The sequence below is a fragment of the Emydura macquarii genome, unplaced genomic scaffold, assembly GCF_026122565.2.
Source record: "Emydura macquarii macquarii isolate MOO-44397 ecotype Brisbane River unplaced genomic scaffold, CSIRO-AGI_Emac_v2 contig_1230, whole genome shotgun sequence".
Lineage (NCBI taxonomy): Eukaryota > Metazoa > Chordata > Testudines > Chelidae > Emydura > Emydura macquarii.
Window position 1 is genome coordinate 18,099,279 of NW_027131367.1, and position 144,179 is coordinate 18,243,457.

At 46.6% G+C, this 144,179-nt stretch overlaps 1 protein-coding gene across 1 annotated transcript; it reads right to left on the reverse strand.

Annotated features, from left to right (window-relative positions):
- Positions 1 to 27,371: 27,371 nt before the first annotated feature.
- LOC137152906 (heparan sulfate glucosamine 3-O-sulfotransferase 3A1-like) lies at positions 27,372 to 109,363 on the reverse strand. Its single transcript, XM_067547860.1, has 2 exons — positions 108,122 to 109,363; positions 27,372 to 28,046 (listed from the first exon to the last, which is right to left on the reverse strand). The coding sequence occupies exons 1-2, from the start codon at positions 108,637 to 108,639 to the stop codon at positions 27,428 to 27,430; spliced, it is 1,137 nt and encodes a 378-aa protein (XP_067403961.1). The 5' UTR covers positions 108,640 to 109,363; the 3' UTR covers positions 27,372 to 27,427.
- Positions 109,364 to 144,179: the final 34,816 nt, after the last annotated feature.

Below are 144,179 nucleotides of genomic sequence, written 5' to 3' on the forward strand. Positions count from 1 at the left end.
AGATTGGGTGACATGCTTTTCTCCTGTAAATAGTTAATCACCACCTTAGTTTTTGCTCATGCCTAGCTGACTTGGAAGTGTGCAATCACAGCCCGTTATGTATGGAGGTAATTAAGTCTGACAGGACAAGGATCTGCGCTTGGCTCTGCTGGCTGTCTCTTGCCAAATACCAATCAGATGCTGCATTTTTCTGAAGTCGGCTCCTTCCGATGGGTTGGAGAGGGATTTACGTTTGTACAAGGATGGGGCATTTCCCCCCCTTGTCTTGTATTTTATTAATGAGTCAAAAGATTATTTCACCAAAATTGTTGTGCTTCTGATGCTATTCCAGCTGCTAGGGGCACTCTTTGAGAGAGGGTGTGTGCCTTCCAAACATCCGCTAGGTCTGGTTGCTTTCCTTCCTTGAACTATAAGCGGAAAAACAGAGAGCAATTTTAAAGAGGTAAATGTATGAAGGATTTCTTTTCGCCCATTCCCCTACCGATTTGGTTCAAGCCAACAGATGAGTGATCAATAAGATTGGATACACAAAAAAGGAAACTGAACCCAACCCTGGGCCTGTGGTTCTCTAGGGATATGTTCTGTGGATTAAAGGTTAACTTTGCTACTCAGGGAAACTATCTAAAAAAACTTCCCCTTTCATGTGGCCCATGGCTATTTTCCTTTTACCAGGGATAATTATGGCAGGCTAAGAAATTAGACCTTTCTCCTTTGATTCATTCCTCTCTTTGTCTTGGCCTGGCTTTTGCTTGAGTAATAAATGGTCACAATGTTCTGTGTATTAGCAGCAGAGCTCCTTTAAAGGTATATCTGCATCATCATCATCATCACTGCTATTGTCACTAGTTGGGTGAATACAACAGAAACTATCAGGTTTTGATCTTACACCATTGAAATCAATGGAAGCTTTGTCATTCGAGGGATGCAAGAGGAGTCATTAGCGAACATTGGGTTGATAAGAATTAGGTCTATAATTCCCTTTGGCTGTCTCTGTGACCCTTATCTTCTGTTGTGGGGGGGGGGGGGTCTCTGCGCCCCCTTTTACTGACTGTATTTGTGCACAGGGGAGTGAAAGTTTGTGGAAAAAGCTCAGTGTCATGAATATACACACAAGTACTTGTGCAAATTTGTATCTGCACAAGTATTCATCTCAGAAGTTCTGGTTCAGTGGCTATGCACATAAACAGAGTGCACCGTACATAGTAATCGGTATTAATTACACAGCTGCTTTATTTACATGGCACCCGGGGAAAAGAATGGAAGCTTTCAGCAAAGTTCAGGCTCATGTATATTAAGTCAAATTTATGTATAAAAATATGACTAAGAAGGAACCTAATTTAGACATCAAGGGTCAAATCCTGCCTTCTCTGACTTCAGTAGCACTTTGAGATAAAATTCTCCCCAACACACAAGGCCCCTGCAGTACTAGGGACAATTCAAATCCTTCTTTGAAGTGGGACTCAAGTGATGCATACACCTGCACAGAGGTGAATTTCACCTTAAGCAAAGACAGAATTTGTCCCCAAATCTTTTTATAAATGAATGCTACATCCAGTGGATGAGCTTCAGCTGATGTGATGTGCTGGAGCTCCATTGAAGCTGAGGATCCGTTTAGTAATATTAAATGATTATTATTAATTATTATTTGTATTACAGTGGGGCCTTGGGCGAGTTGTGACACAGGACCCCATTGTGCTAGGCCCTGTACAAACATCGAACAAAAAGACAGTCTTTGCCCCAACGCGTTTACAATCTAAGTATGTCTCACACTGGCAATGATCTCAGTTAAAACTTGTACTTGTTGACAAATGCTATGGATTTTCGGGAAAAAAAAAAAAGTCAACTGAAACTAAATTTCCTATGTTATTTGGAAATTTTCATGGATTTTTTCCCCCTGTTTTTCAATGAAAAAAAATTTAAAAAATGAGCTGTCGGGAGGGGGAGGGGAGGAGAAGAAGGGTTGCCAAAAAGCCCAGAAAATTCTGACCAAAAATACAATTTTCAGAGAAAATTTCCATTTTGATCAAAAACCCACTTTTCATCCATAAACATTGTGACAAAAGAATGTGGCCTGGCTCTGCTGCCGGCGAGTAGCTGCTGTTTTGCTTTCTCTTAAAGTGCATTAGGTGGAGTCTGACTTTAGATTTGATACCAGTCGGAGCCTCGTGGTTACTTTGAAATGATGACTTTTTGTGTGAAATCTGCAGGGGTTATGCAGAGGTGAGCCCTGAATTAGAGCCAGGCCAGCATCTTATTAAGTAAAAAGAGGGAGTAAAACAGACCAGGAAGTCTACTGGAATAATAGACTCGGCTGGTATAAATAACTGAATCAAAACCATGCCTGTTCTAAGTGCCCCGTCTGACAGACAACATATACAGATCTACTTGGGACTCGCAAGAGCCCAAATGGGCAGCATATTGTGCCACCAGGCACAGACAGAGGAGAGAAACGGGCGGTGTATGGCTGTGGGAAGCAGCTCTGATTTCCTCTGCTGTCTGGCCTCTCCTAGAGTTCGCTTAGTATTCCCTCAGTTCCTTCTTTGCGCCTCACCGAACAGCGTGGTCTGGAGGGGAACAACAATGGCCCCCATGAATAAGCAGAGAAGCCAAGCCTTTCTACTCAGGGTGGCCCAATGGGATTTGACCGGAAGTAATGCGATTAAATTGAGCAAAGGGAAATCTGGGCTGAATATTAGGGAAAGAGTCCTAATGGTGCGATGTAGTCAACTGTGGTGGAGTCTCCCAAAGGGGAGTGGCAGATGCCGCATTGATTTAAATCATTTGAGATGAGATTGGACAAAGCACTGAAGCATACACTCTAAGGAACAATCCTGAGGTTGCAGGAGATGGCTACATAGGGTCAGATAGGTCTACTCCACCTCTGCCTTCTCTTATTCTAATGACCCATTAGATTAGAAACCATAGGTCTTTAAATCAAGATGATCCCAAGTACATGAAAGATTTCAGCAAATTGCAATAATTTCCTAGATACAGAGTAAAATTCACTCATACAGTGGGCTAGCTCCAGACCTATAGACGACAAGGCCTATATATCACAATCCCACTAAGGCGGGCTGGCCCTTTGTCCAGAGGTGATTGCACTTTCAGTGAGATACACAAGCATGTTTACATATGAGATGGCACCAGAGCCAGATCATTTTAACCCAGATCAGAATGTGGGTCCCACTTCTGTTCCCACCATAAAGTTCAGGGAGTTTGAGTCTGGGATTTTGGTCTGGCTGGACCCATCATTATGGCAATTTCATTTCAAGCCAGATGCATGGTTGGCATAAGCCGATTCAGCTCCCTTGACTTCAGTGGTGAATCTGGCCTCTTGGGTTAAATGTGAGGAAGAACTTGTGTCACAATCTCCAGTGCCAAGTTTGGGTCCAGAAATGAAACAACTACCATCCAATAACCACAAATAAAATCCGCCCCATTCTTGGATACTCTAAGAGACCATTTGATAACAAATTGTGTCTGAGGGGACCTAATAGGGTCCCTCCCAAGGAGATGAGTTTAAATTATGCCTCAGTTCCCTGCCAGTAACTAACTCATATTCTAAAATGCCTAAGAGAGGCCTCATGAAAACTAAATTCTCCCCTGTTCTGTTAACAGGACTGCCAACATCTGCTCCCTCGCTACATGCTGTTGATGCAGGTTCACTGCAGAGGATGAATTTCCTCATACAGCTCTTTCATTTTTCTCTGCTTTAGGAACCCTGGCACTTGCCCTTAGTTATGGGGCATACCCTCCCTCAGGCTCCCCTGCTGCCTTACTGCACTGCTACAGGTAGCGAGTTTCCAGAACAAGGCTTAAGTTGCAGGTCCCTAAGCTGTGGGAAGGAGCAAGCTGGCAAAAAGTTGCTTCCCCATCTGGTCCAGCGGCTGGGTTGACTCACAAGTAGCCAGGTTTGCAGAAACTCTTGGAAAGCACAATGTCCCCAGTAGTATCATGCTCCAGACCACCATGTGTCAGTCTGTAGCTATAATACAAAGGGCTCCATTTATGAATCTTCACACTTGTTTCCAAGAATGAACACATCTGTGCAGGGCCCCCACGTGGTGCGGGAGGGGGGAAGGGTACACTTTACTGGGGCCTGGAGGCCCTGGGGAGCCCGGCCCAGGCTGCAACCCCCATTATGTGTGGGAGGGGGCCTGTGTTACAAGTTTGTACTGAGCCCGAAAAAATTATGCTTGAGCCCTGCATCTGCGTGCCATGGCCTGGCCTGACAAGTCACTGCCAGGTACTGTGGGTGTTCCCAGTGGAATGGAGTGCTTCATTCTGACAAACAAGCTGAAGATGAAATTGAGCTCACAGCGTTCCTCACTGAACCTTCACGGTTCTGGTTTCCACACGTGGGTCTCTAAGGCTCCTAAAATGAGATAAAGACCCCATGTTCCTCCTCACTGTACTGCAAGGCAGTGTACAGAAGATCCCACTTTGCTTTTTAAAAGAGAGATGCCCCCTCTCACCAGCGTTTTGTAAACATCTGACAGCGTAGCAGCCACCGAGTACAGAGCCGCAGCATGGACCAGATGGCAGGCCGCATCCTCAGTGACTGTAAGCTGAAGTTCTGCCCATCATTGGACTTCCGGGGCCTGTGACACTCCGGGCTTTGCTCTGCCCTCCCGTCCTCTCCCCACCCCAGGCTCTTCAACCCTTTGAAATGTTAAGGCTAATCTCAGCTTTTTGTTATTAAGAAAAAAATGGCGTCCATTTCTAGCTCTTTCCAGTGGAAAGTTAGATATCAAAATACTACCTCATCACTAGGCCAGATAATCTGCCAGGGTGTTTATCCTAAAATCACAGGCCCAACCAGAATCACGTGAGGGCAGCATCTGCAACTTGCAAAGCCCGTGGCTGTGGGTTCCCTGATTTTCTGGAGGGGTTGTGGGAACCTGAATCAAGTGATGGTTGCGGGGTGGCAAGAAATCATCTCCCTCGCCCTTCCTCAGATCCCGAAGGCCAGATCTTCAGCCAGGGTAAATTGATGTTGCTACATTGCGGCCCACAGACCTCCGCCTAGTTCAGCCAGCTGAGGATTTGGCCCTGTGACTTCAAATCTTGACAGCGTATTTAATCCAATTAGCCTTCGGGCCTATAGGCAAGAGTGATGCTCTCTGAGGGACGCTGTCACCACATAACAACTCGCCAGTGAGACAAGCGCCTTCATCTCATTAACGGCAAGAAAAATATATTTATACCCAGGGAGGCTGCTTCTGTTGATATGCAGAGAGAGACTGTCTGGCTAGCAACACAACTGAAGCTGTGTTATATTGTGTTTTGATATACTGTAATGTGGGGTGTTGATAGTACAAACACAGACGATTTTCAAAGCGGAAATCAACTAAACACCCACTTCCCAACACAAAACACACTGGCAGATCTTTTAAAGCCAGAGTCTCACACGATGACAGCTACATTTCCACCCCTTGTATACAGTTAGAAGAGAGGACTGTAAAATTGGGACCTGAGGGTTTAAAGATGCGGAAGATGGTTTGTTTGTTTGTTGTTTCATTATCCTCATTAGCAAGTTGTGTTTAGCTACAGAAGCACAGAGGCAAACAGCTGGTGAGAGCCGAGTGGAGCCAATGAAGTAATGGCAATTCTTGGTGTATGTGCTCTGAGGAGTCCGTATGCGTTTTCTGTGCTACAAGCAGAATGGATAAATGAAAGGCTCCTCATTTATTTATGATGCAAATAGCAATTGTGCATTCAGCTTTAAGACCTGATTATTTATTTAAAGCTGCTTGTCTCAGAGGCACTGACTTTTTGTGTACACCAGGCATCTGTCTGGTTTTATTACCCATAAATGGCCATTTTGCGTCTCTGGTTGTGGCTGTTAATATTTTCAAAAGCCTGCACTGAGCAGGAAAAGCTCCGGTGAGACGTTAGCAGGGACAGCACCCGTAGTCCTCACTGCCTATGCGCCCACCAATTATAATACGGGCTTCACTGCCCATCCTGCCACATGCACCTGGAACAGTCAGGGGCCACGTAGCTTCTGCACCACTTACTGCAATCGGCGTCCATTCTTTGAATTGTGGTAGTGCCTATGAGTCCCAGTCATGGACCAGAACCCCATTGTGCTAGGGGCTGTACAAATCCAGGACAGACAGTCCCTGCCCAACAAGCTCACGATCTACGTATAAGACAAGAGGTCGATACAGAAAGACATGGAACCAATGAAACAACATTGTATACAATATAGTGATTATATGGTTTTTGCCCAGGGAGCCTCCAATTCTGTATCTGCCCTCCACCAGTGGCTGGATGATACTGTCTGCTGGACCTGTTGGACTTGCCTTGTTCTTAGCTGAAGGTGAATGGCAATCATGCTGGTTGGTAGGTGGGGTATGAAAAAGCTCTACGATCCCTTTGTTTCCCCGTTAAGGTAGAAGGGACCATTGTGGTCATCCAGTCTGATCTTCTGCATAACACAGGCCACAGGACTTCTCTGAATTAATTCTTGCTCCAAGTCTGATAGCTGTGGTTGAACTAGAGGGGATCTTTTAGAAAAACATCCAAGCTTGATTTAAAAGTGTCCAGTGATGGAGAATCCACCACAACCTGAGGCAGGTTGTTCCCATGGTTAATTACCCTCATTGCTGAAATTTTGCATTTTATTTCTAGTCTGAATTTGTCTAGTTTCAACTGCTAGCCATTGGAACTTGTTGTACCTTTGTCTGCTAGATTGAAGAGCCTCCTATCATTAAATCTCTCTTGCCCAGATGGGTACTTATAGACTCTGACCAAGTTGCCCCTTAACCTTCTCTCTGATAAGCTAATTGATTGAGCTCTTTGAGTCCGTCACTATGAGGCATGCGTTCTGCTCCTTTAATCATTCTTATAGCTCTTCTCTGCACCCTCTCCAATTTATTAACATCCTTCAAGAAGTGTGGACACCCGAACCGGACACAGTAGCACGGTAGTGGTCACACCAGTGCCAAAAACAGAGGGAAGTAATATAACCTCCCTATTCCGGTTTATACATCCAAGAATCTATTTAGCCTGGTTGACCACAGGGTCGCTTGGGGAACCCATGTTTGGCTGATTGCCCACCATGAACCTCGAGTCTTTTTCAGTCACTGCTTCGCAGGGTAGAGTCCCTCATCCTCTAAGTATGGCCTGCATTCTTCGTTCCTAGACGTATGACCTAACATGTTGCCACATTGAAATGCATGTTGTTTGCTGGAGCCCCATTTAGTAAACAATCCAGATTGCTGTGTATCAGTTGGCTTGTCTGTGAGGCATCATGTGGACAGTTTAAGAAGCAAACAAACCAGCTCCCTTCCCCCGGATTCCCACTTTTGACTGAAGTAATCAGCTGCAAATGAATCTCTTGACCTTCAGTATATTCTCCCGGCCAGAAGGAAAAAGGCTTTTTAAGCTGGGAAAGCCAAGAAGCAAGAAACCAGAAGGTGTCCTGGAGCTTCTGGGTATAGGTGAGGTGCTTGGGAGGCGAGTGAAGCCCTCCGGAGCTCCAGATCAAAATATTCGGCAGGCTTCATGTCTGAGCTAATGGCACCAGCTGAAGACAAATGGCCTAGGAGTAAAGAGTCTGCCTGCTGAGTGAGTTACCGTGAACTCCCCACGAACCCACCGGAGTGTAGAAGGAGAGTGGTGGGCCTGGGTAACCAACTGGCAGTATCCGACCTGCAATGTAATGCAAACTAAAATAAAACAGGCAGGGGTGGGCCAGGGGTGGGCCACTCACTACAGACAACAGGAGCAGCACAAAGACTCTTATTGTTTAACACAAGCTGCTTTGATGCACGATCAGGAAACCCCCTTAGCAAAACAAACCGTGGCCTGTGTCAGCCCCTGGGGACACGGGGATACATTCTCCAGGCCCTTTGGGCTGTGTGTTTAGACTCATGCCACACTGAATCTCATCTAGGGGGAAGAGCCGTTTCGTGAGGCTATGAATAGTGGCTTTCAGCGGCTGTCACTTCCCATTATGGCCGGCGTGACATGGAAATGCACTCGCAGTGGCATTGCAGCTTGGGAGTTTGGCCGGGCCCTGGGAAGGGGAGTTTCCTCTGCATCCTCAGGCACAGAGATATCGATCCACATTCTTCTTTAGCTCTGGTCAGCCGTTCAGATTTAAACCCATAAGCGCGACTCCGCCTGAGTTTGCTGGGTCCCTAAAACCCACTGACTTCAGGGCGACAACTCCCGTCTTCACCTGAAGGCAGGGAGGGGTTTGCAGAAGCAACCCAGGCCTCTGTGGGTTTTTATGGCATGTGACAGGGGCAGTTCCACGGGGCTGAATCCCAGCAGGCCGGACCCAGCTCTGCAACCTTCTAAGCTGAAGGCCTTATGAATCAAGGTCCCATCTGTTCTGCATGAAGAAGAGGTTTGTCCTGCTGGCTTGTGATGAATTTCCCTCCTTGTCTCACCTGCATGTGGCTTTCTGTGCCCCCACTGATCACGTGCATGCCAATGCCACCCCCGCCCATGGCTGAGTTTCAGTGCTTGGATGTGTGCTGCTTATCAAGAATGGCAGAATCTCGCAGGAAGACACGAATGTCACAGTGGGAGGCGCTGGGTGCAGAACATTTTGAAAGACCCTCAATTAGGTGCCTAAACGGGCGCTCAAGGTCACTGAAAACCTGCCTCCTGCACCATACATGGAAGATATTATATTATTAGTTTAAATACCAGGAAAAGACACCCCTCACCATTCTGTACTGAGAGAGCCTGAGTGCTGGCTTATCTACACAGCATGAAGGACAAATCCTACCAGAGTACTGTAAATGTGTCTGTCAGAATAAGAACTATCAGTTGATGAAGGCCAGTTGTCACCATGTCCAGGAAAGTCCAGGATACGGGGAGGCAAGGTGGACCTGGTTGGTTTGCAGACACAACAGTAAGAGGTCACTTTCTGAACAGAGGCAGTGGGGTCTAGTGGAGAGGCCATTGGATGGGGGTGGAGGAACTGGGTTCTGGTTCTGCTACTGTTCTATTAACTGGTTGTGGGTAAATCATCGCTTTGTGCCTCAATTTCCCCAACTGTAAAATGGGTATATACATGCTAACCAGTTGGAGGTCTCTGGGTGGAAAGCAATGAGTATACACTGCTGAGTTAGTCATTTTTTTAAGGGAAATTTATTAGCACCAGCTTTAAAGTGCTCAGCTAATAACGTGGCAAGCATCTGTATTAGCAAGATGGGTGGTGGTGACGCAAAGTCTGATGCTGATGCACGCATCCTTCAGAGTACAGGGAATGAAATAACTCCTCAGGCCCTATGGCGTCTCATCAATGCGAAGCCACAAACCACCCACCCATATCTCGGCCCACATGACACAAACACACGCGTCGGAAAGCCACCTGAATTGTGTGTCACTGAGCCAACCAGCAAAGCCACACACAACGAACAGCACACACACACACAGCAGTTCTTTGCACTGGGGCAATTTCAAAAACGAATTGTGCCAAGCTCATCAAATATCATTTCAAATCTGTCGTTACTTTCATTTTCGCCAGAAATAAACTTCAACGTGTCCTGTCTTATTTCTTGCTGGAGCCCAGAGCTCTGCTGCTGGAAGGAACAGGGGCTGCGACTGTGCTTGTGAAATGAATTTTCCACTGGGGGGCCGCCAAAGGAAACAGATGGGTTTTATGATAACAAATTGGAAGGGAGATTAAAAAGGTAGATGGGAGATTCTTGGATCATGATGCTCAGCATTTTTTTTTTTTTGATAAAGAAGGAACATTGCTACATTTCAGGTAGAACAACATGCCCACGCCTGTTATCAGCCAGCAGGGTCTGCAGGCTCCTGGAGCCCTGGACCCGCCATAGGGTCTAATTCCAGGGCTGAGGGCAGGTCTGCAAGTATAGGCGGGGAAGGGGGAGCTCTGGTAATACCGTGCGGGAGCAGACTACCAGGGAGATGGGAAAGTAGGAGGGGTCCTCTAAGCCTGCAGACTGAGACAGAGAGGGGAGCATCTGGGGACATGGGAGAGCAGGGTGTGGAGTGGTGCAAAATAAATCTCAGCCAGGGACCGGGGACATCAAGGACTCCTGCAATGCTGCAGCCAGCAGGAGAGAGATGATGGGTCGGCCCTCCTTTGCCTGGTCCCATCCCGCCTAGTCTATTCCCTTTGACCTGTTTGGTCATTCTTTTAGTCTGGGTGTCTTGTGGCCAGTGCAGAAAGAAATGTTGCTTTTTTCCCTCAGCCAACATGCTGGAGCCCAGCTTCGGGAGCGGGGAGGGGCTCACCGCAGCTCACTCCTGCCGTGGGTGAGCCCCAACCAGCCTGTAGCTCAGGATGGAGCAGAGTCCAGAGGAACAGTTGAGATGAACATGGGATGCTTCCCTAGCCCCGCGCGATGGGCAGCAAAGGGCCTGATTCGATACCAAGGGACACCAATGGGAAACTTTTCATTAAGTTCAATGGGCTTCAGCTCAGCTTAGACCAGCAGTTCCCAGCCTGTGGGTCGTGACCTCAAGTGGCGTCGCTTCACCAGCAGATGGGGTCACGGCGATCCTGGGCGTGCAGCGGGCCGCCCTTTTACAAAATGGCCTCCTCCACCCCGCGTGATGTCACACGCGCCGTATGCACGAGGGCCCGTCGCCCAGAGGATACTATTTGCGCCACAAAACGGCACCCTCCATGCAGCATGACCTTGCACGCACCGTAGGTGGGTGAGATTCTGCAGCCCAGCGGGCGCCATTTTGTAAAGCAAAATGGCAGCCGACTTGCGACGTGACCTGGCATGTACAGTGCGTGTGAGGTCACACTGCAGGGAGGACACCATTTTAAACCTGCAACTTCCATGCTGCCTGGGGTAGTGGGAAACAACGCATCTGAAAATGGGGTCATGGAGGGAAAATGTTTGGGAACTGCTGGTTTAGACCCTGTCTCACTCCCCTCCAGTGGCTGCGTCTCTGTGTCTGACAGGTGAAAGCTGAAGCGTACAGATAAAAGAGCGTGGGACTGGAATATTCATGAGAGCCAGTGAAGGATGCAAGGGAGGGAAATTTAGGCTTCCTTGCTGATAATCAGTTATGTCCCAGAGCCTGTCTATTAATTTGTTTTACCAGCTGCAGGCCTTGACAGGTTCCTCAGCTGGACAGCCTGTCAAAGGCCAGGCATCAGCCCTCGCCATTGCACTGGGCAGCTGTGCACCCGCTCGCTCGCCTGGGTGTCCCCATTATACAGCAGTCTGAGTCCAGGCAGGAACGAATAATCATAATAAAAGGGCACCACAGCCTAGGGGCTGGGTGGCTTGTTTGCATCATTTCCCAGCGGCGTATGTAGGGGATTCTCACTCAGGGCTGGTCCTTGAGTGTGCTCAATAGCTAGGCCAACGGGGGTGAGCAGGGCGTCCAATGGGCAGGGTCCCTTCTGTGGAGCAAAACTGGTGCTCAGTGTGCACTCGATGTGAGGTGGAAGACAACAGTATGTGATCCAGGCGGCCTAGCGGCATGTCTACCCTACAAAATTAAGTCAACCTAACTTACGTTGGCGTACAGCCGCCACGGTAATTACATCGCTTGTGCGTGTCTACACTTGGCTCCTTCTGTCAGCGCCGTGGACCAGGAGCGCTTGCACGGATTGAACTGCCCGTGTGGGGCGTTGTGGGACGGCTTCTGAAAGCCAGTAACAGTTCATGAAAGCAATGCAGTGTCTACACTAACACGGCGTCGACCCAACTCCATTGACATTGACGCTGCGCCTCTCGTGGAGGGGAAGTTATTAAGTCGGTGTAGCAGGGGAGTTCCATCAGCAGTTTTAGTGTAGACACGTCCGCAGTTAGAGTGATGTAAGCTGCCTTGCCTTCCCCTAACTCCGTAGTGTAGACCAGGCCTAACCTGCTGAGTTTCTAAAACCCCCACTCTTCAATTTCCCATTTAGCAGATGGGGGCTATTACTTACTGCCTTCTTTGTCAATTTAGGATCTGAGCTTTAGGGTCCTGTCTCTTGCGATGTGTCTGATGGGGTTTCGATCTGGGCTGTGGCTCGTAGGTGCTACCGTACTACAAATAAATAGTAATAAGCTTTTGCCACTAGACAAATGGAGCTTGGATTTCAATAATCAGTGATTTCAGGCAAGTGTTTTCCAGCCTGTGTCGACACAAAGCATGGCCTGGCCTGGCTGCGTCTTAGCAGTGCTCAGTCTACGAGTCTTAATTTTAACTACTCTCGCTAGCACTGGATCATGAATCGTTGGGAATTGGCCAGTAACAGAGCTGCTCAAATGTTAAAAAAAAAAATCCAGCTCCACATATATTCTCATGAATAAACGTTCTGTGACTACTTTGTTAATTGCAAAAATATGAGTGACCGCTGAGCATGTGAGTGAATTCCTAAAGCCCGATGAATTCTAGCATAAACATTATTAGTCCAAAAGTTCACCCTGGAGAATACATTATTCGCTACTTACTTTACTTCTGCTTAAACGATTTTGGGGACCAGAAGCAATACCATGTGACTTAGTTGACCAATCACTAGCAATATAACACGCCGTTGGAATGAACAGTACACAAACAACAAATGGATTGCAACCTGGCCGTCCAAACAGCTTGGCATTGAGCAACAGATGGTGTGTGCATTGGGAGGCGTTAAGGTTAGTTCAGAAGCGAGTTGCAAACAGAAAACAAGGCTAACGTCAGTGCTTAAAACAGATTGGTCTCCATACATTTGAAAAAAATTAAGTGCGAGGTAAAAGACCAATTGCACAGTCACTGAAGAAATGTAAAGACAGATGTTTTTTCCATGAGGGGGCGCTTCTGGATCTGTCCTAATGAACTCTAAGGAGCAGTGGAAATGAAGGGACATGTTTTCCACTAGTGCCAGTTCCTAGGCATCTGTTTTGGTAACTAGAGGGGGGGCTGGTGAGGGAGATGAATGTTTGAGTGAGTGCTCTTTGCCGATCAGCAGCGGAGGCTGAAGAGGAAAGGTTCGGCTTTACTGACAAATGATGGCTAAGGCCATTTCAGCCCTTAGAGGAGCGGAGCAGTGCAGTAGCTCAGCACAAGAGCTGACTGTGTCTTTTTGGGTGTATCTACATTTGCAAGCTGAGGTATGAGTGCAGCTTGGGTAGCAATACCTGGGCCGCCGGTACTCGCATTAGCATGGCTAAAAATACCAGTGTACATGCGGTGCTGTGGCGTTCGGTACAGACTAGCACTGCGAGTAGGTACCCAGAGGTGCTTATACTGCCCACGCCACTGCACATATGCCGCTATTTTTCACCATGCTAGTGCAGGTACGTCTACCCAAGTTGCAATCACCCCACGGCTTGCACTGTAGACGTATCCTTTATTAGAGCTGGCCAAAAAATGTGATCTGAAAGGAGGCCCAATCCCACTGAGCAATGTTGCTGGGCATCATAAACTCTTTGGAAGCGTTACCCTCTAGAGAGCAAATAAATACAATTAAAAATAGCAGTATAAATCCAGTGTTCTCATTAGCCTCTTTCAATGTCAACAAGTACTGAGAATGTGATGGCTAAGGGGGGGTTAGGATGCTGACGAGTGAAACATCTACTGTGGCCAGCTAGTCACATGCTTCTTCCAGCCTTGTAGCTCAAATGAGACATTGGTTCAGTTTAATAGCTAATGCTCCCTCCATCAAGGGATGAGAGGGGTGCAATCCATTGCTTACTGCTTACCTAAAGTGCTTGCACTTGTGCCTTTCTGGTGGAGTTGCCTCATTGTGTTCTTATAACTTGCGACATCCAGGGCACTGTTTCCCATCCAGCTAACAAGCTCATCATCATACATATTACATTACCTCTCCCAGCCGTCAGTGGCTCCTTTTCTTTTGCTTCCAGGTAAAATTAAAGGCACCAAGTCTGATCTGCAAAGCCCCATGTGGTTTCAGTGCTGGCTATTGGAGAGGGCAGCTGGTATTAGCTGGGGTGTTGGATTTCAGCCTCAGAAAGCTGAAGGCAGAGTACCCTCAACTCTGGAATCTGTTCCCCACGGGACTCCCAGAGTCAGTGTCTGTCAGTCTTTGCCTGAGGGAGGGCTACATAAACAAATGGGGGATGAGAGCCGTCCACTGTTGGCACTGGTTGAGTAACCCACTTTTAAAAATATTGCTCCGTGTTCCCAGACTACATCATTGGTGTTTTTATACATTCCAAATATGCAGCAGTCAGTCCTGTGCGCCTTAGCCTGGAGGATGACGTCTGTGATAATGGGCTTGAGAATGACGAGGGGACTAGCTAGGTCCTCTCAGGGAAACAAACATCGCAATAATAATTACGTCTGACATTTATAGAGTACCTTTCTTGCCAAAGGATCCCAAAGCAATTTACAAACTATGGATACGAATCACTTCATCCGCCTCAGAAATGCAGCCACCTCTGGGGAGGGCGATGGCAGCTGTTTCACATTGCAGAGCAACGCCACATAATAGTTCTGGGCAGGAAGTGAAGAAGGATGCCTTACGCAGTTAAAATTGCAGTGGAGTTTATGGAGGGCAGATGTCATTTTTCTTGCCACTTTCCTATTCGGGGTTGACAACTTTTATAGCCTTCTTCCAGAACTTCTGAGCGTACAAATGTAATTAGCTAAATTACAACCTGGCAGGAGACAAAGGAGTGCCAGGTCTGCTCCTGCAAAAATGCTGTAGGATCTCTAAAGCCTCACACATGATTCGGGTGTTGGCGTTAAGTCCCTTCCCAAACTTGGTGCCTCCCATAACACAGTGGCACCAACATCATGCTCTGAGGAGAAGAGATCTCCCGTGTTAGTGCTAAATAAGGCTTGACTAAAAAGAAATCTAACTGCCAAGGTGGTAGGACTACACCCAAACAATAAAGACGCATGGCCAGTGCAGTAGTTTCTATACTATGACTTGTGCTATTTCATATTAAATGTGACTGTCTTTTCACTCTGTGTTTGTACAGTACCTAGCACAATGAGGTCCTGGGCCATCCCTAAGACTCCTAGGTGCTATAGTAATGCAACTAATACCTCATTAAACCCTCTCTATTAGGAGAAAACACAGACGCCAGCTGTAAGTGTGCAGAGAGCTTGGTAATTAGAGTAGTGACGTATTGTGCACATCCAGCCTATGAGACTCTTTTTTCCCCCATTGCCTTCAATTATGCACCCCCACGAGAGAGGGTGGATAGCAATGAGCAGTATAGAAAGTCTGTTGATTCTATTCCATAAGCCCTGAATGAGGGAGATAATATTTCCCAGCCAATACCGTTCAGTCATTTCCTTTAGCTGTTGCTTGCATTCCCCAAACCCTAGGCCTTAGTGCGAGAACAAAAGAAATTATCTGGAGCCAATACCAGCAACTGAGCCAGCTCCCCAACTGGTGTAAATCAGCATAACGCCCCGAATTTAATGGTGCTACGCTGATTTTCACCAGCGCAGGTTCTGGCCTACTCTGTCTGTCAAAGGACTTTTAAATATCGGGCCTTATGCTCCTCTCACGTCAATGTCACACCTGTAGACAAGGGCAAATATTGCAACTAATGTTAAAAAAAAGTAGAATAAAAAATGTTCATGCAGAATGATGCAAAAATGAAAAAGGCAGTGGCTCAATTTTTGTTTCCTTTGCGCGTCCTCTTTATGTCAGGGGAGAGCCCCGTAGGAAGTCGACATGTGGCAGACCTATGATACACACTATAATTCTGAAATAATTTGCTTCTTTCTTTCAACAAAACCCATGAGTTAGGGCCCACAAACATTCAGGGGAAGCAGTTGACAGGTTGTGGCTAGGGAATACTAACACGATCACTGTCATAACAAGCTGCATTTAAAGTGCTGTGATGTCCAGTATTACCAAGCCCAAGTGTTCAAAAATCACGCGTGTTAAAAAGAATACATTTTGGGCTCTGTTTAACCTGCTGGTTTTTGAGTCTTTTGGGTATCGGGAGGCAAGCGTTCAAGAATTTCTCCACAACCACGAGGGCTAGCAATTTGCTTTTTAAAATGGAGATTCTTATAGAATCATAGGACTGGAGGGCACCTCAAATGGTCATCTAGGCCAGTCACCTGCACTTATGGCAGGGCCAAGCATTATCTAGACCATCCCTGACAGGTGTTTGTCTAAGTTGCTCTTAAAAATCTCCAGTGATGGAGCTTCCACAGCCTTCCTAGGCAACTTATTCCAGTGCTTAACTACCCTGACAGGAAGTTTTTCCTAATGTCCAAACTAAACCACCCTTGCTGCAATTTAAGCCCATTGCTTCTTGTCCTAGCCTCAGAGGAGAACATTTTTTCTCCCTTCTCCTTGTACCAGCCTTCTATGTACTTGAAAACTGTTTTCATGTCGCCTCTCAGTCTTCTCGTCTCCAGACTAAACAAATCCAATTCTTTCAATCATCCCTCAGAGGCCATGTTTTCTAGACCTCTATTCATTTTTGTTGCTTTCTTCTCTGAACTTTCTCCATTTTGGCCACATCTTTCCTGAAATGTGACGCCTAGAACTGAACACACTACGCCAGCTGAGGCCTGATCAACGCCGAGTAGAGCGGAAGAATTACTTCTTGTGTGTTGCTTACAACACGCCTGCTACTGCATCTCAGAATGTTTGCTTTTTTTTGCAACAGTGTGACACTGTTGACTCATCTTTAGCTTGTGATCCGCTATGACCCACCAGCTTTCTTTCTGCAGTACTCCGTCTCAGGCAGGCATTTCCCATTTTGTATGTGTACAACTGATTGTGCCTTCCTCAGTAGAGTACTTTGCATTTGTCCTCACTGAATTTCATCCTGTTTACTTCAGACCATTTCTCCAGTTTGCCCAGATCATTTTGAATTTTAATCTGCTCCTCCAAAGCCCTTGCAACCCCTCCCCGCTTGGTATCGTCCACAAACTTTATATTCATATGACTCCAAAAGCCGAGGTCGAGCGTCACAATAACAATCCTAAGATTTGGTCACACAGAAAAACTTTAGGGAATACTTTAGTAAGAAAGCTCATTTGCGATCATGTCACTAGGGTGAGTTGAAAATTTTCCATCAAAAAAAGCTTTGACAGAAAATTGGATTCTTGATTAAATGAAAATGTTTGTGAACGGTATCTGATTTCATCAAAAAAAATCTCAACCCCCCCCCCCACCACCCTTTTTCAGTGCATGGCTGAAAACTTTTCAGGTGATTTTTTTGCCAAAAAGTTAAATATTATGCAGAACCCAACCCCCTCTTCCCATTTTCTGACCGGTGTTAAACGTCACCAAGATTTTCAAACCTGGTGTCTAAGGTTGAGCTCCTATTTCGGTAACTAAAGCCCAGATTGATAAAGGTATTTAGGCTCCGAAGGCCCAGTCTACACTAAAAAATTAGGGCAACCCATCTGCAGTGCTCAGGGGTGTTGATTTTTCACACCCTTTAGCGACACAGTTAAACTTCGCTAACCTCTGGTGCAGAATTCTTTCATTGCCCTAGCTACTGCTCTCAGGGAGGTGGATTCCCTATGCCGATGGAAGAACCCCTTCCATCAGTGCAGGCAGTGTCTACATTGAAGCACGAGAGTGGCACAGCTGCAGCATTGTAGCATTTCAAGTGTAGACAACCCCTAACTCCCAGCAAGTGGCTTGCTTTTTCAAAAGTGCAGAGCACCCAGCAGCTCTCGTTGACTTCGCAGGGCTTTAGATCAGTTCCTTGGCAACATGCAAGTTCAACATATCTGAAAATCAGGCCCAAAATAACTTGCCCCAGATCACAGATCGAGTCAGGAACTCAGGTGTCTTGGATCTCTGTCCCCTGCTATAACCATGAGACGACATCACCTCTTATTTGCAGTGTCACGCAGAGATTAAAAAGGGTCATGTCTGTTTGCATGCAAATAGCTTGGGTAATAAAGACTCTGAAGCGAGGTATGCAGATTATTATTTCATGGCTAAGCAGAACTAGTTCTTTATATTGTGTTTGCCATCCCATGTCAGAGCCTGCTGAATACCACACAATTCTTTCTTTCTTTAAACTAAACTCCCCCCTTACAATCTGGCTAGTGTTATTTGGGTGGAGTGCAGAACCCACATTGTTAAGTCCGGATAACAATAATTAAAAGAAAATAAAATCAAAGCAGCTCAGGAAATAAATGGAACTCTTTTCTGTAAAAGCCAAAAGATTATATTAAACTTCAGTGGTTTAATAAACTATTATGAAGTTTGGGAGCATATTTTTCCTGGGACTTAATCTGTTTATACATCTAAAAAAGTCAATAGAATATCACTTTACTTGACCACACAGCGAACCTGATATATCATGGCTGTGCTGCTGCATATGGTTCTTGGTTAAACGTTTCCACCTTGGGTTTCAGTTAATGGACCTGAAGTGGTGTATGGTCTTATGCCATGTGTGAAATCCTGGCTCCACTGATGTAGACTTTAATAGGGCCAGCATTTCACCCTTTGAGTCTTCACTGGAGCTGCACTGATTTACAGCCAGTAGGCCCTGACCTCAAGCAGGTCACTACACCTGTGTGTGTCTCATTTGTACGACTTCCTTAAATCACAGAAGGGTGGGAAGGACTAATTGCTTAATATCTGTGAGGCATTCAGGACCAGCATTTTCAAGGTATTTAGTTGCCTAAAGAGGCAGGTACGTGACTCGTGACAGAGCTGAGTGGAAGTTTTCATTCGGATTGACTGAAACAATTTGTGAATTGGGGGTTGGTTTTGGAGAATTGTTTCGGATGTAAAAGAGCTATTCCGCTATTGGAGATGTCTAAACGGTTTGTTTCAGCACTGCCGAAACAAAGCATTTTCACTTGTTTGTTTTGGAAAGACATTTGTTTCAGAATTTCCCTCCATTTTATTTTTAAAAACTCACATTTAAAAAAAACAAACAAAAAAAACCCCCTCAAAATCACAACAAAATATTTTATTTCAGGCGGACCAAAGCATTTCGGTCGCCTTTTCTCATCATTTCATTTTGCTGACATTTTTTTTGTTTCGAGTTGAGTTAAAACAATCCCCCCGGCCCCTAAATCAACAAATTTGTTAATCATGCAGTGGGACTGATTTCAATGGGAGTTAGACATCCATGCACTTTTCTAAATCCCATTAGGTGCCTCTGTCAGTGCCTAAATGCCTTTAAAACTCTGGCCAACAGCTGCTGAGTGCCACAGAAATGCCTATTTGGTATATAGGAAGCACAACAAATTTACACCAGTGAGAGAGAAGAATTCGGCCCTTGTTTCACACATTTTATACAGCTGCATGTGCATGTGATCATTGTTGCTAAGAGAATTATTTTTTAAGTGAAGAAAACATATACAAAGGAATAATTTTCCATTTTGGAATATATCCTATACCTTCCCCCGCCATTGCATCAAAGCCATCAGCAAAAAGACATCACAGCCTCTCAATACCCGTAAACTTTATTAAATGTGTGCTTCTTCATTCTTAAATTAAATTAAAATCAATCTGTTTCATACAGAAATAGCACCAAAGAAAGGAAATGAGAAGATCACAAAGTAAAGGAAAACCAGAAAACATTATGTACAAACAAGAGATATTTTTTTCTATGTTTAAAAATACATGGCCATTTCCCCTACCTTTGAGTTCTAACTTGATATACTGTATGCTAACTTATGTGGGGTGAAAAGAGGAGGCTGGCGATCAGTTATTTAAAATAAATAAATAAAATTCAGGATATAAATGTCCATATACCAAGCACGTCATTGCTTGAACTATAACTTAAGGCTACATACCTCCCCCCTGGAATATCAGTTGCATTAAAATACAGGAGCCTCTTTCCTTGGAGTCCCATGACATATTGGTGTTTAGGTTCATTTCTAGTGTTTAAAATATTTGGATAAGCCAAATCCTTGTGAGGTTATTATATATCCCATGGCACAGAATTTAGTCCTTTGGACTAATGTTGATACAGCGGCTTTTTTTCCAGGAAATCACAACAACAAAAATCCTTTTAACACATCAGTGGAAAGGTCACAAACTGACCTGGTAAAGCAAGCCCCATTAGTCTGATCTTTGCAGAGCCAGTCAGCTAGAGCTTGGATCAGCAGGCTACCTTGATTCAGCAAAGCATTTAAGCATGTGCTTAGGGCCCAGCTTCTCAAAGGTGTTTCCCATTGATTTCAAAGAGAATTAGGCTCTGAGTTAGGCATCTCACAGCCTTTGAAAATCTGGGTCTAAATGCTTTGCAGAACTGGGATGGACTTAAGCACGTGCTTAAATGCTTTACTGAATTGGGGCCTCTGAGCCTGATCCAAAACCTATTGACATCAATGGAAAGATGCCTGTTGACTTTGAATCTGGCCCTTAGAGCATATGGAGAAGGAAAATGTCCTGGTATGGTTCTGTACCATTAGGCATGCTCAGTGCATCTGATAACAAAGCTGTTAGTTATTTAAAATCCTTGGGGGTCCAGTTCTGTACAACAGCATCACACCCATTTTACACCAGTGCATCATTATTATTGGTCATATTACAGTAGCGCCATGGAGCCTGTCATGGGCTGGACCCTTTTGCGCTAGGCATGTACAAACAGAGCCATGTCACTGATTTCAGTTAAGAGACTGATTTACAGTGGTGTGAATGGGATCAGACTGAGGTTAAGGGGAAGAGGCTTCAGTGTAACTGAGAGAAGACTATAACCGCCCCATGACACACCCCCCCCCCCCCCATACTGATACAGCTCTTTAAAGAGACACTGTGAAAGTCTAAAAGTTGCATATGGTCCAAAACACGAACCAAAACAAACCAAACCCTTATCTGGGCCCAAGAACACCTTCGCTTATTTCAATGGAAACATTTTTAAACACTATTTGCTTTTCACCACTAATTCCTCCCCCACCCTCCTTTACTCCATTGGGAAAATCAAACTCTTTAGGTCAATTCCACTCTCGATCTACAGTCAATTTCACTTTCCAGTTCCGCTCCACTTGCTCAGTATTGTTGATCTGGGAGTTCCCAACACAGCGGAACGTTTAAATTCATCCTATGCCCTCATTTAGGAATTTCAAAGGAGCCTAAGGGGCTTCAGTACTTTGGTCCCTGATCCTCAAAGGTATGCAGTGCCTAATGCCCAGTGATTTCACTTACATACCTTTCAGGATCTGAGCCTTAAATCTTATTATATTTCATTGGGATTTCAGGACCTAACTTTTCTTAGGCTACTTAGAAATCCTTAGTTGTTATTCATAATCAGTGAACTTTTCAAAGGCACCTAAGTGATTTAGGAGCACTGAAAGTCAACGGATAGGAAAGAGTTTCAAAGGTACAGATAACAGTTCGGTGCCAAGGGCTTGTATATACACCACGTTCACTGCAACTGGTAGAGTTAAAGCAGTATAACCTTCATAATACAGAACAGCGAGAGTCCTGTGGTACCTTAAAGACTAACAAATTTATTTGGGCATCAGCTTTCATGGGCAGAAACCCACTTCGTCGGTGTTAGTCTTTAAGGTGTCACAGGACTCTCACTGTTACCAAAAACAGACTAAGACGGCTACCCCTCTGGAACTTCATAATATAGACCCAGTTATATTAGTATAAAGACGCTCTATAGCAGTATAGCTATTCCTGTATTGGGAGGGCTGGATCAAGTCCACACTGGGAGAACCAGTATGGACTGAATCCAGTGTGGACTGTATTGGGAGGGCTTTTAAAATGTTTAAATCCCCTATGCTTTTCTCTCTGTCTCCTCAGCAGTAAGACTGTCATTGATTCAGTGCTGCTAGCACACCACAGCCCTGGGGTAAAATACACCTCATCTCCAGTGCAGCGCATATACCTGGTTCATCCTCCAGAAGGTCCAGTGGAGTATCAGCACTAGGAGACTTGATCTGCAGCCCAATCCTGCAAATGCTGCTACGTGTGGCTCTTAGCACCACGAGTACAGGGAATCTCTCTCATAATCTTTCAAAAGGGACACAAGTGCAACCTCTGTCGTATCTTAGGTACATTAGACGGCACTGAGCACCCAGCCTTGGGCCTGCGTACGCACAAGAAAAAGCAGCAAGGAGCCAAACAATTTAAAAAGAAAATTGGGGGGGAAAAGAGGGGGTGCTTTTGCCCCAGAGATTCCATGGTAAGCACTAAGCAGGACTGGAAAAGGTTGCCAGCTCTGCCCCATGATCAGCAGCAGTGAAGTGGTTAATGACTTGGGTTCGGGACGTTTCCAGAGGCCCATTCTCCCAGGCAGTTTGGCATTTTAACAGTACATAAGCTGCAGCAGCTCCTCACCCAAAGACAAGACGCAGCTGGTGAGTGACAGGGACAGGAAAGGGGGAAGAAGGATGCCTCGCAGGAGGACAAGGCAGAGCTGGGCAGAGAACGATGATTCCAGAGAAGATTTTGGGTATTTCACAATAGAGGGACTGGAGCCCCACTTCTGAGGCAGACCCCCTGGCAAGCTGCCCTGGCTGCCAACAAGCTGGGAATCTGGGCCCCCCACTAGCCTGCCAGGTGGGCAACCAAAGAGCTAGATGAGCAAGCGGTTGGTATCAGCCATCTTTCTACCAGTCTCTAGCCACATTAAGAGCTGTACTGCTGTAACAACACTGGTTAAAAAACATCACACCCCAACCAACAGCTAGACTGGGACAAAATGTGTGTCGTGAGCAAGCCACACTCTCATTGAGACACAATGGGCGTTAGGTGCCCACGTGTGCCTGTGTCACTCTCCCCCCAAGGCACTTAGGTGCTTTTAAAAAAACCCACCTATTAGTTTTATGAAACTTTTTTGTTTTGCAACAAAGCCTTATTTTTGGCCCTCAACTACTTGCCTGTGTCCCTTTTAAATAATGGCATTCGCTCAGTAAATAAGCAGGTAGTTTAGTTCCCTCATTGGGTGTCATAAGGACTTTTGCCTCCCATAAGCTTTCCCAAAGGTTAGGAGACGAACCTTGCACCGAGATTAATGATACATCCCTGCACCTTTATCTTTTCATTGCAATTTGTTCCAATGTTTCCCAAGAACTGCTTTTGTTGCACAGCTATTAATACTCAGTCTGATCGCAGCAGACATCATGATCAAGGCAATTAACACTGTATTTAAAAAAAAAAACCCCAAAACTGGTCCTTGATTCTGTTAACAAATGATTCAAACTGGGATTGTCAGTGTTCTCAAATGGAGATAATGGCTTATGAGTGATCCAAGGCACTGAGCCTGGGAGGCAATCAGGGGAAAATGGAAGGGCCTGACTGATTTTTTCACTGTGTGGGGAGGAATAGCAGAGAGGCTGCTTACTGGAGTTCTTAGGAAGCCATCGTTCTGGGTCCTGCAGCCGCTACTGGGCTAAATTCAGAAGTGGCTTTAAGTTAGAAGGACTTTTGGTGTAGTTTATGCCTCCTTCTGACCGCCCCCCCAAACTGTAGATTCTCTACCTGTTAATACACTGCCATAGGAGGTCTGTGTGCAGCAGGTGTAGCCATACCTGAGCTAGCTTTAATTTAGAGAGTGTGAGTGCCCAGAACCGGGAAGTCGCAGCAGCACAAGATCCCTGGGGGCCGTACAAGCCCGGGTAGTTACTTGGGTGGCTGACCTGTGCGGGCACAGCTTCATTGCAGAATAAAACCAGCTACGTGTGCTGTAGTCACATCTCCGCTGCAGTGCAGATGTACCCTCAGACATGGCTAGGAGAGGCTGAGAAAATGTAAATGAGTAGGAGATTTCAGAACCACCTCAGGGGTTTAGGAGCACAAATCCTATTGGCTTTCGATGCAACCTGTCTTCCTATGTCCCCGAGGGAAGTCTGAAAACCCCACCCAGGAAAGCTAAGTTAGTGTATGGGAGCCTAATTTACATTACCTTACAAATCATCTCTGGCGTTGGTGGCTCGGATAAACCAGGCTGCAAAATGACACAGAGATTTGTTATCTGCCTCAAGAACTTGCCGCTCAGGGGACTCTTGCTATAGGACTCACCAGTATTGAATAAAATGTTCAGCCATTATAAATATTGTAAAAGGCGTATATATTCCACTGACAGGAAGTGCAAAGTTCAATAGATTCCCTGTTGTAGAGTATTGCAGCTTTGGGGAGGGGAGAATTAATATAAATAATCTGAGTGAGCTTTGTACACGCGTCAGAGCTGTCTGGAAACACAATCTAATAGCCACATTTCCAAGCGAGGGCTTTCATTTCCCTTCAGTGTGTCCTGTGCATTGGAAATGCCTAAGCCCCATAAATACTGTAGCCCTCTCTTTAAAAGCAAGAGGAATTGGCACCAGACCTCCAGAGCGCCTTTCCAAACTGCTCGGTATGGGGAATGGGATTCTCAGGTGCTTGGTTTTCATTCATCTGAACGGACGTGGTATGGTCAAAACCAAAAAGCCACAGCTTGAAAACTTCCAGATGGTTTTTTTCAACTAGGGTTCTGATCTGAGGCCCACTGAAATCAATATGAACCTTTCCACTGACTTCAGTGGGTTTTGCATTGGGTTGAAACACTTGAATGGGGCAAGAGTTTCACACACACACACTGAAAAAAGCTCTGGATAATAGAATCAGGTATCTCTGACCGCTTCAAGCCTTTGGTGAACTTCAAAATGCATCCATTTCTCACCCCTACAAGGAACCAGCCACTTCTCTGCTGTTCGGATTAACCACTCTGACATCCATGGAGGAGATGTCTTTGCCCAGCAAGAGTCGAGCCTTGGAACTAGAGGTGTAAAATGGCATGATCACACGGGGTGCACAATATACAGAGATGGATGTTCAAAGAGCAACACTAGCAGGACAGCTGTAACCAAATCAGTGGACTGAATGAAACAAATCAATTGATTCATGTAGCTTCAATTTTCAGGTGAAGCAATGATAAGTATTCAGTCTTAATAGCAAGGCAGAAATTGTAATTATCAATCACTTGACCTGACTCTCAGCTAGCTGCCATTTTGAAACACTGGATCTGAAGTTTTCCAGGTCCCTACTGTTATCTTGCCAGCCAGCTGTTACTGGACTCTGGGTAAGAAAACCTGAGCTCAGACAAGACTTTATGAGGGCAACAGATGAGGGAAAGTTTTGGGGCCAAGGCCTTCAGAAAGCCCTGCCAACATTAACAAAGTGACTTTAATTAAATTGGGAATTAGGGCCTGCAGGTGAAACCACCCGGGTTTGGTTCTGCAGAGGTGAGGGGGAAAGGCCTCTTGGAGCGCCCTGCATCCTCAGCACTGTTTAGGATCGTTCCTTAGGATGGTTAAGAACAAAGCTGCAAGGTGGAATCTGAAGTGGAGTCAGGAGAGCCAGGAGCGGGTGCAAGGCCCATCTCTAACCTCTTTCTCGTTAAACAAACGTGATCGTGGTGGCAGATGTTGCATTGACAGCTCTGGACACTAGACTGTTTTCTTTACCTTCGGAACAGGTAGGCAGGAACGGAGGGACCAGCTGTGGGGCTAGAGGGCAATTTCACACGCATCACCACCTTGACCTCTCCGCTTATCAACTCATTATGCCCCTTCAAATCCCTCCTTAACTTTCTCCTCTGTTGTGATGCCTCAAAAAATCTGGACAAGAGTCAGGCAGCTGGCATGCTGGGACCACTGCTTTTCATGCTGACCAGCATGGGCTCATTGCTACCTAGTCCTTCCCTCTATGTCTTTGGCTGTTGCCTCTCATCTTAGACAGTAAACGGCTCGTGGCAGTGATTGTCTTTTTGATCTGTTCAATAGAGTCCTGATCCATGATTGGGGATCATAAGCACTACTGTAACACACCTAATAATAATGTACAGAGCTTCGCACAATGGGGTTCCCTTCTGATTGGGCGCCTAGGCACTAATATAAATAACAATTAATCTAATGAGACTGCTGACAAAAGGGGCCAGATCTGAGCACCTGCCTAATTAAAAGGATATTTATCACCAATTCACCTTATACAAGCCACAAAATAGCTGTCGGATGGTGACAAGAATCATGGCAAAGAATGGAGGATTGTTTTGTTAACATATTAAAAAAACAAACCAACCAACAAACCTTACAGAACCAACCCTCTCGGTCCTGTTTTCTCCCCTAGAAGAGTGCTGCCATTTTGTTCGCCTCAGCACGGGGTTCTCGTCACTCTCTTGCAAACAGGGATTCCCTTTCCTCGCTGGGATTTTTTTCAAATGAACCTTTGCTCCAACATTTTCTCTTCTGAGGTTTTTCTGAAGTCAACAGGGCCTTGTCCAACACATTCCTGAAAGTGGCTTAGCAGGGTACCTCACACACCTCCTCTCCCCCAACACTGACTCTTTCCATGTGCAGTATATTCTTGAATCCGGAATAAGAGGGTATCCCCCCCCACTTCCCCAGTGACTCCCTTAGTATGATGCCCCCACAAAGTCCACAACCTCAAGCTTTACAGAAGACAGCCAGAGGGAGGCATGTTGGCTTTGTGAAGTTTCTGAACGGGAATCTTGAAAAGGGTGGGTGATCTATGAAACAGCAACAGGGAGAGAGGACAAGTGACAGGGGAAGCTGCTTGGGAACTGGTGGGCTGGACAATGACCTTTTGATTACACTGAAATTTTCATGTCAAAAGATCAGTTTTGGTCCAAACCTCCCCCCCCCACCGCTTTCTGCAATCCAAAAACAAATTGTTTGTTTAATTTTTTTTAAAAAACTGGGTTTTTACCAAATGCTGAAAAATGCTTGGGTTTTGGTTGCTGGAATATGTTCCACTTTTTAGGACAAAAAGCCCAAAAATTTCAAAGAAAAATTGATAAAAAAGGGAAGAAAAACATTCTGATAAAAATTTTTACAGGAAAAGGACTGTCCTGACCAGCTTTGGGATGTTCAAAAATGAATTAGGCATTTAGGACCCTAAGTCCCATTTTCAAAAGTGATTAAGGATACATTTTTAAAGGCCTTTGGGCACCTCCCATGGGAATTAGGCACCTGAATACATTTAAAAATCTGGTCCCTAGTTACCAAGGCCTAGATTTTTGAAGGTATTTAGGTGTTGCTGTGCTCAATGCTGCTATACCTAACTGATTTGGGAGCCTCAATCTTATTGACTGACAATGGGATTTTGGCTTTTAAGTGCCTAAATCCCTTTTGATAATGAGACTTAGGTGCTTGTCAGTTAGGCATTGCAAGACTAAGCACAGCAACACTTAAATACCAAATTGGGGCTTTAAATTCTATTGACTTTCAGTGAGAGTCGAGCTCCTCTAAGTGCCTATGTTGCTTTTGAATTTGGAACTTAGGATCCTAAGTCACTTAGGCACATTTGAATGTTGCTCCTCGACTTTTCTACAGACACTGTGTCAAATCCTGGAGCCACTGACATGAGTGACCAGGGCCCTGTTGACTTCAATAGCACCAAGCTTTGGCCCACAGCCTTCTTGCCCTGTCCGTGGAAGCAGGCACCACTCCACTGCTAGTAGAGGAAAGAAAACAAACCAAGCAGTGCCATCATGTCAAAAGGAACAAACAGAACGGAGAGCGTTTTCAGCACAATTCTTACATTTGTGTGTTTTTTCCCCTCTCTACTGATATGTAAAAAAAATATATATTATATTATATCTTTTCTTAAATTATTCTTTTCTCAGCCTCAGTCCCAGCCGAAGTCGTGCCCAGTCATCTGGTAGAACTTCATGTTGAAAGGCCTGTAGAACTCCCGCAGTCTCTGCACCACCTCGCGGTCTATGTTGGGGTGGGTCCTGCCTTTCGTTTTCCCCAGGCAGTGGGGTTTGCTGCTGCCTTCCGCCTTCTTCAGGCACGGGAAGCCCTTGGTTTTGTTGAAATAGAAATGTTTGTCCGTGATGATCCTCTTGAGGCCCAGAAAGTCCTGGACCCTGCCCAGCTCCCCGGCGGGGTCGCTGATCAGCCTCTCCCCACTAACAAAGAGGATCTGCCCAATGGGGAAGTAGAGGAGCCAGTTCTCCAGGTGCTTGGCGTAGATGCCGATCTGGATGGCGCTCCAGGAGGTGTCGATCAGGCCTGTAGTCCTGTTTTTGAAGGTCAGGCTCTCAAAGGTGGGGATATCGGGCTTCTTCGAGAGAGTCTGCGTGTAATCGGAGATGGCTCTGGTCACGGGGTCCCGCACCACCACGATGAGCTTGGTGCCCTTCGACATGGCGGAGATTCGAGCAGGCGCTTCCTTGGTGACGAAGTAGCTGGGGGTTTTCTCCATGGTGATCTGCCCATCGAGGGTTCTGGGCATCAGGTCCCTAATCGGGAGAGAGAGAGAAAACACATTAGTGCAGAACATCATTGGGCCTGAGACACACGAGTCCAGAGCACAGTATGGCCCAGAGGATGATGACCTGGGAATGGGCAACAAGGTACAAGGTTTCCTGGTGACCAAGGAGTTAACTCCACCTCCTCCTGCACAGCTGGTGAAGGGGAAGGATGCTCCTGCCCTGATTCAGCAAGGTACTTAAGCACAGGCCTAATTTCAAGCACATCAGCGGTCCTATTGACTGCACTGGGACTGCTCGGTTCTTCAAGTGAGACACATACTGAGAACTTGCTGAATCATGGCCTACAGGCGGCTCTTTGGGAGACAGAAGGGAAAGCTGGGCTGCACAGCAAGGGTCATGGGACAGGGTTGAACCCCAAGTAAGGGAATTTCCCATTTGCTCTCTATTGCTTATGGTGACTTGATCTGTTGCTGTGATCTTACTGACCACAGCTGCATTGCTCCACCTGCATGTTCCTCCCTAACTGGTATGTCTGTTAAACAGTCCCATCTTCGCATGGCACCTCAGAGTTCCTCAGTAACCGAAATGCCGTGAGCGCATGGATTGCATCTCTCCAGCCATTCGATATGGAGTGTCCCAATGGCTGAGACAAGGACAATTCTACAGAAAGCTACCCGGAGAGCTAGGAAGGAGAGCTCGTCAACATGAAAACACAAACACAACATCATACTAATGAAGTTAATGCAATAGGAAAAGTAACATCACCTGATGATCCATCTCCACGATTCCCCAGAAATACCCCCACTGGCTTTGGTGGGAGCTGGATCAGGCTCTTGGGGCTCGTCTACATGGGGAAATAGCCTGGAATAGCTATGCCATACTAGCTCCCCAGGTGAACACTCTTAGCTTAATCTGCTTTGGAAGGGGATTGAGCTAACCCACACAAACGCACTCGCAGTGCAGAAAGCAGACCAGAAACCGACCAACAGCACCAAAGAGAGGAGTGGATCAAGAAGCAGGTCAGTTTTGCTACTGCCCATTTATGTTCAATGGGACTAAATTCTAAAGGAACAAAGTCCAGGAGTTACTAGGGTTCTGGCTTCTCTGAGCACACTGTCTAGTGTCCCAGTGCCTCCAGGATCGCTCGCAATAACTTCTTACAACATTGCACAAGCAGCACATATCAAGGGAATTACTATATGGAGCAGTTTCTTGGTTTCCTTCCGTTACATAGACAGTATGTCATCACTGCATGAAAAGGTATGTTCTTAACCCGGATTAATATATCAGTGAAGACATGGCAACTCAGCTTTTAACTCAGGTTAGCAGCTCAATTTAAAGTCTATAGGGGAGCCTGGTTTGAACTCAAGTTGCTAACCTGAGTTAAAAGCTGAGTTACCTTTTTCTTTAACTTGAGCTAAGTGACGCACACATCTTATATCTGCAGTGAACACACACCCTGCGGGAGATGTGACAATACACTCATTGGGCCTGTCTCATAACAACTGATTTTCACACTGGTATCAGCGTGTACAGTAGAGGACAGAGCAGGGCCTGAGTCAGAGGAGATGGTATGAAAACATAGCAGGGAACTTTCAGAAAAAACTCAAACCTTCGCTTCCAACTGCACAGTAAGAACCAATTTAATCTATAAATTACTAGAGTCCTGTCCCTTTAAATTCCTCCTGGCCCACACTGGGATTTCCTGCCCTCTGGCTTGAATTCCATTGAATAACACTGAGTTCCTGTAATGAAGACACTCCCTTCCTGTAGGAAATGAAGAATTTTAAAGGGCCAGGACTATAAATCACTATCTTTTGGGGTTGTCCAGGAGACAGCACAATGGTTTCACCTAAAAATGTGCAATATTAGCCCTCTGACCTCAATGTTTTCCTCCTTCCCCTCCACCCAAAGAAATTCTACACTCCACCTTTCCTTCCTTTCCGTTCGTGAAATTGCCATCACCTTCAGTGAACTGGTGTGTAAAAGCAAAGGCAGCCTTTGCCTCTAAGATTTGAAAGTAATGTGCAAAAAGCCGGGGGATTCAGGGTTAAAGTTGCCCTTACAGATGCAACGCACCTTACTGGGCCTGAACTCTGTGACGTCTAAAAGCAAAGAATTACATATACTGGGCTTCTTAGGCAAGCAAAGCTTCCATTGATGCTAGTGGGAGTTTTGCTTGAGTAAAGACTGCCAGATCTGGTCCCATATTTGCTGCACTGCTTAGTCAAAGAGGAACGAACTCACAATACCAACCTGAACTCTGAGCTCCTTTGCATGAATCAGGTTAAGTCAGACTCATGCAAGTTGCCATGCTGGAGGTGACCAAATTACCCAGCTGGCTTTCTGAGGAGGAGGATGTTGGAAATTTTTTCAGGTTGTCTCATGGGGAAGACATTTTGTTGCCAGCATCACAGGGTGAATTGGTGTCAGAAACCTAAAGCCCAGTGCTCTTAACATGTGACACTGAGGCAGAAATTACACCCAACATGATCTACCCAATGAAATTACACCCAATGTGATCTACACAAATTGTGGGTGTGGAAATGATGCTGATCTACAAGATACTTGCACTGGGCAATAAACAGAACAAAAACAACTTCCGCTGGCCTCTCACACACACTTAGCCTCTGTCAGACACTAGGGAAAGGAACTGGTATCAATCATCCATTGCATGACTCACTTTCCCCAAGTCCAGGGGTATCTCACATATTAAAGAACAAACACAGGAAGCCGTATTAGCCTAAGGCTATTGAGTATTTGAAAGAGAGAAAGGCTGGTCCTGGGACTTGGGAAAGCCAGGTTCAATTCCCTGCTCCACCACAAGCTTCCCGGGTGACTTGGGAAAGTTACTTAGTCTCTCTGTGACTCAGTTCTCTGTCTGTACAATAGGGATAACAGCACAGCCCTGCCTCAGAGGGCTGTTGTGAGGTGCTGCAGGTAGTACAGGGAGGAGGGCATGGAAGAACCACAGGCGGCAGTTAGTTTCAGTCTGTAATGGTTAAGGCAAACAGGACTCAGGAGCAATCTGCGCGGAAGAGGAAATGGGCTCATTCCAGAGGTGATGTAAGCGTTATGTGCTGAGAAAAGGGTCTGAGTAAATATGAAGGAGGCTAAGTAAGCCTGGAGGGATTCTGAGCTCGTTATTTGTGTCATGGGAAGGGCCTAGAGACCACAAAGTGATCAGTCCCAACTGACTGTGCTAGGCACTGTATAGCTAAGTGGTAAAAGGCAGGCCCAAATGGAGTGACAACCTGAACAGACAAGGCAAAGGGTGGGAAGCGCCATTATCCTGATGCTACAGATGGGGAACTGAGGCACAGGAAGAAGAAGTGACTTGCCCAGGGTCACACACAGTCTGGGGCGCAGCAGGGATTTGAACCAAGAACCTCCCGAGTCCCAGTCTAGTAACCACAACATGATTCTTCCTGCTGCCACCATGGAGAGGCTGCAGGGAGTGAGCTGCACCATGTTAGTTCCCCTTCCACTCACACCACCTGCCACGTCACCTCTGAATCAGCCCAACGTCTGCAAAAGGCCAGCCATTCAAACGAACCCTTCCTGGCTCAAGTGAGCATCCACCTCCGATCCCCTTTTTGGCTCTTCTCGCTGCAAACAGCTGCTATCCGCTGTAAATGAGCCGTTTCTTCCCAGCGGAAACTGAAAATAAGCAGGACGACTGCTGCATGGGCAGCAAGTTTCATCTCAATGCAAGTAAGAGCTCTCAAAGAAACCACACCCCTTGCTCCTGAAACACGGGGCTCGTAATCAAACCAGCAACTGACCCCCACGCCTTGACCTCATTTTGGCATTAGTACGACAGTGCCAGGACGTACTGTCTCCCCGCCTATATTGCTGTTACTGTCTGGCAGTGGCAACATCTGGATTGGAAACCTGTGCAAAACACCAGCAAAATTAAAGCCATCGATCAAAAAAGGCCCCAACCAAAACCCAGGCTGAGTTGTTAGGTTACAAATGAGACAGAAACAACTGATTGTGTTTAGAGGAATGTTTTTGATTGCGTGCCCTGTGTCACAGACGCTTGTGTAGCGTGCAAAGAACTGGTCCTTGACAAGCCTGCGGATTAGTTGTAGCCAGCTGGACAAGGCGGTTTTTGTGAAATTGCATCAGTGCCTATTTCACAGGTCCTCTCTTGTCCCCCTCCAGTTTGGAAGTTTCGCAATGGAAGGGCAGGTCTAACTTACACGCTAGGACCTGAGAGACAAAAACCCAGGACATCCGGGATGACGCTGGGTCCATAAAACAGGAGAGCTGGTGGCATGGACTGAGCGTCCTTACAGATTTCCCAGGATAGCTACCTCAAAAACGGGAGGATCCTGGGAAAAACAGGTCAGATGGCAACTCGGCAGGCTGCAGAAGTAGAGTACAACATGAGCCCCAGACGGGAGAGTGTCATTGATGGCTGCGTGCGCACTCTCCGATGGTCACATGCAGGCTCCCCAGCTGCCTTAATACCTCCACTGAGCCACATTCCTAATTCCCTTAAAGGAGTCTAAGGAGGGAAGGTCTGCACTAGAAGCGCTACATCGGCACAGCTGGTGAAGATGCTCTGTGCCGCTCGCCCACCGGCATAATTCCTCCAGCTCTGCGAGAGGCAGACATAGTCCCGCCGACATAGCGCCGCTGTGGACAGAGCTTAGGTGGCTGTAACTTGCATCTCTCGGGGGAGGTGACTTTTTCACACCCCTAAGCGATGTAAGCTGGCTTCCCGGAGTCTTGTGTCCATTCAAGAGTATGAGGCACTCGGACACTCTGGTAATGTTACCATATAAGCGCCTTGTAATAGTATAAGTACCTTGGATGAATGGATGCGTGGGCAGAACTCATCTCACTGATTTCATGTCTCCATTGAAATGACACTCAACACTCCAGTCTCTTCTCTGCTGCCCACAAGCAGCTAAGTATGAGCAAGATCGCGCCAGCAGCAGCCAGTCATGCCCCTTTTTCAGCTGTCTGCACCTCCTCTCACACTTTCTTACTGCATTTTAATGACTGTGCATCATGTGACTGGAATGAACGGCCCATGGTATGAAATTAAACCGCGCTGTGTTTCTGTCGTGTAGCACAGTTCTAGGTCCGAAGCTTTTTGGAGCAGGGGCTGTCTCTTTGCTCTGTGTTTGTAGCATGACGGGGTTTTGTTCCATGACTGGGTCTTGTTCCATGACTGGGGCTCCTCGGCATTATGGCAACACAAATAATAAATGCTAAAAAGAAGTTGCAGAGGCTACATTACAAGCTTCTGTGGTTCTCTGTTGCATGGTATGTTTAGGTTCCCACCTGCACTGTTATCCCCTTTGTACAGATGGGGACCTGAGGCCCAGCGAGATTAAGGGTAAAATTTTCAAATGTGCCTAACTGAGTTAGGAGCTTAAATCCCATTTTCACAAGTGACCTGGGCACTTACTTAGGTGCCTCAGTACCTTTGACAACCTGGCCCAAACAATGCACATAGGTGCTTGGTGGGATGTCCAAAAGCACTTAAGCAGGCTATGCAACCAACTCCCATTGATTTCAAGTGCCTGGAGTCCAGGGGTTACGTGAGGATCTCAGCTTCCTTTTTTCTTTTTATTAAGATAAAGGGTGTTTCTAGCCCTCACTATTATAAAGAGAAGCTTGAGGACTTGACCCGGGTGCCACCTAAATGGGCAAGAACACAGAAGGGAAAGCAAACAAATCTGACATTTACTACTTTTAGAAACAAATCTCATGATTTTTAAGCCAATCTCATAATTTTCTGGGGCCTGGTTCATGATTTTTGAGCGCTGGGGTTGGCAATACTGCAAGCTACCTGTCTCCTGTTACCCAGAAAGGAACAAGACTGGCGGACAGGTTACAGACTCTTTGGCATTTCTAGGACTTTGCCTTGGATACAACACAACACAGGAATCGCCAGAGGGGCTCAAATCAGTGGTCCACCCAGTCCAGTACCTTGCTTCCGACAGTGGCCTATTTGAAGCATTTCAGAGGAAAGTGCAATAAATCCTACAGTAGGTGGTTATAAGCAAGCCTCCAGGGAAAGCTCCTTCTTGACCCTCATCAATTGGAGGCTGCCTGATGCCCTGAAGCATGGGGGTTTGCCCTCAGGCATGGGGAGGACACTACCAAAGGCAGCTGAGTTACATGGGTTTGACACCCATCCCTAAACCATGAAACTGATTTAAATGAGAATCTCAACTGACGGCTGCAGGGGGTTCTTTCAGCTCGAATGCAAATTTTATGGCCAACGCAAGCTATAAACTCCTTGGGAGTGTGGGTGGGTGGGATGGAGGAGGCGGGGTTGATAATAGAAATGATGACTCACCCCTAAGGTTGCAGTGGGTCCAGATGTAACAAAATAAACTGAGAGCTCCCGCCAAAGCAGCAGTGATAATTACCAACATTTGCTAATACTGCACACATTTAACTAGCCCAATAGCTGTACAGTGCCCCCCCCCCACACCCCCGCAGCAATTCTAGGGGAGCACACATTACCACCCACATTCATACGCTCCACACAAGTGTGTATAACAAATCTATTCATGTGCACACAGATGACAAAACACCACTGAGCGTGGTTCACCGTGCAGAGGTGACATACAGGAGGCTCGAGCACCCCGTGCTAAATGCAAACCCTTCGTCACGCCCTAAAGGGAAGACACAGGTCTGCAGGTGGCTTAGCTGCCCGTCACAACCGCCTGACTTGCCTCTCACGGCCGGCTAGGCCCGGCCCTTCAGGATAGCCAAGCTCCCCGGTGAAGCTGGGAGGCAGACAGCCCCTCGCAGGGCCAGGGGAGAGAGGAGGAGGCAAAGAATATTTTAAACCCCAAGTGTAACCCCACGTAAGTCAATGGCTCCATTGAGGCCACTTGGTTCCACTGGGACAGGACACACTGAGCTTGTCAGTAAATCAACGTGACTATCTGGGATCAGCAAAGGAAAGGGCTGATTGAAATGGCAGCCAACCAAGGCAAATTAAAAGATTTGCTGACTTCTGTTTGTGTTCTGATAACTTGCAATCCCAACTGCGTCTTCCCAGTCAGGAGATTAACCCTTTCTGTGACATCTTTCCAATACAAAGGCTTTCTTCAGCACTCAGAAACGAATATGCTCCTTTTCTGCTGGGGTAGGCAAGAAGAAACACGCTGGGAGCCACTGGGAATGCAGCACGACAGTTTTGGGGAGATTAATTAATTACAAAGGGCATCTTTCATGGACATCAGCAGTTGCCCAGAGGGCTCCGCAGACTGATGGCATCTGGATTTTATTGCAAAGGAGCCACTTGAAAAGACCAGCACCACAAAAATGTTTTGGCAAATGTGCTCACAAATGGTCTTTGCCAGAAGAAATGGGTTTTGTTATTTTAATTTTAGTGGGGCTCTGGGTCCTATTTAACTGCTTAATAGAAGAGGAAGATTTCCCTGAAAGGGAGCCTTGGGGATGCTCGTACTTATTTATATTCCGCCTTTTTCAGTTCACCAGCTCCTTCCTCCCGTCTCTGCAGGCTGGGTCCTCTTCCGAGCTTGAGCCTAGGAACTTTTCAGGAGCACGGTGGCTTGAGGAATCCCCCTGCAGTGCCTACTCTGAGGAATGCCACTGAGGCCAGGAGCGTGTCCCAAACCCAAGGCTGGGCATGCAGCCTATAGACAAAGAGAGTCTCCATTTGAGGGACACAAAGCCACTGAGATAAATCAATCCCTGCTGCAACTCCATGGACTTACACCAAAGATGAATTTGGCTCAGGCAGGGTATGGGGTCTCCACCTGGAGATGGTAGCCTAACAGGACTGGGGTGGGGGCGCTGAAGGAGGGAAGCGTATGGCACAACACTTTCCCAAAGCCTTTTTCGGTTTTAACAAGAGGTCACAGCATAGAAAGCTGGAAATTTAGGCCCAATCCAAAAAACCCCATTGGTGACCGTTTTCCATTTGAACAATAAAATGGCTAACACCAAACTTGATGTGTAGTTCTGCAGCGAGAGCGTCAGCCATGAGCTAACCCAAAGTATCTCGGTGTTATAGTGGACCGGAGTTTGACCTTCCGACAACACCTCGAGAACACCCGCGATAAGGTCAGGTCTCGTGTCGTGCTTCTTAGGAAACGGCCGGAGCATCATGGGGCTCCAGTCCACGGACCCTACAAGCCTCAACAATTGCCTTGGTACATTCTGCGGCTGAATATTGTGTGCCAGTGTGGTCTCACAACAGCCATGCTAAAATTCTTGGTACTCAACTCAATAATGCCATGCGTCTAGCGCCAGTGATGCAGCCTCCACAGATCAGAAGAGCTGCTCAGACATCTCGCTTTCTTAATCACGTCAATGCAAACACGAGGATCTCCTTGCACGGTGACCTGCAGAACCCGCCAAAGACCAGATGAAAATCCTGCAATCCTCAATGGAACCACATCAAGACCCTTACACTCAGCTTCGATGCTGAGGCTTAATGGAGAGCCACATGGAGCGTTTTGACCGCTCAAAACAAACAGCTTGTCGTTGACCCTGCCGAGGAACCACCTGGTTTTGATTTAGGTGGGAAGGACTGGTACGGACTGAATCGCATCAGGGCACTTCATGGAAGATGGAAATGGAAAATGAAGCAAACACCTGTATGCAACTGTGGTCACCAGTCACAAACGACGGAGCACATCATATCTGAGTGCCCCCTTTGTTCTTTCACTGGGGGCCTGAAGGACATTTGCTTGCTCTGTTCTGTGGCAATGTGCTGGCTATCAAATCTAGATATCCATTTGTAGTCGTTGCTACCTACTCAAGCCACACGAAAGAAGAAGATAGCATAGAAAAGGCAAGAACCTGGGCCTAAGGAGTCAAGCTATCAGTTTGGGGACTATTAACTGGCTACACCCGTTATAGAACCCAGTCGATACACAGCTAGCAGTCATCACATGCCCCAGTGTTGTGATGCAATGACAATGACAATGAGATGCAGCAAAGACATCGGAGCAGAGGTATAGCCATTTTCTCCCGGATGAACATATGAGGACAGGCCTCCTTCACCTTGCAGACAGTAGGATCAATAATGCAAAGCAGCGCCCTTTTCCCATCCCAACCCCACTCCAAGGGGCATCAGGCATCCGAAAGGATGAAAGAGGTTTTAAATTCAGCCATTGACCAATGGAAGCAAAGCCTTCGTTTTACTGCATCTCTCCTCACCAGCCACTGCACAGCCACAAGGAGTTATCCAGCACATGGAATAAGCACAGTTCTGATGAGCAAGACAAGAAAAAGCCGGGAGCACGGCAGAATTTAAAGGAGTGCAACATCCTCTCTCCTCTTTCATCCGGACACCTGCTGCTCTTGTCCTACATGCAGCACTGAAACATCTGTGGCTTTGCAGCACAGAATCCATTCGTTCTTCTTCTACAACTCGACTGCAGCACAAGGCTTTTGAAAGGTACAGAGCTCCCTCCCTGTGTTGCACCAGGCTCGGCTGTTACAAAGACAGCCTCCTTAGGGAACTCAGGCGTTAATAGCAGGGGATGTGGTGAGTTCAGAGAGGGGGCTGTTAGGACAGGTACAGCATAGGTACTTTTGTAGTCCAGTGCTTTGTTCTTCTGCAGCTTCTTCTCTCTGAGCAGCTCAAAGCAATTTACAAACATGCACTTTCGAGCCCCTCGAGCAAATGGACACAGAGAGGTTAAAGCCCAAAAGCGTCCGCTGATTTGGAGTGTCCAATTGAGACGAGGGTCTGATTTTCTTCAAAACTAACGGCCAGAAGGCTTTGAGGCACCTAAAGATGCAGATAGACAATGAGATTTTTCAAAAGAGGGTGCCTAACTCCCACTGAAACCAATAGGAGTTAGGTGCATAGGCGCTTTTGATAATCTCACTAGGTGCCTACCTGCATCTTTAGATGCCTACATACCTTTAAAAATCTGTCCTGAAGAGCTTCTAGGTCCTTCCCATCCAAGGTGCAAGTGGGTGAGAGCTCAGTCTGACAGGATTACAGTCTGAGATGGCACAGCTCCCCCTTATCATCATTTGTCTAATTCTCACGTGAGATCATTTCTGTGGCCACAAAGTTACAACACTGGGCCTGATTTTCAAAGTTGCTCAGCACCCAAGAGCTGCCATTGAGAACAATGGGAGCTGCTGGGTGCTGAGGACGTCTGGCAATCTGGGTGCTGACATGGGAATGGTGGGCACTTTGGAAACTCTGACTCAGAGTATTTTCCAAAGGGGCCGTGGGCAAGAAGTCACACAGCACGTGTGTCTTCTGCCCTCTGCGCTGTATTCATTTTAGCAGGAACATATGTTTCAATGTAGATTTTACACAATCTCAGAAACACTCAGAAACATTTACAGCAGAAGGTAAATTTTTCTCCTCCCCAGCAAGCTTCTGCCATCAAATCCCGGCACTGCAACTGTCTCCGCATTGTCAGGGCTGGAAGGCTGGATGAAAACAGCTGCTGTTGCCTCCAGTTTCTTTTCGTCCTTTTACTCTAAGCAGGAAAAGCAGGTAGTGATTAGCAATAAAACGGGTGGAAGCGTCGCTGTTCTGGAGACCAGATCCCACCCGGCAGCGGTTCATTTCAAGCAGCAGCAGCAGCACCGGTGTCTGTGTCTCTCTCACAGATCTGACAGCCAGTGTCTGCCGCTTGTCTGGGAAATTAAGGAGAATTTGCCTCCCACAATCAGCCACTTTTCTCTTAATTTCAGCAGTCCACTTCCTGCCTCAAGACCTCCTTTGGCTCCTCTGCAGGGTGGGAAGGATTTAATACACTGGTGGACAGGATGCAGTGAGTGGTCCATGGCTCAGTCTAAATCTATCCAGGCCCCCGGTGCCTTGGGGAAGCTGAAGTGGATCCTGTTGCAAACCAAGCAGTGAGACAATGGCAGCTCCGTTCCAGGGCTCAGCTCCCTAAGCACTATGAATTCAAACGCAGGAAGCGGGAACAAATAAAAGCTGCTTTAACTACAACCATTGGTGTCAATGGACACTGACACGCATCAGGTGTCTGGGTCTGGCAAGTAAAGCCCAGACTTTTCCTAGAACCTCTGGTGTCACCTGTGAGTCCCAGCTGGCACAGGCCAGGCTCAGCGTTCAGGTGGCTGTGCTGGCTCAACGCTGGAACAGTCACTTATGACAATGCTGCATTTTCCGGCTGTGCTATGACATGATGCTAACTCTATGTGATTGGGATGCAGTGGAATGATCCAAACTGACCCAGACAATCTATTAACCATTTCTGTGTCACTGATATCCCCTGTAACAGTGAACTGCCTGTGTGTGTGGCATTTCTTTGAGAGGATTAGCTAAAGAACTGGACCCCAGAGGGCTAACACACTTGCCTTTATCTAAATGCAGCATGAGAAGCACTTCCACTGCATTACTCACTAGTACTTCCTCACCTTAGAGCCCCTGAACAATTCCCACTCATGGGCTGAGGAACTGCAGCTTGTTCAAACTCATAAAAGATGGCTCAGCGACCTGGATTCAGCCAGGCTATGGAGCTTACATTTCTGTAGGTCATTCGAACGTAGCTGTGGCTGGGAGCAGCTGAAAGCCATCACCTTTTACGGTCTATGTGCAGTGAAGTGACAGTGACATAAATTGGCAGTTTTGTTACAGTTCCTAATGGAGAAAAAGAAAAAGAACATCACACCACAACTCGCACCATTGCTGGAAGTCTTCTTTGTATGGCTGTTTAGATGGCTAAGCCAGATAATTACATCTGGAGTAAGAGAATGTATTGCTGAGGCCTCCTTCATGTTTGTGAATCAGGCACTGAGTTCCAGGGTTCTGGGGGACCACAGTCACACCCTGGAGAGTCTTTCATTTTCCATTTGTGCGGCAAGTATCCGCATCTGCCATGGCTTGTGCGGATGCGGTTCAGGATGGCCCATGAGCTTAGTGGGAAATGGAAGGCAGGGATCTTCTGCGCTGGGTCTTTCACGAGATGTGTATGTGAGACTTTTTGTGAACTCCATTTGTCCATCCAAGCTTCATCAGGGTTGAAGTTGCACTGCTGAAGGTTAAATGTGTGGGTCCAAAAGGACTTATGCAATTTCAAGCAGTGCTGAGGACTTTGTTAAGGTCCTGGTGGATGGGAAGACATTTGTTTTCCACAATCTTCTGGAATTCCCAAAACCCCTTCAGGAATTGCTGGAAGTGAGATGGGTTAACTGAGCCATGAGAATTGAGCCACTCTCTCAGCCCTACCTCTGACCCATGGAGGTACACTGGTGTGTGTGCACTACCTTGCACAATAGGGCCCAGCTCATGTGCATCAATAATACTTACATGGCCTCTTATTACCATCTAGCTGACTGCTTTACAGTCTTCAATGGAATTAGCCTCACAACACTCCAGGAGATCAGGCAGTACCACAATCCCATTTACAGGCAGGGAATTGAGATTGATCTGCCTAAGGCCCCAGAGAAAGTCTGTAGTGGAGGAAGGAACTGAATCCAGGTCTCCCAAGTCCCAGGCTAGGGCCCTAACCACTGGGCCATCCTGCCTCACTACAAGAACACCAAAAAACTAGAGAGAGATAGAAAGCTGCCCATGATACGATGCATGTCACAGCTCTTCCAGGAGACAGTGGATGACAGCTGTATCCACTGCTGCACACGCAGATCTGCTCCCCAGCATTCTAATCCTCTCTTTGACATCCCCGTTAGTCGCTGAAGGGCGGATTGTGCTATCAGGTGCAGGGGCCTGCGATGCCAGGGAAGGTGGAATCAGCAGGGCGAGATGAACTCCTAAGCAGCGAGGATCCTATTTCCAGGCAGATGCCCTTGGACGCAGTGAACAAAGGACAACGTACGCCAGAGGATGCAGAACTTCTCTGCAGCGCTGCGGCTCGGCAGAACACAGTGTCACGCACTGAAGCTGATGTTTATGCTTATCTTTGGCTTTGTTCCCGCTGACCTGGCCATGGCCCCTAAAGGGCATGCAGGCCATTAAGTATCTGCCAGACAAACAATGGGAATGAAATGGAAGCTGAAGCCGAAGCTCCATGACAAATTCTTTACACAAAGCTAGGTTTTCCAGAAGGCACATCATCATTAAGAACCGAGGGACTTAAACTGCCAGGGCCCCAGGACTGCATGGCCTGGGAAGTCTTATTGACGTTCTGAAGTGGCGCTTATAGCTAAACACGAGGGCAGTGCGCAGCCTCCCTGCCTCTTGGCTCTAGGACAGTCACTGGGCAGCACAGGATGGGGCTGCACTGGCAACCGGTGGGACTGCTCCAGTCCCGCCCAGCCTGCAGACACCATTTCAGGCTACGCAACAGGACAAATATTCAGCCCAGCAGCTGGGCCAGACACTAGGGATACGTGCGAGGGGAAGGAAAGCTCTCTGCCCAGGGAGCAGAGCGGCTGGGGAGCCACCATGGGCCACTGCTGCAGGCCTGAGGTTTCAGCACCCCATAGCCTTAAAGCCTCCCTCTGCAGAGGGGGGACAGGGCAAGAGGATCCATGTAGGAGCTTCTCCCCTGGTCCCAGCTCTTCATTTCCACCCCTCCCCCCAAGCCCCTAGTCCCTGCTGCACAGGAGGACGTTGCCATTTCCAAAGCCTGCCCATCGTTTCAGTGGCGTGCCGAGGGGGGGCAGGACCCTGGGCGCTGGCCTGAAGGGGGGGCGCCGGCAGGCCTTCATGATGCGCAGGAAGCGGGGGAACACAGGAGGCTCTGAGCAGAGCCCCTCAGCACCCCTCCCCCCCGCACGTGTCATGAAGGCCCGGCCCAGCCCTCTCGCCCCCCAGGTTGGGGGGGGGGTGAGGCTGCCCTGTCCAAGCTGGCGCTGGGCGAGAGGCAGTGGATAAGTGGGGGTTGAGGGGGCGGCAGAGCCAAGCCTACATTTGCACCCCCCCAAGCCTCACGTCCCCCCTCCACAGGTACAGACCCCCCCTCCCTGGGGCAGCTGGGGGGTGGTGCCGGGATCCTTCGTGCCCTTTGTGGGCGGCGGTGCATGAGGCCTGGGGGGTGCAGATATAGGCTTGGCAGGCACTGGAGACCCTCGGTACGCCATTGCATTATTCCACAGTGTAGCCATACCATGGAGGACCTGTCTGGCCCCAGGGGCAGGATCTGCCCCCTAAAAGCTTAGTTACCAAAGCCGATGATAAGTCACTTACAGTGCCATTCAGAGAAGATGCAGGAACATTTCATTACAGTGGTGAACACTGGTCCTAACCTCTTGTCCTATAAAATTATAAACAATGTCCACCATTTCTGTAGTGACTTTCCTCCAAAGAGCTTTACAAAGTGCAGATAGACAAGAACTACTCTCACCCATTGCTGAAATGCAGCCATCTCTGGGGTGGAACTTGGAAGCGGTTTAACAGCTGCACAGCATGGTTGCACATCTTAGGAGAGGAAGTGAAGGAACAAATACCTTACACACCTGAAAGATTTCCATTTGTTTCCAATCTGCCACTTCAGAAACCAGTGGTTAGACTTTCAGTCACTCACGTGGGTAAACAGTCCCAAAGAAGTCAATGGGGCTACTCACTTGAGTAAGATCTCCTCACAGGAGTAGAGGTGAGCATGATGAGCATCTCCCCCAACAGCCTGTTAGAAGATGTGAAGGGTTCGTTTTTCCCCAGGAACAGTTCAATTTCTTTTTTTTTTTTTAAATGGTGTGCTAGTAAAAGTGAAGAATTAAATCTCCCTCTACACAGCTGTTTCTCACCCAAGGCTGCTGCTATCTGAAGAGGCACAGGGGCATGTTCAGAGACAGCAACTGTATTAATGGAGGAGTCGAATTACAAAATTAATCAAGGCACTGGAGATCAAAAAGAAATCCATATAGGAACAGGGCCCATGTACAGAGAACACGATGAATAGATCCTACCCACTGGATGTATAAGCCACCATAGGGCCCCAGATTTTTAATGTGCAACTCCAGAGACATTCTAGTTTTGGTTGTCGGCCCTGAGGCTGAGATTTATACACAAAAGGCTCAAGCACCCCATTAAAATCCCCAACGCTCACAGTAGGGATATGGGGTTCTCCATACAGTTCAGTAAAAATACCTATGAAAGGTTTCAGTATCAAAGTTAGGCCCTACACAATGATTAGTTCAGATTCATTTATGGTGAATTTACAGATCAAAAATCTGCGCTGATTGTCTGAAATTGACTCAGAATCTGTTGCTGCCAGTGCTTTATGGATGAGGACAACTACTCCTCTCAATCTGGATGAGATGCAACATGACACCACTTTTCCTACCCAGTTACGATCTAATTTAGCTGTCTCATCTGTGGTCAAGAGTTTCTCCTGAAAAAGCATTACATCTGCCTTTGCTTTCTTTAACAATTACTATACTTTTTTTTTAACTGGCACATTGACCCGCTTTACATTCCAGGAAATACAATTAAGATTCAGGGCCATTTGGCTGTGTTAAGGATTATTTTTGGATGTTTAGTCTTACAAACAAAGATGATGGAATATTTGTGTCATTTGCTCCATTATATTCCATCCGACTCCCCATACAGAAATCCATGGGGGTGGGGAAGTCCATGGATGAAACGTCTCAGATGCTTATTCCACAGATTTTGGATTCGCTTGCCACTTACAGGGAACAGAGAGCTCCAGAATGGGCATGGGAAAAGCACAAAAAGACAAGTTCAAGCAAAAGCATACGAATGCATAGCATACATAATAACAGCTTAATTTATTACCAAGCACTGTACATAAGAATGAAAAGGCAACACTTATCAAACACTTAACACTAGAAACAAAACTAAACCAATCATAAATCCTGGAGGAGGCAGGCTGGAGACACATGCCAGCCAGGTCAGGAGGTCCACAACTGTCCATTAAATATTATTAATTATTATTATTATTATTATTATTAACAGGCATCCTATTTTTCTCATACTCTACATTGTAAGGAGATAGGAAAGGGAGCACATGGTCCACAAATGTAATATTTCTTAATCTAGTATATCAAGGATACCCTTGTGTATTATCCCCTCTTTGGCATCATTTTGCCAAACCAAACACCGGCGTGTTGGTAATACTGCTTGGTGCACTGAGAGAGATGTATGCTGTAGAGATGACTTTCCCACGGCCACATGCCCCCTCCCGCTTTCAGTTTACAACCAAACATTCAGTTTCCCTTCCTCCTGTTAAATAAACATGTATCTAACAGGGGAGAAATCCAACTGCTCCCACACAAATGATCAATTACTACGCCAAAGAACACAATTAACAATTCAATTGGACAAGTAACTACTTCATGCTCATGTACTTCGAGTCTGAGCTTACAAGGTGTTAAGGTGGGGAAAGGCGGTTGAAGGAGTTGAGAGGGGGTTTAGAGTGACGGGGGGTGGGAGTGAGGCAGCAAGGGGAAAGAGAGTGAGGCACTAAGGGGGTAAAGGGAAGGGGCATGCAGGATCAGGGTGATGAGCTGGAAGTAGGAGGTGCTAGGGAGGGCAGAAATCACTGTCAATGAAGCTCAGCAACCTGCACTAATCTTCTCCGCTGGTCCACAGGGGTACAGCTACGTTGCTCAGCTCCTGGGCTGCTTCCCATGACATCCTGCAGGGAGGAGAGCCGTCTCTCGCACTTCCAGCACATGGGATGTCAAGCTGTGACACAGCAAGGTCTCCCACTGGCAGCAATTTTAAAAAGGGGTGTTGGAGCCCTCAAATTTCTACAGAGCCACTGGGTGCTGCACCACCCCCAATGATCAATTTGGTAGACGTCTGTGGCTACCACACAGGCCTTGCACATTCACCAACGAATGGTTTGTGTTGATTAGGGATGTTGGCAAATGTTTCGTTAATTCCCCGGCACAACCATGGGAGCAGAGGCACTTAATATTGCAAGTACACAATTTAAATAAATCCTTTCCATGGTCAGTTCATGGCCATCAGATCAATCTGGGATGAGTTGTTCCCTTAACTTCCCGGCAGGGTGCTTCATATTCTGCCGCTTGATGACAACTGATACACATCCCAAAAGTTAATAAAGTATCAGCCTGGAGCAGAAGAAACCCTCAAAATCAATAAGTAAGTTAGTCACAGTAACTGGATAAGCTCATAAGTGTAGGTAGAACAGAGAGAACTGGGAAGTAAACTTGATATAGGACAGAACAGATACTCAATTCACTACAGTCTATTTTATTAAAAGGTTCTGCTTCATGTAGCTTTTAGAACAGATACGCTCCTCACCAACCTTAACATGAAACTGAGCTGCAAACTTTATAAAACACTTGAGCCCTTACTGCTTGGCATGTTCCCTTGCTCTCCTATGTCTGTTCAACCACATCTTTTGCAAAATCTTGAAAAATCTTTCTATTTTGGAAACCCCCAGCACAGCTCTCTCTTTCCACACGCTAGCTGCATTATTTCTTCTTTCACAGTAGATCTGAGAAATTTGACAATCAGTGCATGAGGTTTGGCAGTTGAGGCTGGCTTAGGAGCCAGAGACCTATGTGCTTTTTCTAAATCAAATTTAAAATCATCAGGCAGGCTGAGCACTTCTAAAAGGAGCCAGGGCACAAATTCTAGGGAGTTGCTTTTCTCTGCTCCTTCAGGTACTCCTGTAATTCTCTAATTATTGCAGCGAAACTTTCCCTCAAGGTCTGCAACTTTATGCTTAAGACGACAAGTCTGTGAGACTTCTCTGCACCTGGACAGACAGCCTTGTACCTGACCTTCCACTGATGACATTCTCCTTTCTGCTTCATTCACCTGTCTTGTCAGCCCGTTCAGAGAGGAGCTAATCGAGATAACAGTCAGCTGCATTGTGGCCTTAGTATGCATTGTGTCCACAGCAACTTTCTTCAGCAGCACTATCACAGACCCAGTGCCCTCAGCTGCGCCATCTTGTTCAGGGGGTTGGGGGCCTCTGGTCTCCTTTTTTGGCTACCTGTAGAGCTCCAGTAGACAAATCTTTGCCTACTGACATTCCAGAGATTAGGGGGTACCTGTTCCTTTATTTGTGGGAGTTGGTCAGGGGCACTGGACTCCAGATAGAAATTAGTATCAGCATATGGCTCTAGCTCTCAAGGAATCTGCTCATCCATGCCACACAGCGCCCCTTGGAGTGTTTACTTTTCTTCTGCCTTTTCACTAAAATGGTGGTGTGTGTTCAAAGCCATGTAGCCCGTGAGCTGTCATGTCTTACAAAAGACAAGGCAATCCAATAGAAAGATCAGTGGATGATGTCAGGAGTTTTGTTCCTGATACTGTTGTTAATTTGTCTATTGAGCACTTTAGCAACTTTTGTGAAACTTTGAGATGCATGAATGAAAAGTGCCGAGTATTTATCCATCTCTCTCAGGCATTTCTATGGCATATATCACCTTAAGTGAAGAAGCAACTACATCCCTGAAATATCAATAGGGCTGTTCAGTTCTATACGCACGGCAAGATCCCTGTCTCACTCACTCAGGGCAGGTCTACACTGCCAGCAAAATTCGGCAGCAGTCGACGGGAGTTATGCAAGCTATGCAGAGTAGCTTGCATAACTTCCATCGACTTCGTTACCTCCCTTTAGTGCACCATCTCCACTGTGCTGCGCCAATGGGAAATGCGTTCCCATCCACAGGGTGGATAAAAACCAATGATTTTTTTTTTTTTAATTTCAAAGATTGGATTTTTTTAATTTAAATCGGATTTTTTAATTTTTCTTAAAATCATCAATAAAATATTAAATTTCTCTCTCGTTTAAAAAATAACAGTTACAATTAAATCTCATCACAAACATGCTAAACCTACACTTACAGTCCCATCAAAATGAATTAATGGCTCTAGTCTGTCCAGCCTGACTACCAGCTCTTGCTTCTTGAAAGTTCTGGGCTTTCAGTTTCTGTTTCTCAGCAGACTAAAGACACATGTGCAAAGAACCTAAGACACAGGCTGGATAGGTGGTTGTTCTGTGCTCATGTGGTGGTGGAGCTGGGCCAAGCAAGGCAGGGGGGTTAGTTAAGACACTGTCTTAAAGGCACAGAGAATATTTTCATCGTTTGATATTATTCATGCAATGCTGCAAACGTGACAAAGATGAGAAGATACTTAGAAGAAGAAATGGAAGGATGCTCCTTAATAACATATGGCTGCAGTGTCCATTTAATGCATCTTTTAGCCAAAGATTTAAGTACGTCTTCTCCACGAATAAAAGAAAACGCTGAAGTTGCGAAATATTTCCGTAACAACAATTTTGCTTCAGCTTCACTGAAGAGAGCAGGGGGATCCAAACTAATTCTCCCTCAAGATGGTCGATGGAATTCTGTGATGGATTGTTTTGAACAATCTATTAAGCACTGTCCTATTCTCATAAAACATTTTTGTGAAGAAAACCGTGATAAAATAGATGGAAGTATCTCATCCAAACTTGGATTACAAAGGAATGTAGAGGATATGCTCTGTATACTGAAGCTTATACCCACAGCCTTAAACAAACTTCAGAGAAATTGTTGCATTGCTGATGCTGTCGAAATTTGGAAGGCACTTCAAGAGACAGTGAAGAAAGAAATACCTCACCAGAAAATTAAACTGCAGGCAATGAAGAAGTGAATGGATCAAGCACTAACTCCACCTCATTTTTTTGTGAACATTCTCGACCCCAACTAGAAAGGTAGATGCCTAACTTCTGAAGAATATGATGCTGCCATGGCATGGGCATCTCAAAATCACTCCTCAGTTATGCCAGTCATAATAAATTTTAGGGCTGGAGAGGAACATTTAAACAGTACATGTTTAATAATGATGTTTTGAACAAAGTCACTCCCCTGAATTTGTGGAAATCATTAGCCAGGCAACTTGAAACAGAGTTCCTTCAGTTGCTAAGCCAACTTTCCACAGCAGTAGCTTCCTCTGTGGGCACAGAGAGAATATTTTCATCGTTTGGTATTATTCACACAAAGCTAAGAAATCAACCGGGAGCTGAAAAAGCAGGAAAACTTGTATTTCTGTTTCAGTCTATGAATAAAAATGACTGTGGGAGTGGGGAAGATGAGAGTTAGTTGTAGAAGTTTTAAGGACAGTGTATGTTTAGTGTTGTGATGACTTGTCTGTTAGAGTTAATAAAATTTGAAAATTAAAAAAAAAAAAAAAAAAAAGGGTTTGACAGCCATCAGCCAGCAACTCAGGGGACTGCTGCAATTGCAAATGTGAAACATTGATGTAACATTTAAGATTTAGTTCAATAAAATATAGTGCTATTGTGTTTGCATGTGAGATTTAATTCTTACCATGCCTAATGTACTGCTGCTGCATCTGCAGCTTGACACAGGTAATAAGTATAATGTACTATTTCCTAAATTAATAAAAATCAAGTTATCTAAAAATTACACAAAGTATACCCTCCTAGATGTTGTAACATGCTGTACTGAGTTGTAAATTAACATGTTTTAGTGATCAGATTTGCACCATTGTTTAAGAAATATGTGATGCAGTATCAGTGGGAAACTTGATTTAAATCAATGATTTTCTTGGTGATTTGAATCATGATTTAAATCAATGATTTAAATCGCCTTGATTTAAATCAATCCATCCTGTCCGTCGACGCAGCGCTACGCTTTTTTTGGAGGTGGTTTTAGTAGATCGACTTCCGGCTTGATTGAGCCTGTCTTCACTGCTGCTCAATCGATCCGGAAAAATCGATCTGATGGTGGTGAATTTGCTGCCGTCAGTGTGTACGCAGCTTCAGAGGGACGTTCTTTAGAGCCCGTAGCCAGATCAGTACAGGTATTACAGCCACATCAATGATCATTTTTCCCCCAATTTTTTTTTTTTTTTTTTAAATACCACCAAAAATCAGGAAGAAATTTAAAAACAAAAATTATTTACAGAACAATTCAGATATAACATAAATTGACAAAACAGTAAACAAACTTAAAAATGCTATTTTGTTCTATCCACATCTTGTGCCCCAGAGAGAATTGCATTTTCCCTACAGAATGTGTTTTAAAACATGCGTATTGTCAAAGAAAACGGCTATGTAAAAATGACACCTCATTCTATTTATCTGCATTTTGAGTCGGATCAGCTTTTTTCCTCCACTGATGGAAAAAACAAAGCTTTTGATCCCATTAACACACAGATTCATGCAGCTATGGGAGAGCAAACTGGATTCTATTCTGCATCATCAAATCAAACAAACAACGTCACCGAAGTTTCAACTGCAGATTCTTTCGGCCTGATCCTATGAGGTGCTGGTCTACACTGCCGGCGGCTGGCGACGGGAGATACACAAGCTACGTACTGCAGCTCGCATATCGCCTGTTGACTTTCTAACATTCCCTTACTGCGGCATCTCCACTGTGCTGCGTTGACGGGAAACGCCCTCCAGTCGACTCGGCCTTACTCTTTTTCGAGGGGCGGGGGGAAAGAGGGTGGATTTACTGCTTCGACCGGAGATCACTTCCAGGATCGATTGTGCGGGTCTCCGCTGCCCACTCAATCGATCCCGCTGTATCGATCTGTGCAGCCCTGGCGCAGTTCCAGCAGTGTAGACATACCCTTAGGAATGTATATGGCTCCTATTACCATAGTATCGGAACCTCACAACCTTTAGCGTATTTATCCTGAGGACAGTCCTCTGTGGTAGTGAAGTGCTACTATCCCCATTGTACAGATGAGAAACTGAGGCAGACACCAACAAAGGGTCAGATTTTTAAAGGGATTTAGGCAGCGAAAATGCAGGATAGGCATCTAGTGGGATTTTCAAAAGTTCCTAACTATCATAATCCTACTAGGTGCCTACTTGCATCTTTAGGTGCCTAAATGCTTTTCTAAATGTGATCCTAAATGATTTATCTAAGGTGACACAGCAATTCTATGATGGAGCAGGGACTGGAATCCTGGACTCCCAAGTCCCAGGATAACACTCTAACCAGTGGGCAATTCTGTCTCTCTGGATTGGTAGAGTCCTGGCGGAGCTTGAGATGTTGGCAATGAGAAAAGTCATCTTTGACGCTTGCATGGAACAAAACAGATCCAGAAATCACTGAGAGGGAATAAGTACAGGAGCCCATGCTTTCATTTTTAGAGAGTCAATTTTCCTGACTCCTATCCCGCTTTGAAAAGCAATACAAATTGTAAATCTACCCTCTTGCTGATTAAAATTCACTTTCAGAGTAAGGCACTTCACTGTCTTTTCCCCTCTGAAATTAAACTGATCTGTGGACTGGTGCTGAAATACACAGTTACTGATGTCAGGCGCTCCCAGAGACATCTTTATGGAGGAGGATGCCTCCATTTATTCAAGCAAGCCTCAGTATTTATGTATCTCATTACATCTGCAGCCTGTAGCATCTGTTTCCACACTATATCTGTCAAGCAACATCTTATCAGCGGAGCTCCTTCTATTCACTCGTCTCTCTCCTCTCCTTTCACCTCATTGATAAGTAACCGGATGCTTATTCTAACCTCTTTTTAAATAACAGAAGGGAGACAAGGCTAAGCAGACAGCCTGAAAGAGAGCAATGCAAGGACTCGGTGTACTCTGCCCATATCAGAGCAGCAGTGCTCGACAGATCCGGGGATGAAGTCAGCCCCAGAGCTAGTTAAAATGCTGATAACAGTAATGCTGCCGTCTTACACTCACACAGTTCCTTTCATGCTTAAGGATCTCACAGCCCTTCAGGAGTTTAGCAGACATACACGCTATATACCATGAAGCCCATGTACAGGGATTCATTCTGCCCTCATTTAAACCAATGAAATTCTGGAGAAACCCCACTGATCTCAATGGAGCTACTCAAGATCTTAGAAAGATTCTCTAGACCCAGAACTACATAGTACAATGCATTGGACCTGGGAATCCCTGTATGGGAGGCTTACCAAACACACATGACACAAGGGTCTTTGCTAGTCTGGTCTGGATCATTTGCCATGAGAGAAGAAGACGTGTGATCTAATGGTCGTAGTATAAAACAGGGAACCTGGAATTCCTGAGTTCTCATCCTCGCTCTCACCCCAACGTCTTGTGCAAGTCTCTTAACTTCTTTGTTTTAGTTTTCTAATCTGTAAACCGCACATCATAACTACCGTGCTTCACTGGGACACTGAGGATTGAGCAACCAATGTTTATACAGTATTTTGAAACTGAAGAGCACTATGGAAGTGCAAAGTATTACAATTCCCCCGACACTGAAGTGCAGGCACCTCTCATAGACTCATAGATTTTAAGTCCAGAAGGGGCCATCATGATCATCTAGCCTGATCTCCTGCACATCGCAGGCCAGAGAACCTCACCCACCCATTCCTGTAATAGACCCATAACCTCTGGCTGAGTTACTGAAGTCCTCAAATCATGATTTAAAGACTTCAAGTTACAGAGAATCCACCATTGACACTAGTTGAAACCAGCAAGTGACCCGTGCCCCATGCTGCAGAGGAAGGCGAAAAACCCCAGGGTCTCTGTGCGGAACATGGCAGCAACACACCAAAGATTAGGAAGAATACCAGATGGTCCAAATAAAATCCTCCCTAAAGTTTTAGACTGGAAGACTTTAAATGCCCAAAATGAGAGACACCAGGACTTTGTGTTACAAATACCCCTACTCCAAAGTGTCAGGACATCTTCAATGATGACAAGTGGCCAGAAATATGGCTATACGTCAAAGCTGAGACCTTTGGCAGCATACCAACCCTTCGCTGGTTCAAGAACAACCGAGGAACGAAGGCCACCAATGCTGTCTGCATTTCTATGGAAGGCCTGACAGAACACAGCAATGACGGGCATGGACAGATCGATTGCACAGACTGATTGACAGACCTGCTGCCACCCTATGATCAGCGGTTATTGGAGGGTCCCTGTGAGACGAGTGAGACGCTGATTGGCAGGTGACTACCTGGAAAATTATTTCATTGGCAGCGTGGTTACTAGAGAAGTCAACACTGCAGCCTAAGTGAGGGGTGAACTTTTCATCCCCATTTAATAAAGAGCCATTTTGTGGTTGTTTGTGTGTTTGTTTCCCTTTTGATCCCAGGCAATGGCAGCTGCTGTGGCTGAGGCAACCCGGCATCTGTTTGTGCAGTGGGAACCAAGCCACTTCCAACAAATAAACAGCCCCAGATTACACGAAACATAAACCCTCCGTGACCCTTCCTTTCGGCTTAAAATGTTCGGTCTTCAGCACCAGCACAGGAGAGACGAGCATTTTGAAAGCACAGTAGCTGACATTGGAGCCAGCCTCCAAACCCCCAAACTGATCCAGCCCCTCTGAGACACTGGGGAGATGTGAATCCACATCCTCACCCAACCAAAAGCAGGGAGAGGCAAAACTGGGGCAAAAACTCTGCAAGTTGGGAGAGAGCAGTTTGGTCTCTGTGTCTCTTCAGTCCTCCGTCTCATTGCAGACCCTGCCAGCCAAGATGCCAGCTGTGTCACTGACACCTGCCTACTCCAATCTGCTCTGAGACCAACACCATGTTCAGCGCAGGCCAGCAAGATGTTGGGAGACTGAAACTTCTGATCTGGGTTGGCTCTGATATGGCGACCCAGCTCTGCAGCCTATAACTAATCCCCTCAGCCAGCCACTCGAGGGAGTTATCCCACCACGACACCGAAGCGATCAAGGTAACAATTTCCTTAGGCCTTTAAGCTAGAGAAATAACTGGGCTGCTTCCTCCACCACAGTGCTGTTTGCCAGCTAACAAGAGGTACGCAAGGGCAGACTCGCTTTAAGAATCCCATCTGGGGGTAGCAGCATTCCAGCTGTTGATTGGCATAACAGGAGCCTTATTCCAGGGTAGGAAGAACACTCCTTTTACGCCTAGCCTTGCCCGTGCCATTCTGCATGCCATTCACCAATGAAACAGCCTTTCTTCTCTTCCAGGCCTCGCCATCAACGTGCTCCTTAACACGGCTGAGTAAATAACCACATATTACCAGAAAACATTCCCCGAGCTGTCTTACTAACGACATGAGCTCGATGCAGCTAAAAGATCTGACTTGTATAGAGCCTGATCCAAAGTCTGTTGAAGCCCATTGACTTCACAAGGCTTTAGCTCAGGCCCTTTGTTTTTCTGGTCTTGTGGCGCAGACGCAGCACTGGGCGTCAGGAAACTGGGGCACTCCTGTGCTTTGCTTTCTGTGTGACCTTGCCCAGGTGACTGCAGGCTAGATTCAGGCACTCAGCCATAGTCTGCTTGGAGGTCACTCCATTGTATTTGGAGGTTCAGGTGGTGCTATGCACCAGAGAGGGATGTGCCTCCCAGAGTCCCTAGGGACCAGGACTGCTACGCCACCTAAAAGTGGGAGTAGCATGTGCTCCCCTCTATGGCTGCCCAGGTCTGGAATTGCAAATTATACTAGTACCGGCAAGGAGGGGGGGGGGGGGCGGGGAAGAAAAGGGGGTAGGTCCTTTGTCCATCCATGATTGGGACAGGCAAAACCTGACTCCAACTCTCAAGCCTGGTCTACACTGGCCACGGATTTCGCTGGCAGTCGACAGGAGATCTGCAAGCTATATACAGTAAATTGCGTAGCTCTTGTCGACTTCCTAATGTCTCCACAACACGGTGTCTCCACTGCACTGTGCCAACGGGAAATGCCCTCCCATCGACACACCGCTACACTACTTGCCGGGGTGGATTTACAGAGTCGACTTCCGGGTCTGATTGAGCGAGTCTTTACTGCCGCTCAATTGAACCCGCAAAATCGACCCGGTGTTGCTGGCAGTGTAGACACAGCCTCAGTTTCCCTAGCTGCTAAATCTTACCTCCCTCAGAGGGGATGATGAGGCTAACTTAGAATGGTGAGGGAGTCTGGCCGAGTGGATAGCACTTTGACTCAGCCTCAGGACACCTCAGTTCTAGTCCTAGGGCTGCTGGATGACCCTGGGCATGTCACTTTCCCACCTCTTTGCCTCAGTTTCTCCATCAGTAAAATGGAGATAATGGCACTTAACCCTCTTTGCAAAGCGCGTTCCTTTCTGCTGATGAAAAGTGCACTAGGAGAGCGAGGCATTATTATTTTCAGTTAAAGGGACAATGCACCTGCCAAACAGTTAGTATTTGGCAAGGAGGTTTAAAAATTGGTGCCCAAAGTTGGGAATGGGTTTAAGAGCTTAAAAGCCTACATACGTGGTGGGATTTTGGCAGTGCTGAGGACCCAGATGTCCCTGTTGATTTCACTGACAGCTGTTGAGATCTCATAACTTTTGAAAATTCACTTTTGAATTTTTTCCCTACTTTTTTTTTTACTTAAAAAATTCAAAATTCAGAAATTTTGGACCAGATCTAGAGTTGATCAAAAAAACAGGACCAGGCAGAGAGATTGTGCGGAGAAAAATATAATTTTTATCATTTCTACTATTATATCTATCTTAGCAAAGAATAATAATGTGGGAACAGATGACAAACATCTGAAGGACGTAAAAACCATGGCATGAGAGGAATATTTAGTGTGGCATATGGGGGTAAAACTGTGGGTGATGGGAGGAAACTAAAAAGGCAGCATTTAGTCTGCCAGGAAAAGTTTGCTTACAGTAAGCTTAATCAGTCCATGGAAGAAATCCCAGTATTGCCAGCCACAAGTGTTTAAAATTCATGAGCCAAGCCCCCAAAAATCTTCTGACTGGCTTAAAAATAATGAATTTCTCTTACAAAAATATTGTTGGATTCTGTTGGGTTTTTCCCCTGGTTTGCTGAATTTTTAAAGGTGGTCCCTTTTCAAGCTTTTCTTTGCTATCTTAAGGGCTAGAAACTTCCTGAAAAGAAAAGAAAAGGATTCTCATGTAATCCCATGACTCCAGGAGCTGAGTCTTTAAGAAAAATACCAATTATCAGGAGACATGGTAAAATCACAGGAGTTAGCAACGCTGTGCGAAGCACTGGAAGCCCCATTGCTTGGCTCTAGTAAATTGGCTACAGCACAAGTGAATCTCCTGGAACGATCAATCCTGCATTGGCCAGGAAACAGTCTGGATGATCTAACGGAGTTTTCCCATCCCAGATTCCCATAATGCTCTGATTAATCAGGTGTGTGGTTTTCAGTCGCTCCCCCGCCCTTGGCCAGCTCCGTGGATCGTGCAGTCTCTCCCAGGCTCCTGCTCTCAGATGTTTTGCTAACAAGAAGATCCTTTCACCAGCCTAAAGCAGCTTCAGCCTGCTCTCCGCCCCCAGCACCCCAACAGGCAGGACATTCAGCTCTAGAGCATGTGGCGTCCCCTCCTCCCAAAGAGCAGAAACAAAAAACCCACAGAGTCGGGCTTGGGAAAAGCGGCAATTAGTTTGGTGGGAACTCAACTGCTGCATCAGCACTTTGCTCGCCACTGGCCCTACAACAATGACGCCACCTCCGGCGAGGAGAAAGGAACTCGGCGTTGCACGGTCTCCATGCACCCAGGAGCTCGCAGGGCTCACCACTGGCATGCAGGGCTCATTAGTTCACACCAATGTGATAATCCCGAGCCTGGCTAGACAAGCCGCTAACAACGTTGAAAGGGCTCCCATGGTCCAGCCTCAAAACGTGCTTGGCTCTTAAAATGGCTCTGATCCGACGTACCAATAAAGGGGGAGGGGGAGTTAAAAGGAGAAAAACGTCACCCCTTTCTCACAGTGGATTTGGAATGGGAAGTAATGGCGACTGTCGTGGTAAGGCCAAGGGAAACTCCCCTTGCCTTGCACATTTGTGTGAGTGCAACCCACTGGTGAGAGTGTTATTGGTACCGTCTGGCCCAATTCACAGAGATAGGAGCCAGCCCCACCCAAAACTGTAGTTCGAGTTGTAGCAGCTTGTGCTTTTAGCACTCGTCCCTGTTTCAATCCCTGCTATGTCTGGATCCACGACAGTGGCCACCACACAATGGAAACCAGCATATTTGTGTTCTGTGAGCTGAGAAGGGGGAAAGCTAACCAGGACGCCAATCCCTTCTGCACCAGCTAGCAAATCAGGCATTGCCTGCTGCCTGCACTGAAAAAGCATCTCAGCTGCTGCTCCTCCACAGGTTCCCCTGGCAGCATGCATCTCACCCCTGCAGGCAGAATGCCACCAGAAACAGCCAGCCACTGGTAAGGGACCTAGCCACTTTCCCCACAGCAGCAACAGACCCTGGCATCATAGAACATCACCCTGTTCTGTGTTTGTTCAGCACCTAGCACAATGGGTTCCTGGGCCATGACTAGGGCGCCTAGGCTCTTTAACATACTTTGCACTTCTACAGCCTCTTTTATGGGAGGGTCACAAAGCATTTTACAAACACGGATTTACTGATCGAGCACTGTGAAACATACACATGCCCAGGGTAGGTAACTATTATTACAACTGTTTTACAGGTGGGGAAATTGAGGCACACAGAGGGTAAGTGACTTGCTTAAGGTCACGAAGGAGGTCAGTGGGAGAGTTGGAAACAGACCCCAGCGTCCCACTGTCCCTCACGCAGTCCATTGCTCATGGAGTTATCAGATTCACTCACTTTGAACGAATTCTCTAGTGAGGCCTTTTCCTCTCTATTCATGCCCTCACTCCTCCAGCATGGCGGGACTAGTTTTGTTATCACAGTAGCATCCCAGCAGTCACCTTTGTTTATTGCTGGTCGTGGTGGCTTTAAACACTCTCACAATTAAGAAAACAACCCTGAGAAATTTTGCATCAACCCGTTTTCAAGAGGATCCAAAACAGGGATATGAACACAGGTCTCCAGTCACTGAGATGCAGAGTAGCATTAACTCATTGTGGCCCAGGTCCTCAGCATCAGTGGCTTGTACAGGCGAAAGGACAGAAGAACACAGCGAAGGTACGTGATTATCTACAGACCTCTTCCTGAATAACTCCCCAGACAAAGCCCTATGGTCCGCTGCACTTTGCTGTGAACCCAGGGGCTCAGAGGCAGAAATGATCAGAGATGAGAAGCAAACACAGACAGCATCACAGGCTGAGAGGTTTACTGTGTGTGATGACAGAGAGCTCATCAGTAGGTGGATGACTAATCCCAGGGAGGGCTTCTGGGCCAGATCATCAGCTGGCAATGGAGCTATGCTAATTTACACCAGCTGGAGATCTGGCCTTCTGTCTGCAGGTGGCCTTGAGAGCCTGAGGTTAAAAACACGCCCACCCCCTATTCTGAAGGGTAAAGGAAATAGTGTACGGTCCCCCGTTATGTTTTCAATATTATAGTTAACTGGATTTTTAAACAGAAACACCCTTTGCCTGGATCTCTCTCACTCTTCTGAGTGATCAAATCAAGTCCAACATCGTCCATTCCCGAGGCTCTCAAAGCACTTTAAAAACTTTGGGCCCAATTCCAAGAGGCTCTGAGCACCCAGAAATCCCCAGTCGAGAGCATTCAGTGCCCCGCGGGAAAGACTCCTCAGTCAATACACAACGTCACCAACACCATTTGCTGCAGCAACTGGCTGTTCCTTAGAGGCCTCCTTTCTAGCTCAAGATCTAGCTTGACGCAGGTGTGGCTTTTGAGGCCTTCTGGGAAGCACAGGGCAGAGCAGGACAATGGTTTCTTACTATTTCTTTATTGTTGGACCTGATACGTCAGTGACTCGTTGTTGATTGGCCTGCTAAAGATGGGAACAGAACCCGAGGGGAAAGGAGGAAGGCACGAAGAAGTGGGAGGGAAAACAGCACTGATCACAGCTAATTACAGATTACAATCCCTCTCCCTCATCGCTGTGGTTAATTATTGATGAGCAACGCTTTTCCTTTCAGGGTGTCAGGTAACAGAGCCCAGTGGCCAGAGCAGTCTTTTGTCTCTTAAGGAAGACAGCAGTGACCACGGGAGGAAACGCAGGGGTCCCGCTGTTCCCCAGTTGGGCTGGGAAAACAGAAATGTACCAAAAAGATCCCGAAAGGAGGTTCTTTCGGGAAGCGCATCTGGGCATCTCCCAGAGACTCTCAGCTCCTAAGTGTTATTGACAAGCAGAAATCCTTTGATGCCATTAGCTGGGCAGGCCATTGATTTTCCTTTCTTTAACAAGAAAATCATTTGCGTTTCTACAATCTGAGCACTCGATGCAGCTGCTTTCATCTTCCTGACTGGCTGGTTTTTGCAGTTGTTTTTCAGTGTCCTCGCTTGCAAAAGCAAACAATTAAAATCGCCCTGGTACTTTTTATTGTTATGAAGAGGCTGGGTCCTGTCTGGATATTCTGCTGGCAAATTCCCTGTCCTGTTGTGAGCTGTCCACCTACCAAGACTGGACTAATGCAATCCAGGACCCCCAAAAACCCCACACATGGGGGGCTGCCCACAGCCCCGCCTCCTGCACCATGGCTCTGCCCCTGCTTGGGGGGGTAGTGGTGGCAGTAGGGAAGTGATCATTCGCACAAGTGCTATCCACCAGGCTGATGGGGGACCCACCACCGCTTCTCTTTGGCTTCCCCATCGCCAGCACCACCTCCAGCGGAGTGATCGATAGGTTAGAGCACCCTCATGCGCTCCTGGCCTTAGACACAGCCATGTTGGTTAATCTGTGCTTGCCACCTACAATATATATGAAATATGCGACAGGTGGTCTCAGCTCAGGCTGCTCTCCCTCCCCCACCGGTCGGCTGACCTGTTGATCTACCCTTCCCTTCCCCAAGGGGAAATGGGGAACAAGGAAAGGGTTCTTTCCTGTGTGTCTTTGAAAGAACGCCCCTCCTCCCTAAGACCTGCCGTTCCTGACAAAACCATGGGCCCATCAAGTCTCCTGCCTCTGGCAGGGGCCCACAAGTAATGACGTTCCGACAATAACAACGCTTGGCACTTAATGCCCTTTAAAAAGGGGGTGAACACGGTCCTCCGAATTCTTGAAGGGGGGTCTCTGCAACAGAGCGAGGTTAAAGCACACATTTGCAACAGTGGCCATTCAAGTTTGGGGCCTCAACTTCAGAATCTTCTATGCAGGCGCCAGACATGCACCTTTGAAAATCTGAGCTTGTATTTACTGAAAATGCTGCCAACAGCCACAGGATGGGGAAGCGATGTTGCCTCCCCACTGTTAAACCCTCTACCAGGTTCTGCACCGGAGCAGGGATGAATCCGAGGCCGTCTGGGCTGAGGGCAGTAGCTGCACTTCATGCCAATCAGACACTACTCCCAAAACAGTCCAATGGCCCAGCAAGGCCCCAGTCACTTGCTCCATCTTTACAGCAAAGCTCATTCTAACAATGAAGCAAATCGGCCTTTCTACAATCTCCTACCGTCACCAATGCAGCTGCCAAATTAGAAGTGATTTCTCATTTCTCCAACAGACTCGCTTGGATACATTCAAGTTGTTGGTTGGTTTTTTTGTTGTTGTTTTAACTGTGTCGCTTCTTAACAAAAACTGACACCAGTGCAGCGTTCTTATACAGACGTCTCGATCGTTCCCTAACCTGCTGATTCCCCTTGTGCTTCATTACATTAAAGGAGGGTTTCCCCACGGTTTCGCTCACTGCCTCCTAACCTCATGTTGTGTGCAAAGTGAAAGCAAAATGATACCAAATTAGGATGGAAGCAGTTTACACTCATTCTGCATAACTGTAAATAAAGATCCAAACTACATGGAACAGGCAAATCAGGCTCAGCGGCTGCCGTTTTCTTTTCTTTTATCAACATATATATTTTTTAAATTCCTATGAATGTAGTGCTGGTTAAAGATACCAGACTGACAGCTCTAGAGAAGTGACCACAGATCTCCGGAATCCTTTGCTTAGCCACGGAATGGTGACTACACGGAGAAAGGCATTGCAAGCTTCTACCATGGGGGGCTGGTTGGTAAGGGAGAAGGTCACAAGCAGAATTTTTGGCCTGAACCAATACCCTAGAGCTGAACCCTGCCTGAACTTTGTGAGGGTGTCTGATTTCCAGTTCTGGACTGGAATTTTGCAACTGACCCATATAATACCTAGAGGCACCAACTAAGATCAAGACCTGATTGTGGTATACATAAAAACGACAAGAGACAGTGCCTGCCCTGAAGACCTTGCAATCTAAATAGAAAAGCCAGACACAGAATGGGAGGAAGGAACTGTTACTATCCGCACTTTCCAGATGGGAAACTGAGGCACGCAATGATGAAGGCTCAGGTTTTTAAAGGCATGTCAACGTCAACTAAATCTCATTTTCAAAAGGGATTTATGCACTCAGAAGACTAAAGAGGAATTAGTCTTATGTGCCTAAATCCCTTTTGAAAATGAAATTCAGGCTCCTAAATCAGTTAGGCATTGCAACACTGAGCACAGCAATATCTGCATATCTTTAAAAATCTGGGCCTAAGCGAGTTACCCAAGGTCACAGTGAGTGTCTGTAGCAGAGCTTGGTGTCCTGAGAGCCATGGGAATGCCTTAACCTCAAGACCATCCTTCCTCTTGGAAGGGAACAGCACAAATATTCCAGATCGAAACCCAACCAAACTTTAGGGTGTCAGAAAGCCAGATCCAAACTTTGTCCCTTGAGCCCAGCTCAGTTTGTGGGGACCAGCTCCTAGCATCGCCCTCAACACAAGGTAGAAATAACTTATCGGGGGATCATAAACTGGAGCTGGTCGCTCTGGATACGATGGCAGATAGACTTGAGCTTTTATACTTGGGAAACCTTCATTTTTACAGCCACATGGGGGGGGGGGGGGGGATGAAAAATACAACAAAATAAAATCCCACTGTGCCTTGATTTGGGAAGCTTAAAAAAAAAAAAAAGGTACTGAGGCCAGACTAGGCAAGTCACCTAAAAAGAAAGGCTGAAGAACTGTTTATTATTTGAATGTCTCTCTCTAGGCCTCATTTTTGATAAATTAGCTTCAGCTCCATTATTTCATGATATATCTCCCCTGACATTTAATTATACTTACCCCAAACACATTAAGCCAATCAGTCTGAACAGCTTCTTATTAATATGCAAATTTCTCCTTTGAAAACCCATGAATCTGTGAAAAATCTCTTTAGGCTTCAATTAGGTCCACTCAGGAAGTTGTGTACCTCACACAGACACTCATTCCATTCACTCACTCGATGAGTCAGCAGTTACTAATTGTTCCAGCTAATTACTCTGGCCTCAGCGAGTGTGGTGGGGGGGGGGGGGGGAGGAACAGGGAAAGGACCAAACGGAACACAGATGCAGAAACACTTAAAAGATGACTGATCATACAGCAGAGCCACTATTAGCAGCTAATAATTGCGAACCATGGGCTTTTCTGAAAGCACAAGTGGTCATCTGTGTTTGAACGGCCCATGGTGAGCACACTGCAGACAAATGGCTTTTCTTTTTAAATTCTGGGATGGAGGAATATAGAGCTGGTGGAAAGCGCCCGACTAACAACCCTAGAGACAGCAGGCCACAGCACAGGCGGTTGTAGTTCAAGGTTGCTTCATTCTCCCAACCTAGGCGGCTCTCACCCGACCAGGAGACATCACTTGAGATGGGATAATTCAGTTGAGTGGATCGAGACCTTGTAGGAGAGAACAAACTGCCTCCTGCATGAGAACAGGACCAAGGATGGTCACTAGATCCTCATGGAGGCTTGAGAATGTGTCTTCAGAAGGGATGAAAAAGTGGTTCACAGCTACAGCTGGTTGGAAATATTTTGGAAACTGTTTTGACAAAAAAAAATGCTGCATTTATGGAAACGGGCATTTTGAAAAACGTGTCCACTTCCACAAATTTTCATTTTGGGAAACCACTCCCCCCCCCCCCCACACACAAAATGAAGCGTTTTGATAATGTCACACCAATCTATGGAAGAAAAGAGTTTCAATTTTTCATTTCAAAATGACTTTTCGAAACCAAATTCACTGCTTTTATATATAAAGACGTTTAAAATGTTTTAAAAGGTCAAAATTTGAACAAAATGTTTTGATTTTATTTAAACGAAACTTTTCAGTTGACCCTCCCAAACCATTTTTTCCTTCAGAATTTTGTTTTAAGATAAGAGGGCAAGAACTAGTCACTAATGGTTTGTTTCTGTTCCATTCAGAAATTTCTTTGAAATAACAGAATTTCATGAAAAACAAAAAATCTGATTCCTGCCCAACTCTATTCATGACCCAAAAGAGGCGTTTCCAGACCCCCACCATCGACTCTGCTTCCTGTTCACCGCCATATCTAGTCACTAGAGGGGGATAAAGAACCACACTCTGTTAGCGGGGGCTTCACCTGGACATTCAGATTGCTGACTCGAGCCAACTGCGGTCATCAGGAATTGAACTGAGATCGTCATACTCATTTTGTGCAGGACACTGAACTGATAAGAGGGCAAGAACTAGTCACTAATGGATGCATTGGAATTGGCAATCTAGTTAAAGAAGGCACGGTATTGCATTACCAGTCCCCTCTGCACTCAGAACTCAAATTGTCTTGGAGATGCCTTTTCTGATAATTGTATCTAACTCCCGGCTAATTCTACGGGAACCATAGTGGAACCACAAGCTCCTGTGTGTAAATAAATATTACTATGCGGAGGGGCCCAAACTTGGGCCCACCAGGCCCACTCCCCAGAGTTCAGGGCCTCCTGTGCCAGTCCTCCCATTAGTGTGTGTGTGAGACAGACAGACAGACAGTATCTGAAGGCAGGAGAGCTCTGAGGCAAAGATTTCTGTCCCTTCAGTCCTGCTGGAGAGGTAAGGGGACCAGGAAAAGTGAACGACCAGCTGAGACAGAGCTGGCTCATAAATTGCAGAGCTTGGATGGAATACAAGGCCCTGAGCAAGTGCCTACTTTTTCTTCATTTGGGCTTAAAACCCGCTTTCAATTAGCCTTGGCCAGTGGCTGAGTGCTGCACAGTCATGAAAGAGACTTCCTGGCTCTTGCATGCTGGCTCTCCAAGCTGGCATGGCCCAAGAGCGTTGAAGGGGAGCCCACCTGCTCAGCCAAGCACCCTTCATCTTAAATCAGCAGGGTTACGCCACTCTGTTACAGAGAAACAGCCGAGGAGGGGTGACAAGGAAAACTCCAAAGCTGTCATCCAGATAAGCATCACAGGCTGGGCAGGTGAGCTCATGAGAAGAGGTTTTGCTGCTGGGTTTCAGAGACTTCCAATCAAGCCGGAAAAACTATGAGAACAGCTCTGCCCATGGTACTGGGAACGCATGCTTCCAGTCCCAGCTGCAGCACACAGATGCAGAGACATATGGTGGGGGAGCAAAAGGGACTGGAAGGCCTGCTTGAAAAACCAGTCAAATCTGGAATGAAAATGGTCCCTTTCTGTCTATCAAAATTCAAACTTCCTACCAAAATAATAACAATTCGTAATAACTAGAAGGCTGAATTTTTTCAACCAGCTTTAATCAAAAGTATCTTTGAGCAGTGGCGGGGGTGGGGGGTGTTCATTGAGAACTTTGGTTTAATATTTGAAGATAGGATTCTTATTTTATCTAACCAGTTCATTGGTCCTTCAATCCATCCCTACTGGCATTTCTAGATGCCTACCGCTGCAGCATCTGGGCACTGTGCATGCATTGTAGCTACATGCCCCTCCACCCAAATAATAACTCGCTCATGACTCGCTGCAAGGGGTGATTATTTAACTCAGTATGTGAGTGAAATGACCCTTCCAAAAATACCAAAGTGCTTTCCGCTAGGCTGGAGATGGCGCTCCCAGCAGCGGCTCTCTGCAGGGCAGGCCTGCAAGTAGCAAGAGGCCAGCTATGCCTGTGTGAGTGAAATCTCTCTGCAGAATGCTGGGATGTTAAGCAAGAAAAGGCAAGAGTTTGCCTGCAGCCCTGTCTGGAGGTGACAGCCACACACTTATTCACTCCTGAGGCCATGAGACAGACAGAAACGCAATCTTTCAAATCTCGCAGTCCACGGGGCACAGCTGCAGTGTGTATATTAAATTCCTCTTCCTCCTGAAGTGACTGCTCAAAGTTACACTTTTGTCTTTAAAGAACACATCCTGGAATGGGAACTGGAAGGAGGGGAAGATAAAGACCTTGATGTCTTACATTTCCAGGGTAAAACAACTAGAAGATAGAGATGCCAACACGGTGACAGCAAATAATTATGGATCTTTTGGCTTTTGACTGCATGGTTCCAGGTAGCAAAAGAGTCTCTGCTTGGAAGCTATTGAAAGATGCAGTGAAGTCTCAGATCAGTTCTTTGCAAAACGAACAGGGGCCTGTTTTCCATGCAGGTACAGGTGATTGGAGTGCACTTTGCATTAGTCAAACAAGTTTGAGCTGGGAAAGATCTGGAGTTCGCTTTGTAAGATGCCACTTTCAGTCTTCCTCTGTATTTATATTGCACTCATTCCAGTAGTACTTTCTTCTGCTGTTGTTCAGACACCAAGACAGAATAGGAATCCATTTGAAAAGTAGCATGAAGATTCCAACCTAATTCATTGGAGAGGCACCTCAGAATACATCCCATTGCTCCACTGTCTTTTGACCACAGAACAAGCTCTGTACAGTCCATGCCTGCCTGAAAGGGGGCTGGATAGAACTGGTTGAAAAAAATGTCGATGGAATAGTTCTCCATCAAAAAGTGCAGTTTCATCAAAATTAAAATGTTTTGTGGGAACATGGGAAAAAATTCAAAATGAATTGTTTAGTTCTAATGAGGTAAAAGTTTCATTTTGACTATTGTTTTGATTAATTTTGTTTAGACTTGTCTATGGTATTAAACTATAAATGTTAACATATTGTATTTCTAATACTATGTTATATTTACTGTTTTAATATTATATCAAAGTCAAGCCAAAATCAACCCAAATGATAAAATCAAAACAAAGCGTTTTTACCTCAACAAAACTAAACAATTCAACAGGACCAAAGCAAAAATGTTTGGACTGTTTTGCAATTTTCATTTTGCAGGAAATTTCGGCTCTTCGATCTGATTCGTATTGCGGAAAAAAGTTCAGAATGCCAGAATTTCCCACGCACTGAAAATTCCAGTTCCCGATCGGCTCCAGCTTGAGACTGCTTTCCCTGAAAACCAGGTCTTCATTTTATCCAAGAGCAGGCAGAGCGGACAGAAAAGGAGTGCGAGTTATAGGCCACACTTCCCTACGCATGTGCCTCAAACCAACACTGGGTTTAGGATTGAGAAGGGAGTTCATTCCTCATGGTCTAGTCACAGCTTGGGCTTTCTAAGACTACCAACAAGAGTGCCAATTCATTTTGTGACAAGTGCCCGTCCACTAGGAACTGGGCTGAATCCACTTCACATAGTGTTTGCCGTCTGATATTGACAACACTAGTTCCCTGACAACCTGGGCTGGCTTTGAACCGTGAGATTCACCCGGGGCAAAGAGGTGAAAGGCTCAGTGTATCTATTCCCAATGCTCTGAGCCAGCCATTCCCTCCCAGCACACATGCCTCGCTACCCAGCACCGCTGTTCTCTCTCTCAAACCACTGTCCCCAGACAGGGAAGGAAAAAGCAGACTCAATATGAGCAGGAGTTGAGGTCCAGACCTTTGTCTTTCTTCCAGCAGGAGCTGAATCTCAGCACTTCTCACTGGAATAATAAACCAATGAAGCGCCTACTGTTTCATTTCAATGGGAAAAAATAATGCCAAGGCCGAAACGTTTATATAGAAAGTTCAAGGGAGGGGGGAAAAAACTGCAAAGAACAAGAGGGATGAAAGATGGAGGGGAGGGGAGTTAACAGGAGGCTCTGACAAATACTCACTCAGACTTTACTACAATAGATCATAGCCCCCAACACTCTGTGCCAAGCAAATCACCTTGGATTTTTTCTTTCCACCATGGGGAGGGGCTCAGCTCCCTTCCTCCTCCTTTGTGCTCTCTCTCGACATGTATATCTTGCATTGACCCGGGACACGTTTTTCATGAAGCATAACACTGACCGGCATCCCTTTCCAACTCCCATTTGCCAGGCTACCACCATCTCTTGGATTTCTATGGCCCATCCCCAGAGGAACGGCTCGCCAGCTATTTGAAATGATGATGTGTATTGCCGTAACGCCTGGGAGGCCCCATTTTGCCAAGCACCATACAGACACACAGTAGGAGACAGTCCCTGCCCTAGAGAGCTTAAAATCTACATAGACAAGGCAGAACTACTGCCCATTTTGCAGATGGGGAAATGACACAGACTAAATGTCTTGAGCAAGGTCATATGCCAATGGTCCCCAGACGTTTTACCTCGTGCCCCACATCCCTCTGTCCACAACCTCCTTCCCCTCCCCCAGCCACGGTTGAGAGCCGGGGCTGAAAGCAGGGCTGTGGTCGGGACCAGGGGCCAGGGTACAAAGCCAGGGCTACAACTGGGGTGAGTCTGTGGCTGGGAGCAGGAGCGGAGCCACAGCTGGGTTGCAGTCAAGGCCTGAGGTTGGGGACCAGGCAGGGGCCAGGAGCTGGGGCCAGGAGCCGAGGCCAGGGCCTCAGCTCGGGGTGGGGCTGGAAGCGGAGCTTGGGTCGCAGCTGGTTCGGGGCTGGGTGGCACTCCTTCCCGCCCCCCGTGGGCACTGGCCCAGGCCCTGCCGCACCCCCACGAACATTCTTCCACGCCCCCCTAGGGGGGCCCGCCCCACAGTTTGGGGACTTCTGTCATACACGGAGTCTGTGGCAGAGCCAGGAATTAACCCCAGCTCTCCCTAGTTCCAGGCCAACGTCTCACCCACAAAGCCACCTTTCCTCTCAGCGGACATGCCAATTTCTCCACCATGTTAGTGCATGTCTTGGTTTGTCTTTGAGGCTGACTGGCCAGCCGTTTCTCCTTTGGAAACAATTACGAAGTCTTTTTGGTTTCTAGTGAACTTGGGGGGGGGGGATGAGGAGGGAAAAGGGGGTAAAAAGAGCCAGGTTAAGAGATCATCTTGCTAATTCAGCACCTATCCAGAGAAGAGGACTGCAGCACAAGAAGCAGCAGCAAAATCTTCACCCTGTGAAGCTTAATCTTGACCCAGGAGGGGATCCAACTCTGGAAAGGAAAAAGGAATTCAGTTTCCAGGTCCATTCAGCCCTCGAGCTTTCTGACACTGATCTGTCCATGAAGAATTAGACCAAGACCACCAAACCATTTCACACAGGCCAAACGAGGAGAAGAACTTTCAAGTACTGCTGCTGACTTCAACCAGCTGCTTGAATGTAAAGGGGCCAAGAGCTGGCAAACAAACCACGGAGCCATCCAGCCCTCCACGCCCACATTGCAGTTTCTAGCAGGAAATAATCCAGCAAGAGCTGGTCCAGCAGCCTCCACGATGACTCCAGGCTGAGCAAACAGCATCTGCTCACGTGTGGAAAGAATCCGATACCCCTCCCTGCAATCAGCCAGGGGATGGGGAGGGATTTCTCCCACTCTGTATAAATACATGCAAGATCAACTCTTAAAATTATATCCACCACTTTGTTTTCTAAAGGTCCCAGTTTATCCTTGGTCAAAAGAATAGGATAGCAACGAGGCAGGCTAGGAACACAATCTCTTCCTGTATAAACAATGTAGCCTTTGCTGACTCTGAGTGCATCATATGGCATATATTTTACGTGTGTTTATATATATATATTTCAAACCAGCTAGAGACGCAGAGTGATCTTATATCATCTAAAAACAACAATCTTACTTGGACTTCTGGCAGCTTTCCCTGCAATCTTCCCTGTCACAGCTGCCCCCTGTCTCCCCTGCAGGCTGCTGGTATATTTGTGCTCTGCCCCCATTATTTTTCACAAAGGCATATAAATCACCGTGGAAACTCTTATTATCTTATTTTCCCTCTGCTTCCCTCTTGTCTGTTTTGAGAAAAATTAATGCATTTGTCTCTGGAAAAATGTGCAGTCTCTATAATTCAGTTTTAAAACAAGCACAACTAGCAAATGGAAAAGCCCTGGGTAGGCGACTCATTTTTCATACGAGTAATTGAAGCCTTCCCTTCGATTTTTCCTTTGGGTGCTAAAGATAACTGATGCCTTCCTGGAATTTGCTGAGATCTTGCGAAAGAAAGAAAAAAGAGCAATGCAGATGACACACACCCAACTGCACATTTAGAGGGACCTTTTCAGCATCTCTCTGGAAAAGATTTAGGCTGAGATTTTTTCAATAATGACTAGTGATTTTGGTTGCCCAGTTGCGACATCTTATATGGGAATGATTTTCAGGAAGTGGGTGCTCAGCGCTTCTGTAGATCAGACCCCGCTATGGTGACTCAAGTTACGCGCCCAAAAACTGCAGTGCCAAAAATAATTAGCAACCTTTCAAAAAAAACCACTTGTTAACTAACCTTCCATAACTGCTGTCGCTCATGTCCATTCCATGGCAGGTTATGTTTGCGCGCCATGTGCACCAGTGCCGGAGATTTTTCCCTCAGTGGTATCCGTAGGGCCTTCTGCAATGGCACGCATATGTGCTGGTACAGGGGCGCTGCCAGCCCCCCTTGCCCTCCCATGTCCTTCTTGCTGGAACTCCGACAGACGGGAAGGAGGGTGAGCCATGGAATGGACATGAGCAATGCATCTCAAAGAACAGTAGTTACGGAAGGTTAGTAACCGTTTTTTCCTTCTTTGAGTGCTTGCTTATGTCGATTCCGTGTCAGGTGACTCACAAGCAGTACCTCTGGAGGTGGGCCAGGAGTTCACAGACGTGCCAACTGCAACACCGCTCTGCCAAAGCCTGCATCGTCCCGGGCTTGCTATGTGATGGCCTAGTGGGACGTAAAGGTGTGAACGGAAGACCAAATTGCGGCCCTGCAAATGTTCTGAACTGGAACCAGGGCTAAGAAAGCTGCTGACGAAGCCTGTGCTCTTGTTGAATGGGCTGTCAGAGTGACAGGAGGTGCGACCTCTGCCTACTTGTAAGAAGTCCAGATGCGGGTAGTGATCCAGGAGGAAATCTTCTGTGATAGACTGGCAGACCTTTCATTTGCTTCGTGACCGCGATGAAGAGCTGCGTGGATTTTTGGAAGGGCTTAGTTCTTTCGATGTAGAAAGCCAGCACTTGTCTGACATCCAAGGTATGCAGGCGGCTCTCTTAGTTAGAGCTGTGAGGCTTCAGAAGAAGGACTTGTGAGAAGATGTCCTGGTTGTCATGAAACTGCAATACCACCTTTGGTAGAAATGCAGGCTGAGGGCACCACTGAACTTTATCTTTGTAAAACACAGTACAGGGAGGTTCTGATGTTAGAACCTTGATTTCGGAGATTTGCCTCGCCCCACCTCTGGAAGATGACCTTGACTACCTCTACGTGCCGGGACCACTCATGGCGAGAAGAGAAGGACCTGCTGAGGTGATCTACCAACATGTTCTTGACTCCCGGGAGGTGTGAGGCTTCCAGGTGGATGGCACGTTCCATGCAGAAATCCCACAGACGGAGTGCCTCTTAGCACAGGGCTGAAGATGTTGTTCCCCCTTGCTTGCTGACCTTATATACTGATGCTGTATTGTCTGTCAACACTCATGCTACCTTTCCCAACACCTGGGGAAAGAATACTTTGCAGGCTAGACAGATTTCCCTGAGCTGTCGGACATTCGTGTGTCAGCTCTTCTGTGGACCAGAGGCCTTGGGTCCTGAGGGAGCCAAGGTGGGCTCCCAACCCTAGGTCCGAGACATCCGATACAAAGGAAAGCATCAGGCATGGCGCCACAAAGGGAACCCTTCTTGCTAAATAGATAGGGTTTGTCCATCGTGCCAATGGGGCAAGTACTTGAGGTGGAATCGTAAGGATCATGTCCAGGCTGTGGACATGGGGAGTGAAAGAAAATAATTGTTTGCTTGACCACAGTTACTCCATTTTAGTTCTTTTTAGTGTTCTGCTATTTTGTAGAGATTGCCAGCCCCCTCCTTTCTTGTTCTTACAGTGCTTGTTTTGTACCAGGGTCAGAGACACTGTTCCTAGAAGAAGCAAGGAGATAGCCTCAACTGGTTCTAACTAGTTATATAGCCTTGAGAGAGACCAAGCAGCCAAGAGAGATAAGCTGAAATCTTCTGTTAGCATGTTTTTTGTTATGAATACCTTTAGAAGAAGTAGGCCAATAGCAATAGAGATAATTTGAATGTACCTATAAGCATTAAGTATTAAGAATTTATGCATATATAATTTCTTTGTCTATGTTTGTATAAATATGCAAAAGAGCATGCCTTCGGGGTCTCACACTGACCACTTGCTGGGAAGTGTCTGACCTCTGCAGAAATAAAACTTGGAGACTGCCCAACTACCTGCGTGGATCTCTTTTCTATCTGGTGCAGGGTAAACGAACCTCATTTGGAATCTTTTTCCAACAGGAGTAAACCTACGCTAGCCATATTTGAAGGGGTCTGAGGCGCAGTTTTGTGTATTGTACCACATAGGTACACGCTGCCATGTGACCCAGAGGTCTGAGGAAAACCCTGGCTGTGGTGAGGGAGTGAGCTGTGACCTGGGTGATGAGGCTTAACAAGGTTTGAAGTCTGGCTTGAGGTAGAAATGCTCTGGCTCAGGTAGAGTCCAGGACAGCCCCGAGGAACTCTAACCTTTGCACAAGTACCAATGTAGATTTTTCTTCATTTACCGGCAAGTCCAGTTCTTGGCTGGTGGCCCATAGTATTGTGATACTGCGCCAGACCTGCGCTGCCGAGCAGCCCTTGATGAGCCAGTCGTTGAGGTAAGGGTAAATTTGTATTCCCTGACATCTGAGGTAGGCCGCAACTACCTCCATACATTTTATGAACACCCTTAGCGCTGTTGATAGGCCAAATGGGAGGACTGTGAATTGGTGGTGGTTGCCTCCCACCATGAACCATAAGAACCGTCTGTGGCCATGGAAAATGGAAATATGGAAGTATGCATCCTTCAGGTTGAGGGTGGCGTACCAGTCTCCTGGATCCAGGGAGGGGATGATGGAGGCCAGGGTGACTATACGGAATGTCAACTTCTTGAGATATTTGCTGAAGCGATGTAGGTCCAATATGGGCCGCAGGCCTCCTTTGGCCTTTGGGATTAGAAAGTAACAGGAGTAAAACCCTTTTCCCTCTCAAATGTCGGGGAATTTCCTCTACGGCCCCTACCTGCAGGACGGCTTTCACCTTCTGGATGAGAAGTTGCTCGTCAGAAGGATCTCTGAAGAGGGACTGGGATGGGAAGGAGGAATCGAAATAAAATGAAGGGTGTACCCCACTGCAATGGTGCTTAGCACCCACTTGTCTGACATTATAGCTGCCCACGCAGGAAGGTAGGGGGAAAGGCAGTTTGAAAAGAAAGGGAGGGTTAGATCCTGGGTTGTCTGCTAGGCCCCCTGCGTGCACCCTCAAAAGGCCTGCCTACTGCCTGGTGGGTAGCAGCTGGAGTGTACAGGCCTAAGGAGCAGAGCAGGGCCCTGGAATCCTTTAGGCCGTGCAGCCTGGAATCTGTTTGGTTAGAGAACAGCGCCCGCCACACCATCGAAGGGAATGGACAGTTGGACTTCTGCAGATATGCCAGATGACTCTAGCCATGAGGCGCTACGCACAGAGACCACTGATGCCACTGTTCTGGCCGCTGAGTCAGAGGCTGCCTGGAGGGAAGCTGGGGCCTGACTCACCCACCTCCAAAATGGCCACAAACTCCTGCTTAGTGTCCTGGGGCAAAGAGTCAGTGAGTTTGGCCATGGGATGCCACATATTATAGTCATGTCTCCCCAGCAGGGCTTGCCGGTTCAATATGCAGAGCTGGAGGCTAACAGTCGAATAAATCTTCCTGCCAAAGAGATCAGCTTCTTTGTGTCTTTATTCTTGGGGGTTGAGCTTGACTGCCCCGTCCGTCTCTTTCATTAGCGGCTGACACCACCAGCGACCCCGGGGACAGGTGAGAGCGCAGATACTCGAACCCCGTGGCAGGCACATAATATTTTTTCTCGGCCCTTTTAGATGTAGCGGACAGAGAGGAGGGGGTTTGCCATAAAGCCTTGACAAGCAAACAACTCCCTCATGGATGGGAAGGACCGCTTTAGAAAGGGCTACTGCTACCAAAATGTCAAAGGGCGCATCTGCGGTCTCCTTCAGCTCCTCCGCCTCCAAGGCGGAATTCACAGCTACCCTCGAGTAGCTCCTGGGGCACTCTAAAGTCGTCCTGCGGGTCAGAGGCAGAAGGACCCGCTACCATCTCATAAGGCGATGATGATGATGAGGCAAGTAAGGGTGGAGTGAACAATTTTTCTTCTGTAGCTGGGGTAGCCTCTTCCAGAGATACCACTGAAGCCCCCACAGCTTGGTCTGGTTCTTCATCCAAGTCCGGGGCCAGGCGCGACACCGTCTCTGAGTGTCTCTCGGACGTTCCCGAGATCGTTACATCTGCGACCCTGGGACAGGAGGGAATTCCCAAGGGTTCCAGAACTGCCATGGTCTGGGCCCTTGTTTCAGTGCCCACGAGCCCGATGGTAGGCCGGGGGGAAACCTGCAGCCGTGGCTGGGTTCACATGAACCCTGGGCAAAGGGACCTCCTCTCCCTCTGAATCCGAGGGGTTCTCTTCTGGGGACCATGGTGGTGCCACCCTCTTCTCCAACTCTTCAGTGCGCTGGTAGGTGCAGCGTTCCGGTACCGGGGAGCAGTGCCGGGACTCTGCCAATTGGTGCCGAGCCTGTAGGTGTCAACGATGGTACTATGGCGACTGGTAGTGGCGCTCCGGGGATCGGCGCCGGGGACCCTGGTGACCGCTGTCAGGGTGTCCGTGACCGAGGACAGGTCAGACAGCGGTGTTGAGGCGTCGAGGATTTGTGCAGGGCCCCCATCGTGGGCTTGCCTCTGGACCCACTCTTGGCTGGCTGTCAAGAGTGGGTGAGGCCGTAGCTGACCTGAGTTCCAGGGAAGACGAACGGCCCAGCTCAGGCCTCAGCTCATCCCCCGCTCCCTTTTGTCCTTTTTAGGGGCAGGGGAGCACCCTCTTCCAGTGTGCAGCTTCTTGTGCCGCTTCTTCAGCGCCGGGGATGGTGACCGGTGCCAGGATGAAGTTGGTGCCAGCAGGACACGTTGAGTTGATGTACTGGGCGAGGAGTAGGGATGTAAACATTCGTTGAATTAACGATCCATAGAATGTTTAAATGGTTAAATGCGCGGGGGGAAGGAGCCGTGCTGCAGATCTCGCTCACGGGGAGGCGCCGAGCTCAGTGTGGTTCCCCCCCATGCGTGCAGAGCCCCAGCTGGGCAGCTCTCACTTGGCGGGGAGCCGCGTGGGCTCAGCACCTTCCCCCTCCCCCGAGGGCAACGTTTAAAGTAATTGGTAAATGGTAAGAACTCTGCTTATTGTTTAAACGTTTAGCCCCTTACATCCCTAGTGCAGAGTCTGAGCTGCCAGGCTCGGAGTCCGGTCGGAGAGCAGACTCCATCAGGAGTGCTCTTCACTGGATGTCCCGGTCCTTTTTAACACGGGGTCTGACGTTTCTGCTGATCCTGCCCTTGTCTCAAATGTGGGTCTCAGCCAGGCATTTGAAGCAGCTCTGGTGAGGATCATCTATGGGCAAGGGCTTCTTACATGACGCACACGGTTTGCACATGCCCCGTCCCTAGGGTTATGTCCCTGCAGGACTAACTACAACTATTTCTAACTAACAACTCTAGCTAATTAAACTTATCTAACAAACTGTGCACACTAAATCTACAGCTGAGACCACTGGTAGAAGGCTTGCAGAAGCAAGGACGTTCCAGCTCAGTCACTGCTGGCAAGAAGGAACTGGGGGTGGAGGGGCTGGGGTGGCAGCACCTATTTACCGGCGCATACGTGCACCACTGCAGGGGACGCTAGAGCCAGCCCTCTGGATACCACTGAGGGAAAATACTTCGGTACCAGTGCATGTGGCACGGCACACACACCTAGCATGGAATGGATGTGAGCAAGCACACGAAGAAGAATCTTGGAGCCTCTGTATCCAGAATCCCAAATGTTTGGTGTGTGGAAATGCTCATCGGTAGATGTGATGCAAAGCAAGCTATTTAATCTCGATTTCTCTTTCTGCATATAAATCTCTCTCCGCCACTGATGCGAATGGCAATTATGAGCTGGGTGTCAAACTGGAGCACCAACCCACAAAATGGTGATGTGAATTCATTTAATTCTCTTGACAATGTCTCTCCCTGAGTGCATTGTGTTCTTCTAAAACTGGAAAATTACAGCCAGTTGTAGACTAATCCACATAAATTTAAACTGCCGGACTCACGTATAGATCACGGATATTCATTCCATCACTAACAAAAGCAAAATGTATGGAATTACCTAACATGACTCCTTATCACAATTCCCTAGGATAATTCACTGGGACCCCACTTATCAATACAATACACATAAATTACATAAATGATATTCACAGATTACATGGTAAAAGAAAGGAATTGTATGATTATGTCTTAATCTGTTTGTCAACTACAGGGCCTGATTCACCACTGAGAGCAATATAAATCAAAAATAATTCCACTGAATTCAATAGAGCAAGTGAGAAGAGATTCAGGCCTATGTCTATTGGTCCTCTTTGTTTCATATTATTATCTCTGTCCATGGAACCAGATTTCTGCCTGCAATGTGGTTTGCTTGTTTTCCTGTGCTGTTTTTCTAATATTAGGGGCGCACATGCACACACACAGACAGACACACTTATTTAAACCCTATTTACACAAAAGCATCCCAGAGAGCGTCACAATGGATCACAGTCAATCCATTCAAATAGAAACTAACCATCTAATCCAGGAACCCTTACACAAATAGCACTGAAGTCACTGGCACTAAGTGCCAGTGCCTAACTCTGTAGGTATGAAAACATATGACCAAGTTTCAGGGAAAATGTTAACAGGGAGACTGGGAGCAAGGTTTGATTGCTTTATTAGGAATCAGATACGGAGAGGAGAGGGGTCTTTGATGGAATATGAAATGAATCAGGGATTAAATTAGGTGCAAAGAAGCTGTTCCAGAAGGTGAATGCAATGGGGGTTACGGGAGAAGAGACATTGTGCTGGATTCAGAAATGGACAGGAAACCAATGACCTATTCAGAGATTGAGAGAAACACGTTCCTTTTTCCTGCCTCTAGGGGAGGAGGATGTATATCACCAGATTTCAAAGGGTGGGAATCAGGAGTTCGGGAGAGCACATCAGAGAAACAGTCATTAGTCAACACAAAGGGAGGTGAGCTTTTGGAAGAGGAGCACTTGAGATAGCGTCTGACGCTGGCAGCGTTTAGAGGAGACAGCAGGCTTTAGTGCCAATGCTATCTGAGGGTATTTCAAAGACTCCAGTTACTTTTGTTATGAGTACAGTACTTGGGTATATCAGGAGCTGGGTGGCAGGGTTCCCTCCCCACGTCTCTATGAGAATTTTGCAAAGGGAAACACGAAGTTTGGTGAATATTTGTCTGAGTGGGGCAGAAACCTATTTTACCTCTGATAACGTATAGTCATAAATCGGAGATTAAAAAAGACTGTATTAGGACTTTTCCCTACCGTGTACCCACCTCGAGTGCTTTTGTTCAGTCTCATTTCAAATGTCCCGGGCAATAGAGTTTCTTTGCATGTCCTCCCTTGGGAGACAGTTGGATACACCACACCATTTTTCCTGGTACTTGCCCTGTTCCCTTCTCTCCCCGGAGGTAGACTTGTTTGCAATTCCATGTCAATTTTCAGCTTTCAGAATGTACTGTGATGTGCCATTTACTGCCAGATATTCTTTATGTACATGCCTGGGCTCATCAACAGACAGTTTTATGATACAGCCAGATGTCTAAAAGGAGCCCCCTTAGAGAATATATATTGTTTCTTACATTATGCTGAGAAGTGACTTCTTTATATATCACTATATATTTTGTTCTGCTGCGAGGCCAAAAAATCATCTATCTGTATTATAAAAAGAGTTATTGACCTCAGGCTATGATCTAAAATATATGGAGTCAAACAAGTTTACCCATGAAATCATTCTTCATAGTTCCAGTGACAATTCTTTGTCCTTTTGTTAAAAGAAACTTAAATGGCTAGCAAAGGGCTCCCTGTTTTTGCTGTGCAAGTGGAAAAGCTGAGTGACAAAGGAGGAAAGGCTTCCAGGAGAAAAACCAAAACCTTAACAGAGTCTCCATAGTATAATTTGCAAATTCAGGCTAAGGAAAGGGACGGTGCAGCAGAGAATGTGCTGAGCGGTCACATCTACGTCTCGACAAACTGTCTATTAATGGATTTTAGCCACAGCTCAAAAGGTCATGAATTAAGAGTCGTTCTCCCAAGTCTCTCAACTCAGTTATTCCAGCCTCATACCAGGGAATGAATCACTGTCGAACCTTATATCACACAGAGTCATATGTACACAGAGAGAGAGTTGTGTGTATGTGTGTGTAAGGACTTTCTGGCTAACAGCAGAACTAGATACCATGAATGAATTATTCTGAATCCAGTGGAATGAAAAGGCAGTCACTGTCCATCATTAGAGGCCAGTTCTGTCTATGCACTTACTCCGTGTTTATCACCACAGTATCTGAGCATTTGAGGTACAGGTAGACGGTAGCTTCGGGGCTGTTGTGCTGGAGTCAGTGAAACCAGGATTTCTAAGAATCTAACCAGTCAGTTACAAAGACAAGCAACCAAACCCAAAGAAGTGAATGAACCAAAAGGAAACCAATTCGTGCCCTTACTTCTACAAATCAACTTGAGCCACGTAGGCCCAGATCAATAAACTTCACGGCCCTTAGTCACTGCCGCCATGAAACCGACTGCAGAGTTTAGAAGCTCAGTTCCGGACTTAATAAGTGCCCCCTGGTTTTAGATACATTCCTGTATTTTGCTAGCGCCCAGCGATTCTCCCATCTGACACACTGTGTTGAGCGCTACTTAGAAGTAGCAAACAAACCTGTCCTAGATTCCTGATTTCACCTGGAACCTTCGCTCCCATATGGAAGAGCAAATCCAAATGGAGGGCTTTCAATACTGGGGGCTGCCTCTGCATACCACCACAGGCTGGTTACAGCTATTGTACAGACTAGAGGAGATCCCCTGCTTCTCTGTGCTGTAGCATTGCAGGAATTCCCATCTCCTCATCCCAGACTGGCTTCTGCTGCCCAGAACAGAACCTGCACAGTATTATCACAGGGATTCCCCGCTGTTTCATTTACAAGAGCCAGCACTTTCCCCCCAGAACCATCCTGCTATGTATGACCCCAGTTGCTGCCCCTCGCAGTCTATAATATATCAAGTGAAGATTTTGGAGGTGTGATCAAAGAGACTCCAGAAGATAATGCTATGGGTTGGGTTAAACCTCACTGGAGTGAGTGAGTGAGTGTGACCGACCGTCGCCTTTCCTTCAACGTGAGTGGAAATGCACTTGAGCTTCTTTATGGAACCAGATAGCTGAAACATCATAAGCGCTACCCAAAACACAGGCATAAAACAAGACTTGAATAGAAGCTAAATCACATGACCCAAAGGGTTTCCCTGCAGACCAGCACAGAAAACCAGGGGCCAAAGCACAGGTGGGTGGAGCTGTGCGTGTCTGTGTTTGTGAGAGAAGCAGCAAGAAACACCAGATAGAGAAGGAGCAGAAAGCCAAGGAGACAGCACAAGCACTGGGAGTGCGGCCCTGAGAAAAAGCCTAGAGAGAGGTTTGTGGCACAGTGCAGGCTGAAAAGAGGCTTAGAACTGTGAGCAAAGAATCTCTCCCCGTTGTTTGACTCCTGCCATACTCAGGACGTTACGTACATTCCTTGTAAATAAACAGAAATACCTCAGAAAAACCTGACTCCATCATCAATTTCTTCTCCTAATGGAAACAACTCACTAGTCCCTGAATTTTGGATAACCACTCAGGTCAAAATGGGGTGGCGACAGCAATAATGATTAGCACTGATATGCCATAACATCTCCAATGGCCAAGGTCCTGCAAAAGCTCCTTAGGTATTTATGCTAGGTTTTTCACCCAGTGTGCAACACCCGCTTCTCCTGCTCCAGCCCCGCAGCTCAGCACTGGCTTGGATGGGGCAGCCTCACCCCCCCGGCTGGGGGAAGGGGGCCGGGCTGGTCCTTCAAGATGGGCGGGGCGGAGTCGCTGAGGGGCATCCCCCGCCCGTCGTGAAGGGCCAGGTCAGCCCGGTGCACCCCCCCCCCACCACCACCCCAGCCCTGCAGCCCAGGGGCGGCTTAGACGGGGCGTCATGAAGGGCTGGCCCGGTGCTCCCCGCCAGGGCCGGTGCCCGGGGGCCTGCCCCCCCCGGTACGCCACTGCGAAACCATGTGGCCCATGTATCCAGTCAAAACTGACCAAGCACAGTTCAAATGTGGAACCTTCACAATGAGCTCCTATTATTTATGCCCATTTTAAATATGGAAAAACTAAGGCAGAGAAGGGAAGTGATACGGTCAATAAGTGTAGGACAGCAAGGATTAGTGCTCAGATCCTAGCTCCTAGACCTCTGCTCAGTCCTCCAGATAGAAATGCCTCTGCAGATCACTAATGGTTTCAGGAATTGCTTATGGACCGGAACGGCCAATAGACCAATGGGCCACACTTTCTGCCAGGCCTCGTCTACACCTAAACCTTAGGTCAACCTAGCAACGTCGCGCAGGGCTGTGAACATTTTCACGACCTGACCACTGTAGTTAGGTCAACCTAACCCCCGGGATAGGCACAGTTAGGTCAACCTAGCCGCTCAGTGAGGTGGATTACCTACATTGACAGAAAACTCCCTTCCATCAACGTAAAAAGCGTCTACACTACAGCGCCACAGCAGTACAGCTGCAGCGCTGTGTCGCTGTAACCGCTGTAGTGTAGACATTATCTCAGTCTGGCCCCTTTAAAGTGTCTCAAATTTGGCAACCAAAATCACTAGTCCCTTTTGAAAATCCTGTGCCCCGATATTTCAAAACCATCTCTATAAAGCTTTCTGGTGCCGTCTAGTTTCTGGCTTTTCCTTCCCTTGGTTTTTCAACGCCAGAGCCTGTGATTTGAAAAGAAGGCTCTGTTTTGTTTCCCAGACAGCTGCATGTTTGTGGATGTGCCTGCAGCCATTGCAGAGGATTTCGAGTCTGGAAGAGCAGTCGGAGGAAGCCAGAGCCAGGGAACTGGCAAAAAACAAAGACCCTGTTTTCATGCAAACAATCCTCAGGACAATACGACGACTACAAGAAAAAGGAAGATGAGAAATGCAGGAAATACATCAGCAACAATGCCTCTACAGAGAGTGCTTCTCAGTGGTTCCCACTGGGATCTCCAGGCTTTTACCCATCCAAATCAAAGGAAACTGGGAACAGAGCTGCATCAGCTAAGCCACCGGCACGATGGAACCTGGTGTGGCATTGTTTAGAAACACAGCACACATGTGATACGTTATTGTCCCTAATTTGATTAATGAAGTGATCGCACTAACGGGGCAGTCCATGCACAGCACCTTGTTACTGGCTCAAGCTAGGAAATTCCCATTAGAGCATTAATTCCCCCACCCCTTCCCTTTCCCAACCTTGTCAGGTAATGGTTTATGAGAAGACGAATGCACACAATCATACTGGGTGAAGGGAGCTGATGCATGTGGCATTAATGAATGAAATAATCAGTTTGGTAATAACCAGCCTGTGTATTTGTCAAGGGGAAACTAGCAGGACATTAGCATGCTTCAGCCACAGAACCTTTATCTCTTGGGCTTGTGTTTGACAACCACCCTGAGACAGTCCATGAATAAAATACGCCGGAGTCGTACACAGACATAATTAAACTGCCAGTGTGGATGTACCTAAATGAACTTGATATCTTAATGACACTAGATAGCATGCGAGCAATGAAGGCAGTATGAAAGGGATGTGCATAATGAACACAGACATCAAGACAGTCGCAGAGGAGTCACCCCTAGGGGAACATTTTCATGAACGGCAGCTCCCAGAGCCTCCTTGTTATCATAGCAGGACTCACCTTTTCTTTTTGATTGGTTTGCATTTCTCAGGCATAGAGCTGCGTTTTATCTAAGCCAGAGGTGGCTGTTCTCCTTGCATCCATGTCTGAGGATCTCATTTCAGATGGCACTGAGAAAAGGCTGCTTTCCGCACATGCTCTCTCTCTTTTTAGGCTATGTTGGTCTCCTGGCCATCCCAGTTGTATTGACTCAAATGAGAGGCAGTGCATAGGACCTTGCCTGGGAGCCAGGAATCCTACTCTCTGCTCTAACAGTGATCTGCTATGAATGCTTACGCAAGTCATTTTACCCCTCTCTTTCCCCTCCCTTCCTTTCTTGGTCTTGACCATTCAGACTGTAAGCTCTTTGGGACAGAGACTATCTCACAAGTGTGTGTTTGTAGCACACTGGGGCTCTAGATGTTATCATAATATTAATCAATAACTGATTGCTGCTGAGCACTGGAGATTTATCCATGGACCAGATCACATCAATTCTGCTATTGAGGCCAGAAAATCGACTACATTCCCATCCCCACAATAAAGGCTGAAACTGCTTTCCTTTTCCCATTACCAGGTTTCAGATGACTAATAATTTTCACCTCAGTGCTGGCAACCTGAACATGGCTCACCAGCTCCCAAGCCGAACCCTCGATCCTCTGCCATTTGAGCAAGGGAAGAATCTTTACTAGCAATTCTAGTAAAGTCACTAGTAGTAAGGCTTTTATCTTCAGTGAACCAGTGGAAGGCGGAGGGGAAGGGGACAATGGTGTATATGCACCCAAACCTGCAAATTACTCTCTTACTCCTAGGGGCGAGCCCTCAACAATGCAGAGTCGATGCACACTGACAAAGAAGGGCAAGAGACGCTTCAACTTTCATGGTCCGTTCTTCAGGAAAATAAAAGACCCGTATCTCCAGGGCTAGCAACCTGTCTATTTTGGATAGCCCTATAAATTATTAAACTTTTGACATAAATAATAAATATAGACTCCAGGCCAGAAATGTGCGTATAAAGGCCAAGTGGAGAACTCTATGGAATACAGTAAATCATTCTCCACTCACTGTGCATGTGACCTCCATTAACAGGGACTCTACATATGCTATAGAGCATGATGATACCAGTGATCAAGCTTACTAGAGTCACTACTGAGTCATCACGTTTGGATTAGCAAGGGTTAAAAAGAAATCATCCTCGATCTAAGCCGTACGTGGAAGAGTAAATATACAGGGAGCGGGATACAGGTCACTTTCTGTCTTTCCATCTACCTGGACTCAAACAGTTGCCCTACTTCCCTTCCACCAGTGGAGACGAAAGCAAGACATTTCCCGGCCTCAAAGTTCCTTGCCGTGTGGGATTTGCTTTCTCGTTTATACTCCAGGCTCTTGTTTCGTCTGAGAGCAGCCACCTGAATTAGAGGCTTAATTACTCTCTTGGGGTTCATTTAGCTAAGCCTCATGATAACTAATTTAGGGCACCGAGTCTACAACAAGAGTGGGATTTACTCTGCCTCAGCAGGTGCGCACTGTTTCAATAGGCCAGCCGAATGAACAATTAGGCACTCGGTGATGATAAAGCTCCATTCCCTGATCAAAGCAGGACAGAAGTCTCTGTTCAGTAAGGGGAGGAGCCACCTACAAAGCTGCCTTGGCTTCATCTTTGCTCTTTGTCGCAGATGGTTTTTAACACCATGGAAAGTTTTTGATGGACAAGCGGGAAGGGATGCTTCATGTATTCTCAGTCCCACACAGTTTCCTGGCAAATAGACCAGATACAACATTTGCTGCTTGTGTGTCGGGATTCCAGAGGCCGCGTGGTCTAGTGGATAGGCCACTCAGAAAATCAGTGGCCAAACCAAGATTAGAACCTAGATCTCCTCACTCCCCATCGAGGATGGAATCCACGCTCGCTCCCCATGTATACGTGCAAAGTGTTACTTTAGTACTGGAACACATTAGAGATGAGGCCTTATCTGAACATCTAATTTAGGAGTGTTCCATTTCCAGTCTCTGTCTATAAGCAGAAACACACCAAGACTATCCCTAAATATACACTGGAGTCTTATATCGCAGCCCACAGACACCTATTAGTAAAAACCAGGCTTCCATACATGCCCCTTTGGAAAGGCAACGTAGGTATTCACATGGTGTGCTGCTTGGGAGGTAATTGCCAGTTATTGCTCTAACGGTTCCAATTTTAGCAGCAAATGAGCAATGTACAGTAAATAGCAGTCCTATTAAAGAAATAATCATGGGAAATTAAAGTGCACACCACAGAGAAGAAATATTTACCCAGTTTTGCTAGATATAGTCATGCCAAAACTGACATTTGACAGCAGCAAAGTCCCTGCCTGCTGCTGCTATCAGCACAATATATTTAAACATAAAAAGTTCGAAGTATGTGTAACTAACCAGCGCAATACGGATCAGCTTTCTCTGTAATGAGTGGATTGACCGGGTGACTAAGAAATCGTTACAAAGCCAGCAAGGGAAATCCGGAAGGGAACACATCCTACCTCCCTCTGAAAGGAGATAAGGAAAACTGCTTAATGGGGGGAAAAAAAAAAAGTACAGCCAGTTTTGGGGTGGGGGGAGGAGAAATAAGACTCAACAGATGTAATGGTCCCCACTGCATCAGTGAAAGTCAACTTGGAACGCAGCTCATTGGAATTAATGTAGTAAAATGCAATGAAAAATGAACTATTAAGATGGGCTAAAAATAAATAACTACTATCCAGGCCAGAAAAGGGAAGAGTTGGTTCTGAAGAACTCTAATCTAAATAAACAGATTCAGAAACGAAGAAGTGGTTGTTTACCAAGTAATTTTTTCCATTTTGGTCAAGAGCAAACTCTGCGCTATCCCAGGGACATGGCATTTAAAGCAGAACACCACCACTGGACACTTCACGTGTGCCAAAGTTTTTACAGATATTAACAACTGACTCCTAACAACCCCTCTGTGAGGAAGGAAAGCATCACTATCCTCATTTAGAGATCAGGAAATGCTGGGGCAGCGGGGAAGTGACTTGCCCGAGGTCACACAGCAAGCCAGTTGCAGAGCAGGGATTAGCACTCCATCACACCCCTATGTTTGCCGTTAACATTTGACAATTATATATGATCTGGGATTGATTGACTGATTGATTGCAAAGATGTTGTAGGGATGCAAAAAAATTCTGCAGGCCACATTCTCAGCTGATAAAATCCACTGATTTCAATGAACCTGGACAGATTTACACCAGCTGAGGATCTGACCCTCACTTCCAATTATTTAACCATTGCGACTTTCGGTGACAAACCCATCACTGTGCAGCACCTTGATTAGACAGTAATGGTGATTCATTAGATTAAATAACTCCGTCAATCCCCAGAGATTAAATGCACTTTAAATATGGAGCCTCGGATTTAGATTGTTACTTAACACTGATTAGATTACAAGGCAAATTCACATTTTTTAAACATGCTGTGGTTTTGATTTGCCTGGTGAGATGTTAAGCACTGCACGTCTGGAAATCTACTTTTCCTGAGCTTCAACCGACAGGATTTTAATGGAGTCAGAAATATTGGGCTAGTAGAACCATGAAACGCCCATCCTCACATATCAAATGCGCCTCTCCATCCGTCTGCCAAACAAAACAAAACAAAACCAAACCTCTTGACAAGAGGGTTTTTTCCTTATGATGTTTTATTTATTAACATGTCCTGGATCAAGACGAACTTTCTGTGCATTGTCTCATCTGCCTTGCTCGAGGAGCACTCTGATGAATGGATTAGTCAGGCTGTCTAGTTTTACTCAAGCACTACCTACATCTCCCACCGATACATCAATTTTATGGCTTCTTCCAGCAATACTTTTCAAGTGAGTCATACCAGGCAGAGCGAAAGGCACAGCGGTCCAGCGAACCGGGCACAGGTCTTGGACTCCAGAGATCTGGGGTCTGGCTTGGCCTCTGCTTGGCTATGTGACCTTCTCAGCATCACTGTTGCAATTCTCTCTTCCACAGTCTTTCCTACTCTCTGAACTTATCGGAATCCCAAACGCGGAGACCAGCCTGCAACTCTCCTCCCACGGACTGGGAATGAGCGGGTCAGTCCTCCCCTTTGCCCACGCAGTAGACAGAGCAAATCAGCCTTGCTGATTTTCAGCTCTCTCCAGGCTCTTATTTTACCCGACCTCTCTGAGCAGCTCTGCTCCTCCAGATTTGGGTTCATCTTCCTCCCCTCTGAGCATGCTAACCCCTCCACCCAGAACTCTGTCCCTCTCTGCCCAGGCCACTCCATCCCTTTCCTCCGTAAGCTCTTTACTCCCCAGCTCATGGCTGCCTGTCTTTTGTCAGAGGTTCTGTGACCCTAAATATTAAGGGCCTGATTCTCCTCTCATGGCGGGGGAAATCAGATGTAACTCCATTGAAACCAATGAGATACACCAGCATAAAACAGGCAGAAAGAAGGGTGAGGAGCGTCAGGGCCAAAAGGCAATGTATGAGACAGGGGCCATTGCTGGAACCCAAGGAAATGGATTTGAACTCAAGAGCAGTGCACTGGCAACACACAAAGAGTTTCATCTAAAGCCCGTGGAAGTCAATGGAAAGCCTCCCCTTGATTTCCATGGGCTTCCACTCAAGGCTGGAAACGCACAGATCAGACACACACAATAGTGGGGAGGAAAAAAGGTCTGTCCTGCAAAATAAAGGACAGGTGGTCAGCCCTGGAGGGGAATTCCTACACCATTCCCAGCATCGAAGTGTGCAGCACTGTAGGTGCCTCCCAAGAGAAAAACAAAAGCGTGAGCTCTCTCCCTGCACGGGGTTCTTTTCTTCTAACAAAGCACTCTAATAGGATAAGTCAAGCGTTTAGCTCCAGAGCTTAGGAGATCAGATAGGGCTCCCGCTTCCCCTCCACCCCTTTCCTGATCATTTCCTTGGAAGCATTTATCCAAGCAGGCTAATTGGCTTGAGCAATTCTTAAACGCATTCACCGTCTTGTGCAGATCACCCTGCGGATCCAGAGATACAAGGTAATTCGAGCAGCTGATGGACAGCAGAGACTCTACCCCATTCATGATAGCAAATAAAAAAAAAACAAACCAAACAACAACAACAAAACTCTGTATCTTATTTCACTCCAAACAGTTGCAATTATAGGCAGAGGAGGAGAGAGCAGATGAGCAATCTAGGAGAAGAAGCAATGTATCAAAGGCAAGAAAAATACTGTATTCTGTTTCAAAAGCCATGCTATAGCTTTCAGCAGTAACGGGACGAAGACATGAAGATTAGTTCCAGGCAAAACCTAGATAACATAGCGACTGGATGATTGCTTGACAGACAGACAGACAGACCAAGTACTTAGTCACCTGCTGATGTGAAACTCCCCACCAACTCTCTAGGATGGGCTTGAAGAGAAAAAAAACAAAAACTCTATACAATTATTTTGGGGACTTATAGTGGGAAACAGCTTGTGAAGCTGAAACTTTCCCAAATCTGGGAGTTAAAATATCCAGGGTGACCTTTAGCAAAACCCGCCATGTCGTGGCAACAATCTTGGCCTGACCAATAGAAACCCAGAAAAAAAACCTCCCTGGGGAAGAAGAAAAAACATGAATGTCTCCGTCCGTTTCAAAATGCACAGCAGGAGTCAGGCAAGTCCGTTCACTAGAGCAGCTGAGCGCATTCTGTCAGACACCGCGGATCCTTTCACAAGTGTGACCACTGAGGCAAAGCCGGACGAAGGAGAGAACGAAACCTGATCCAATTCCTGATGTTACCATTCCTCCACGCCTCCTCTGATCTCCCTTACATCCTGGGATTTAATGGCCCTATAAAAATGCCCACTGTGAAAGACGGATTCCAAAACTGAAGAAACACAATCCTGATGCAAGAACTTTGGGTACTCAAACCTCTCTGTCTTCATCTACCTCCTCCTGCCCCCTCATCTCCCCACCAGCCGTGCTCTTGGATTTATGGGCTGAAAGTTTTGGTATTCTGCACTGATGGAAAAACACTGGGAAAGATTTCCAGTGGGCCAAACCTGAGCCAAAGAATCAAATATCAAGACACAGCACACTAGGCACCAGAGTTTTTGCAGCCAACAGATGGGCCCCGTAACTGTAAAAATTCTTCTATTTACTGTGACAGTATTTATTTTAGTCTTAAAAAAAAAAAAAAGAAGAGAAAGACGTTCGGCAAACTTGAGTTAACGGAGTGGCCTGTATTTCTTTTACAAGGAGGTTGTATATCACTAAAGGGTCATGAGCACCAATAACTAAAGCCCACCAGCTGGCCACTACTTCCGCTGGGGTAAAAAGAGTCGTACTCAGCTCTAATGAGTTCCTTCGTCAGAGCCTTTCTTGTCCTTTGGGGAGGGGTATCCCGGCCACAGCACAACACGTGCTCCAGACAGCTCCTTGCTGAAGAGGGATTGTACTGGGACATATTCGGAGTTGATGGATCATGGGACTGAAGCTCCATTGCTGGTGTAGCTGCCTCGAATAGAGTCTACAGTGGGGTAACTTGCACACAGAAGGGCCAGAAAAGAGTAGAGCAGGGAAATCAGCTGAGCAGAGGGTTTAGGAAGGTGCACGTTAAAGGAGGCCCCCTTCCATTGTAACGTGCATCTTCTTCTAGAGAATGCAGCACTGTCCCACAGTACGATCTCCCCCACCCCCACCAATCCCACTGAAGCTTCTCCACCAGCCGCAGCACTGGGTCTGCTCTGTCCCTGCAGGCACTCGCGGAGTGGGAATGTCAGGGATTCCAAGGTGGGCCAGGAATGGACGCAGGCACGGGTTTTCCTACAGCCCAGCTAGTCCCTGCTGCCAGGGCTCCAACAACTGCACGTGGTGCAACCACAACTGCAGCAGTCCTTGCACCAGCGCAGAGTTGAATGAGGCTGGCAGCACGCACGCTCCACAAGCTGAGACGCTTTTGCACTGGCCTGTACGTCCACACAGCACGATGGGATTTTTATCGGTAACTGTCCACCTCACCGTACACCCGGAAACTGACAAAAAATATTTCCATCTATAATCATCACAATTTACAGAGAAGCAGCGCAAGAAAGAAATGTTGCTTGGAAACTCACGAGAGTTTGATTTGAGGATGTTTCCTTCACACGCTTTGACAGGCGATGTTAACAATTTGTGTTTTAACAGCTATAAAGCTTTAATTTTTTAATCTCAATGGCTACTATCAATAATTATTGTCTGACCTCCCCCCACAATTTCCCACAACTGTGAAAATTTAAATGGATTAAAATGGGGGGGGGATGCTTAAAATCTATAATTTTGCACAACTGTGAACATTTAAATCAATACAAATTTTTTAAAATGCTTAAAAATGAACATTGATATTGTCTGTCAAAATTAATTCTGCTAAGACTACCTATAAATCACTTCTGAATTTGGCCCACTGAAACAAATCCTGCTTTCATCTGCACTAGTCTAAATCCAGAGTCACTCTTAATTTTAACCCAGATTTACCCAGCGCAGCCATGACCAGAGTCTTCCCCAGGGTGTTTAAACCCCACTGTGTCTAAATCTCTCATTCCTCTCAGGTTACATCTGTTCTCTTTACCAGCTACAATTCAAGGGAGTGAATGCACATGATAACCAACACAGGTACAGGAATTCCAGTTGCTGCAGACTGTGATGTCGGTGTGCTGGAATTGACCAAGGCACACTCAGAATTGACATGAAAGATCAGAGCTGGGTGGAAGCTGGTCTCCAAACAATATTCTTTGGTTAGGAAAGGAGGATGGTTGTGTAGTTTTAAAAAAGCAAAAACCAAAAAACCAAGCACAATGTAAGAGGATGGATCTCATGTACTGAAGAACCTTGAGGGCAACTTGAAAATCAGCAGCCTTCTGTCTAGCCCAGGAGAGCTGGCAGGTCCCAACTGCTAAATCAAGCAAATGGCTTTCACTTTCAACAGCAGCAAGAAACCATCTGTTAGCGATCTCTCTGCCTTGCGCAGACATCCCAGAATGGGGGAATTTTTACACCTCTGCAGGGTAAGATCCCTCTTTGGGCTGTACCAGTTGCTGATGGGGGTGGATTAGGAGAAGTGTGGGTTTTACTAACCAGAGATTTCCCTCTTGCTGCCTTGATTTTTAAGTGTGTGTTTGGGGCATATGTGTAGATGGGTTGGAGAAAGAGGGGTATTAATTTTTAAACAGGCTTTTTTTTAATGAAGCCAAAGACACTTGAATGTCAGGATTGCACAGATGGGTGAATCAGAAACGCAGACATCCATGCATAAGCCGGGATTTGAAAGTTAGCTGTCACTTTGCCAAATGGCCTCCTAATCATCCGTAATTAGGAAACGATGAACAGATGAAGTCTATAAAACACATACACACACACACCCCTGAAATCAGCAAATACGGCCTCAGTTTTTAACTGGAGCTCAGGAATTTCTCCAAGTCCCGATATGCAATTTCAGCCACATCCAGCCAGCTCCAAATATGCCATCACTAGAGCCCGTGGATTGTAAAGCCCCCTGTAAGCGAAATGGCCTGCTACTCAACACAGGCAGGGCCGAGTGCAGTAGGCACAAGTGGCCAAATGAAGCAATTCCATTCACTTCTGTGGAGCTACATCAGCGAATGGTGAAGCTGAATCTGACTCAAGGCGGGTGACGCCATCTAACTCAATTAAACGCTTGTGCCATGTATTTGGGTCAGAGTGCGAAGCGCTCTCCCCCCCCCCGTCTTGGCCTCTTCAGAGCCTCTCTAGCCAGCTGCTTGCATTTCCTGCTATTCTTTATTCCTGAAAGTATGCAAGCAAATTTTATTGCCCCGAAAGCGAGGGGCCCTCAGCACAGACTGCAGCCAGGAGCTGCAGAAGCAAGCATGGAAGCAAGATCCCTCCACCATCCTTTGCTCATGCACCTCCCTCCTGACCTGAATCATCTGGCGGTGCAGGGCCTCTCTCGAGCAGAGGCTGGCGCTCACGCTATGCTATACGATGATTTTAGTATGTACACACGCAGCGACGATGATGAAATGCATTTTCTGCTTGGTGACTTACCTGTACATTTGAACCCAGAGAAAGACTGTTCACCCAGCCTTCCCCGATTCCCGTTCTGCCACTCCCTGCTGTTGGGCAAATGTCTCAGAGATATTTTAGCTGCAGAGCATTCATCACACCCAGGGAATCAAAGCCCCCTCAACAATGCACGCTGAGACTAATACAGATACTATAACAGGGATATAAATTCTGTGATTATGCCTAGCTCTTATATACAGTGCTTCTCACCAGTACATATCATAGCAATTTTAAAAAGGAGATCAGTATCATTATCCCCATTTTGCAGCTGGGGAAACTGAGGCACAAGATGACCAGTGATTGCTCACCCTGGTCTCTTGAATCCCAAACCAGTATAATATCTATTAAGCTACACTGCTTCCACAGATAGTGTGCATCTATGTAGAATATATAACTAGTACTATACTGAGTACTGGACACAAAGACATTTCCTGCCCCAAGGAACTTACAATCTAAGTATAAGACAAGAGACCACAGATGAATACAGACAGACGGGAGAGCAGTAGATAGTAATGAGACAATACTCGTTACCATGAAAAGCAGTGGTCCCAGCACTTCATGGCTTAATTGTTGTTATATTTTTGTAGGCACCACAACAGAAGAGTGTGTGCGTGCACAAGCACACAAACATACGGGTGTATATACATATGTTAGAGCTAGTTGGGAAATGGGGGAGGGAGAGTCTATAGACAATTTTGACTTTTCAGCAAAAACTAAAAAACGAAAATATTTTATTCAGAAATGCTGCCGTGGTGCCTCCTGGGATCTATAGTGTGGTTGCCTCAGGTTCCCATAATACTCTACAGGCTGGGCTCCCTGGTCAGACTTCATCTCCCATGATGCAACACGGTCTCCTCTCTTGGTGAGGAAAGGTGGTGCATCATGGGCAGCCCATGGCCAACACGTATCAGAAAGGATAAAGTCCCAGGAGGCCACCAAAATGCAACTCCCATGAGGCAGGCTGGCAGCAGATCCGAATCGAAATATTTTGATTTTCAAAACAAACTAAAAACTTTTTTAGGCATTCAGTTTTTCTGTGGAAAGAGGGCACTTTTCACTTAGGACAATTTTCACTTAGTCAAAAACCCAATTTTTCATCAAAAAACCGTTTAGACAAAGTTTTCCACCATCCCTAAAATGTATCTATGTACACATACACACTGCTCGTCTAGAAGGAATAGTGTTTCTCTTTTTTTCTAGGAGAACTCTTTCCAGCAGAAACAATGCCTTGCAGGGCAGATTTCCTTGATATTTTGCTGATCATGCAGCTGCCCCAAAGCTTAGCGTAGGGGCCATATCGCTTTTCAGCCATTCCTAAAAGACAAAAATAGATGGAACTAGCAGAGCATTTCAGCCATGGAACGGCCATAACGTACCTTATTTACATTAAAAGACACCATGAATGACGCCTACGCTTATGGGATTATTCTTCCTCGTAAATGAACACAGTCCTAGCAGATCTACAAAGCAATGGTAAATTCGAGTACCTGTATCTTACCTCTGTATCAATGTCCATGATTTGAAGAGTGTAAATTAAATCTGACATCTCATTTTAAATTTGGGGGACGTTACCTTCCAAATGGCACGAGCTTCAACTGCTAATAAATCTAGAAGGAACTGATACGAGCAGAGGCTGGGAGTTATTCCAAAGGGCCTCAGGAAGTTAAGCATCCAACTCCATTAAATTTCAATGGGATTTGGGCAACTACCTACTATCAGTTCCTTTGTAATCTGCTGTGCCCATGGATATTCCCACCAGTCTGCTGAAATCTTCCTGGAAAGCAAACATGGGAGGGGCACAGACTCAAAGCAAATTCAATTCAATTAAAAAAAAGAATCTGAACCAAGGTTTGCAGAAAGTTATTCTCCAGTATTTATCCCATAATAATGAAGCCTAATGTGAGAAGAGATGCCCTAGCGCATGTCTGCATGGCAAAAAAAGCCCCGCAGCAGTGAGTCTCAGAGGCCGAGGCAACTGACTCAGGCATGCGGGGCTCTCGCTACAGGGCTAAAAAGAGCAGTGTAGACTCTTGGGTTCTGAAACCCAGCGAAGGGGGAGGGTCGTGGAGCCCAACACGAACCCAAGCATCCACGCAGCCATTTTCAGCCCCACGGCTGGGCGCTGAGGGAATGTCTGTACTGTAATTAGACACCCAAGGCTGGCCTGTGCTAGCTGACTCGCGTTCGTGGGACTTGTGCTAAGCCCGAGCTCTGGGACCCTCCCACCTCGCAGGGTCCTGAAACCCAGGCTCCAGCCCAAGCCTGAACGTCTACACCGCAGTTAAACAGCCCCTTAACCCACGCCCCACGAGCCCAAGTCAGCTGGCACAGGCCAGCCGCTGGTTTTTCATGTGTAGACATACCGTGAAACTCACTTCTGTGGGTCTTTTTTTGGCAGTGTAGACGTACCCTTAGCATCTACCATGATCCTTTCCCTGGCTGGTGCCCGGGTTTTCACCCTGTCTAGCTAAGATGAGAGCGACAGGACACTTATTTGCAGAGTTCTCTGACTTTGGCCTGATAATAACTAGAACCGAATGAATGCATAATCTGTTATTTACGTCATTTCACCTAGCTTCTTGTTCCCAGCCAGACCACCGAATTCTAAGATCTGCTTTGTTATTCTGTTTCTCAGAATGGGAAACAGCAGCAGTCCTGCCTCAGACCTTGTCTACATTAAGAAAGCATGCCCTGTGGCAACTGAATGGGGTTTATTTACACCAGTGCAAACTTCTAGTATAGATGTGCTACACAAGGGTAAAATGGGGCTGAAACCGGATTAGTTGAATTAGTTTCACCTCTCCATTAGCAGTTTGATTCAAGGTAACTCAACTGATGTAGTTAGACCCATGGACAGTTCTTAAAACAGACAAGTCCTGAGGGACAATCCCAACAAGATTTAGCATGAATTATAACTGAGTAAGGACTGCAGAACATGGCCCCTGCAGAGGACTGGAGCAGGAGGTTATTAGCTCAGTCTGAGGTTTTCATTAATACTAGGGTGACCCTGGCACATGCGTGCAGTGCACAGTTCCCCACTTCCCCCTAAAGCCCACAAATTTCTCACGTGCCAACTAGAAAATTCACCCCTTCACAGGAAATAATCTGCAATTGAATGGTGCAGACTGACAGCCTGATTCTGTTTCCACGGACAACAATCACTGGGGGGCAGGATCCGGGCCTGAACAGCTTTGCATTCCCAGGGCAGAGGCTCTCCCGCCTAATGACCTGCTCCTTTGGGAACCCTCCATGCCTTTCGCGCTCTCAAGCCTTTACAAAAACACAATCAAGTGTTTTTTCCTCAATGGTTTCCTGTGCAATGGAGACTCCTTGACACCCTGACACGGTTATTGCAAGGATTAAAGGAGATAATGACCAGTTCCTTGAGTACACTGAGAACAAGAGGAAGGCATCTGTCTAATGACAAACACTGGCAGACTCTCTCTTGTCAAGGGGTACAGGAGCACACTCGTGCTTTCCCTACTGTTCCCCTACAGAGCCCACATAATGCACTTTCCTCTACCTACATGTGTCAGGCACAGTAGTAATTAACTCAGTCGTGCTGTGTTTGGGGGAATAGTGCTGCAGTCTGAGTGACTTGGGCTCAGCATAATGGCATGAGCAGATGGTCAACACACTGCTGGAGCAGTGAGAAACACTGCCCGATGGTACCGTACTGCACAAACAGGCCTGGGGCAGAGTGCAACAGGAATGAGGATCGACATCCTCCTCTGAATCCTCCTGGGCCGCATGCTGTAGGAGAAAGGACATTGGACTAAGTGGGCCACTGATGCATTGCAACATGAAGTCCCACCTCACTGAGATCTTTTGCAGATATTTCTTAGCTCCGATTTGCTGCTCCTCACACGCCAGCCATGCACTCGCTGGTAGTTTTGCAGGTTTCACGTGTGAAGTTCAGGAAGATCTGCTGCCCGTTAGACAGCTGGAAAGGAAATGCAAAAGCACAGAGGAATATTTCTCAAGAGTGTGCAAGAACACTGTTTGGTGGCATAGGTCAAAGCATGTTGGATTTTCCTCTGCATGTTTGCTGAGAAATCTCTCTCTCAGCGGATTTTCAGACACAGTGAAAGATGCACCATTGGTCAGATTTCCACAGCTCCTTTCCTGGAGAAATCTTACAGTCAGCAGAGTCAGATAACATGGTTCGGGAGGGCAGAGAGGAAGGATAGAAAATAAAATGAACAGTGAATAATCCAGGAAGGAAAAAATTGATTAAATGTACTCAAACATAATCAACCTTGACATACACATGGGAACTAGAAGACAGATGTCCCTCAGTCCAGTGTAAGGTGGGATGGAGTTAATGACGACAAGCTACAAAGGCTGTTCCAGCTCCGGTTTCCATGATAAGCAGAGGACTCCAACAGAGAAACTCCCTGTGAGGGTGCATGTGTGAAAGCTGGCCTTCCACGCTGCCTGCTCTGCTCTTTGGGATCAAGAAGTGAGTAGAAATGGACAAGAAGCACATAGCAAAGTTTTTGGATCTTTCCAAACCTTGCCTGCTCATCTGAATGAAGCAGACAGGCACAGCAGAGGGGTAGCTAGACATGCACACACAGGATCATCAAGAACCGCAGTGTCTGTGGATTTATCCCACGTTACAGCCCCTGTGTTGGGAGATTAGATAAACTGATTACGCTCAGGAGCGTGAATTAAATATATTTGTAAAGCGGGATATGGCAGCATGCCTTTAAGCATCTAATCAGGATCTGTTCTGAAGCATACAGAGCATCTAACCCACAAACAGAAAAGGAATAATCCCTTACCACATGCACTCAAGTCACATTCCTAGAAAAATGTCCAGTAGTCTCTACTAGAATCATTCCTCAGGTTTCCAGTGGTTTCTGCTGGCCTTTGTTTCGGAGCTGGAAGACCAGTAGCCTCAGGAAGCAGTAGATCCATTGCTCTGCCCCAAAACCTGGTTGGTCAACTGGAGCCAAATGAAAATTGACAATTGGAGCTGGAAAGAAAGGGCTCTGCCTCCCTGTGATCCTGCCACCCCAACTGCCGGTTCATGAAACCCACAGGATCATTCTAGCCTCCTCCTCTGGGATGGCCAGGCTGGACTCCCGGCAGCCAAACTGCAGGTGGACAAGGCTTGGGAAAGTGCAGGTGGAGCTGGAACACCCAGGCGGCCCCTGGACCAGAGGCTGAGCTGTGGCTGGCTCTGACCAAGACTGAGCGTGGCGAGGGCATGGGGTAAAGGAGGCACAATTGCAGGGCTGGCCGCTGGCAGAGCCAAGCCACTAAATGCCTGGAAAGTGCCCACTTCACTTTGCTTCAACACGGGGGGGTGGGGGGGGCTGTGCCAGATGGTGCACAAGAAGCAAGGAAAGGCCTCTGGATGGACGCCACAGGAACTCTGTACTGCTTGATCCCGATTCCCCGCAGCATGCCCTGAGCACTGCACGGTATAAGACTTTCAGAAAACATGCCTGCAAAATCAGTGAGTCCCAGGTCTTGTCTTTACACCTGCAGGGACAGCTCTGCACGCAGAGAGGCCCTTGTGCACACACAGACCCGCTTTGTGCGTGCAAACACGGCGGGGAGGCCACAAGCTCACAGCTTTTGGCATGAAGAACATGATGTATGTGGCTAGGATTTTGTTGTGATCAGAGCTGAAAGACCAATACAACATCAGACACAACAGAGACAGCACTGAGCGTGATGACAGATGGCTTTAGTTCTTTCTTCTGGAGGATGTAAAGTGCCATGATTGTTTCATAGTCACCGGCATTCAGATATTACACTGACAAAAGCCATGGAAATGGCTGTAAATAAATATTAATATTCACACAGACCCCAGCCATATGAGAGGCAGGGTTCTGCTAGAACGTTAATATCATCCCTTGCCACTACATCGCGCTTTGCATAAGCAAGGATCCCAATGGTTTTGTGGATTATAGGCAAAGGATCACTTCGCCGCCACTGAAATTCAACCAGTCCCGGGCTGGAATCCAGCAATCAGTCGATGCCAGTAACACACTGCCCCTCCGTTTATTAAAGTGGAATAAAGAATATCATAGCCAACGGAAAGTGCTGGGTCCATTTTTAGGGATGGATACTAGAATTACCTGAGTTGGCATTCAGCCAGGACGACAGGATTGACACGCTGTAAAAAGAGTCGGGAGAACTTTGAATGACCTCAAGCGTAAGGACCACAATTTCATGTGTAGAAGGAAAGGCGGCACCTCCTACAACACACTGGGAGTACGGTGGTGGAAAATCACCGCCCAATAAACCCACATCAACATTTCTTGTACCTGGATTTGCCTTGGTGCGCTCCTACCCGTGCGCTGCCATTAACAAAGCCTGCTGCTTCAGATCTCCTGAAGTATCCAAGTCCCCTATCTCATGCGGACAACGGCTTCCTTTCCCTGCACTTTATGGACTGCATCCCTCTTACTGCAACCATGCCTGCAAAATGCTGCTTGGCTAAGGAGAAAACGGCAAAACCAACCCTTTCTGCATTATTCCATTCCCAAACACAGGGGCTGCTGGCTTCAACGGCAATTCACTCACTTTAAAAGGTGCCTGTGAAGAATAAGAGCATCAGGCTGTAATACCTCTTCCAGTGCATGGTGAGATGGGGGCGAAAGCAGGAGGAAAACCATTTCCAGGCTGTTGGAAAGTGGGGATCAGAACAGGGGAGCATTGTCCCTTTCTCCCCAAGCCATGCATGCAAACGCCATTCATTCAGGGCTTGGATGGTTTCAGAGGCAGCGGGAGAGAGGAACATGCTGGGCTGAAGAGCGCAGCCACTCCACACAGCACCATTCCTCCTTTCTAAGAGTGAATGCTGTCCCTTTCCATTTCTCTGCCATCTGCCCACTGCAGAGGGCTTAGGGCACAGGTCAGGAAGGCAAAGCAGGCAATGGGGAAGAGCACACAGGAGTCAGTCCTGTGTCCTGAAGGATTTCCACACGGGTCTCAGTTCATCTGTCTCCATGACCCAACACCACTCCTCCCCAATGAGACGATGCCTCCAACTCTGGCCAACCCAACCACCACTGAAGTCAACCAGACTCTTCCATTAACTTCACTGGCAGTCAGCTTGGGCCCTCTGTGAGTGCAAATTGGTCTTTGTTTCCAGTGGGAGAGTCTACAGAGAGGGAAGAATTTGTCCCTATATTTAAGAAAAAACAATGCCCAACCTGAACCAAGGGTACTGTAGTTCCTTAAATCCGAAAGCGCTTTAAACCAGCCCATGCACTGGTATCTAGAGGGTTTGTTTACATTCAACATTTCACACTGACTGGACAGTGAAACCAAACTGGTTGGCATCACACTTTATTGTCATTGGTTTCACGTCCCGGTTTTCCTTCGCTACCACAGTGCTACAGCTGGTCAGAAACCAGAATTTCTGTTCTACAGGAAAGTCCAACATTTCAAAATTTATATTTCTTCCAAATAGGAATAAAGTAAAAAATCCTCACGGAACAGAAACACCAAAAAAATGTAAGCCGGCACCATCAAAATAGTTCAGTCTGATAACATTGAAACATTATAATATGAAATGGTCAGTATATTATATCATACTCAATAGGATTGAAATTAATATAATATCAACATTGAAACAGAGAGATACAATTGAAACTAAAGGTTTTGACATTATCAAAACAAAATACAAACATCAAAATGATCTGTTTCAACACTTTCCCCTCAACTATTTCATTGAAAATCAACATGTTCCCACAAAAATGTTCAATTTCAACGAAGCTGCCTTTTTCCAATGAACAACCATTCTGCTGAAAATCCTTCCACCAGCTCTGCCCAGTGATGTGGGATTTGAACACTGCAGAGGAATATGTTTAACCATTGCAAACAAAATCCTTCTTACTGAAATTAAGGGAAAAGAAACCGGATCACAAAACTCTCAATGAAATCAAACCCTTCAGCCCACCAGATCCTCCCCCACATACTTATACCAACAAAGCCCTTGATGAATGGTGTCTGCACGGAGGAACTCCCCTGGGCTTGAAATCAATGGACGTTTTGATCTACTGGAAGGACTGGGCAATTTGGTCTTGATACTTCTCTGTTCATTATTAGATTCGTTTAACGAACATTTAAAAAAACCCAAACCAGCTAAACTTGGAATCGAAACCACACTATGGTGCCTCTTTACAACAAACAGACTTTCAGACGGATAAAAGTTTTAGCTAGCCGTGGTGTCTATTCATCAATAATACCCTCGGGGGAATTAACCATTGAAAACCTGTGTCATTCCCTTTAACCCTAAAGCAGATGAAGCAGCATGACGAGTTAGGGTGCAAATGTGTAGCCAGTGAGACTGCAGGAGTGTGACTGAACAGAAAATCTGGCCCACAGAGGAGATGCTGCAAAAGAAGCATTAATATGTGCCCTGTCTGGCTGTCAACTGCCTACTCACCTGCCCCATTACCCTATGCACAGCTCTGGGTTCAAGATTCTCTTGCCTCTCCAGGGGAGCGTGTGCATACAAACCATGCTCTAGTCCACAGTGAACCTCTGTGGCTCCTGGTATGGGGGATCTGAGAAACAGTCTCTCTGAAGCTCTGCAGCCAGGATTCCAGCTGGCCATCTTCCACCATGCAGAGGGGAGAACCAGCAGCTTCCTACCCGGTTTTGTGCGGTGCGTACAGCCAGCCAGAATATGGCCTTTCAGATTCAGGTTCTATGCCACAATCAAAGCCCCATTTTACTTCAACAAGTGACCAGCATGTGGATCAAGCCAGAGCTCATACCACCTCTATAAACTGGACAAAACCTCTCCTGCTCCCTAGAGACCGTTACAGGAAGTTAATGATTCAGGGAGAAAATAAACCAAGAATGCTGAAGCAATGAAAACTACATACTTTTGCTACAGTTAGAAAAGGCTGAACTTTGATTTTAAGCACCTGAATTTTAACGCTGAAAATAGGCTTTATAAAATGTCTTCCCCCACCTTTTAGGGGGATCAAAAAATTGAAGCAACCCAGCCATCAATTCTACACAGTGTAAATCTCATTTAAATAGCCAGGTGGCAGGGAACTGATTTATATATATATAAAGACCAGGGTAGAGGATAGAAAGAGAAACATTGGAAGAATGTGTTTGCACTGATGAAGAAATTAGGAAAACCCTTTAAAAACTGAAATCCTTTATTCTCAGGTGTAATACTTAACTGGCATTACTGCTGTAGGCAAGTATTTAAAAGGGATATTGTGGTGGAGGGAGTTAAAGCAAATTTTTTAAAGGTTTTAAAGAACAGGCTAGACAAACACCTGTCAGGGATGGTCTAGATAATTCTCAGTCCTGCCTCAGTGCAAGGGACTGAATTAAATGACCTATCAAGATCCCTTCCAGTCCTACATTTCTAGAATTTCTATGATTCTGTGCTTCCCGATTCATGACATTTCCATCAAAATCAATGGGAAGATTCCCCCTAGACTTCAGTAGGAGTTAGATCAAACCCAGCAAAATGAAAATTCAGTCTGATCATTCAGATCCTGATTTACAGCATAGAGCTGGGCACACAAAGATGCAGACAACAGGTCATACAAGGTGTGCAGAGTTTTAAAATGCTGCCACCACTACCCTCTACTTTAACGTGAAGGTTCAGACCTTCGTATCTCAGATTGCTGGGGCAGGCCAATGGAACCCAGATGACGCATTGCATGCTGGGCACCATCGTTGACAAAAGCTGCACCTCTGTTAAATACTAAGGTCTCACATTACCAGCATGGTCAGCCTTTAAATGAGCAACATACGGGCACCTCTGCTGTACAGCATCAAAAAAACCAAACAACAAATCAATGCCAAATGCATGCAGCCTCTGGCTTCCAAAGCATCCCACAGGGTGAAGTGCGGGATTTTCTTTTTGCGTTGTCCTATGGTGTATTACTAAACCAGTAACAGGTTTTGTAGAATCCAGGAGACTGGTGGAACCTTAGATGGTATCACTGCAACAGATTGTGCTGCAACCAGAACATTATTTTATGAACTTCTTGGCAGCGACCACAGCAGGAACAAAAATATTCCCTCCTTCCTTCCTTCCTTCACCACATAGTTGATGAAATAGAAACACCGAGAATAATTAGACACCCTCCCCCCCCGAACATATTCATTTAATCTCTAATTATAGGCCTGATCCTGCAGAGCTTACTCACATGAGGTGTCCCACTGAAGCCAACAGACTTACTCATGTGAGGAAGGACTCCTAATAAAAGTCAAGCTTGCGGCATCAGGTCCTTTAGTTTACAAACTGCATGGAATCTTTGCACAGATGCTGTATTGCCCTGAAGGCAGATTAGCCAAGAGAGCTTGAAATAACCGGGATATCTGGAGTGAGGAAGCTAGAGAGCAAAGTAATAAACTGCAAGAGCCCAATCCTGCAGCCTTTACATGAGTGGTCTCACTGATTTACATTGGGTTCCTTATGTGAGTAAGTGCTCTAGGGTTGGCCCCTGAAATGTGACTTTAGCTGCAATCTAATCCACTTCCCTTCCATAATAAAGGCACTTAATGAGAATTTGCAAAGATTTATGACCATAACAATCACCTCTTCTCCCCACCGCCCCTTCTGTTTCAGCACGCAAACAGTTTGGGTTACTCCGGTATTCTCGAGGGAAAGAAAAATGTAATTAGTAGCTAAGAAGTATTAATGTGTATATGAGAAAGAAAGAGATTGGACGGCATTTTTATCCTCAGGTTTTCTCATCACTTGTTCTCTCTTCTGAACACTTGGGAAAGAAACTAACTACTCCCATATGCCCAATTCCTCTTATTACACGTCAAAAGATAAGGGGGTGAAATCCCGGCTCCAGTCAAGTGAATAAGAATTTTGTCACTGTCTCAGTGGAGCCAGGTTTCCACCAAGGGACCAAAGACTCAATACACTTACTCACAAGCGTCCCCCTCATGGCAGTAGCACCGCTGGCCTATGGAAGGGCTATTTGGGTAAGTAAAAGTTTGCACGATCACGTCCTAAAATATGTGACTTATGAGAAACGGAGGGTACGTGTGTCACTGTAATTCTGGCTTTATGAGTGCCTTTAAAAGATACCATTTAGGATAGGTCTACTCAGTCGCTGGGAGCTGCGGTTCCCCACTTGTGCAGACAGACAAGCGCTGGCTCTGCTCAAGCGACCACTAAAAAAAACCAGCAAAGGCCTGATCCACACTGAAAAGTTACATCAGCATAGTCATGTCAGTCCGGGGTGTGCAAACACCACAGCTCTGACCGACGCAGCTATGCCCACACAACCTCCAGCGTATATGTAACTATGCCTACAGAAGAGGTTTGGGGAGGTGGCTGGCGTACAATGCGGACAGAAAAAGCCCTTCTGGCGACACAATCTCCAGCCTGTAGACATGCCCTCAGGCTAGCTGTCGGAGGATGATTCTGCCTGGCCCCTGAAGTACATTCTTGGGTGATCAGCACGTCTACCCCAACTGACAATGACACACCTCAGCTGCCGTGTAGATGTACCCTCGGTTTTAATTGCAGGAAAATGGGCCTAATCCCACTCCCATTGCAGCCAAATGGCGTTTCGACATTGATTTCCCTGAGACTGGGCCCTGGGAGTTTAGCCTACGAAGTCTTTGATGTACAGGGCCAGATTCTCAAGACTGCTCGGCACCCCACAAACAAGAGGATCAAGTGGGCCCTGGGAGTTTCAAAGATGTACAGCATCGGCACCCACAAACAGGATCAAGTCTCCCATTTAGGCACCCAGACCTGAAGCCACGCGTCTGAAAGAGCTCAGAGCTCAGGACTGAAAGCCTAGTTGTAAGGGTCACAATGGGAGCTATTGACTGCAGAGCATTTAAGAACATCTGACTGCTTATTCTGGTGCCTGCATGGGAACTGGGATCTTTTGAAAACCTGCCCCTATCACACACTTCCTCATATTCAAAAGGAGGAGTTATCCTAAATGGCTGGAAAGGAAAGGATCCCTGTATATCTTCAGTTTCCCCACAGGCAAGAAATCAAAGATGATATTGATTTGAAAATAGTTGCAAAACAAAACAAAAAATTTTGGGGGGATAAGCCAAAGGGATTATCCATTCAAAATAAGCGTGGGTCCCACTTGGTGCTGGATAGGTAGAATTGACGTTGCTTTTTAATCGTCACCCCTGTATATACACTAGATGGCGCTCTACATCGCGTAGTGAAGAGATGTGAATAAAGCTACCTTAAGGCTCCCAAGCCATGTCAGATTCTGCAGAGGTAACAAACAAGGTTCTGGAGCAGATTGTGATAGAAGGGGCTGGTCTCTCTCTGTTTTCCCTGCGGGCTTGCCATCTATTCACTCTCTTAACTAGTCAACCTTCACCCTGATCGAGACATTCCACGCAGATAACGCTGTGGGCCGAACTCACCGGGGATGCAAAGCAGCCATAAATCTGGTTTAACGGGATGGCTAGGGCGGGTTTATGGCTGCTTTATATTGTAAGAGCGGCGCAAAGCAGCGGAAACATACAGGTGAATCCGGTCCTGTTTAGGACATGCAGCTCTGCATGGTTTGCGAGGTAGACCCCTTTGCACAGCACACCCCATCCTCAGAAAAAAAGTCTTGCCCCATCCCTTACCAGCAGGTCCACTGCCAGGGGACACTCCACAGCTACAGAAACATATGTAGGGTTTTCCTCACAGTGAAGGTGTTTCACCCACAGATAAACATCACACGAACCTGACGTTCACTTTGTAACAGGAATGCCAATTACTGGATTATCTATCTTCGGTACCAGTACAATCCCACCACCACCCCCAATTCCCCCCAAAGTATCGGAGCGTCTCACAATCTTTATATATTTATCCTCACAGCATCCCTGTGAAGCAGGTCAGGGCTATTATCCCCACAGTACAGATGGGAAACTGAGGCACACAGTGGCTAAGCAACTTGCCCGAGGTCACACAGGAAGTCTGTGGCAGAGCAGGGAATTGAACCTGGTCTCCTGAGGCCCGGCTAGCAGCAGAGTCACTGAACAACACTTCCCCTCTTTGACGATGATCATCTTCTTATGCTTCATTCAATGAAGCCAGCCTCCATCACCCACTTGTTAAATTTTCAAACAAGCTCCTCCGTGCCCTCTCCCAGGCTGCCCCTCACCCTAGGGAGGAGCTCCCTTTAAATGGGCACAAAGCGACCGTACTAACCTCCTTCGAGCCTCTCCTCAAAACTCTTCTTTACCACAAGGCCTCCAAAAATCTCGACAACAGTCAGGCAGCTAGTGTGCTCAGACCACTGCCCGTCACGCTGGCCAATACTATCTCACTGCACTCCTCTGTCTGACCTGTTGTCTCTTGTCTTATATATAAGCTCTTTGGGGCAGGGACTGGCTTTTTTGTTCTGTGTTTGTACAGCACCGAGCACCATGGGTCTATGACTGGGGTTTGTAGGCCCTACTGCAATACAAATAAAATAATTCAGGACTCCCATTCTTTCCCGCTCTCTTCGCTACACAGCCTAAGCTCACTATAAACAGATTCCAAAGTCACTGCTGTAATCTGCAGGCGACACTATCATCAATTCAAGTGTGCTTGGGGGACAACGGATTTCAAAGAACTAGGCGCCTCTCCCAAAAACATTTAAAGTTCTGGCTTCATGTAAACGAGCTTTCCTGAATTCCCACCTTCCCAATACAAACCCTCTCTTGGAACAGAAAAACCAACCAAAAAATAATGACACCATCTTTGAACATAAGGATTTGGAAGCTTAAATTGGCTTTAATGACCAAACTTCAGACAACGAGCCCACACTGGGTGTGTGGATAAATCAGGAATTAAAAAACAAAAAGAATCAAGATCAAGCGAATGCCCGAATACAATTATCTGGCCGTAGAGAATACAAACAACATAAAGGCTCACAGTTCTAGTATCTTGGGGACACATCAACATCTAGAAACCAAAGACTTTGTCAGCCAAGCTGCGTGACGGAGGGGAAAAAATCTCACTTACCCTGAGGAAATTTGTACGGTACATAAAGTCTCCCCTACCAGGCACAGCAATATAACTGAGGACAGCCATGGCTTGCAATTGCTAAAGCATTGCCCTTAGAGAGAAGAGGGCTTTTGGTGTTTACATCAAGTAGTTTGCTCTGCAGTACTTGACTCATGATGGCTGGGCCATCTGGTCTGATCTGAGCTGCTCCCAGTTCTCATTAATTGCACTAGTTCTTTTTAAAACATTCCCCCCGCCGTACACACGTAATCCACCCAAAATGCAGCCTCTCCTCTGGTCACTCACAGAGTGGCAAATGATTCCCACTCTGCTCCTCTGAGCAATGCTGTCCAGATGAGCCTCCGGCCATACGACCTCGCAATAGTGGCCAAACTTCAGAGTCCCGGGGGCTCAGATTTCATCTCAGATGCTTTGTGTGAATAGGGGCTTGAGACACAGGGGCTGGGAAACTCACTACAGGAGAAGGTCCTTTACAGCTGCTCCCAGCTGCTAAGAACTTGCTTTTCCTCCCATCCTTTTCAGGAACTGAACAACTCTCAGCTCACTTTGACACTCACGCATTACTAGTTGCCTTGAAAAAACCAAGAGGACAAGGATATGAGGATACAGAACTTCCTAGTTCTTGAGGCACCAGGGAGGAAACTCCCAACCTGACAGAGTAACCTTGAGTAATCTTTCATCTCCTGCAGAAGACTGTAGCCTAACGACATTAGCTCGGCTTTTCTCTAGTGAAACTGGCAGCAGCATTACAAAGGCAGGGAGATTAAAACATATGAAATAAACGTGCCCTGTGTGACTGACAGCATAATGACATTCCGACAGGCGACTGAATCGGTGCACGGCTAACAAAGGATCAGAGAGAAATAGTGAGGCTCACAATACCAGCAACAAACACGTATTTTTCTTTCAGACATTTCTTACTCGACTGCATTGACCCTATAGACTTGAAGTTTTCCCCAGGCTGTATGCAGTCATGTCGGGTAGAGGGAATGGGGGCCCAGCTCTATTAAAACACAGGCTCACCTGCTATTGAACTCTATCAACTCAATAGACTTGTTCAGGACCAGAGCAGAGATTTATGTGTTTTAAAGTCAATGAAACCATTGTGGGCTGTTTCCCCTCCTTCCTTCCCTTATGAACAGAGTACTCGCAAAACTGAAATGGAGAAAGCTGTTGTAGGCACTGAACTACCCTTGATATTCAACCCACATGCAAATGCACATGTAAGTGTCACACCTACCCCAAAAAAAAAAAAAAAATCACAGAGATTGTTTTGAAATAAACCTCACTGTAGGAGAGCTGCCTTTTAAATGGACGCAATGCAGTCTAAGAGGAGAGGTGATTATTCCACTTGATTTAACATACAGCATTTTAGATCAGTTTCATTTATTGTCTGGAACCACAGTAGGTGCTGAGGCTTTCACTTATAAGCACAGCACTTCGCTACAAGTTCTTTGCCTTCGGAGTCTGCTATCCCACAGGTACTGCAATTTAATTCATTGATTAAAAAATAATCTGATCTGGCTTTACTTCTGGTATCTGCCTCTTCAAACACTTATGTCCCTATTAAAAGGATCTCATGATAACATGCAATTGCTACTAAAGCTGTGCTTTTATTCCCATTAGATGTTCTCCCTTTATCCCTTACCTCTGTGGTCAGTGTTGCTTCTCTCTTCTCAACCTGTGAGGGGCACTCTTGTGATAATATACACTCTAATTTGAATGATCTCTCATGAATCCAAACACACCAACTTCATGAAACACGTAAAATCCACTGATCCCCCTCCCTCCTCTCTTAGGTCTGTTATTTAGCTGCTGCTGTCAATACACATCTACAAATATTAGTATCTAAAGACTTTTTCATTTCAGTGTAAAGATCCTGGCTTTTTTTGTTACTTTTTAGATAAAGCAATCGGTGCCCATGGAGATTGCCTGAGGCCACTGAAAGTGAACTAAAATGTTTATATCCTGTAATGATGCTGTTTAGTCTGCCTGCATGAAAATAAAAATAAATCTGAAACCTAAGATAGTGATGCCAAAGATAAGCAATCAAGAGATACTGGCAAACATATGGCGATATTTCCAGCATTCAGTCCTGCTCAAAGATTACAACAAATGCATGGAAAGTTTTATTTAAATAATGTTTTTAAACAAGGCCATTTAACAGATTACTGACTTTCTGATCCTGCAACTCTGGAACTACATACGGGTGTCAGTAAGGATTACTCCCATGAGTAATGGTTGCAGGATTGGGTCCCTAGTCATGAATAATCCCATACAAAGAATTCACTGTACTTGAATCTCCACAGAGCTAATAGCAAAACAGTGAAACTCAGGACATCAACAGCAAACAAACCGAAGCAATTAATGTAAACACTCAAGTATCAAATGATAAAACACAGTGATTACATGAAGAGCCTGAAGGGGAGTTACTCATATGGGCAAGAGCTAAACCGAGACTCTGAAAATTAAATCCCCTACCCTAAGAAATCTATTGTGCAATAATGCATGTGACTGTTTTATGGTCTGATTCTGTATTCCTTGCTCAGGCAAGATTTCCAGGATTGGGCCAACCCACAGTACCATCTCCTCCGCAATGAATCAAGGAATCCACCGTCAAAGAAACAAATTTCCTGAATTTACCCACCATAAATAATGGCAGACCCAGCCCCAAAGCTGTGTGTTTATTTTTCAAAGTCAAGAGTTGATTAAAGTTCTTGAGGTTTTCAGATTTGTTTTTAATGTTTCCTTTCTGATATAGGGTCAGGGCACAGAAAATTGGATAAGCACTCACTAAAAGTATGATTCTGTAGATAGCTTCAGCCCTCTCAAGAGGAACTCTTTATTTTCAGAAAAAAACATACCCTGCAATAAGGTGCACTCTACAACACAGTGCAATATGCAGAAGTACAGTGGTCTCTACTTTCCCTTTGCAAAAATACGTTGCACAAACACCCGGGATACACTCTGACTTTCAGTATTATGATACTGCTGATTTCAGTATAGTCAGCACAATCTTAACTAAATATCACCTTACACTAAAATATTATTCAGAGTTAAATGTCAATTAGATACAAGTTTTGGGGTGACTTCAAAACTCTTCTTTGTGGCTTGTTTGCTGGACAGAAAAACCCAACATTTCTATGGTGCAAAAGGAGGACAACCTATTCTTAGATCCAACAAGTCATTTTCATATAAACTTGCCAGAGGATACAACTTTATTAACTTTAAATTATGATGACACATCGGAAAACAAATCTAACTAACAACACTAGGAATATTGCCCTATGGCTTTAATTTCTGTGTTCACAATGTCAACGTGCTCCCTCTTATTTTCTTTTCCAACAAATGAAAAATTAATTAACAAAAAATCAAAACAAAACACCTTAACGTTTGCTTTCTTTCTTGACTTTGTTCATGGCTATTTATAGATCATTATTATCACAGAAGTTTTTATTAATTATTATCAGATTACCCAAAATTATATGGGTGAAACTTGTAGATTTCTTCACACTTAAATGGAGGACATATATTTTTAAAGACTCTGGATTCTTAGGTGTTGTTTATTTGTTTGATTTTTGTAATACCTGATAATGTGTTTATTTCCACAATGTCAGTTGCTACTTTAAAACAACTGATTTTACAAATACAACAGCAAATGTAAAGGAACTCAGTTTAGAGGCTTTGCTCTCTGTGATATTTTGCCTCGTTAAAAAGAAAGATGAGCCAAGAATTTTACAAAAAACAAAAACTGAACAAAGGCAGAACTCTGCAGGGTATTGCTAAGTTTTCATCTATTTCTCAAGCAGTTTAGTTACCTTACCGTGAGACTTTTTTAAAAAAACCAAAAAGCTCAGTTTTCTTGGAACAAGACTTTTTTTTTTAGGACCACCTAAAGAAATGTTCTTATCAAGACAGTGTCAAAAATTATCAGCCAAATTTCCACTGAAAATAGTGATTTGGGCCTTGATCCTGCAAACTTGCTCCATTTTATATACTTGAGCAATCCCATCATGTGTGAGAAGTTAAGTACAAGTGTTTGCAACTTCCTTAGCTCAGTATTTCACTTGATATTTTTTAGAGAGTCTTTTAGATCATCACAGCAGAAAAAAAAAAACTGATCGTGCCTTAAGCCTGACTTCAAAACATAGTCTGCTATCAACTTAGGCCTGGTCTACACTACAGAATTAGGTTGACGCAGAGGCAGCTTACATCAACCTAACACTGTAAGTATCTACACTAAAATGTAACTCCCACCGATGTAACTTGCCCACTACACTGACTTAATAACTTCACCTCTGCCAGAGGCATAGTGCTTAAGTCAATGGAACAGGCTCGATGCAGGGTCATTGTAGACACTGTGTTGCTTACATGGACTGTTGCTGCCTTTCACAAGCCATCCCACAATACCCCACGCTGGCAGTTAAATCAGTGCAAGCGCACACGGTGAGGACGCGCACCGCCGGACAGAAGGGGCGTAGAATGGATGTGTAAAACTGATTCAATTACTGCGGTGGCTGTACAGCGACGTAACGTAGGGCAACCTAATTTTGTAGCATAGACTTGCCCTTAGCCTTCAAAATAAACCTTTAAAAAATATTACTAAACATCCTTACACGGCACGTCCCTTCCTTAATAAGGAGGAGGAGGCCTGTGACATTTGGTTTGTTTTTATCGCTAAAGAAGCCCGAAGAAGAAAACCAGCCAGTCACTAAAATCACACGCTATAGGTGATTGAAAACTTTGGAGCCCGTTTCAAGGGCTGATTGTCCCGGAGAGGAAACCTCCTTCTAAAAAGGGTTTGGCTGTGGCCTCCTGACATCCCGCGCTCCCCCTGCACTGATGGGGTTAGGATGAGTGCTGTTCTCCCCGCCTGCCCCCCATTTCCCCTTCACAGAGCTGAGGACAAAGATCATGCTCCACAACCTCCTGCCAGGCATTTGGGAAGGGATGGGGAGAAGGCTATGGAGACTGGGGAGGCAGAGGAAGCTTTGAGGAGCAGGGCTGGAGGGGTCACCATGGGGCTGGAGAGTGTCTTTGGGGATCAGGGAGGGAGCAGAGGCTATAGGGTGTCCTTGGGGATCAGAGCTGGGGGCTATGGGGTGTCTTTGGGGATTGGGGCTATGGGGTGTCTCTGGAGGTCGGGCTGAGGGGCTATAGGGTGTCTGGGGATTGGGGCTATGGATTGCTGGGGGCTATGGGATGTCTTTGGGGAGCAGGGCTGGGGGCTATGGGGTGTCTTTGGGGATTGGGGCTATGGGGTGTCTCTGGGGGTCAGGCTGAGGGGCTCTGTGATGTCTCTGGGGGTTGGGGCTATGGATTGCTGAGGGCTGTGGGGTGTCCTTGGGGAGCAGGGCTGGGGGCTCTGGGGTGTCTTTGGGGATTGGGGCTATGGGGTGTCTCTGGGGGTCGGGCTGAGGGGCGGCTCTGGGGTGTCTGGGGATTGGGGCTATGGATTGCTGGGGGCTGTGGGGTGTCCTCGGGGAGCAGGGCTGGGGCAGGGAACCCCGGTCCCTCCCGCGCCCCCCGTACCTGTACCAGGCGAGGCCCCGCTCGTAGCCGCGGTCGAAGAAGTGGGGCTCGGCGCCCGCGGCCCGCACGTCGGGGTGCACGCGCAGGAACTCCAGCAGCGCCCGCGTGCCGCCCTTCTTCACGCCCACGATGATGGCCTGCGGCAGCCGCTTGCTGCCCTCGCCCAGCAGCAGGGCCAGCGTGCCCGGGGGCTCCCCGCCGCCGCCCGACCCCCCGCCTCGGCCGGCCGCCTCAGGCCGCCCTCGCGGCTGCGGCTGCTTCCTCCGGGCCGCCGCCGGCCAGCCGGCCAGCGAGGGGGAGCCCCCCAGCGGCTGCCCGCCGCCCGCCGCCAGCCCCGGGGCGGCCGCCAGGAGGGGCCCGGGCCGGCGGGGGCAGCGCTCGGCCAGGCAGTAGCAGACGTAGAGGGAGGTGAGCAGGGAGAGCAGCATCAGCAGGAACTTCTTGACGACGCTGCGGGGCAGAGGCTCGGGGCAGGCGGCGGCAGGCGGCCCGCTCCCTGCCATGCTCGCCGGAGGCATCGGCCCGCCCGCCCGGCCATGCTAGGCGGCCCCCCGGCCCGCTGCCATGGCCCCCTGCCCGCCGCTCAGCCGGGCTGCATCGTCGCTCCGCTGCCGGGGGCTGCCTGTGGGTGACCCCGCGCCCCGTCTCGCAGGGGGCGATGCTTCAGGGGGGCATCGTCGGCAGGCGGGTCCCGCCGAGCCCCGCAGGAGAAGCGGGCGCGGGGAGCCCCGGTGCCCCCGGATCCCGTCTCCCAGCCCAGCCCCAAGGGAGGCGGGTCCCGCCCGGCCAGTCCCTGCCGCGGTTCCCGGGGTTCGCGGGCAGAGTCTGCGAGAGGCGCCGGGGAGAATCGCCGCAAACGCCGGGCGCTGCCGGGACAGAGCGAGTCCGACTTCGCCTCCCGGTCCCGGTCCCGGTGCCGGTCCCGCTCCCCTCCAGCCGCCGCCGCCGATCTCGGGCTCTGGCCGCTCGGTCGCCACCTGGCTGGGCTGCCGCGGAGCGTTGAGGAGCCGAGACCTGCCCGGGGGCTGGGAATCGCTGCGGAGCGGCTGTCACCGCCCCCTCGCTCCCTCCAGCTGCCGCCTGCCGCACGTGGAGCCCGGCGCTGGAGCAAACTTCTCCGAAGGCATCCAGCGGCCCCCCGCCCCCGAGCCAGGGGAATGCGGGGCGCAGCCGAGCCGGGGCCGGAGGGGGTCGGGCAGCCCCGGCTGGTCACCCAATGGAGTGAGGGGGGCGTGGGCTGTGCTGAATACACGCCACCCACTTCCCCGGGACCAGTCACGGTACTCGCCGGCCCCCGGTAAATTGCAAGCTGGGTTTTTATCAGCCTCCAACGCGAGGTGGATTGTGTAGCCCAAGCTTTATCTAATTCTCCATTGTCACCAGCTCAGGCAGATTTAGGGGTCCCCGGCTTGTAATTCACCCTAAGCGTTTTATAGCCACTTCTTTACCAAACACGGCTGGAAACAGAGCAGGCACAGAAGTCTCCTTTTCATGGAAGCAGCCCTATGCTAGGATTATAACGAGGGATGAAATGAAGAGGGGCTCTAGAGAAATTTAATCACCTTCTGTAGAAATTATTCTACAGCCCTACAGAATGTAATAGGGAACGATCTACTTTCTGTAGACTGTGTAAGCCGTCCTGTAGGATTTATTAATTGAGAATTGTATCCCTGCTCCAGCATTCTATAGGATGGTTTAAATAGTCTATGGAAAGGATCTCATTTTATTCAATTCGACAGGATTTTAGGTGACTTCTATCAAGAACCCTATTTTAAACCATCTTCTAGATTTCCACAAAGAATTATAAAATTCTATAGGTTAAAAATTCTGTAGAAAGGCTCTCAATTCTCTATTAAATTCTACAGGACTTTTCCATACATTCCACGTATCAAGGCAAATCTGGAGTATAGACCTATCCAATAGCTGTCGCTGTACCCATCCATCCACCTAGGTTTTCAGACTATATCCATCACCATGGTATTGGAGCACACATTTCTGATGTAGGTCCTGATCCTGCAACACTTATGCACATGAGTAACTTTATGCACAGGAGTAGTCCCACTGAAGTCCAAGAGACCAGAGACCAGATGTATAAAGTTGGACACCAGCATAAATCTTTACAGGATTGGAACCATAAATTAGTAGGAGGCAATTTATAAAGTACATGAAATCCTGAAACCAGATCCAGCCCCAATGATTTCAATGGACCATACTTACGCTTTCGAGATGCCTGACTGGGCCTTCAGTTTGTTATAAATATACACATATTGCTTTCAGAATGTACTATTCTCCTTTGAGAGTAAATAAAACGTTGAAATAGCTATCAGCTTCATGCCTGGAATGCCTGATACTAAGGGCTTCATTATTTCATTGCCTGTGGGAATGTCCTTTTAATATGAAATGTTTGTCATAGATTATAGAATTTTTAATCAAACCTGTACATGAAAGACTTTACTTGGATCTTTTCTTCTGTTTATTTGGTGTGAATCTAGCTAAGCAATTAAACTTCAGCTACTTGGAAGTAAAGCTTGTGTATTTTCAAATTATTCAATGAAGATAAAAACAATTGCAATAAATATTATTTAGTCATCTGCGGGGCTGGTTGAGTTATACAAATGCATTTGTAAATAGAAAACAGACTATAATTCATAACACATATTTACAATGAATTATTCTACAAGGTCCGCTTAGAAATTTAATAACACTTTTTCCTCTGTTAGCAAATAAACATAATTAATTTATGGTTTTCAAGTTCTAGATCCACTCCAAATACAAGGTAATCGGAGATGATTGTTTATCTAAAATTAGTGAAACTGACACATATCTTTAGGGGCTTGGGGCAAGATTTACCAAGGTATTTAAGTACTTGAAGATGCATATAAGTGTGCCTAGTGGTATTTACTAAAGGGCCTGAACCGGTTAGGCATTTAACTCTAGTGAGACACCTATCTGCATCCTTAAGTCCCTAAATATTTTTGTAAATAAGGCCGCGATCCAAAGCCTATAAACATCAATGAATAAACTTAGCTGACTTCAATCAGGTTGTAAGCAAATCTTGTATAAGGATTCTGATCAATTTAACACAGCTTGATTTCTTTATGCTGATTGTTTTGTTTTTTTCCAGACACGTAGAGCAAGCTGTATTTTCAGTTTGAATAACTGTTATTTTAGACTATGGAAAACAAAATCAAGAAAGAACAAATGTGAAGTCTCCATGAGAAAGAACACTGGCAAAGAGAGTGCGTGCATACGTGCCACAGTATTGCCTGCTCTTATGCTATTATCACAAGTCCTGTGACATTTGGGGTTTTCTTAAAGTTCCTGGAGGCATGTGGCTACATGAGACTCTCAGCTTTCATCTGAAAAAAAGTAAATTTTAGGTCTTCTGGTTGTAGAGAAAACCTTGAAAATGTGGCTAGAAAGCACCAAAAAGGCTCAAAAGTGAGAAGGCAATAGAAAGAACCCACAACGTATTATTATTTCACACAATCTCATGGTTTACGCAGCCTGACTCATGATTTTTGAATGCTTGGGGTTGAGAATACATGTGTCTATTCTAACATGTTGCAACAACTCTGTGAACAAGAGGGCACCTTCAGAATTTAATGGTACCCTACACAGAAAAGATATCAGAGTTTCATTACTACATGCACCACACTGATGAAATGCAACTAAACTGATGAAAACGATGGACTTTAAGGACCATAATTATGCATTCTGTGCATCAGCACATTGCAAGATCAGGCCCCAAAGGACAGAATCTGCCCTCGGGTGAATTGGTGCCTACGTTGGGGGGCAGGGAGGATGGGGTGACGCAAATACTCCTCTTTCCCCCAGGTTTTTGCACTTGCTGAAAGTTCCATAGGCCGCAGAGCCAGTGGGTCATGCCCTGGCCAGTTTTAAGCAGCGGTCCCGTACTAAATCAGTACAGCTGCTGCCGGTGCAGTTTGGAGCATTGCTTCAGCTCGGTAGACACGATGCCACTGAAATGTAACTGGTCTTCCCCTCCATACAGACGGAAGGGTGGGCTGGGCCAAATTTCAGTGAGTAGCACAGGAGGAGTCAGTTCCTGTACAGCGGAGAGCACGGGAGTCCCCCGAGAACTCAACTTCTGGAAGCACCAGTTCATGAACTCTGTGGGTAAGAGAGATGGGAGATTCTTCAGCCGAGGGAGACCCAGGGTCCCTCCATAAGGATGGGGAGGGGATAAGCGAGGACAAGAACAGGGTCCCTGCTGGGAGGAGACCAGAATTTGACCTCCCCAAGGAACATCTGAACTGGCAGCACTGCTCAGGTGTGTGTGCACAAATTCCATTCATTTCACTTTGGATAAAATGCATGGATCTGGGGGCAGAGTTCGGCACTAGCTGTAGTTAAGGATTAAGTCTTGTCCATATTTCTACTCTAGATTTATGCATTTTGGGGTAAACATTGTTTGCTGAATACTGCACTTCTAATGTTAGAAATATTAGGTGAGTCCAGTTTATTTATAGATATTTGTGAACTTGTGCACCTCAACTGTTTCAGTTTTAATACAGAATAACCAGTTTCAGGTAATATTCATGATTCGTCAGGAAGTCTGGGCTTCAGAACAAGTGTGTTTCACATTTTAGTTGCACTGAACATAGCAATATTGTTCCACATGTTGCCATCATGACGGATTCATTTATATTTGTTTTCTGTCCCTTTCTCCTTTCTTTTATAGTTTTATCTAATATATCTAGCTTTCTTAAGGTTTTGTATTACTAGCTATCACCCTCTGAGTGCCTTCCACAATAGCAAATCTCTAGTTACCTAGCAGACTTCATGGAATCTCTGGCTCTTCTTTTTGGGTTATAGCAAGCTCTGTCTAGGGCAGGTTTCTTTAAGGGAAGTACGAGAAGGTGGTTGATGCTGTGAATGTCATTCCAGTTACTGTGGGAAAGCTTTTTCAGATTTGGCAGGATTTCTGAAAGATTGTAGACTCTGGATTCGGCTAATCTTCCCTGGAAGTTCATTTCATAGCCAGAACCCCTTGATTGATTGCTATCGTTATGCTGCACATATCCACTTTTCTTTGTTGCACTTTCTTTTTCTTCTTGTCATCGTTTAAATTGCTCGTTAATTTTTAAAGATTTGATAAATAAATTAAAAAGAAACATAAAATCCTGCATGTGCTTGAGGGACGGTTCCCAAACTGCTTACTGTATTTCCTCAAAGAGATTCCTTGTTTTCAACTGAATTCCAGAAAACAAAAACTTACAGGCAACGTTTTTTGGAGGGAAAAGGAGAGAAATGGAGAAAGTTCATTGTAAAAATGATTTTAGCACTTAGGATTTACAAGGCTTCAACTAAAGCCCATTGACGTCCCTGGGACTTAAGAACGTGCTTAAAGTTAAGCATGTGGGTAAGAGTTTTGCTGAGTCAGGACCACAGTGTGTATCATCAGTAAATCTCAGCGCTCTTTTCAAAGGTGGTTGAGCATCGTTATCCCCCTTTTTACAGGTGAGAATTGAGGGACTGGGAGGTAAAAATCAGTCCTCCAAGCTGGCTGGGCAAGTCAGAGGCACAGCTGGGAACAAATCCCAAGACTAGTTACTCTCAGGCCTTTGTTCTTATCACTGGATCATACTGCCTGGCCTGAACAGTAGAGATTAGAGCTAACGTAACTTACAAACTTTCATCAGACAGCCCTGTTTGCACTTGCTCACTGGTTTCCTCAACTTCCCTTTTGGGGATTGAACCACCCTATACGTGGCCACAGCCCAACTACCTGGTACGACTGTACATGTTTCTGCTGATTATGCGTCTGGCAGTGAGTGCAGTTCTCCCATTGAAGTTAATGGCAAAACGCTCACTGTCTCCAATGGGGGCAAGATCTGGCTTATTATCGGAAAATACAGCCTACATTTTCAAAAGTGGCTAGTGATTTGGGGAGGGGGGCTTACTTTGTGGGAGGGTCACAAACTGAGAGGCACCTCAAAGGGGTCTGATTTTCAAGAAATGCTGAGCAGATGCCCTCTGAGAATCGGGTCCAAGTGGAGGGGAGTTGCGTGCCCAGAATCAGGAATCCCATTTGCAAACATCGCTGCCATTCTCTGGGCTAGGAAGGGTGTTTCCATACTATTTAGGGACTGTGAGTTACAGCGCATTAAGCCTTCGATGTGTCATTAACGAGGGGCAGTTACAGCCTCTATTGGAATTTTGCTGATTTTTTTTTACTAGCCCCTCCCATAACGTAGACAGGACAAGGAGTTAAAATGGGAATTTGGGGGAGAGGGGATGTCGATGCCTGGCGGAGGGGGGGTTAGCATATCCTGACACCTCATTATAAGGTTGGAAGCCAAAGGGAGCCACTGGATGTCAGGAAGCTGCTCCAGAAGAAAACATCCCATTGTACCAGGGGAGATGGGGTAATGGACAGAAGAGAGAGAGGCAGATTGATAACCAAGGGGCAATCTGACCCTGAATGGGTTTGTGTGACAAAAGCCCCTTCATTTGGAATGAATAGGAACAATAGCTGATGGGGAGGGGCCAGCTGCAGCCTGAGCATTTGAGAGCCCAGAGGAGAGGAGTCAATGGAGGGTCCTGTTTTACCCAAATCCTCCATTGATCTCAGTAATCTCCTGGGCTTTCCCCTCCTTGAAATTGCACTGAAAGTTCAAGGACTTTTTGCCTCCAAATTGTACATGTGTATTGTCCGCTAGGAATTCCACTGAGGCCACCTAACTCATAGTATGTGTGATCCCGCCCGAGACAGATTGAAAGCCGGCCCTTGGAAGGCAAATGCCGTTGCATGGATCACTGGCTGCAGAGCTCTCTCTTGCACTTCGGCTTTGTCTTAGTGGATTTTTTTATCTTGGGTTGGGGTGGTTGAAGGCTCAGGGGCTCCACGCTCTGCAGATGCCTCACTTTGCCTTCAATGCAGGGGAGTATTGTAGCATTAGTGGGCACTGCTGCAGCAGGGGGGGAGGGGTGAAAAGGGGGAGCACACATAGGAATGACACTGCTACACCCTGTCCTAGGTTTTACCTCACGTCAGATTGGCAGCGACTTGGGGGCTTTCTCGCCTTCTTCTGCAGCAGGTGCCGCAGGTCACTTGCCAGGATTGTCTAGGTATATCTCACTTCATCATTTCCCTGCCATTGCCTGTGGCACATAACAGTCTGCTCTCTGTGGGTCTCATTCACTTTGGTCTCGCGTCAGGGGTGCTGCTGGCCTGTGATCTACACAGCTCCGGCTAGATGAGCCAGTGGTCTCTTCTGGCCTTAAACACTATGACTCTATGTCGAGCTTGTCAGAAAATGGGTGGTATTGATGGGTGAAAATTTTGATTTTTAGGTTTTCTGATGAAAAATGGATAACTGCAGGAAAGCAGAGACATCTTCCACACTGCAGTCAGTAGAGTCAACAACCCAATTTTCCATCCCAAAAAAAAAAGTTTTGATGGAAAGCTTTCAAGCAGCCAATTACACTATTGCACACAGGTCAGTTACCCGGATGTACTGCCTGTGCCGAAGGCAGCCGTGTTCAACAATTCGCTGAGCAGAGCACAGTCTAGTTGAAATCTTACCCAGTCTTGCTTTAGCTGCTGCAGGAGGCAGTGTTCCCTTACGCCTGCTGTCTGTGTCCAGTGCTGAAAATCAGCTCCAGCTGATACCCTGTCCCGGGCAGGGAATAATGATAGGCCAACCTGACTGGCAAGCTGGCATGAGAAGAGGGGACATCTGGGAGGCGCTGAGGCAGGAACACCTGCATGAATTAATAAGAGTCGGTAAGACGAGGAGACTGGACAGGATTCAAAACCTTTCTAGCTCCTTGATAGAAAAAGTTTGTGCCATGATCAGTTACTTGATTGTTCCAGGCACAATACTGTTTTCTGGCAAGCCAAAGACCTGGAACCTGCCTTCCCGGAGACCCCATCTGATCTCACTGAATTCATGGTGCAGCCCTATGCATATGGGACGAGAGAATTTGGCCCGGAATTCTGCATTATATTGTACCGAATATAACCCATGGGGGAAATGGAGCAAAAGCTCAAATGAGCCTGTAAACAAGACTGATTCACACCATGGTATGATGGGTTGGTGATTTATTGGGTGGGGTTCCACAGCCTTCTAATTGATCAGATGTTCTGTGAAATCAGTTCTCTCAACGGTTCCCAAAGTGTGCAGGCCGAGCCGGGGGAAGGGGGCACAGTCAGGTATCTCCATCGCTATCCACAGTCTGAGTTTCCACTTCTATTTTTTTTCAAAAATAAGTCTCCAGCTGTACTGGTTGCCAAGATGCCTTGAAAGCATGACTCAAGTGTAATCAGTGCAACAATGTCTGCCTGAATTTGCAGAGAGCCTGAAACAAAAGCTCACCAGCATAAACTGCCCCATTCGTTTCAATGAATGCTAACTCAGATACCTAATGATGACACTTTAAATGGCAACATTGTTAACTATTTCAGGGTTCATCAAAGCATGTGAAAAAGGAGATGAAAGATCATATGAAGATCCACACAAGGCTTGGCCTTTAGCAACACCTGGTGGGATCGGAAGGGCATGACTGGGTTCATTTTCCTGAAGGGGGAAACACAGAGTAAACTACTAGAGGCCATAAAAGTCAGGCTGTTCAGTCCGCAACGGCTGTAGTAGGCTATGCAGCATAGCTGTGGCTGCTGTATATACAGCACTGTGCCCCCAATTCATTCCCCGTGGTGATGAGTTAGAGGTAATGAATGCCACGTACACCATGTGCTCCTAATTCATTGCTCGACGCTTCACCCCTGCAGCTGCAGTAAGTGCCCTTCTCTACTTTCTGCTCCTGGGGATGGTGGCCGGTGCTGTTTTGTGGACACTGCACAAACGTATCGGGAAGCACGGAGGCAGGAAGAAGCAGGCTGGGGAGAGACGTGGAGACATGCAGAGTTTACCGGTTCTCTGAATAAGACCCTGAACCCTGTTTCATTTCTCACGTAAGTTACATAAATGCAGGTAGCTGAAACTGGTGGCTTTCTGCTCCTTTGACAATGTAGCAGAGATCTGGAGCTGTGGGGTGTTGTGCCCCTTCAACCCAGCCTCCCCGGTCAGGAAGAGGACACGTGCAGATCTAGGGCTCTCAGCTCATCCAGTGCAGCATGGCTGGAAATTAGGCCATTTGTTAGATCCCTAAATACGTATTTAAGTCCCTGATCCTGCACCATATTTTAGCGTGTGCCAAACTTTAAGCCCCTGAGCGGCCCCGAGGCGGCGATGCGACGGCTCACACGTTTGATGTTAGGCCTGTGCCTTAGCACCTCACTGAATGTGAGCTAAAGAGCACGTTAGGAGCCCACGTTTGACTGCGTTACTTCTCCAGAGTGCACCCAGCATTTACGATGCTGATAAACGACTGCAGCTGACAAGACAATCGCTCCCTCTGCTACACAACTCGTCTGATTTGCAGGCCAATATCTTGTGTGTTACCAATGTCGTTCCAAGACCAAATAGTAAACCTGTACAGAACATCCTGCTCCTCTGCAGGACAGGGAGCCCGTCTTCAGACCTGTCTGCTCAGCGCCTAGCATGCTGCTACCGTACAGTCGTTGATTCACATGGGCCAGAGCCTTCAGATACAAACCACACTGACCAGCAGGTGGGATTATGTCAGGTCCACGAGCTGCTATAACCCCCATAAACACCCACGTCCATGTCAGTTGATAGAGGCCAGCTTTTTCCTGGCCCTTCCCTGGGTTCACAGAGGGGACAGGTGGAATAATCTTTCTCTACGCTTCTCTTTGTGTGGCCTCCATAGAATCAGGCACAGCTGCAATCCTTGTCCTTCCTACCGCCCCAAAAGTACGCAGCCAGTGGAGCCAAGGAGGGGGAGGGAGAAGTGGGATCTTGACCCCACTCCCACCCCCACACCCCCCCCCCAGCAGTGAAGCAGCGGAGCAGAGGGAAGGTCAGCGAACCATTCTGTCCCTCAGCTTATACGTAACACTTCCCTGCCTGGCAAAGGTTTTGTGCAAATTGATTCACGTGTGCAAAGCACCTGGAGATCTTTGGATGAAAGGCACTTAATGTATATACACATAGAATAAATGTGTACTGCTATTATGTATACAAGTCTAACATTTCACATCTGAACGTAGCTGTGACATATAAACAGACTTCACATACAAAACCTGTACATTTCATGGACAAGTCAGTGTCCTAATAGGCCAGTGTCTTCTGCACCTCGACAAAAGCCAGAGAACAACCCACGTTGGAAGTGTTTAACTTGTGCCAGGGCTGAGCCCCAGCACCTCTAGGCTTGGCAGTTCATAGCCCCGGCTCCTCTGGGCTTGGCAGTTCATAGCCCCGGCTCCTCTGGGCTTGCTGCGTCACTTATGAATGTAAAATAATCGCTTGAGCCCCGGCACCTCCTTCGTTACAAATGAAGCCCTGCATGTCGTCGTGTTAGGGCAAGTACACTCGATCCACCGAACGGTGGGTCACTTCAGTGTGTTTGGCAAACGGAATGAGCAGCACGTTGCTAACATTAATAACAGTCCTCAACTATCGCAGGTAAATATTTACCGGAGCTCGGCAAAGCAAGCCCACAAACTGCTCACCGGTACAGTTTTGTGCGGATCGCTTGAGACAGCTATATTAGCCGGAATAGGGAATAGATACATTCCTGCTGCCAGCCAAGTGCTTTCGAAACAGGTACTTATCTGGTTTATTACCACTGTTTATGCGTCGCTTTATTCGTGCCCAGCAGCCCATTGTGCTTGCTTTGATACAATCAGGCCTCGGTACAATCTGGAACGACAATAAATACCATTCAGGGTTGTTTTGTTTTGATAATATTCTCAATTTAAAAAACAAAGTCCTAACCAACCCGCACAAGGAAAATTCAACTCTCCATCTGCATTCACAGCTCTCTATTAAAATACCATATCTATTTCCACTGCCAAAGTTAGGGGAAATTGCAGCATGTTCTTGAACTGGGAGCCACGATACCTGGGTTTTTTTCCCCATCTCTGGCCTGGCTCCCTATGTGACCTGAGCAAGTGACATTGCCTCTCTTTGCCTCAGTAGCATGATCTGTAAAACAGGGCTAATCATGCTTAATCCCTTTAGTAATGTGCTTTAGCTAATAGCAGATGGAGAGAGGCTATAAAAGAAAGCCAAACACCCTACCATCACAACAGGTCTGATCCAGAGCCCACTGCAGTTCTCACAGTATGCGCCAATACCCCAGACTGAAACACTTTTGAATTGAATTGAGGCGGAGGTGGGTAGTAAAATCCAGGAGTGAAATCCTGGCTCCATTCAAGAGAATGTCAAATCTCTCCTGAACAATGTTCAGATCTGGGTTTTGGGATCATCGCTTACTAAAAAGGGGGCATTTTCATTCTTTTTCTTGGCGATTTGGTGGGGACAACTCATTTTGTGTATTACAGTAGGACCTAGAGGTCCCAACCAAGCTCAAGGTCTAATTGTGCTAGGTGCTGAACATATACATTGGACGAGTCCCTGCCTCTTGCAGTCTAACCAGAGGGGGAAGTGACTTGCCCAGGGTCACCCAGTAAGGCAGTGGCAGAGCCAGGAAACGAAGCCAGGCGTGGCTGTTGACACCCAGTGCAGTGCTCCATCTATGCTGCCTCTTAAGGCTGTTTCTTCTAAGATGTTCCCTTCTCCTTGAAAGGCTTTTCATCAAGGTTCCTGCTCAGTTCAGGCTGAGGACTTGGGCAGGTGGCTGCTCCAGTTAACAGGACTCCTGGGTTGGCTAGGTTGGATGAGGTGCAGCGGGAAGAGCTCTATAAACTCAAAGCAGCAACCGAGAATGCTGCCTCCTTCTGGACTAGGGAGTGAGACACAAACTCAGATCTTTGCCTGGGAAATTTGCCCTCCCTAAATCTCCTGGGCTGTTTCGGGTGGACACAGCATCCTTTAATTCCTGTCCCAAACTGTAGTGTTGCCAGGCACTGTTAAAAAAACTGCAACATTGCCTCCCAGAAGTGGCTGTACATCAGTAATGGGTGAAGTGATCTCTGCCTATATCTGTGAAGCTTTGAGATCCTGCTGGACGAAAGGCATCATGGAAATGAGAGGGGAACAAAGAACACCAAAGGCAACTAAAATTGCAGGGGAAATGACTGTCCTGACATCCATTTATCAATCTGTCTATCATCTGCCTGCCCACCCATCTGCCTGCTTAAGCATTTATACTATGTCATTCACCATCACGTCCATGCACTGAACAAAAATTAACATCAGTTAGCGGGGAATTTGCCTGGGATTGGAAAGGTTATGCAGAAATTGTTTGTGGGGATTTTCTTTTTCCCCTCTAAGGAATTAGCTGGTGCCTTTTTGCAGCGACCTGAACTCCAGGATCTCCAACTGCAATAATTTACATGCTTTGGGCGATGCAGGAAGCAAAATAGAAAGGGAAGCCAAGCTGGGAACACTTGAGAAGGTTACAAGTTCTAAAGCGTTTTGGGGAAAATTTTAGGGCTGGGTTTTCAACAACTTTGGAGCACAAAATGCAGACATAATTTCACGCCCAATTTGCATGGGCAATTTTCATGACTGTGTGGGTCATTACCTGATTTGTGCAGGCAATTTTTCCACTGAAATGTTTTGAAAAGCTGGTCCTTGTTTCACAAAACAGAATCACTGTGTTCACAGTAGAAACTTATACTAATCACACTTATACTGGCATACAGCTGCCAACATTGTGGTGTTGCTAGAGCAGTGGTTTTCAACCTGTGGTCCTTGGCCCCCTGGGGGTCCTCAGACTATATTTAAGGGGTCCGTGAAAGGATATCATTACCATTGAACAGTGGTTTTCAACTTGTGGTCCTCAAATCCCTGAGGGGTCTGCAGAGAATGTCTAAGATTTCCAAAGGGGTCTGCACCTCCATTCAAAATTTTGAATGAAAATGGAATGAAATGAAATTTTGTAAATGAAAAAAGGTTGAAAATTACTGCGCTAGTGTGTGTGCACACTCAGCTGTCTTTGCTGATGCCATGTGTCCGCACTGCGAGAGACTGTATTGGCAAAAGACACACCACACTGCATATAGGCATCCCAGGGTGCCCTGCGGCACTGTCTGGCACCAACAGGACACAAAATCAAGTGTGGACACATGCAAAGATGTGCCCAAATAAGGCAAGTTTTACCAGCAAAACTGTGGCGCAAACCAGGCCGTTGTGTACATGCATGTACGGATATGTCTAGACTAGACAACACGGTCGAGTTTAGGTTGAGGGCAGCTAACCCCTAGGGTCAACCTCAACCAGCTAAATCAAGAGAAAAGGTGTTATCCCGCATTTAGACTAGGAATAAGCTTGAAGTCAGGTTGGGGCCAGGTCATCAACGTATGTGCAGTGTGCTCAGCCATTTAATGGCATCATCATCAGGTGACGAGCCAGTAGCCTGCGTTGAAATAAGTCAGTGGGCCTCAACGATGTGACCTAGTCTGAAGTTAACCGCAGCTGCATTATGCCTCATTAGAAAAACCCTATTTAAAAAGATTGGCCACACAGTTGCCCTGTCCTGTTCGAAACGGATTCAGGGAGGACCACAGGCGCCTCGGCAGATCAAAACCTGGTGGACAGATGGTTGGATCAGCGACGAGACAGTGATTCACACCTGTCATCGTTGACCACTCGTTGTGCCAAGCAGATTCCACCGTCGTGGCCTGCGGTGGCATAAGTGACCATGAACGGTATCTAGAAGACAGGTGAGCTGGTGGGTGGTTGATGAGGTCTGCGTAAATGGTCACAGATCTTCGCCAGCAGCACGACAGAGGCCTTGTCATGGCAAACGTGCGGCAGCGCTCTGTTACTAAGTCTCAGTAGCCATGGCAACAGAGTGGAAGTCCCAGTAACAATACCCAGAGCTTTGTTAAGGTCAGCATCGACCAGCCTCACGGGAAACGTGACACCAGACAGGAGCACAGTCCTCTGCAGTTGAGTAGCAAAGGACAAGGGCTGATGTTCTAAGCATCCTGGTGCTCTCACCCAAGGTTGAACCAGCCAATCTTCTGAGCAGGTTGTTCCGAGAGCTGATTTTGGCTGCCATCTTCCTCACATGGGTGCAGTACATGAATGACCTAGCCAAGGTCACACCGAGGTCAACCAGGATCATGCTGCAGGCGTTGGCTGTTGAGGAAAATGTTTAACTCGCGGCTTGTGCTTGCATTATACAGATGGTTTCTGGCGTATTCTGTCTTAGGACAGCTCAGCTGCAGGTGCCATGGACTACAATAGCCTGCCATGGACTTCAGATCTTCAGTCAAGAGCGTGTCAGTTTCTGAGAAAGGCTGAGCGTGGTAGATGCAGCAGAAGTCATCAGCATAGATCAAACGTGTGTGAGTGTGTGGCTGGCAGGTCGTTGATGTGCACGTTGAACAATACCAGTGAAAGAACTGAGCCTTGGTCTGACACTTCCCAGAGCTATAGCAGTTGCCCATGTGTACTCTAAACTGCCTGTTTTGGAGAAAGAGCTCTGCTACTTCGACCACCCAGTGCAGGACACACCTCAACCTACCTGACCTCAACCACTTTTCCTAAGCTAGATTTAGCCTATATGTACAAACTGGTCCTCACCTATTTTCCCAGGTAACCCCCTCCCTCTGTTCCCAAGGACCCCTCTCTCCATTCTCCCCTCCCTTCCTGGGCCCTTATCCTACCAAACCCATTTCTTTCAGTGAATCTAGCCCTACCAGAGATTATGATTTGCAAACCACATCCTTTGGAATATGCTTAGATGGCACCACCAAAACTAAACCAGAGTCAATCTGGAGGATTCACCTAATTGCCCCTTCTTGCTTTCCAATGCAGAGGCCTCTCTTAGCAAACAAACAGATGGGAAAGCGGAGCTAAAGAAATGGAAACAAAAAGGAGGTAGTCATTTAGCTAATGGTCTCTGTGTGTATTGCAATGCCGTGGGCATGGCTGGGAAAAGGAGATGGGCCCTGTTAGTTCACTGTATGAGCCCTGTACAGTTTCACTGAGCTTTGGTTAAGGCTGAGTGCTTGAGTGTTTGGTCCCCGGAAAGCAGTTATTTGTCTTGATCTGATCAAAGTGGGTTGTGTGTTCTTGAACATATAGTGATGTGTGTGTGTGTCTAGTGCGGTCCTGGTCCAGGAATGGGGCTCCTAGACGCTACTGCAATACCAATCAATAATACGCGTGTGCATGTATCAGAATGCATGTTTGCATGTCTGTGTGGCATGTGCATATATTCATGCATGCATACACGAGTATAGGTTTTTATGTCTAAGCCAGTGGTTCTCAACCTGCAGCCCACGGGCTGCTTGCCGCCCAGTCAGCACACAGCTGCGACCCATGTGACATCCTCAGGGCCATACAGGTAGGATATATATTGTGTGGATGTGGCCCACATAACACACAGAGAGCTGCATATGTGGCCCACAAGGGTACATAGGTCGAGAACCACTGGTCTAAGCATATGTATATATCTGTCTGCATGTTTGTATATGTGCAAGTGTGTATACCTACATGCATATGTTCATATGAATGTGTGTGTGTGCATGGATTTGTATGCCTGCAAAGCTGTGCTAGTGCATGTGTGTCTTTGAACATGGATTTGTGTGCCTGTATGTGGATTATATACCATGCGGATGGAGAGGATGCATGCTGAGGATGACAATACGAACAATGTCAGAGAAAACTCCAGACTCTTTGCTGAATCTCTCGTATCAGAGGATTTATTATTTGCCCAGTAACGTTTGCACATACAGTGAGTCCAATGAATCTCGGGGGGATTCAACAGGAAATGACTGACAAGCTGTGCTCATTTCAGGCCAGGAAGGGGTCCCCCGTAGCATATATTGGTTTTTCTACTTGCCTATTCCTTTGAGCTGTCAATTTCTCCCCACCCCTTCAGTCCGTTAATATCAACAAAGCACCTCACCACCAAAGCTCTGCCATAGCAAATGCAACATACTCGAAACATGCAGTCAGCTTTTCCAGCCAGTCCACACTGCCTGAGTAAACTGTCTAAGTACCGCAAGAAACCACTTTATAAACTGAAAATGGGGAGGAAATGATTGATGTTCCCAAACTGGACGTGCCACAGCTTCCACACTTCCCTGTGTTTATAATATCTGTGCCCTGCCCGTACTTCCAGTTTGACAAGACTATTCCCATTCACACAGTGATATGAATTTGGCACAGCCTGACATAAACTTCATTACTTTAGGCCACCAAGGGAGAAAGTCATTGTTGTAAAACGTTCTCTCCTCGCCCCCACCCCCGGCCACCACCCGCCCTTTCCACCCCCTCCCCCCCCCCCCTTCAGTTGTATTATTTCTTTACAAGCCAACAAGAAGAGAACCAAATGTTTCACATCTGCTCTCACCGTTCAGCCATTTGCATGAGAATCCACGGTCAGTGTTTCAATGATGCACAGCTCACTGGCTGAGAATGGGGGCTGGAGCCGGCTATCAGAGACCCCTCTTGCTTCTGCCAGATGTCCTGGGTTAGGATACAAAAGAGACACACCCATGGCTTTAACAAATCACCTTCTTTTGGGTACTAATCGCTCAAGAGATGGAGGGTTTTTTGGGTGCCAGAGAATATTGCGGAACTGATCCCGAAGCTCAGGTCAACTCTTTTTAACCTCCCCATTTAAGGGCTTTAATGCAGGCATTCTTACTTTCTTGCATCAGATTTTTGAAGCAAAGACTGTGCACCAGTGAATATTTAAGGCTAAAAGAGCAGCTTTTGTTTAATTAATCAATAATGGTAATTCTGATGGCAGATCATTCTGTCTTCCATAGCAAAGGTGGATTTGGCATCAGATAGAAAGAAATAGATTTAAAGAAAAAAAACCCAGACAAACACCATCCTAAATCTTTTTTCCCCACTCAGCTTGCCAAAAAATGTCTTCTTCCACCTCTGCCTCTCTCTAAAACGCAGCCACTTGTTTGCTGAAGAATGTACCAGACTGCACTCCATCCTTTAAATCTTTGCCAATGGTTCAGATGTTCCGACGAGACAGTGGGCTGGGTTTTTCTGGAAGACATTTGATCTTTTTCCACTGGGCCAGTCGTTATGAGCTGTTATTTGACTGCCCCAGCAGTCGATGAAAGGGCTGGTATTGACTAGAGCCGGTGTAAACTCCCTTTGAAAATTGTAACAGGGAAAATAATACTTTGAGGCCACGCCGCACCATTTACAATATTCTAGCTAGCCAGCGTCCTTATTAACCCTTGAAATCCTGGCATCCTGTAGCCAAATGAATGCTTAAGGAGGATGCGTATGCACCGTATAAGTCTGCAGGCACCATTGGGTTAACCACTCTGAATTTGACTTCCAGCAGCAATGCTGTTATTTTTTGGCATGACAAGGCAGTCTAGGCTTTACCATGCGGGATGCCGGATGGATAAGACCCCTCGTTCTCTCTGGGGTACGACTGCCCTGGGGCCGTAGCCCACCCACTGGTCCCCACCGCGATTCCAGCACTGTTGGTTCACACACAAGGCTGTGCTTCCGAAGAGACAGGCTGCATCCAGAAACGGTTTTGTCGGCAGGAGCCGACTTGCTGCTTCCGGGCCTTGTGTATTCTTCAAACTGTGAGGCGGGAGGGGAAACCCACTCCGTAAGTCAGGTAAAAATTACCCTGGGAGCTAGTAGCTCTCCCAAGTCTGGGTTCAGGGCTTTACGCATCTCTCTTGTCCTAGCTTTTTAGACCGCTCCTAGCATGGCGGAATCTAAGCTTGATCCCAGTGGTCCTCAGCCTTTCCCATGCCAGGATGCCTTCCAGCCAGGACCACCCCTGAGTAATGTGGGAAGGGCAGGGTGGTCCTAAACCCCTGGCACCGATTGGGATCCTCCCCCCCTGCTCTATCCTTTCCAAGTGTTGTTTAGCTACCTGCTATTATCAGAGCCTGCTGCTCGGGCCTGATCCCACGTGCTAAGAGAATAAGACTTTGCACCTACCTAGCATCTCCCAACATCACTCTCCGTGCACAGAAGGGGAGCATTATTAGCCCCATTTTACAGAAGGCTGGACTGAGGCCAGGGGCTCCAAAGCCCACTGAGGACAGCAAGACTCTTTCCCTTGACTTCAGCGGGCTGAGGCGGGAGCCAGGGGTTCAGGGCCACCCAGTGACAAAGCTAGGAATGGAATCCCAGCGTCCTAGTGACCCTCAGGCCCCGTTCAGTCCCCAGGCCTCTCCCCCTGCATGGCTCATGGAAATGAGGTGGACGATCTATTGCTCTCGCCATTAGCTGGGGAGACGGGAAACACCCTTACAAAGAAGGACATAGTTGAACAGGAACGACCACTGGCCAGTGGGACCATAGGGAGGATGGTCCATTGGTTAGGTTCGGCTCCCTGCTCTACCACTGACTACTCATATGACTGTGGCAAGTCACTTAGGTGCCTAACTCCCGTTGATTTCAATCTCATGAGCCATGAAATATTTTTTCCTCATGCTAATGGGGGTTGCAGCCTGGGCCAGGCCCCCCCAAGACCCCGGTAAAGTGTAACTTTCCCCACCCCCATGTGGGGGGCCCTGCCCTTCCATCAGGGTGAATTTCATGCCATGAGTGAACTTTGCAAAAGGCTATTGAACAATCAGATTTACTTCTTTATTCTCTATGAAACAATCAAGAGAAACCCCAGCTATAAATACTTTCAAAACAAAAAGTGGCTCAAGAAATAAAATTGCCGCAATCCCAGGCACCTCTTCATGTCTGAATCCTTGATCAGATTCAGGGTGTTGCTTCAGTGGCTGCTAACTTGTTGGCTTTGGGAGAGTGCAAAGCAGGAGAAAATATAGTCCCAGCTGGGTTTTGTTTGTTTGTTTTATTTTTTAAGTCTTGGAGCACCTGCTAACTCAGGAAACAGTTGGCCACACCAAGACAGGTGTTGCTGGGCCCCCAAGAGATAACTGCCAGGCTGCTCCTGCAGAATCAAGCCTCTGGAAAAGCCAGGATCAGCTGGCTTTGAAGCCTGATGTTTTTACTATCACCATTTAAATGATGCTTTCACCATGTGTCTGACAATCACAGTTAATCCATACTTATGGCAAACATCCATTGCCAGGATCACGGCTCTGAAATCCTCCCCGCCCCTGCCAAATGCAGGGAGATTGGAGATCCGCGCACGTATGAAGAGCAGCATTTCAGAGTCAAGACAGGCTAAGTGGACCTGACAGCAGAATTCTCTCTCTTGGCTTCAGGGCGGCCTCTCCATCACCTGAGCATCGTGAACGAGAGACTCACAAAGGGCAATATGGCAAATGAGCCCAAACTGTCAGCTCATAAGAGATGCTGCCCACAATAACCACTCCTTATAAATCTCTCCCTTTTAGCTGCAGAGGAATGGGAACTCCCTGCAGTTCCCATTGTTTGTAAACTGGCTGCATAAGGAGACAGGAATCTCTGCTCTGTGCCAGTGTCCGTCTCCGCCTCCTCCTCACTCAGCTGGGACAACCAGGTGCACTGAGTGAAAGGCAGCCCACAGCAGAGGGGCTTGGTGCATCCCAGTCAGCGATCTCACGGTACGCAGAAGGCTCAGCGTTCATACTTCACTGCCGGGCTGGGCTGGCAGCCACTAAGGCAGTGGAAAGGCTCCCATTGACTCCAGTGGCCACCGGAGTGGGCCCATATGGAGTCAGACTGGATGGTGCTATGGTGGGGGTGCATAGGGAGGAAAGAGAGATTCTTCCCCCGTTAGATCTCCCACGCGGAGTTCAGCCACCCACGCAGCCTCTGAGCCCATCTGGGCATGAGGACCTTACCAGGGCCGCTGGAGGACTGGGGCTGGTGGGGAGAAGCAGGGAGGTGGTGGGCTGGAAATCCGGGGAGAAGGAGGGAGGTTCAGGGACAGGAGAAGAGGAAGTCTCTATAGTGACCGCACAATATGGGCAGAGATGAAGAGCCGGACTGGCCAGCACAAGCCCATTTGTGGGTCTTGGGCCAGAGTCTGATCTCACAGTGGTGTCAACGTAGCGTAACCCCATCCAGGCAGATTGTGACAGCCCCTTCTGTAGTGTGGGAGGGTGGCATACAGGGCCTGTCACAACAGCGGTCCCTGCAATTGGAGGAGCACAGGGCTGTCCCCAGGGCCACAGCGCTCCACGGGGGCAGGGAAGGGGCAAGACCATGACCCTACAAACCCCCCCCCCCCCCGAGAGCAGGCTGACTGCAGAGCAGGTGGGGCTCAGCCAGCACACTCGCCCTGGCCCTGCCTGGGGGAAGGATGCAATCGCCCCTGGGGAGACAGCGGTGTCGCTGAGTTTAGAGCGGCCCCCCCATCTCTCAAGTGCTTCGACATCTGTGAGAAGCGCGAGCAGAGGCTGCCCTCAGCACAGTGGAATTCCACAGCCAACCTTCCTCAGCGGCTGACACTGGTCTCAGCAGCAGGGACCGCAGGGGGCTCATGTTTTCCCAAAGAACAATTTCTCCAGTGTAACAGGCACAGTCTGCTGGGCGGGCAGGGACTGGCTGATGAGCAAAGACAGCCCAGGCTTTCCGGACGCATCTTACTCCCGCTCCCACTGCGTGGAGCTGAGCTCACGCCAGAATGCAGGCGCCAGCCCTCGCCCGCATTGCATGGGTTTAGATCAGATTCTAAACTTCACGGCTTGGACCCGTCACTGTGTAGATCAGAACCGGAGCAGAGGCTCTGAACAATCCCCTGAGTGCACATGTGTATACGTACCAGAGCTGGAGTGAGGCATAAGCAGACTAAGCAATTGCTTTGGGCCCCGATCAGTTCCAGGGGCCCCCCCATTAATTATCAGTATGTATTGCGTAGGAGGGGGCAAAAATGTTCCTGCTTGGGGGTCCCTAATGGGCTAGCACTGGCATTGATACACAGACACACAGGCAAGCACACATTCCCTTCAAATCTGGCTCAGTGAGTGCATCACATGCCTGCTCACCGCACTGTGGGGTGGTTGGTTATTGCTGTATCCCACCCGCCAAAAAAATGCACCATGCACAAGGGCACTGTGGTGCAGCAGCACATGAGGAAGTGGCCCATGGAAACCAGCTGACAGGCCCTAAGACCACCAGGCCTCTGCAGCTGTTCTGTGTGCTCAGCTCATAAGATGTGGGACACACAAGATGAAAACTTTTTTGCATCGTCGTTCTAGGCGACAGCCTCGGGGACTGGGGACATATCCCTTTAGGGCAAAGGTACATGAGGCCAGATTCCATGTAGGCCCATATTACTCCCTGTTATAAAGCCTTGTATTATTAAGCAGCAGAAGTCATCCTCTCTGATGCCCCTGTCACATTGATAGGGCCTCCACCCGCTGAGGTGAATCCTATCTGGTTTAGACACCAAGCACCGATATCAAAATCGGCCTGTGATTGTCTCACAAGGTTTCCTAGGCCTAGAGCCTCAGTGGTAGTTAGGCTTCTAACTTCCAGGCCCTGGTTCTGACTGCAAGAATAGCCTCTCTCATCGTGTTCGGTAGTCAGCCGGCACTTTGGGCCCAATCCTGCAAAACACGGAGCACAACAGCTGGTCAGAACATTTTTGCCTACATGGAATTTCAGCCCAGCGTGCTGCTTCAGCAAAGCGGAGACGGTTCGTGGAGACCGTTGGGTTTTGACCAATCCTTCATCGAAAAGATTTTCTGAGTGCAGACGAGTCGGCGTGAACAGCCGTGAAAAGGTCTGCTCCAAATCAGGCAGCACAGGGAGATGAACCTGGCTCTCCCACATCCCAGGCCGGGGCATACACATGTGCATTTGAAGAGTCCTGTTCTTGTTCCGACACCAACCGCAAACAATTGTAGAAACGTAGAAAACGGCCATGAAATGGAACGGTCCCTGGTCAGCCCTAGTGAGCTCCCCGTGCTGATATCAAAGTACTGAGCACCCGCATTTCCCACTGGCAGACTGGGCCTATGGGTCCAACCCGAAGTGTAGAGGGGTGTAAAAATGAAGTTCTCTTTCCCTTCACTTCACTTCCATGCTGGTAAGTCTGAGGTACTTTTGTTAAGAGTTCCAGGATTTGGACACCTGTGGCCAGTGGCCGAACGCTCTCAGCAGAGGCACCTCAGCTGTGGCATTCACTCCTCCTGTCGGCCCATCACAGTGAAGCCTGCTGACCTTTAGAGCATGGTGGATAAGGCCCATCTATTTTTTCAGGCCGTTGCCCAAGGGGGTGAGTGTGTGGAATGTGCTAAGCTTTGTTCTGGGGCAAGGGTGAGAAGGGGAATCCCTTTGAAGTTGACATGTATCAGTAAGCTGAGTGTTTTGTTTCTCAGCCGAGACACATGCACGGCGATGGGCTCCTTTGACATCTCGTCTCCAGTGGAGGCGTAACTCTCCATTGACCTGCGCTGCACGAAGCCAGTGCCAGGCGCCGCCCGCTCAGAACGTTGGAGGTTTACCGCCAACGTGCGGTGGTGGGGACTGCGTGCAGCGCAGAGTCCCGGCGATTCAGGCCCGGCTTTGTTTGTCTTGCCCCGATGTAGTGACGGGGACGTAGCTGCAGCATCAGTCGCAGCCCTAGTGCAGATGTGTGGCAGCCACCTACAAAATGACCTGCGAGTGCATTGTCCCCAAATGGCCCCGTGGAGACAAGCCCGGAGAAATCGAAAAAGCCAACAAACGACGCGTGAGAGCTGCGTGGAAAGTTCCATTAGTGCCTCGGCCAAAATTTGGGGCCAACGCTTTTCCATCTGCTCTCCTCCCCGTCGCCTCGCTCGCCCCAGCTGGGAACTTCTGTTTTCTGCTGAGGTGTCTGAGAGCTTGGGGCATATGAACGGGAAGGCCAAAACCCACTGAATTCTGCCAGGTGTGCTGTGGGGCACCATTCTCCCTCTTGTGCACTTCCCCCTGAACCCCCTTCCCCATAAGCCGCTCTCTCTCCCCGCTTCTCCAAGAGGTTGTGGTTTTTCACTTTGAAAATCTGAGCACCCTAAAAATGCCAGTTGCCAGGGAAGCGCTGCAGCTAGCAGCAGCAGTTTCAAATTCATGGGGTCTTTGACAGGCTGGACGGACGTCCCAATGGTTAGCAGGCTAGCTGGCACATCCAGGTTCAAGTCCCCCCTCTGCCATGGCCTGGCACGGGCTTCCTTAAGCAAGCCACTTAGCGTTTGTCAGCCTGGGTTCCTCGTCTGCACAAGGGTGATAACAGCACTGCCCTGCCTCACAGGGTTTGGGGAGGACCAAGACGTTAAAGACTGGGGGGAGCTCGGATACTGATATGCCTCCCCCCCCTCAGACGGGTGGATTTGCTGTATCTAATGCTACCTAGAGCGAGCAGGTGGAAGTCAGATTTGTGAACACTAGGGGGAGTGGAGGGAAGGGGTCAGAACTAGAGAACAAACAAACAAACGAGCCAGGTCTGTTCCATGTTTGTAAACTAGGTGATGATTACAGGAGCAGCTGGAGGGCCCACTGTTGGGCTGGGCCCCCCATTCTACTAAGCTCTGTACCTATACCAGAAAGACAATCCCTGCCTGAAAGCACTTGCAGACCAAGGCTCTGATTCTGCGAAGTTTTATGCACATACTTAACTTTACACACGCCAGGAGTCTTATTTGCACCTGCAGAAACCTAAAACCCTGCACGAGGCTTTGCAGAGTCTGGTAGGTTCAATAAAGAATCCAGTTTAATCCTGCTTACGACAATCAAGACAACAGCCTTTTTTGGGGGAAAAAATAGCTCGGGTACTGCCTATTGTGATTTTACTGGCATATCTTTTATCTGTTTTACTTTTCCAGTAGCTCTTTCTACTTTATGAAAGCAGATGAGAACATGTTTGCTCTAACTGTTTAGCAGAGCCAACAAACTAGATACCAAACAGATAAAGCGGATGCTGTGGCTGGCGTTTTACAAGCCAGTTTGGAGTTTGGCTCCCTGCACATGAGGTGCTTAGAAGTAACTGAGCAGAAAACCTCTTAAGTATCCCTATAAAAATGTAGTTATAGCACAAACACCATTTTTGTCTGCCAATAATCGGAGCAAAACGGGTGACTGCAAACCAAGGGCTGGCACTGGCAGAATAGGCCCTGTTAAAAGTACAGCCCTGTGGCAGAATTTGATAGGCAGTGCAACGCCGTGGATCCTGATGCGGGGGATTTGAGAGCTATTTAGCAACGCTGCATTGAGGCTTGAAGCAGAATTAATTGCACTTACGTTGCATCCACCCAGCAATCTGTTAATCTGCTCCAGAAGGAGGATAATGATGGCCGGCAAACCCCTCAACCCGCCGCCCCCTCAAAAAGCAAACAAAAAAACCCAGTAAGCTGCAAAAATTGAAGCTTGGTGAGTTAAATAAAGAAGTTCTTGGAGAAAATAAAAGAACATAAAAAACACCTCAACAATTCTTCCCTTTGGTTTGAACAAGATTCTTTTGTCTCTGAATGGAACAGGCATCTCCAGAGATGCATACACACAGGCACATATGACCAAGCTGCCATCATGCCCCCAAATTACATCTCTCCAACTTTCTGTTTTTTAGTTTTAGGCACTTCTTAGCATGCAGTCGCTTTAATAAAAGCTCCTTTCAGCCAAAGGCCTCTGAGTGCTTTACAAACACGAATGAATCAAGTCTCACATCATCCATGGAATACAGTAGAGAGACATATGGCTGCCCTACAGTACCGGCGTGAGATGGCTAACGTACAGCAAACCAGTGGCAGAGCTGTGAATAGAAACCGGGGGGTCTTTCTTAAGTCCCACTGCCCTAACCCTACACAGCATTTCTCACACATCTATGGAGAGCTATATAACTGAACTATTTGATGAAAAAGGGTTTCTTCTTGAACTGGGACTGCAGAATTTGGCCCATTGCAATTACTTGTGAAAAAACTCTCCGCTTTACACGTAGTACACGCGATACAGCAGGCATTTTCAAAAGGGACGTAGGGAAGGTGGCATCTATTGACTTTCCCCAGTTCCCATCGTCTCCTTTGAAAATCCCAGTTTAAAGCAACTGGACTGAATTCTTGGAGAATTTTCTTCCATCTTTATAACCATCTGTCTCTAGTTCGGGTGGGGCTGGTAGGAAAGCATCACACTGTATACTACACTGAAATACACTGGTGTAAACCTCAAGTAACTCCAATTATATTCCAGGTTTACACTGACGTATCTCAGAGCAGAATGTGTCTCCATATACATAACTTATTACTTAATAGCTGTCTTATATTGATCCCTGTTCTAATACGAGAAGACAGGAAAACCCTCCACAAAATCATACCTGTCACCCCCAAATTACATTATATTACCATAGATCACCCACAGCAAAGCAAATAAACCATAGCCATTAATCCTCTATCACTGTCAATATTATCGCTGCCACCAACCCAATTAGTAGCATTTGTCAGTGCTCAGTAATAAGCTCCGAATTGGCACTGAGGTCTCTCTCTTTCACCGGGTGGTGCACAGTATGCTATGAAATATTTATGAACTACCAAACAGATGTCATCTAAAGTCTTTTGCTTATGATGTTCACAGCGGGTACATAGCCTGAAGAGCACACTCAGTTCCTGGCAGTGTCACCATCAAGTCCAGCCTCTCCCTGCTCAGAATGAGAAGAGAACAAAAACAGGTCTTAAATATTCCAGCAGAAAGCGACTGTATTGCTTTTCCTGCCCGTGCCGTGCCACATACTGCCTGCAAAGCACTGCTTGACTTTACACCTTCCTCTCACCAAACAAAAAGCTCCAAAAAGTTGAGATGATCAAAAGTTTTCTGTCAAAACTGTTCTTCTGAAAAACTGGATTTGTGACTAATTTTCTTTTTTGGGGGGCAAAAAATGTATTTTCTGTGGAAAGTTTTGATTTTTTTTTTTAAACCCAGGTGCCTGAAAACTGAAATATCTGTGGTTTTTGACTGAAAACCAAAGTGCTTCAGCCAAACGCCAGCATTTTTAGATCAAAACCCAAAATGTTGCGTTTTGGAAATGGATGTTGTGGTCTGAGAGCCTCATGCTTCCATTCTCTATGGCCTGGGCTCTTCAGCAAGACTACATCTCCCATGATGCACTGTAGCCATGCAACTGCCATGACACATGGCATCCCCTTGCCAAGAGGCAGAATGGTGCATCACAGGAGATGTAGTCCAGTCAGTATAGAGGAGACTGGGAGCATGAGCGTGTGACTCCACCGTGGCATTTCAGAATTAAATGATTTTGGCTTGTAATCTCTTCCCTTCCCTCTGCCCCCCAAAAAAATTCCATGGAAAGAAACCCCATTTACCAACCAGCTTTAGTTCTGAGATGCCAGTAAATGCAAAGAGGAGTCATCTCTTGCTTCTGGTGCTGATGAGAAATGCTAGATGGTCATCCCTGGCAACTGAAGTCCTCCATTTATTCACAGAATAGAAGCAGCAGCAGTGCAAGTTTCTTTCCACAGCCATGCCCAACAAGGGGCCTCAGTCCAGACCTAGATGGGCTACTTCTAATAGTGAGAGGAAGTTAGTCTCCATGGCGCTATCTTCTCTTTGAGCTTCCTCTACTGTGAAGGCCAGTGAAAGCCAACTGTCGAGGTGGTGGTTTCTAGAGCCTAGAAAGCTCTCCACAAGGAACTGGACTGAGATCACACAACTCATTTCACACAGGCCAAGGAAACTTCTGGTCTCTATACACCTGGGCCTCAGTCACATGATCAACCTCTTGGTCTACAATTACAAATCTCTTGACTCACCCGATCACCTCAAAATGCCATCTTACCTACCCGAATGGTGCTGTCATTCAGCACGTTTACTTGTGTTATACTTAACAAGAGGCACACTGCTCTAACCAGCCCAATTGTATTTTGTACAGGTCCTTAAACCTCCCTCACCCCTGTTGTACCTGAGCGCCCACCACTCAAGCAGTCAGCGATGTGACTGGGAGCTGTCACGTGTTCATTCCCCCGGGAGAGAGTTTTACATGCAGTGGAATGTCTTCTTGTGGGGTTTTTAAGTGCTTACACTGCATTGTGGTTATATCAGAGGAAGCAGGTTAAAGAAGTACACCTTGCACTTGAGTGGAAGGGTGCGAAGTGTGCGATGGCCTTTAGTCCCTGTGGGAATTTGCTCTATAGTCTCAGGCCAGGTCTACACTACAGACCTAGGTCAATATAACTATGTTGCTCAGGGGCACAAAAAATCCACACATCTGAATGACTCAATTATACCAACCTTAACCCCTCATGTCCACAACACTATGTCGACGACACACAGCTACCACCTCTCGGGGATGGGGATTAACTACGTTGCTGGGAGAGATCTCTCCTGTCGGTGTAGGGACATCTTCACTTAAGCACTGCAGCTGCAGCATTTTCAGTGTAGACCTGCCCTCAAACCAACCCCTGAGAAAGGTTTATCTCCTCCACAGACCAGCTTTACCCTTATGGTAGAAAGCTAGATGTCCACAATCATGAGAGGGATTAGCTTGCGTAACTCCTGTCGACTGCTGTGCTTCCCTTCTGCGCGGCGTCTTCACTGCACTGCGCCGACAGGAACCACGTTCCCATTGACACAGCGCTATGCTGCTTGAGGGGGTGGTTTTACTGCGTCGACTTCTGGATTGACTGAGCGGGTCTTCACTGACGGCTCAGTCGATCCAGATCGATCGATCTGACGGCGGCGACTTTGCCGCCATCATTGTAGACATACCCTCAGACATATGGGGCCAGATCCCCAGCTGAGATGAGTTGGCAGAGCTCTCTTGAAGTCAACGGCGTACTGACAATTTACACCTACTGAGGATCTGGCCCATCAAGACCATTTGATTTTCCTCCCTAGCTTTAACGATGAATCCACAGACGTGAATATCTACCTATTAGCTGCAAACGCTCTCACAACCTGTCTCCCACCCACCTGAGTTTTCACACCACAATTTTTCTCTTCTTGCTGCATCATACATCAAAGTGTAGACAGGGAGAGAGGGAATGAGGGCAATTTATCTTCTGGCTGAAGAGGCTCGATCAATAAACTGCAACAGGAGAGCTATTCCTACCAGAGGAAATGTTTTCCCACTGGACGGCATTGCTGTGCAGACCAGCACAAGAAACAAAGTGCACATGATGGGCAAAAGCTTAACAAATGCCCCCAAATTATACCCTTCCCTCGTCACGTCGAAGTCAGAGGCTGGGCCAAAGCCGGGATTTGCACATGGCTAACGTATTTATGTCACATCACGTGTCTGAGTTCAGTTCATTCTCCAAGGCTTCACATGCCACCTACCACTTCTTCTCTGAAGATGACCCAGTCCACGCGGTATTCCAATCCCATAGGAGACCCTGGTGAATCCTACAAGGGGTAGCCCGAGGAACAACTCCCATCTTGGAGAGGGAGAGGCAGTCAAATGAGTGATAAGCAAATGAAATCTGGTCTGATGCGTGGGTGATGGCTGAGAGGTTAGGAGGCGCATGGCATTATTTGAGCAATGGTATCACACTCCACATTTATACAGCCACTTCTGCCCAATGCTCTTAGTGCTTTACAATCCCCAACATCCCGAGAGTGCGAGTTATCTGGGGTAACATGTTATTGATGAGGAAATGGAGGCTCTGAAGATACTCTGTGGCCTTTAGCAAGTCACTGTGTGTGAGTTATTGTCAGAGTCATGACTGGACCCCTGTTCTCCTGACTTTCAGTCACCAGAGGCCACTGCTGCCTCAAAGTTAGTATCATTCTCTAATACAGGGATTTAGCAGCTCTTCCTCCTGCAACCTAAATGGCAGTGACTTTTCTTTCCCTGCTGTCCACATCCCAGAGTCATTGGCACCGGGTCTAGAGTCAATTTGGTATGGGAGACATGGACAGAGTAGAAATGGGTGAATTGATTTGGGTGAAAAGGCCAGTGTCTCAACCCTTTACTTATCCTTCAAACTGAACTAAATGCAAACCTTCTTTAAGATCCAGGAGAGCTCTTGATTCAGTGTTATGATCATGACAAACATTCAGAGAAGCTGGATTAAAAGATAAAACACTCTTTTTGAAAGGTTGCAAGGTGACACTACTTTATTTCTTAGAATCCAGAATGATAACACACTGTAACCAAAACCAGAGAGAGACAAAGCAGACTGCTCACTGAGACAGCAAGCACAACTCACCCCACCTTGCTCTAGGCTGTCTCTTTGCAGACTGAGTGCAGAAGACCCAGATTCCATGCTTCTGTACAGAGCCCCTCAGCCTGCAAGACCTGGAAATCCCTTACTCTTATAGCGATAGTACATCATTTTAACAGTTTTCAGTACACCATATTAAGGACCTCCTCATCCCTTTTCCTATCAGAACAGATCAAGGAAGTCCCAGCATTGCCCCTGCACCTTTTAACCTCATCCCTGGTTCCTGCTGGTTGTGCTGCCTAACTGGTTATTGGGAGACCTGAGAGGCAGCTTCTCGCCTGCACCATCACAGTTACCTTCGGAGCACGAGACCGCAGTCAGTGTGATGGAACGGACGGCCAGGCCACTCCCAAAGGAGATCCCAATCCAAGAGGGGTCAGTAGGTTGTGAGATTGCCACCTCCCACTCCTTTCCTGCCTCTTGACCTGCAAGCAGGAGGTGTGCATGTTCTGTGCAGAGGCTCGTGGGACTTACTAGGTGAAGGGGGTTATGGGTTGGCAGGAAAGTGTGGAAGCCACAGCTTGGACTAAGATCACTGATGAAAATATTTGGACATTAATTTAAATCTGAATTCCAAAGACCCTTTAAAGTCGTTCCCCCCACCCCATTGCTAACCAAGCCACCATTTTATGCTCACTTCTCTGGTCATAAACATTCTGGGGAAAGGGTTTATTCCCTCCCCTGGCACGCCCACATTTTTCCACGTAAGTCGCCATCCTGGCTTTTGATCTATCCCCGAACTCGCCTGGCTCCAAGCGACCTGCCTTGGAGAATCAGGGTAGCTTTACGCGGGAAACGCCTGTGGCAGTGACTACGGCAGCATTTGAGGCACCAGGTGAAGTTGCTGAAAGCTCTTCGTGTATCATAGAATCATAGAATCACAGAGTTGGAAGGGACCTCAGGAGGTCATCTAGTCCAACCCCCTGCTCAAAGCAGGACTAACCTCAGTCCAAACAGCTTTCCAGAGAAGTCACGCTTGGGCGTTTTCCAGGCAGAGCACGGGGGACCCAGCACCTCCCCCCAAAAAAGTTCTAAAAAACTATTATAATTAAAATCCACACCAACCCCTTTTCACATCCCACTTGACAGCCAGGCTGTTATTGCTGGAGCTTGCTCCCCACAGAGGGGGTTGCTGTTAACACTTTGTAGCTCCTACAGTACATGAGGCTTCGAGATAAGTGGAAATCATTTTCCTCTGAAGGACATCAGTAAAATGTATGAACACTGCCTGTCTCTGGACCATCTGGCTGCTGATAATACAATATTAATAACCACACTCAATTAAACCAGGCTTCCCTTGGGAAGCAGGGTTTCAATTGGGCAATGTCAAAAGAATTGATGTAATCCAAGTTCTGATGCCATTAATAGCAGCTGGCCTGGGAGGAGAGGCTGGAATGGGAGGGTTTCCCTTTGCACGTACATGGCTTCTAATATGGTCCCTGCAATGATCGAATGTTTCAGAGGGGGACTTTGGAAGATGAAGGGTTAAAGATGCTTTGTCTGCAGTGCAATCCAAAGCCTGGCCACCGATAGCCACATATTTGAAGAAATCCCACGGTGTGTAAGTGTACTGTACCGTGGTGATGGGCACTCTATAAATTCCGACGTGAGAGACAGCTAGGTGGCTAAATGGACAGACAGGCAGACAGATTAATACACAGATAAGGAGGTTTGTCTGCCATAGCAGGATAAATGAGATTAAAAATGCGACCCCTTATGTAGATCCTTTATTACAATGAGCACCAATGTGTCAAATGGTGGAATCACAGTCACTTTGGATTGGAGTTGTTTTTCTCCCCTCCTGCAGTATCTGCTTTTTCCTCACACGTTCAGGGCATGAGGTTTTCATAAATATTTTTGAGGCTTCCACATCACAAGCTGACGAAATACAATAGGATTGGGAGACATGGACCAGGGAAGGATTCACTTCTACATAAATCCTCAAGATCCCTCCTCCCTTTTGACCTAGCAGGCTCCCAGAGACTCCCCCCATGCTAACTCAGCCGTTCCTGGGCTCAGATCCCCTTCCCTTCACCTGCAGTCTCAGTTCCATAGGACTCACCTAACCCTCCCTGCTGCAAAATGCTTTGGTTGTGCTTCTGTGGCAAGTGGGCCCTGAGGAACTGTTGAGAATATTGACCTGAGAGAGCAGGAGAGGCTGACATAAAAAGTGGATGGGGACACCTGGATTAACTGGAAAGGTATCTGTGAGATGGATTAGCCTGGGGAAGTAATGTTCAAATAAAAGAACAACAGGCAGGGGCATTGGGGGGGGGGGGGGGACGGGGATTAGTGTGCATCACTTCTGTGTTGAGAGGGGATTACGAACAGGGGCAGCTGCTATTCCAAGAATTTGGGTCAGGTCATATCATGCTTAAGGATGGATGGGGACTAGGATAAATTTCCCATAGCAAGAGATCCCACCTACATGTAATCTGGGTGTTTGTTGGGTCTGGAAAATAGTCAGCTCCCTGAATTTAAACATCATCACTGCAAGAATCACTGCCCAGATGTTTGCCTGTGAAGGTACCATTTCCAGGGGGTGTTATTCCCATTCACAACCTCCTTCAAGATGTTCCCAGGGCAGGCCAGTAGAACCAGATCTGTTTTGCCCATGGTGGGCAGGGTCCTTATAACTCCCAGGTGTGTGCCATGTTCACAGTGAAAAGTGAAACAATTTTAAGTTCTGAGAGAGGTTTTTATGGTTGTTTAAACTAAATACACCCATATCACGATTAACTTGAATCTGGAATCACGTGGCTGGAAATTTCACCCAGTGTGAGAGAAATTCCAACTGGAAAATGAGCACATTTTCCAGGGGGAAAGGCTCGTTCTGACTGACAGGGGTCACTGCATGTCAGCATTCAAACTTTGAAATCCAGCTCTTCATGCTTTTTGCCCCAGCTGCATATAATGCTGCAGAAATGCAAAATCTGAGAGGGATGTTAAAGTAAATCACTGGGCGGGGGGGGGGGGGATTTTCTGAACAATTTAGCAGAAAGTGTAATCATATATAAATAAAAACCACACCTCTAGCTGTCTCCAGCCACGGAGCTCCCCTAGCAACACAGAGTGGGCAATGACAAGGAGCAAGCAAGAGCTGAAGGCAGAAGCTGGTCTAGCAGCGATTACCAGACCTGGCCAAGAGACCCTGAGGTGGGCCTCACCCAGAGTTACAGAGCCGGAGCCCACCAGAGTCATGAAGAGACTAGCACAGCATTTATTGTACAGGCGTAAATACCTGCCCTTTCCTGGTTACTATGCGGCCAGTCCGCCGTCCAATCTAGTATTCAGTAGCTAAAATAATCTAAAATCAAGATCTAACCTATAAGTAATATTTATTATTCAATTAATTAAATTAAATTACATGAAAGAACAGTTAAACATAGCCAACAGGTCAATAGTATAAAAACTAAAGCCCATTGATAAAATTTAAAATATGGAGAATAAATATATCTATATCTAAAATATATCTAAAATCTACAGGATACACGAAATGAATGTTCGGGTTCACTGTTTATCGCTAAAAAGAGCCAACATATCCGTCATAGCATACATAGCAAGTCTGCACACACTTTCTTTAAAACTTTTAAATTTATCAATACCTAAAATTTTAAAAATTTCATCATTTCTTTCACTCCATTTACCTCTCGCCCCAACCACAAATCCAAGGAAGTGGATGATCTTCCCACCAGTGAGTTGCAGCACCTCCTCCTCCAGCTCAGAGTAGTATGCCTCCTTCTCACTGTGGGCTGCCTCCACACTGTCAGCGTTGTCTTCCCATCTAACTGTGGCATCCACAACGGCTACCACTCCTTCCTTTTCAATAATGAGGTCGGGTTTTCTCAACTTCCCTTCTTTATTATGAAGGTAAGATTCAATCCAAATTTTACATCCTTTATTTCCTACTTTATCAATTAGTGCTTTAACTATTCTATTATGTCTTTTAATTCTTGCTTCTTTCGTTTTTATGCACTGACCAGAGATATGAGGAATTGTCTCTTTGACCTTACCACACCATCTACATAACCCTTCCTCCATCTTCCGTCCTCTTGCTAGAGCTTCCCTGGTGGGAAAAACATTCGCTCTCGTTTGCAATGCTGCAATCAGAGAGGAGGACCTGGCCAAGCAAGGATATTTTAAAAACGAATTACTAATACAATCATTTTTAAAATATTTAATACCAATTCCCTGACATCTTAAATTACTCCATTTTAAAAACTCTTCATCTCTCCACGTTTTAGGATTAGCTGTTTTAGCACTATATATTAAAGTTTTCTCCACTAAATTTTCCCCAGCATATAAAAACGAGAAATCTATCCAATCATCTTTGGAGACAATATGTCTCCTCCATTTACGAATTAACATGTTTGGAATTTGGGTACTAAATTTTGTAACTGCTAAACCCCCATCTCTAGTTCTAGCATAGAATAGCCCGTCAGTTGTACACTGGGGGAGATGTAAAATCTTTTTAAGAGTGTTCCTAACTAAAACATCTAATTCATTTAACATATAAAGTGGCGGCTCGATTAAAAGTAATTCATAAAAAACTCTCGTTAAAATGTAAACTTTTAAAATTATCAATTTCTGCGCAGGTTTTAACGGAGCCTTACATAAACTTTCACACCAATCAACTAATTTTTCCTTAGGGGAATTATTAGCCACTCCCACCCATGGATCTATTCTTGCACCCAGATATCTTTCAGACTCACCAGGTTGAATATAATCAATTAATTCATCACCTAATCCCCATTTATCTTTTGGTTGATAACATATGTTCCCATGCTTGGGAAAATATGAAAGCCCTTTGTCTTCTTAACATTTACTTTTAAACTTGAATTTTTACAAAACTGATTAAGAATTTTTAAATTCTTAACCATCCCTTTATAGGACCTACTTAATATAACGATATCGTCGGCAAAGGCCAATGAAGTTATCTTTCTACCCTGCACTATAAAACCATCTCCTTCATCTTCCAATTTATATAAAAGAGGGTCCATGGCTATATTAAATAAAATAGGGGAGTGCGGATCACCTTGTTTAACTCCACTCTTAATTAAAATAGGTTCTGTCTTATCCTCACCAACACTAATTTCAGTGTAGCAATCTGTATACAAATCCTTTACAATATCAATAAAACTCTCTGATATCCCAAATCTCTTTAACCCCTTTAAAATGTGACCATGGCAAACCGAATCAAATGCCTTAGCAAGATCAATAAAAACAACAGCTATTTCGTCTTTATTTTTCTTGGCCCCTTTAATTAACTTTTCTAAAATCAATATATTTTCCTCACAGCCAGAGGCTGCGATAAAACCTTTTTGTCTGGGGCATAATTTAACAGCACTTGATAATCTTTTAGCTAAAATTTTTGTATACAACCTAATCCAAATCGAACCAATAGTCAATGGCCTCCAAGATGATATTTTCTTCAACTCTTGTGGATCCTTGACTTTAGGAATTAGGATCGTACGATTGCCTTTAAAACACTCTGGAATCTGTCTATTTAAAAACCAAATATTAAAAATCCTTACTAAAATCCTACTGTCTAAATTATAAATATCCCATAAATCCTTAACCTTAATTCCATCTGGTCCAGGAGCACTACTATTATTAATCTCTTTTAAGGCTTCTCTAATTTCATCAATTGATAAAGGCCAATTTAAAATTTCATTATCTACCACTTCTTTTACTTTTGGCCATCCTCTGGTATTCCCATGTCCTTCTCTACCCAAAATTTCTTTATAATAGGTTTCAATCTCCTTAACTGCTATCTTACATGTCGCTTTATCAGGTTCTCCCATAATGATCCTATCCAACCTTTTCTTATCTTTTTCAAAGAGGGTTTGATAGAATCTAAATTTAGCTTTTCTCCCAGCATATTTTCTATTTCTATTATATTTATCAGGAGGCTTACCCACTTTTCTTCCTTGTTTCCCATTATCATTCTGTATATTATTTTCTTTATTATTTTCCAAATTCTCTACATCTTCATGAGGAGAGTTCATCAATAATTTACATAATTCCGCAAATAATCCCCAACCTTCTGCTACAGTGGCAGGAGCATTTAATTGCTGTTCAATAAAATCCAATTTCTCTAAAATACGAGCCCCATTACACCTAATTCCTGTTAAAATCCTATCAATTAAAATTTTATCTTTTAAGGGTTTAATTTTCTCACGTGGAGGAATATCTTCCAAAATATCTCCCATCCTGCCCTCTTCCCATAAAACCATAGAATCTTCATCCTTTTTAACCTTATTCTTGGCCAGGTCCCTCCTCTTATCTGATATTTGTTTATTTGTTTTTGTTTTTAATTCACTTTCTATACACTTATTAATATTTCTAGTCCCCGCATATTTTATTTCAAGCTGAATCAATAATTCAATTTCCTCTTCTGTCCATACCCAAGAGTGAATTGTTTTCCCAACCACTCTAGCTTCCTTTCTTTCCTCATTCCTCACCGCAGGATGCCTATGTCTGATGTGTTGACTCCGCCCCGAGCGAGTGTAGAAGGCAGACCCACAGACCATGCAGGCATACTTCTTCTCTGAGTTATCCACCTCCTTGGGCCTGCACTTGGGGTAGTGGCAAGCTATGTTATGGAACTGCGAATGTTTACCACATTTTTTGCAAATAACTCTTACTGAAGTGCTTTTATGTACATTATTTATATGCTTCGCCCATTTACCGAAACTAGCTAAAATTTGTGAACATATAGGACAATTAAAACAATCTACGGGATATTCTAAATAAAATATTCCCTCTTTAAATGAACTACTCTCTTTAAAACTAGCTGTATTCATAAAATTTGTATTAAAATTATCTCCTAAAATATTTCTTCTATTTTCCATAAAATCATGTTGTAAATTATTAAAATTGTTATTATTATTATTATTATTATTAAGATTATTAAATTCTATTAAATATGGATCATCAAAAGAATCTAAATATTTGTCATAAAAGCTAGATTTAGAATCGATTATCTTAAGGTCACTATATAAAACATTCGTAAAAGCCATCGGTAAAAGATTAAAATCTAAAACTTGGCTC

Excerpts from the sequence above, each read along its gene's own strand:
- LOC137152906 (XM_067547860.1), bottom strand. The coding sequence starts at position 108,639 with ATGCCTCCGGCGAGCATGGCAGGGAGCGGGCCGCCTGCCGCCGCCTGC. Across the intron at positions 28,047-108,121 it reads CGGGGCCTCGCCTGGTACAG|GGACCTGATGCCCAGAACCC; the intron begins GTACGGGGGGCG and ends TCTCCCGATTAG.